General features: G+C 25.3%; 7 protein-coding genes across 14 annotated transcripts; 2 read left to right on the forward strand and 5 right to left on the reverse strand.

Annotated features, from left to right (window-relative positions):
- Positions 1–9286: 9286 nt before the first annotated feature.
- On the forward strand, positions 9287–13339 carry LOC129613764 (ESCRT-I complex subunit tsg101-like). 2 transcript variants are annotated; one of them, XM_055527977.1, is made up of 3 exons: positions 9287–9468; positions 10142–10407; positions 12887–13339. In XM_055527977.1, the coding sequence occupies exons 1-3, from the start codon at positions 9454–9456 to the stop codon at positions 13221–13223; spliced, it is 618 nt and encodes a 205-aa protein (XP_055383952.1). In that variant the 5' UTR covers positions 9287–9453; the 3' UTR covers positions 13224–13339. The 2 variants fall into 2 exon arrangements, with proteins under 2 accessions (XP_055383952.1, XP_055383951.1); XM_055527976.1 differs by lacking the exon at positions 9287–9468 and adding an exon at positions 9625–9875.
- Positions 13340–21442: 8103 nt separating this feature from the next.
- Positions 21443–26811, reverse strand: LOC129613734 (putative uncharacterized protein DDB_G0282499). Its single transcript, XM_055527921.1, has 8 exons — positions 26595–26811; positions 25281–25478; positions 24819–24956; positions 23882–24134; positions 23064–23194; positions 21806–21962; positions 21617–21712; positions 21443–21446 (listed from the first exon to the last, which is right to left on the reverse strand). The coding sequence occupies exons 1-8, from the start codon at positions 26809–26811 to the stop codon at positions 21443–21445; spliced, it is 1194 nt and encodes a 397-aa protein (XP_055383896.1).
- Positions 26812–28893: 2082 nt separating this feature from the next.
- On the reverse strand, positions 28894–34762 carry LOC129613771 (rhoGEF domain-containing protein gxcJ-like). The gene is made up of 2 exons (XM_055527983.1): positions 32222–34762; positions 28894–31044 (listed from the first exon to the last, which is right to left on the reverse strand). The coding sequence occupies exon 1, from the start codon at positions 34626–34628 to the stop codon at positions 33573–33575; it is 1056 nt and encodes a 351-aa protein (XP_055383958.1). The 5' UTR covers positions 34629–34762; the 3' UTR covers positions 28894–31044; positions 32222–33572.
- Positions 34613–81471, reverse strand: LOC129613770 (putative uncharacterized protein DDB_G0282133). Of its 2 annotated transcripts, none has more exons than XM_055527981.1 (4): positions 80876–81471; positions 74220–74707; positions 46293–46343; positions 34613–44295 (listed from the first exon to the last, which is right to left on the reverse strand). In XM_055527981.1, the coding sequence occupies exons 2-4, from the start codon at positions 74362–74364 to the stop codon at positions 34751–34753; spliced, it is 9741 nt and encodes a 3246-aa protein (XP_055383956.1). In that variant the 5' UTR covers positions 74365–74707; positions 80876–81471; the 3' UTR covers positions 34613–34750. The 2 variants fall into 2 exon arrangements, with proteins under 2 accessions (XP_055383956.1, XP_055383955.1); XM_055527980.1 differs by having other exon boundaries at positions 80853–81471.
- A 7513-nt stretch (positions 81472–88984) lies between these two features.
- On the reverse strand, positions 88985–122646 carry LOC129613792 (lamin-C-like). Of its 3 annotated transcripts, XR_008697340.1 has the most exons (5): positions 121992–122646; positions 103031–104369; positions 102822–102950; positions 96803–97964; positions 88985–93638 (listed from the first exon to the last, which is right to left on the reverse strand). XR_008697340.1 is itself a non-coding variant. In XM_055528035.1 (4 exons), exons 1-4 carry the CDS (start codon positions 122381–122383, stop codon positions 93606–93608), a joined length of 1857 nt encoding a protein of 618 aa, XP_055384010.1. In that variant the 5' UTR covers positions 122384–122646; the 3' UTR covers positions 88985–93605. The 3 variants fall into 3 exon arrangements, 2 of the variants coding, with proteins under 2 accessions (XP_055384010.1, XP_055384008.1); XM_055528035.1 differs by lacking the exon at positions 96803–97964 and having other exon boundaries at positions 102858–102950; XM_055528033.1 differs by lacking the exon at positions 96803–97964.
- Positions 122647–132919: 10273 nt separating this feature from the next.
- Positions 132920–138076, reverse strand: LOC129613739 (UV excision repair protein RAD23 homolog B). 4 transcript variants are annotated; one of them, XM_055527931.1, is made up of 7 exons: positions 137724–138076; positions 135073–135167; positions 134888–134966; positions 134652–134811; positions 133863–134559; positions 133257–133574; positions 132920–133199 (listed from the first exon to the last, which is right to left on the reverse strand). In XM_055527931.1, the coding sequence occupies exons 2-7, from the start codon at positions 135136–135138 to the stop codon at positions 133089–133091; spliced, it is 1431 nt and encodes a 476-aa protein (XP_055383906.1). In that variant the 5' UTR covers positions 135139–135167; positions 137724–138076; the 3' UTR covers positions 132920–133088. The 4 variants fall into 4 exon arrangements, with proteins under 4 accessions (XP_055383906.1, XP_055383908.1, XP_055383909.1 ...); XM_055527933.1 differs by lacking the exon at positions 137724–138076 and adding an exon at positions 136705–136826; XM_055527934.1 differs by lacking the exon at positions 137724–138076 and adding an exon at positions 136083–136476.
- Positions 138077–139185: 1109 nt separating this feature from the next.
- On the forward strand, positions 139186–142046 carry LOC129613763 (ubiquitin-fold modifier 1). Its single transcript, XM_055527975.1, has 3 exons — positions 139186–139455; positions 139561–139620; positions 141537–142046. The coding sequence occupies exons 1-3, from the start codon at positions 139451–139453 to the stop codon at positions 141742–141744; spliced, it is 273 nt and encodes a 90-aa protein (XP_055383950.1). The 5' UTR covers positions 139186–139450; the 3' UTR covers positions 141745–142046.
- Positions 142047–144179: the final 2133 nt, after the last annotated feature.

A 144179-nucleotide genomic window follows, 5' to 3' on the forward strand; every position in this document is an offset into this window, starting at 1 on the left:
TTTTTAATTCTCTGAAATTTACTTTATATGGTTCATGATCGCCTGTTACTTTCCTAAAATTTAAAGTTTGCAAAAATGACCGAAATTATAATTTTATGAAATAAAATACCAGGCCAGCAGGAAAAATAGGAAGCAACTTTTTATTTTTAATTTTCTGAAATTTACTTTATATGGTTCATGATTTCCTGTTACTATCCTAAAATTTAAAGTTTGCAAAAGTGACCGAAATTATAATTTTTATCAAAAAAAATACCAGGCCAGCAAGAAAAATAGGAAGCAACTTTTTATTTTTAATTTTCTGAAATTTACTTTAAATGGTTCATGATCGCCTGTTACTTTCCATAAAATTTAAGTTGGGAAAAATGACCAAAATTATAATTTTATGAAATAAAATACCAGGCCAGCAGGAAAAATAGGAAGCAACTTTTTATTTTTGATTTTCTGAAATTTACTTTAAATGGTTCATGATCGCCTGTTACTTTCATTAAATTTAAGTTGCTTAAAATGACCAAAATTATAATTTTTATGAAATAAAATACCAGGCCAGCAGGAAAAATAGGAAGCTTTTTATTTTTAATTTTCTGAAATTTACTTTAAATGGTTCATGATCGCCTGTTACTTTTCTTAAATTTAAGTTGCGAAAAATGACCAAAATTATAATTTTTTTGAAATAAAATACCAGGCCAGCAGGAAAAATAGGAAGCAACTTTTTATTTTTAATTTTCTGAAATTTACTTTAAATGGTTCATGATCACCTGTTACTTTCCATAAAATTTAAGTTGGGAAAAATGACCAAAATTATAATTTTATGAAATAAAATACCAGGCCAGCAGGAAAAATAGGAAGCAACTTTTTATTTTTAATTCTCTGAAATTTACTTTATATGGTTCATGATCGCCTGTTACTTTCCCTAAAATTTAAAGTTTGCAAAAATGACCGAAATTATAATTTTTATCAAAAAAAATACCAGGCCAGCAGGAAAAATAGGAAGTAATTTTTTATTTTTAATTCTCTGAAATTTACTTTATATGGTTCGTGATCGCCTGTTACTTTCCATAAAATTTAAGTTGGGAAAAATGACCAAAATTATAATTTTATGAAATAAAATACCAGGCCAGCAGGAAAAATAGGAAGCAACTTTTTATTTTTAATTCTCTGAAATTTACTTTATATGGTTCGTGATCGCCTGTTACTTTCCCTAAAATTTAAAGTTTGCAAAAATGACCGAAATTATAATTTTTATCAAAAAAAATACCAGGCAAGCAGGAAAAATAGGAAGCAACTTTTTATTTTTAATTCTCGGAAATTTACTTTATATGGTTCATGATCGCCTGTTACTTTCCCCAAAATTTAAAGTTTGCACAAATGACCGAAATTATAATTTTTATCAAAAAAAATACCAGGCCAGCAGGAAAAATTGGAAGTAACTTTTTATTTTTAATTCTCTGAAATTTACTTTAAATGGTTCATGATCGCCTGTTACTTTCCTTAAATTTAAGTTGCGAAAAATGACCGAAATTATAATTTTTATGAAATAAAATACCAGGCCAGCAGAATAAATAGGAAGCAACTTTTTATTTTTAATTCTCTGAAATTTACTTTATATGGTTCATGCTCGCCTGTTACTTTCCATAAAATTTAAGTTGGGAAAAATTACCAAAATTATAATTTTATGAAATAAAATACCAGGCCAGCAGGAAAAATAGGAAGCAGCTTTTTATTTTTAATTCTCTGAAATTTACTTTATATGGTTCATGATCGCCTGTTACTTTCCCTAAAATTTAAAGTTTGCAAAAATGACCGAAATTATAATTTTTATCAAAAAAAATACCAGGCCAGCAGGAAAAATAGGAAGCAACTTTTTATTTTTAATTTTCTGAAATTTACTTTAAATGGTTCATGATCGCCTGTTAGTTTCCTTAAATTTAACTTGCGAAAAATGACCAAAATTATAATTTTTATGAAATAAAATACCAGGCCAGCAGGAAAAATAGGAAGCAACTTTTTATTTTTAATTTTCTGAAATTTACTTTAAATGGTTCATGATCGCCTGTTACTTTCCATAAAATTTAAAGTTTGCAAAAATGACCGAAATTATAATTTTTATCAAAAAAAATACCAGGCCAGCAGGAAAAATAGGAAGTAATTTTTTATTTTTAATTTTCTGAAATTTACTTTAAATGGTTCATGATCGCCTGTTACTTTCCATAAAATTTAAGTTGGGAAAAATGACCAAAATTATAATTTTATGAAATAAAATACCAGGCCAGCAGGAAAAATAGGAAGCAACTTTTTATTTTTAATTCTCTGAAATTTACTTTATATGGTTCGTGATCGCCTGTTACTTACCCTTAAATTTAAAGTTTGCAAAAATGACCGAAATTATAATTTTTATCAAAAAAAATACCAGGCAAGCAGGAAAAATAGGAAGCAACTTTTTATTTTTAATTCTCTGAAATTTACTTTATATGGTTCATGATCGCCTGTTACTTTCCCCAAAATTTAAAGTTTGCACAAATGACCGAAATTATAATTTTTATCAAAAAAAATACCAGGCCAGCAGGAAAAATATGAAGCAACTTTTTATTTTTAATTCTCTGAAATTTACTTTAAATGGTTCATGATCGCCTGTTACTTTCCTTAAATTTAAGTTGCGAAAAATGACCGAAATTATAATTTTTATGAAATAAAATACCAGGCCAGCAGGAAAAATAGGAAGCAACTTTTTATTTTTAATTCTCTGAAATTTACTTTATATGGTTCATGATCGCCTGTTACTTTCCCTAAAATTTAAAGTTTGCAAAAATGACCGAAATTATAATTTTTATCAAAAAAAATACCAGGCCAGCAGGAAAAATAGGAAGCAACTTTTTATTTTTAATTTTCTGAAATTTACTTTAAATGGTTCATGATCGCCTGTTAGTTTCCTTAAATTTAACTTGCGAAAAATGACCAAAATTATAATTTTTATGAAATAAAATACCAGGCCAGCAGGAAAAATAGGAAGCAACTTTTTATTTTTAATTTTCTGAAATTTACTTTAAATGGTTCATGATCGCCTGTTACTTTCCTAAAATTTAAAGTTTGCAAAAATGACCGAAATTATAATTTTTATCAAAAAAAATACCAGGGCCAGCAGGAAAAATAGGAAGCAACTTTTTATTTTTAATTCTCTGAAATTTACTTTATATGGTTCATGATCGCCTGTTACTTTCCCTAAAATTTAAAGTTTGCAAAAATGACCGAAATTATAATTTTTATCAAAAAAAATACCAGGCCAGCAGGAAAAATAGGAAGCAACTTTTTATTTTTAATTTTCTGAAATTTACTTTAAATGGTTCATGATCGCCTGTTACTTTCCTTAAATTTAACTTGCGAAAAATGACCAAAATTATAATTTTTATGAAATAAAATACCAGGCCAGCAGGAAAAATAGGAAGCAACTTTTTATTTTTAATTTTCTGAAATTTACTTTAAATGGTTCATGATCGCCTGTTACTTTCATTAAATTTAAGTTGCGTAAAATGACCAAAATTATAATTTTTATGAAATAAAATACCAGGCCAGCAGGAAAAATAGGAAGCTTTTTATTTTTAATTTTCTGAAATTTACTTTAAATGGTTCATGATCGCCTGTTACTTTCCTTAAATTTAAGTTGCGAAAAATGACTGAAATTATAATTTTTATGAAAATACCAGGCCAGCAGGCAAAATAGGAAGCAACTTTTTATTTTTAATTTTCTGAAATTTACTTTAAATGGTTCATGATCGCCTGTTACTTTCCTTAAATTTAAGTTGCGAAAAATGACCAAAATTATAATTTTTATGAAATAAAATACCAGGCCAGCAGGAAAAATAGGAAACAACTTTTTATTTTTAATTTTCTGAAATTTACTTTAAATGGTTCATGATCGCCTGTTACTTTCCATAAAATTTAAGTTGGGAAAAATGACCAAAATTATAATTTTATGAAATAAAATACCAGGCCAGCAGGAAAAATAGGAAGCAACTTTTTATTTTTGATTTTCTGAAATTTACTTTAAATGGTTCATGATCGCCTGTTACTTTCATTAAATTTAAGTTGCGTAAAATGACCAAAATTATAATTTTTATGAAATAAAATACCAGGCCAGCAGGAAAAATAGGAAGCTTTTTATTTTTAATTTTCTGAAATTTACTTTAAATGGTTCATGATCGCCTGTTACTTTCATTAAATTTAAGTTGCGTAAAATGACCAAAATTATAATTTTTATGAAATAAAATACCAGGCCAGCAGGAAAAATAGGAAGCTTTTTATTTTTAATTTTCTGAAATTTACTTTAAATGGTTCATGATCGCCTGATACTTTCCTTAAATTTAAGTTGCGAAAAATGACCAAAATTATAATTTTTATGAAATAAAATACCAGGCCAGCAGGAAAAATAGGAAGCAACTTTTTATTTTTAATTTTCTGAAATTTACTTTAAATGGTTCATGATCACCTGTTACTTTCCCTAAAATTTGAAGTTTGCAAAAATGACCAAAATTGTAATTCTTATAAAAAAAATACCAGGCCAGCAGGAAAAATAGGAGGCAACTTTTTATTTTTAATTTTCTGAAATTTACTTTAAATGGTTCATGATCACCTGATACTTTCCTTAAATTTAAGTTGCGAAAAATGACCAAAATTATAATTTTTATGAAATAAAATACCAGGCCAGCAGGAAAAATAGGAAGCAACTTTTTATTTTTAATTTTCTGAAATTTACTTTAAATGGTTCATGATCACCTGTTACTTTCCCTAAAATTTGAAGTTTGCAAAAATGACCAAAATTGTAATTCTTATAAAAAAAAATACCAGGCCAGCAGGAAAAATAGGAAGCAACTTTTTATTTTTAATTTTCTGAAATTTACTTTAAATGGTTCATGATCACCTGATACTTTCCCTAAAATTTGAAGTTTGCAAAAATTACCAAAATTGTAATTCTTATAAAAAAAAATACCAGGCCAGCAGGAAAAATAGGAAGCAACTTTTTATTTTTAATTTTCTGAAATTTACTTTAAATGGTTCATGATCACCTGTTACTTTCCATAAAATTTAAGTTGGGAAAAATGACCAAAATTATAATTCTTATCAAAAAAAATACCAGGCCAGCAGGAAAAATAGGAAGCAACTTTTTATTTTTAATTTTCTGAAATTTAATTTAAATGGTTCATGATCACCTTTTACTTTCCCTAAAATTTAAGTTGGGAAAAATGATCAAAATTATAATTTTATGAAATAAAATACCAGGCCCGCAGGAAAAATAGGAAGCAAGTTTTTATTTTTAATTTTCTGAAATTTACTTTAAATGGTCCATGATCTCCTGTTACTTTTTTTAAATTTAAGTTGGGAAAAATGACCAAAATTATAATTTTTATGAAATAAAATACCAGGCCAGCAGGAAAAATAGGAAGCAACTTTTTATTTTTAATTTTCTGAAATTTACTTTAAATGGTTCATGATCGCCTGTTACTTTCCCTAAAATATGAAGTTTGCAAAATTAACCAAAACTATAATTTTTATCAAATAAAATACCAGGCCAGCAGGAAAAATAGGAAGCCACTTTTTATTTTTAATTTTCTGAAATTTACTTTAAATGGTCCATGATCTCCTGTTACTTTCCCTAAAATTTAATGTTTGCAAAGATGACCAAAACTATAATTTTATGAAATAAAATACCAGGCCAGCATGAAAAATAAGAAGCAAGTTTTTATTTTTAATTTTCTGAAATTTACTTTAAATGGTTCATGATCGCCTATTACTTTTCTTAAATTTAAGTTGGGAAAAATGATCAAAATTATAATTTTATGAAATAAAATACCAGGCCCGCAGGAAAAATAGGAAGCAACTTTTTATTTTTAATTTTCTGAAATTTACTTTAAATGGTTCATGATCGCCTGTTACTTTCCCTAAAATATGAAGTTTGCAAAATTAACCAAAACTATAATTTTTATCAAATAAAATACCAGGCCAGCAGGAAAAATAGGAAGCCACTTTTTATTTTTAATTTTCTGAAATTTACTTTAAATGGTCCATGATCTCCTGTTACTTTCCCTAAAATTTAAAGTTTGCAAAGATGACCAAAACTATAATTTTATGAAATAAAATACCAGGCCAGCATGAAAAATAGGAAGCAAGTTTTTATTTTTAATTTTCTGAAATTTACTTTAAATGGTTCATGATCGCCTATTACTTTCCCTAAAATTTGAAGTTTGCAAAAATGACCAAAATTGTAATTCTTATAAAAAAAAATACCAGGCCAGCAGGAAAAATAGGAAGTAATTTTTTATTTTTAATTTTCTGAAATTTACTTTAAATGGTCCATGATCGCCTGTTACTTTCCCTAAAATTTGAAGTTTGCTAAAATGACCGAAATTGTCAATTTTCTTTTTAATTTTCTGAAATTTATTTTCTATTTACAATACATTCATTAAAATTGAAATTCATGTCATGTTCTTTTTGAGAATTTTTCTCATTGGTGTATTTTCGTACAAATTGCTTGCCGAGCAAAATCCAATTTTACACATTTTTTATATACATAACGTATTTATATGTAAAAATGTCACTTTTTGTTCAAAAAGGGTTTTCAACTTTATATTTGTCCTGGCATAATTATAAAAAAGGAAAATTATTGGGTGTATTTAATTCTCACAGTGAGATGTGTATATAATACATTTAAAAAAAAATTTTAATTCTCATTTCTTTAAGAAACATGTGCTCGGAACGAATCATCAACTTACCTGTAAAAAAAATTAATGTCGATTGGGAACTCTTTGTTGCCAGGCCGATACCAAATATGTGTGTATTTATATTTTTGTGAAGTAAAAATATAGATTCCATTTTTGTTCAGTAGGCTCGAGAACGAATCATATTTGCACTACTCTTTCGCTCATCCTCTACTGATCAGATCAGAATTGTATGAACTACCTTTGAAATTATAATCAAATTTATTCCAAAATACTTTTTATATTAAACTCAAAATTAATTAAAGTTTTAAAACACCAATATTTACCATAATAAATAAGATTATGTAATTTATAAATTAATATTAAAATAATGTAAAATTCATATAAAAATCATTTTGAAATAAGATGAAAAATCATACATCCCTATACATATAAGATAACTTGCGTAATTTTTTATATTAATTATTTGTACATAATATACATCACATATGCATGTACATATAGTAGTATATATATATATTGTTATGCCCAATGTTTTTATTTAGTGAAAAGATTTTCTTTTTGGTTTTGTACCTTCTTCTTAAATATTAATATACGTATATTCGTGTATGTAACACAGGTGTACAATAATGTAATGTATTAAATGTCCCTTCCATTAAATTCTATATATGTACACGAGTTCATCATTAAAATTAAATTTAATATCATTTGATTAAGTTGGATACACATCGACTTATCAATTATAATAAAAGCGCCCAAAATGTTTATTAACTTTGTTTCTCTTCGTCGGAAAGGTCTGAGTGACATTTTTGAGTGATTTTCTTGACGACTTTTTTCGATACTGTTCTAGTCTTCTTTAGCTGGAATTTTTTTCAAGGGATTTTTTTGAGTGGTTTTTTTGATCTTGACTTTTTGGTAATTGTTCTAATAAAAATAATAAATAAAAATAGAAAAAAATAACAACAAAATTTCATAATGCAACTCAGTGCCATATTTCATTATAATCTTATAATAAAAATCTACCTATATTATAATTAACAATGTCCCGGTGTGACAGTGTCACAATGTACAAAAAATGGGGGGTGGGTTGGGAGTAATATCGTTACGACGGAGTTTTACTAGTTATTAGATAAAATAGTATGCTTAATAATTATAGTATAATAATTTTAAAATATAAGCAAAATGAATTGTGTATTATTAAAACCATAATTTATGTAATTTTAATGTCAACGAGGTGGGGAGGGAAGCGGCGGTGTGTTTCTGTACAGTTTTAAATTCAAAGGTATACAATCTCTTTCCAGGGATAATAACGTTTCAAAAATATATAGCTAATTGTTAAAATTTATACTAGTATTTTACTATAATATTAAAATATTTGTTAAAAATAATAATTCATAACTCTATATATAAAAGTATATAATTGAGGAATTGAATTATTTTCTATCCAAGTATTTACTCAGCTATGCCATTTATATTTAATAATAATAATATTAAATACAAACTTTTATCTATGCACAATAAGTGTGCACAAGTAATATGCATATACACATAAAAGTGTATTCATTTGGGTCAAACCAATCGTTTGTAAAGCAGCGCTTTTCCCTTCAATAAGTTAAAATTTTGATTTTAAAAAAAATCTACATTATTAAAATGCTACGTTATGTACATTATTAAAAATACTTTTATTCATACACGAATATGTTTCAAAAATTGCATACATTTAGGATAAGCACTGGTCCATTTGCATATTATGCGATCTTTGAAATAAAACAAAAAAAAATTGAAATAGGTTTTAATAAAATGCTCGAATTTAAGGGTTAAATGTGTGAGTTACGACAAACAATTATATTTTTTGATATTCACTGTTAGCTTTCTGCATATATATAAGTTTGGAAAAGCTTACAGTTTTGGAAATACAAGGTGCCCAAAATTCAAATGTTTCAAATTTCGACGGGCGATAACTTGAGAAGGGGTGGAGGCGGAAAAAATGTTTTTTCTAACGAAATGAACTATGTATTAAGTGCCTAAAAGTTGCTAAAGTTTCAAACTCTATAGCATGAGGTCCAAAAGGAAAACGATATTAAAAATTTGAAAAAAAAAAAACAGATTTTAGAGAACGGTAAATTTTAACGGTATTTTTGGTTTGTTTATAATTTAATTATGCTATTGCTCGGTAGAAGCTTGCCACTACTTTTTTGTCTTCGCAGAGTTTAAAAAATGTTTGTGGTTTAAAAAATTTTGTGTTAAAAAATGGCATTTTTAGGGCTATAGGTTTCTGAGGTGGGGAAATAGGTAAAAATTTTCTTCTACGGAAAATAAGTTTCTATCTTCAAGGGTGTAGAAATTTTGTAAACAGGCACACGGACAGACGAACGGACGGACCGAGTGAAACTAATAAGCAGTTTTTCCCAAAATACTTTTTTGGAAAAGTGCTAAAAATTATGTGATTACTAATGTATGTTACGCTTAAAATAATTTAAGTGTAACAGTTTTCCCTATCTTAATATTTTTATTATATTAAAATATAAAATATAAAAATTTTTGATTTCATTTCAGTGTTAACCTTTTAATAAATATATTCAAAAAAAAATTGTAATCCCGGGAGAAAAAAAGAAAAAATTAAATTAAAATTTATTTTAAAAAAAAAACAAAAATCAAATTGAAATTTTCTGTTATATTAGTTTAAGTTGTGTGTGTGTGTGCATTTTTGATCTCTTGATTTAAAGATTTATTTTTTAAAAAGAAAATGTTAAAATTTGTGGTATGTACTTTTTGAATATTGTTAAAAAAATAAATTCGACAATAATTAATTTAAACTACTCGTATAATAATTTTTTAGAAAATTATAAATTCATGGATTCCCGGCTTCGTCAATATAACAGTTACATATACATATATACATACTTAATATTCATTAAGTATTCTTTAGATTTTGTTAGTTTGTTTTTGTGATATTACCATTTATGCCTGTCAACTCTATAGAAATTGTTTTAGGAAACCATATAACAGTTTCCTATTAATTGTTATTATAATTCAATTTCTTAATTATGTACATTTTATACAATATTCTTGACCTCCAAAATTTAATAATACGGTATCAATATACAATTCGGCTTATAAATGTAAATTACTGAATTTTGTCAAGATATAATGTTATATAATTTTGATGTAAGGTTTTACTCTGAAGATTATTTATTTAAAAATAAATAATGCTGAATATTGATTATAACATTTATAAAATCCCTATATAGATATTAAAATTAAACAATATTCAGTATATAGATTTTATATAATTACTGTACAATTCTCTTCTTAAAAATCTCATCATAAACGCAAATTTTTAATTATATTTGCATTTTAATATATTAAATATATTTTAAATTTTTTATAAATTCTATATCTAATTTTTCGTTTCATTTTTACATGTATACAAGACTTTCGAAATTTTCATAATTTATATAAATTACGTGATTGCACGACCTGAATTACCACCCCCATCATCATCTTCATCTTCATCATCATCATCATATCAATATAATTCTATAATATCATCAACACAAGCAAGCAGTTATCTTCCACCGTCTTCATCATCATCATCATCAGCTGGAGCAAGTTATGGCCCCCCAGTACAAGCACCAATAATACATAAACATGTTTATGTACATGTTTCACCAAATGAACCAGAACATCAACCAGCAAGGTATACATAAATATATATATAATAGATTTGTTCCCTCTCATATTTTCTTTAACCAATTTCTAAATCTTACCTACCAAAGCCTACCTCTTCTTTCTTAAATTGTGTGTTTCTCTTGTTTCGCGCAGCACCTTTATAAAAAAACATAGATAAAGAGGCATACAGTATTGTTAAAAGTTTTTTATTCATACTAAATAATAATTATCAAGTATAATTATTTGGTTTGTGAGCATAGTACACATAATTTTTGATTCCGGTTCCGGTTTTTATTGTAAACCTTACATATATGTATATATGTTTTATATATTATGTAATGTTAATATTATTTAATCATATTTTATATAGTTCTTTGACAAAATAATTATATTTCTACTTATCTACAAGTTGTTTTTGATGTGTTACGGTCTCTTAAACTTTTTAAATTTTCTCATTGTTTTTATTTACCTTTCTTTTATATTGTTTTTTTTTCTTATTTGCTCTGTTATATTATGAAATTTGAAACTTTTACCTACATTAAATTACATAATTATATGCGAATAATATGCTATATTTATGTGACATACTATAAAAATGTATACACATATATAATTATAATTATTTATTATGTTATATATATATACAGAATATATACATTATACAGAATTAACGAGTAAAAGTATGTATAAAATATTATATCGTTATACAGGGTATTTTGCATAAGGTGGAAAATAATTTCAGCGATAATTCTTTGATCAGCAAAAAATTGTATGGGTGGGCGGTGCAGATATACTCTTTTTCGATCTACAGCCTGTTGAAAAAAAGATACCGGACTTTTCCTGTGTTTAAATAAATTCTTGTAACTTCGGAACCATATAACATAGAGTTATCATTGTGAGCTTATTTTACAGGCGATTTATTGTTCTATATTTCTAGTCTCTCAATTAATCTGATTTGAGCCATAGTTTTCGAGATGCAGCTCGTCAATGTCAAATAAAACCCCCGAATACAATTTTTTGCTGGAAATTTATCAAAGAATCATCCCTGAAATTATTTCCCACCATATGCTAAACACCCTGTATAATATTCAATTATGTACAACAAGAAAAACTTTCTTATATAATATCTGTACATATTTATTTATGAATTTTATTTCCTTAATCTCTTATTATTTTTTTACAATATCATTTTAATCAGAATGATTTTTTTTTTGTATAACAGAAGTTAATAATTATTATTATATAATAATATGTTGATTATCATGAAAGGGAAAGGAAGAATTTAACTTACTTCGCACAATAAAATTTTAATTAAATAAAATAATGTAAAATTTATGTTTAGATATTTATGCCCTTAAAAGGTATATGAATAACACTTTCAGTTAATATATACATACATATGTATATAAAAAAGTTAATTGAACGATATAAATAAAAAATCGTAATTTTTTAATTACTTATTTGATTTGACAGATATCTTTTAATAATTTTTGTATGAAAAACATAAAATGTCAGAAGTTTTAACTGTTATATTGTATAACAGAATTGCATAATTAGCGTTAGGGTTTTTTATCGAAGAACTGCAAATTTGTAGTATTCGATTTTGACGTACTGTTTTGCAGCATGATCTGTCGGTTATGCTGCAAGTAAAATTTTAAAAAAGCTTTAGCATATGAGCAGTTTAAAAAAATTCATTGCTCAAAAATGTCGGATTTAAGATTTAATTTATTAAAGTAAATTTTTGAGTTAATTTGAAATAATACCGAAAACAGTCCTCTAGGCTTTTAATTTTTTTTTGTCACGTCGCGAAATGTGATGTGTAATAAAGAAAATTAAGAAAATGAATTTTCCATAAACTCGATTAAAATTGGAAATTTCGGCCGATTGTTTACTTTTACACTGAAATTAATAAAATTACTCAATATTAACATATCTAATTCCATCTATTTTTGTTCTATTTTCTTTAAACTTAATTTTTCAACAACTCTTAAATGTCTGTCGACAACAAAATATACGCACAACTAAATGTGGCAAAAAATGTGACAATTTTCAAAAATTCATCTAGTAGAATAACATTACGGACACCTTTTGTGACAAATAGTGAGACGCGCATTTAGTAGAATACCAAATCTGTCACCTCACACATTTTCATTTGTATGCGGACGCGTTTAGTAGAATAAGACTGAATATTTATATATACAAAATACAAAATATTATGTAATATTAACAAAATCTTCAACTGCAATACCACTGTATTTATATTATCTATACAAACATACTATAAACCTATATAAATCTATATTAAAAATTCGTATAAAGGAAGCGTCTCAGTTATGCATTATACTCCTATGTACTTTCTTAAAAAGAGGAAATATATAAAGGTGTATCTGTATATGATCAAATAAATCAAGGGGGGAGAGAGTAGAAAATTTATGAATATTTATTAATTTATTATTTATTAAAATAAAAATTATTATATTTTGATTATATTATAAAATTTTTTTAAGGAAACCAATTGTTTTACCACCGCCACAAAAACATTATAAAATTGTATTTATAAAAGCACCATCACCTCCAATACCAACATCACCGGTTATACCAATAGTACCACAAAGTGAAGAAAAAACTTTAGTTTATGTACTTGTTAAAAAACCAGATGAACAACCGGATATAATAATACCAACCTTAGCACCAACACAACCAAGCAAACCGGAAGTGTATTTTATAAGATATAAAACACAAAAGCAATCAGTACAAAGTATTGAAAGTGGCGGTACATATCCAAATAGTATATCACCGTTACCATCTGGTGATTATGGAGCACCAATTGATCATAGCAGTTAAAAATTGGGTGTTCTTTTTGTTTCCATCCAAAACTATTGTATTATTGATTATTTTTTTAATATATTATATCAAAACTTTACACTTATACATATAATAATAAAAATATATGAAATATAGTTCTGTTTATATTTTGTTATTTTTTACATATATATATATATATATATATATATATATATATATATATATATATATATGTTTGTTTATATGCATATATATATATATAATATACATATGCATATGCATCAGAGTATGAAAAGTATGAAAAATTTGAAATTTTAACTTTTCATTTCTAAAAAACGTTCATTTTCCAGGTGACGTAACATTGGAACTTTTTTCAATTTTAGCATAGCTGGCAATCTTGTCTACTGACCTTTAATTTGCTACTTGGGTCATCTTTCTACTCATTCTGGGTTATTAGTTATAGAGAAAAATATATTTTTCTTCAATGATTTAGAAAAATTTACAACAGTTCAAAATGGTAAATCCCTCACATTTACAAAGTTGAATGGCCGGGAGAATATCATTAATTTGTTTATCAAAAACCCCTTTATTCTGAGGTTTTCAAATCATATTTGACAATGTGGATGTTTTACAGAAAGTTTTTCTTGTAACTTCGAGCTTTTGTTATCTATTGAGGTGTGAACGTCGTCTCTCTACAAAAGTTTTGTCTACTTATGAGGAAATACACAATGGTAAACAGCAATGCACTTTGATATGACACACCCTGTATATATTTATATATATATATATACATATATATACATAATGAAATAAAAATAATAAAAATAATGAATAGTTTAAAGATCATATTTATCGTTTTTTTTATAATATTTCAATATCCCCTTGATTTAATGTTACCCGGCTCTTTACTTTATAAAACTGAACAAATTCCCGGAGTCAAATGGAGAAGTTAACAATATGAGGTTACAATAAGCCACAAAACAATAACGTATATATTTCATTAAATATCACATGTAAGTCTAGAAAAGTTTTACAGTTCTTATTACATTAAACTATATATATAATAGTTAATTCATTATATAACGTGTAAAATATGTTTTGTATACTTGTATAAGAATTTTAGCCTTAAATATAAAATATGAACCTAATTATACTTAAAATATAAACAAATGACTTAAGTGAGAAACTTAAAAGAAATTTTTTCAAAACAAATTTCAAATTTAAATTTTTGTTAGGAGAAAAGGGAAAAACTTGAATTTTCCTAAAGCTCGAATGCTTGATATTTCGAAAGTATATAAAATACAAAATCAAGCTAGATGTTGATTTTAAGCCCATTACTAGATTTTTCAAAAACTGAAGCCTCTATCATTTTCGAAGCGGAAGGTATAACCAAAACCACTTGGATAAGTAGAAATGTGGAGAAAATTCGTTAAAATCCCTGAAACTTGAAGTTCTTGAGATTTAGCACTTAGTCCTGAACAAAAGTTTTACTTATTTTTGACCCTCTAGCCCCGTGATCCGCAAAGTGGTCTATATAGATCCCCAGGGTCCATAGAGACCCGCTGCTAGGAGTCTACGAAAAAATATGAATTTAGTTCACTAAGTTTTATATTTAACTTTCTCACGTCAAAGAAAGTAGCAGTGGGTCCATCAAAAATTGAAAAACACGACAAGGGGTCTACGATAGAAAAAAGTTTGGGAATCTGTGTTCTTACTAATGGTATTAAATAAAATTACAAATTTAATAAAAATATTAAACTTACCTTTTTGGTGGTCCATTTTTGTATTTATAAAAAATTTTAAATTTAATTTTATTTTGTAAATAAATTTTTCACTCTTTTATATAAATTAAATTTAAAAAAAGCCCTTATAATAAAGATTATACGATTCCTACGTATTTATACATTGCATAAATTTTAAGTCTTAAAGGATCATATCCAATGAAAATGGATGAAAATAACTAGTAGGCCATTTAAATAAAGTTTCCGTAATGCTTGTATTAAATATGTATACTGTATTTCCGCATAAATAATATTCATAAGCTGCTCAAATTGATATATGATGATCCCGATTAGTAATGAAACTGCAATAAAATTCACTTTTCATATTACTTATATAATAAAATCTCCATTTTCGTCATTAAATTCAAGTTCATCAAATGTAAATTGAAAATATTCAGTTAACGTAGATTTACAGTGTTAACGTAGTTAAACAGTGGTGTAATTCTAAAATTCTAATATAATATTGAAAATTAGTATATAATAACAGTAATATAATTAACAACAAATCCAACAAGCACAACAAATAACATATTAGGGATTTTCGTTAACGCATTATATACATATAACGAAAATTACACTATATTTGTGTTCATAAAAAAAATGTGGAGAATCTATTTTCATTATACAATATAGCGCAATATAGCAATATTATAGTATAAATATAGCGCATTTACATCATAGAATTTGTAGTTAAAAATATATTGAATATTCATCATGCTCTTATGCTCTTGCAGCACTGCTTTTCACTTAGTAAATTTGTTTTGCCGCATTTGCTTGTACGAAAATCCCTATTATTGTAATTTTAAGTTTAGCGATAATTTAATGCATTTAGCATTGTGAATAAAACAAAACAATTTTAATTGACCAACATTATTTGATGTAATTTGGTATTTTAGAATGTTATTTAAAATTTTTTTAATTTGTATACAAATTGAATGAAAACAAAATATTTTTTATTTAAAATTTAAAACAACAAAAAAAATAAATATATTTTTTCCAGGTTTTATTTTTTTTTTTTACAAAATTATTTGAAATTTAATTATTTCTTAGGTTTTTTGTTTTTGTTTCAAAACCAAATTACAAACATATTGTATTATAATAATGATTATATAAATTCTTGATAATTACCTTAAAGTAAAAATTTTCTGGTTGTTCAAATTTTGTACAATTGATGATAATAAATTAAATAAATAAATTATAAATATATTAAATAAATAAAACAATTTTAATAAAATAAATTAATTATTAATTAAAAATATCTTCCATAAATATTGACTATAAAAAAAAACGAAAAAATCAAATTAAATAAATTAATTCTTATATGTAAATTACTTATATATAATCCAAAAATGTATTATACAAAAAATCAATATGTATGAAAACTCTTTTCAATACGAAATCTTGACTAAATTGAATCAAACTCCGATATTTCACTACCCTAAAAATAAATAAATGAGAAAACAAATATTCCAAATTAATAATTTTAATTTTGTATACATATACAAGATGTTAAGTTTCAAAATCGCACTAATATTGTATACTGCTATATTATATAAACAATTCAACAATTATAACTCATAAGCTGAATTTAATTTTATGTACAAAGTATATGTATATACAGGTATTACTGTAATTTTGAAATCTAGGCTTGAAACTAATTATATTTTTTTATTCTCTTACTTTATCGGGTTTATATAAATGCGTATGGGGTAGTAAAAATGTTGATCCAATATCTCGTTCAGCCATTGTATTAGCTTCCTAAAAATAAAACAAAAATTATAATAATTTACAATTATTTAATAAATAATATTTAAAAAACAACTATTAAAATAAATTAATCAAATACTGTCTAAATAATAAATTATATATATAATCTAAATGGTAATATAACAATATAACAGTTATATAACACTATTTAGCAATTAATATATATGTTATTTAGATGTAAAAACCTACAAAATTATTTTATATATTTTATATTTAAAATATAAATTGACTAAAATATAATTAGCTTACATCATTTGAATTATGTATTAATTGTTTTTCATAGGCACTTCGGAATGATTTTACTTGTGGTTGAATTGTTGTTTCATCATATGATCGAGCTTCTGATTCTCCCCTTAAAAGAAATTTTTGTTTTTTAAATTCCTAATCATTTAACGATTTAATTAAGAGTAATAGTAACTATTTTATATGTAATTTAAATTTTAATTTAAAGTTATAGTTTAACTATTGGTAATACAATGAAACCTATATGTCTTTTTACAATATTCAGGTATAAGCCTTGTGTAAGACCTGAATTGTTTTATAATACATGTACATAGCATTATGTTTGCAATTCTAATGTAACAGAATACAAATGATTGTATATACATATATAAAATTAAAAAAATACTTACATATCATTTCTTTGTATGGTATCCAACCAATCATCCATAGAATCAAAAAAAAGATCTTGACTAAAAGTAAAAATAAAAAAAAAATAAAATTAGATCCTAGATGAATTAAATTAACTTGTTATCTATTCTATATTATAATTGTATATATATACCTATCATCTTTTTTACAAAAATATTCAAAATTAGCTGAAGGTGTAGTTGATTGCTGTCTTAATCCATTTGTTGTATCAGTATTATATAAATTCAAATCAATAAAATTTCCACCATCATCATAATTATTATTGTTATTTTCACTATTATTATTATTATTATTATTACCATTACTATTATTACTATTATCATTCATATTATTATTATTATTATTATTATTATTATTTTGTGTATTTTTATTATTATGATTATTATTATTATTAATACTATTATAATTACGATAATGATGATGATGATGGTGATAATGATTATTATTATTATTACTTTTTGTATACTGTTGATGATTTCTATTTGCTGTTGTTGTTACTATTATCGTTTCTAATAAATCGACAATATTTAATATAATAAATATATAGAAATAAATAAAGTAAATACATTTACATGTGTATATAAATTTATTTACCATTTTCATGTTGATGCTGTTGTTTTTGTTGTTGCTGCTCTTGATTACCATTACTATTATTATTAATTAAATTTTCTCCAACTGTTGCAGATACCTCAAAACCAGCTGAAACTAATGCACCCGTTGATGTTGTATGTGTAGCACCATGTTTTGAAGAATTTGATGATTTTTTTGATGGATTTGACACCTATATTTTTTTATTATTAATTTACAATTATTATTATATTAAATATGTATTAATATATACTCGTATAGTACCTGAGCCCCTGCATCTAAATAAGCCAAAATTTTACTTTCTAATTCATTTCCAAAATTATTATTAATATTTCCATTATTATTTCCCATATTTGATTCTTCTGTTATTGTTGTATGTTGATGATGTAATGATGAATAATATTTAGCACGTGGTATCATAACAATTAATGATCTATCGTTTTGATCAACAACGTTACATACCCGATGTTGTTGCAAATCATTAATATTTAATTTTTGTTGCTTATGTTGTTGCTGCTGTTGATGATGATGATGATGTTGTTGTTGTTGTTGTAATGATAAATTTGATGTTATTGGATTAAATATTGATGAACAATGCTCAATTAAACGATGATTCACATTATGATTGTCATCAATATCAACAAAATTACAATTATTTGAATTTATAACATTATTATCATCGATATTGATTAATGAATTAATTTGATGTCGTATTGGTCTTTGTTTATATTTTTGATGATGATGATGTGATTGTTGCTGTTGTTGTATACGTTGTTGCTGGTAATTTTTAATATTATAATAATTTGTTCTATTATTTTTTCGACATTGATAATTTTCGTTATTATGCTGCTGTTGTTCTCTAATAAATGAAGATTTCTAAAAAAAAAAAAGATATTTATTTGAAAATTCTTATTTTAAATAATTTAAAATTTATAAAAAAAAAATTTTTTTCCAACTTACTTTTGGAAAATGCATTGAACTATCTGAATTATTGCTTGTTTCACTTGTGGAATCTCTAATCATTGCTCTTTTATCCATACTATTACCTTTTATATTATGATGATTTGTTGTACGACAATTATTACCAATACCTTTTGGTATTGGTAATATGTTTATACCAGACATTATATTTTGTATATTACGTTCTTTACGACGTTTTATATATGTTAAGAATACACATAATATTAATAATAATAATGTTATAATTGCAATTGATATAATTGCTATTAAAAATATTTTTAAATTTAATTGACACATTGAACCGGCATACCATCTAAAACATTCACATAATGGTTGTTCACTATCATCTGGTGTGTAACATGTACCATGATAATTACAATATGAGCAACCTATTAATTCAGCTGAACATAAGCGTCCAGGATACATTGAATTTTCTGATAAATCAGCATAACCTTCACGACAGCTACATGAATATGTTCCATATAAATTAAAACAGTGGGCATTTATTGAACAATCACTATAATGACGATTTGAGCATTCATCAAAATCTATATAAAATAAAATAAGTAAAATATATACATAAATTTTAATTAATACAAAACAATTTACAAACCAACCTGATACTTTTAATTCTTCTACACCAGACTTTGTCGAATATAATTCCGTACCACCAATACTGTAATTATTATGACGTAAATATTTCTTAAAAACATTCATCAATCTGCTATCATCACTGTTATGAGTTAACTAAATAAATAATAAATTTATATATTTTTTTCCTATATAATTGCATTTATCAGGGACAGTAGACATTTTATAGGCAAGGACTATAAAAGATAATCAAGTCTTATTTACCTGTAAATTAAAATGACTTATAACACCATCTTTATTATTTGGTAACTGATATGATTGAACATTAACTCCATGATAAACATCACGAAAATCCGATTGCATTACCATACGATCAAGTGCATCATGTGTTATTTCAGTTAATTTATTATAAAAAATACTTGACGAATCTAAGAGACTATCATCAAATTTAATAATCCTCTTTCCAATACGATATAATGGTAGTGATAATGAATATGTGTATGTTGCTGAAATATGTATATATAAATAAAAATATTAATTTTATTATAAAATTGTGTTCCTGAAGAAGTCAAATTTGTAACATTAAATCTGAATTAAGTAAACGATCTTATATTTTTCATGTATATTTTTAATTACTCTTTACAAAGAACTGCACAAATTATCTGACTTCAAAAATTCAGTTATGTCGGTACAAATACAAAATTCAGCTTATGACTTTTAATTGCTGAATTATGTAAAAATACAGGATTAATGCAATTTTAAAGTCAGAGTTTAAATATTATTTTTATATTTCTGATAATTAAGTGACATAAAATTAAAATAAAGAACTTACGTTTACATGGCCTATCTGGGAATAATCTTATAAAACCTGGACGACATACACATTTCATTACATTATTAATACGCTGACATAATTCATTTTTAGATGGTTTACAATCAGGCCGACATCCAGAATTTAATTTTATATTTATATTATTATTATTATTATTATTATTGTTATTATTATCATTATTATTGTTATTTGTGTTGATATTATTATTATTATTTTTATTGTCATTACGATTATTTGCGTTATAAATATTATTATAATTTATATTATCTTTTAATTTTGGTGGTGATGCTATTAATATACCACCCAATAATATATGATTAACATTATTGCTTTTTAATTCATCATTACGATTAATTGTAATATCGTCATTATCATCATTATTATCATTTGAATTATATTCTACTTTTTCGATATTATGTAATAAATAATTATGATTATTTGCAGAATCAACATCAATTCCATCAATTATTTCTATATTATTATCATCATCATCATCATCATCATTATTATCGTTACTATGGTGATAATTATTATTTAAATTTGATGAGACTGTTGAATTTAAATTTATAATATTATTAGATTTTTTTTGATTTGTCATTACAACAAATATTGATTCATTATCTAAGTGTTGTAATTTTGATGTTAATGTTGATGATGGTGACACTGATGGTGATGGTGAAATTGATGATGATGAAGGTGTTAATAAAGAAGAAGCTGATAATATCACAGATGTTGATGGCAGTGATGAGGATGATGATGATGATGAAGATGATGATGGTGGTAACGTTGATAAGGATGATAATGATGATGTTACAAATGTTGTTGATGTTTTTTCTGTTGTTATTGTTCCTGATAATGAAAATATGTTCGACGATGATGAAATGGTGATTGATGGTGATTTAGTAATGTAGATATGTTTTACTTTTGAAGAATTAATTAAAGTTGATAATTTTGTTGGACGTATTGTTGTAGTTTTTTTATTATCAAAGTTTATTGGGGAAGTTGATAATGATTTTATTGTGGTTGATGGCATTATTGTTTTATATTGTGTATATATTGAAAATGTTGCTTTATTACTTTTAAATTCATTACCTTTATTGTCATTGCTATTTTTATTATCAATTTTATTTTTATCTTTTGTACGATTATTTTCATTATTTTTATTAATATTTTCAATTTGAGTGTGATTTTCAAAATCATCTTCATTATTATTATTTGTATTATTACTATTTATATTATAATTGATAATTGGTATTGTATACGAATTTGTTTTATCATAATTTTTTAATGATTCTGTTGGAATCATATCATAATTATTACTATTATCACTATTTTTATTATTGATATTGTCGTCATTACTGTTATTTACATTTATTATATTATTGGATGGTTGTAATAATATTGTATTTGTAAATGTATCAATATAATCATTATTCTTGTTATTGTTATACATATTATTAATATCGCCATTATTAATTGTTTCTTTTGTATCTGTTATATCATAATAATCAGTTTCTGGGATATATAGCCTTGTTGAAAATATATTATCATTACTATTATCATTGGTCGTTGTATGTGATGTTACAAGATATGTTTTAGTTGTTGTTGCTATTAATGTTTTTGTATTTATTATGTATTTAGTTGATATAGGTAATCTATTTTTATTTGATGTTTGTTTTTGATTTACTTTTTTATTACTATTTATTTTAGTAGATTTATTATTATTAATATCATCAATATTTTTATTATTATTTGTTATAATATCCTTATTTTGAAAATCATTAATTTTATTATATATATTTTTATTATTTTCATCAATATTTTTATTATTCTTAAATTTATTAGTATAGTAATAGTAATTACTTGCATTATAATTATTAGTATCATAGTAATTATTATTGTTATATTTATTTTTTGTTATATAAATCATTGCTGTTGGATTTGTTGTATTTAAACTAGTTATAATTTCAATATCATCATCATTATCTTGATTTTTATTTTGTATGTTATTATAATTATTATTATTGTTATTATTATTATTATTATTATTATTATTATTATTATTATTATTATTATTATCACTATCATTAGTATTTTGTTCATTTGTTATTTTTGTTAATAAATTAATTTCGATCATTGGTTGCTTTTTATCAATTTGTATATTACGTATATTTTCATTATTATTTTTAAAAATATTTGTATATAATTCGTCATTGTTTTTATATTTAATACTTGATGTTGACATCATGTCATTAGTAATTTGTTTATTATTATCATTATTATAATTAATTGAATTATATATTTGATATAAATTTTCTGTTGTTTCACTTAATGTTGTAGGTGATAAAGTTGGTATTGTAAATGTTAATACTATTGAATCACTAATTTTTGATTTATATATTTTTTTAATTGTTGTTGATATTAATGACGGAATTTTTGTTGTTGAAATTATTTTATTTGTCATTATTAATTTATTGGCATTATTATTATTATTGTTATTATTATTATTATCATTATTATTATTATTATTACTGTTATTATTATTTTTATTATTATTATAATTATAATTGTTATTGTTACCGTTGTAATAATTACGACGCGTTGGTGAAAATTTAATTTTTGGAATTGATTTTGTTGTTGTAAATATAAAAGTTTTTATTTTTGTGCTATTATAATTATTATTTTTGGAGTTTAAATATAATGAAGAACTTGTTGGTATAAAATTTGGTTTTTTAGTTGTTGTTAAAATAATAGATGGCAAGTTTATTGTTGATGATAAAAATTTTTGTTGTGGTAACATAAAACCATTATTTTTTATATTATTTATCAATGAAATATTACTATGTGTATTTTTATTTGTGACATCTTTATAATTATATGAAGGATAATTACCATATATATTTTTATTAATATTTATATATTTTCTATTATTATTATTATTATTATTATTATTATTATAACTATTGTTATATGGGAAAAAGTTTTTATAAATATTTTTGTTATTACCATTGCCGTTGTTGTTGTTAAACCAATCTAAATTATGCATCGTGTTGTTTGGTTTTATTGTTGATATTGGATATGTTATTGAAATATTGTTAATATTATTATTATATAATGTTGAAAAATTAGTTGTATTGTAATATGAATATGGAAATTTATTACTATCATTTGAATATTTTAAATTTTTATTTAATGATGGTGGTGGAGGTGATAATGATTGTGATAATATTGATGATTCTATTGATGGAAATAGTAATGATGACGATGATGATGATGATGATGATGATGATGACGATGATGATGATGATGATGACGACGATGAAGATGATAATGATGATGATGATGACGATGATGACGATGACGAGGATGATGATGGTGATGATGATGATGATGACGGTGAATTAAATAATAAATTATTTGATATAATTGGTAAATTTGATTTTAATGTTGATTTTATTATATATGGTGTTGTTGTTGGAATTGTTGTTGATGATATTGTATTAGTTATTGATGATAATGTAGTTGACAATAATGAATATTTTTGTTTTGTTGGTATTAATAATGGTGGTGGGTTTAAGCCCATAACTTTTTCAGTTTTTCTTAATATTTGCTGATTTAATAATAATGGTGGTGGTCTCATGCTATTTAATGATTCCTCATCATAATTTTGTACATTATGTTGATAATAACTCTGAATGGGTATTTTGTTTCTTAATATATTCAATCTTGGTGTATAATTACGTATTTTATGTTGTTGTTTATCTGTAGTAATATATGGTACTGTTGATAATGATAAATTATTACTATTATTATTATTTATATTTGATAATGTTGATAATTGTCGATTTAAATTTAATTTAACATTATTATTAATAATAATATCATTATTTATATTTTTAATAATATCATTTATAATTTTATTTTTAAAATTAGTACCATTTATAATTTTTGTATTATAAATTGTTGAATTCATAAACTTATTATTTTCATTTTGGCTATCATCGCTATCATTTCTTGAATGTAAACTAAATGGAGTTGGAGACTGTAATGTTGGACTAATAATTATATCATAATTATTATGTAAATTATTTGTTTCATGATAATCTAAAATTTCATTTGATTCATTTTTTTTAGTGTCATTAGCATTTGCACTGTGATTATTTTTATTAATTTTATTATCATTAAAAATATTTATTTTAATACTATTACTATCATTATTAGTATCATTGTTATTATTAATATTGTTTTTATTATTATTATTATTAATGTCATTACTGTGAATAATATTATTACTTCCAACAATAATATTTGCAGTAGTAGCATTATTATAGTTTATTTCATTACTATCAATATTTTCAGTTGAATTTTTTTCTATAAATTTTTCATTTATGCTATTGGTAGTTATATTTGTACTATTATTGTAATCTTTGTTAATATTATTCAATTTACTTTTTGTTATTATACTTATATTAATTGGATTCTTGGTTGTTATTACTCCTGATTGTTTCTTGTACTCTAATGGTATTATTGATGTTATTCTTGTTGATTTTGGTAGAATGAATGAATGAATCGTTGGTTTTTGAGTTACTATATTATTTATACCTTGTTTTATTAATGGATTAGCAGTAATTGTATGTCTATTTTGATTATAATTATTGTTATTGTAATTGTCATTATTATTGTTTTGACTATCATCATTATCAGAAATTTGTAAATTATTTGATAGTGTAAAATTATTCATAATATTATTATCAATATTGTTATGTAAATTACTGTAAAATAAATTTAAAGAAGTTTTTGTTGATAACTTGGTAGTTGATGATGATGGAGTTGATGTTAAAGTTGATGCAATTAATTTTTTTATTGTTGAATTCTTTTCTTTTGTTGTTTTTGGATTATTTGTTGTGATTATTTTCTTTGATTTACTTATTGTTGACGGTAATATTTGCTTAGTAGATGATGTTTTTATTGTTGGTGTAATTGTTGATTTTGAAAATAATACACCTGTATGTAATATTGATGATTTTGTTGTTGATGAAGTTTTTGGTGATACCGTGATTAATTTTGTTTTAGATTTGGTTGCTGTTGTTAATTGCGGAACTGTTGGAGTTGCAGTTGTTGTTTCTATTAACGATTTTTTGAATTTTTCTCCAATAATTACAAAATTTGATAAAAATTTATTATTTGTTGTTGATATTGTTGATGTTGAATATGATGTTGAGTGATTAATTTTCGGTTTTATTGTTGATTTTGTAACAAATGGTTGACCACGTAATAATTGCATATTATTATCATTATTATTATAAATTTTTTTTGTATTCATTGGATATGTTTGTATTGGATTTAATGATAATGATGTTGACGATATTTGCGGGGATATTTTTATTTCAAATAAATCATCATTTATATTATATAATTTATATAATGATTGATTATTATAATTAATAATTTTATTATTATTATTATTATTATTATTATTATTATTATTATTATTATTATTATTATTATTATTATTATTATTATTATTATTATTGTTATTATTACTGTTTATTAAATCATTAATAATTTTATTATTCATTAATGGTTTTTTTGTTGTTGTTATTTTTGTGGAGTTTAATTGCATGTAATTTAAAGAATTTTTTTTTTGTGGTAATTCTAATAGTGTTGATGTTATTAATGGCAATGTTACTAATGATGTTGATTTTGATAATAATGAAGACGGTGGTGGTGGTGGTGATAATAAAGGTGATATTGCTAATGATGATGATTTTAATATATTAGTATTACTACTATCATTATTATTATTACTACTACTATCATTATTATTATTATTAACGTTAAAATAATCACTATTTAGATTAATATTTTCATATTTTAATGTTGCGTTAATTTTCTTATTAAAATATTGTTCTTCTGGTATATACAATAATGAATTTGATTCTTGTACAACTTCACCATTTTCATTTTCAAAATCATCAATATCAATATCGTCCTCATTATTATGATCATTATTGTTATTATTACTATCATTATAATCTTTATTTTTATTTTTGTTATAATAATAATTATTATTTTCATTATTATTATTATTAGCATTATTAATATTATCATAAATATTTTCATTAATTTTAATATTACTAAAATGATTATCATGATTATTATTGTTCTGGGTATTATTATTTAGAGAATTAACAGAATTAATGCATAAGCATGAATCAATAACTGGTGATGGTATAATACGTTTATTATTTTCATAATAATTATTATTATTATTGTTATTATGGTAATATTTATAACCATAAACATCACTTATTCTAGAAGTTATAATTTTTTTTTGTTTTGGATGATGATATAATAATTCATGTTGTGAATGTTGTTGTTGGTGTTGTACATGTTGCTGTTGTTGTGACTCTGGTTGATAATGTTGATTGTGTTGAAATAAATTATTATATTTCATTGAATTATATGGATAATGTGGTTGAGTTTTTAATATAAATGAATTATTATTATTTCTATTATTATTGTTAATATTATTATAATTATTATTGTTATTATTATTATTAATCTTAATATTGCTATTATAATAACCTAAATGTAATGTTGTGCCAACCGGTAATAAATGATTTCGATCATTATCATATGTTCCTAATTCTGATGGTATATATGGAGATGAAGATTTTAATGTTGATGAAGATGGCGATGATATTGATGGTAAATTATTTGAATTAATTGGAAATTTTTGGTGTATTGTTGATGAAATGATTGTATCATTTTTATGAGAATGTAAAATATTTTGGTTGTTATTATTATTATTATTATTATTATTTATATTGAATTTAGTATGTGGTGTTTTTTGTTTTGTATGATAGAATGGTTGTTGTTGATTATAATATGGAAGATGTTTATTTGTTAATGTATGTTGTTGATGTTGATGATGTTGTTGTTGTTGTTGCTGTTGTTGATATATAATATGTTGATCATAGTATGTAGGTGATAATGGAATATCTGTGAATATATATATATATATTGTACATATATTTATATATATACATATACTTTTTTTCATATAAAAATGCTTGTCTCCAATAATTACGATAATATTTTGTTTTATTTGATATATACAATTCAGCAATTAGAAATTATAAAGTGTGAATTTTTTATTGAAAGCCAATATTAATTGCAATTTTAAAACCAGAAAATCTATATTTAATATATTTATATCAAAATATTTGAAATTTAAATATTTTAATTAATATAGCACTTTTATATGAAAATACAAATCTAATGTCAACTTGACTTATTCATTAATACAATTTTTTTGATTGTTATGAATGCTATGAGTCAATTAAGTCGTCGTTAGACAGAAGCTATTGTTAAAGGCGTTTGCTTGTTTATATATATGAAATATAGATATATAAAAATTATATATACATAGTATACTGTTAAAATAAAATACATACACTTACATTTATATTTTATTGAAATAAAATTCAAAAAGCTGTTATATTTTGTAATATTTAAGTTTTAAAGAGTTCCGATATAATACATGAATATTTACAAAAACTTTTTAATACTTCATATAACAGTTATCACTTCATATTTACATAAAAGTATATTGTAAATTTTTTAAATGATATATATTACACTAAATGACAAATGTTATACTTAACAGCAGCCACCTAAAAAGTATTTTATAAAACAAATTTTTAAAAAAATAAAAATATAAAACTTTTTTTATTTAAATTTTTCATTTAATAAGAAGTTTTAAGAAAATTACAGTTAAAATATGAAAGTACAATAATTACCGAAACTTATGCTCTTTCGACTTTAGTAAATTCTTATATGTAATGTTATAGTAAAATTTATTGGAACGGCATGCATAATACTTACGTTTTTGTTTTAGGCTCGTAAATAATACAAGCTGAGTTAGATTTATTAGAGATCATCAAGAGAGAGCTTTAATTTAAATTGGAGGCTTTTAGGGCGTTTTATATAAGTATATATTTTCTCATAATATTTAATACGATTACTCTAATTTCATAGTTTGAAAGGAGAGAAAAAAAAAGAAAAACAATATTATAATTTTTTTTTGTTGTTTTACTTTTTTTTTGTTTGTTTAATCTATGGCTAAAATGATTACACTTTTTTGATCATTAATCCTCATATACATCATTTTCTTATATAATATTTTTCTTACAAATCTAATGAAATAGAGTATATATATAAAATATATGGAAATGTTAGTTACATATATATAATTTATTTATATATAATATATTTTTAAAACATTACTATGTAAATATTTATTTAATTACATAATGGATAATATACAAGGTGATTCACAAAAGCTGTATAATTATATATAACATTGGCTAGAGCAGTAATTCCCAAAGTGGTCTATATAGACCCGCAGGGGTCCATGAAGACCTGCTAGGGGTCTACAAAAAAATATGAATTTAATTAAATAAGTATTAAGGGGGTCAAAAACACGACGAGGGGTCTACGAGGGGGAAAAGTTTGGGAACCTCTGGACTAAAAGTTTTGTTTCGGAATAGGTGCGAAATCTCAACGGTTTACAAATTGCAGGGATTTTAACGAATTTTCTAAACATTTCCACTTATCCAAGTGATTATAACTTTCGCTCCGAAAAAGATAGGAGCTTCAAACAAAGAATGAATTTCTGAAAGCACAAATAAAGGGCTTAAACTCAAAATGTTACTTTATTTTGCATTTTATGTGCTTTCGGATTATCAAGCATTCGAACTCTGGGAAAAGGCAAATTTTTACTCTTTTTATTATTTTTTTAGTTTTCTCTAATCCGAGATCTTAATTAAAGCTTAAGTAATTCGATAAAATTCCTTTCCTTATTTGTACACAAAGTGTTACCTACTTTTGACACTCTAACCAATGGTATATATTGTTGTATACCTTTCTAAATCATCCAGTGTATATATACATATATATATATATCCCTTTCAGATATATATATATATCAGATATTTCTGAACTAATCAAAAGTATTTTGTTAGAATATATTTGATAATATATTAGAGTAATATATTTTATGCAGTATTGCCGTAATATATGTTATTTATGAAAAATTCAGCTTATAGTTGCAATTACTGAATTTTGTATTTATATCGTGTGATTACAATTTAGTAAAATTAGGAAATATGAAAGTTAATTAAAAAAAAATATATTAAATTCAGTAATAATAGAGTAGATAAGTCTCAAAGTGTTTACGGTATCCCCATATATAGAGGATGCTGTATATAATACATTTTTTTATAGAGTTACAACCTTGTTACTATAAGTATATACAACAGTTTTATTAATTTTGTGATTAAATTTTCTTTCTTTAGAAAAACTTAATAGAAAGCTATCAAAAAAATAACTCATTTATTTTTAGTTTTTTTAAATATTAAACAATTAGTTCAGAATTTTTTTTTATAATTTAAACTAAGAAATAATAAAAATTATAATAAAAAATAAAAAATTATATAAAATTAAATTTTCTATGACAGTTTTAACAATTTTCATATATTTTTTTTCTTTTTTTTTTCTTTTATAATTAAAAACAAAACAATTTTTTTACAATCCTAAATATTAAGTATATATATATATTTTATAATGCAATTATACATGTAAATGTATTTATATCATATGATTGTTATATAATTAAATATAAATACAGTATAATAATTTTATTATCGAATATAAAAAATATTTTTTCAAAATTAATTATTTAATAATTTTCATTAAAACAAAAAACAAAAACACAAAATAATAGGGTGTCTACCAAAATGCAGATCTATCATCAAATTGACTTATTCTTAGTAATTAAAACAGTATTGCTGAATAAGCCAAGCTTTGATGTTAGATCATGCATTTTGGTAAACGCCCATAGCTTACAAAAAAAAAAAAACATTTATATATTCTCTGATTTCAAAATTTTGAATAATACGGGGTGGTCTTAATACACAATCCATCTTATATGATTTGCGGATTAAAACTTGCAATTTTCAAATCAGGGAATAATAATATTGTCCCTGATTAACATCTAATATTTATACAAAAAACATTATACAAAATTTTACAGATTAACTAATTATTATACAAAAAAAAAAAATTTTACGAGTATTTTTTTTTGTAATCATTATAATAAGGTATAAAAGAACTTTACAAAATTTATTAATTTTATTAAATTTATAGATATCAAGGTTAATTGACACCAAAAATTTTATAATACAATATTAATAAACAATTCAGCAAATACAATTCATTAGCTGAATTGTATATTAGTAATATATTAAGTATACTAGATAAACTATTTCGAAATCAAGAATATATATCTATGCTACATACACATAATATTATAACATATATTATATACAGGTATTTGTAATTTGTTTTTCATATATAAATATATATACATATTTATTATCCCTGACATCTGAATTGTAATAATACCGTATCTATATAGAATTCAGCGATTGCCATTTATAAACTGCATTAATACAGTTTTATTACAATTCAGATATCGGGGTATGTCTGTATATGAGTACAAATTTATATATACAAAATAACACGTACAAAAAAAGCTAAAATTATTATTTTATTAAATTTAACATGAGTAATTTTTACTTTTTACATTTTTGTTCGGAAAATTCACTAAATTTACAAATCCGCACTAAAAAAAAAAAGGGAAAAAAAGAAGGAAAAACAAATTGAAAAATAAATACATAAAATTAAAATTTAATTAAAAGGAAAATAAAATATTATACTAGTAGAAATATTTAACTCTTAAATATTACCCTTACATATTAGATTTGACATATGGATATCCTATAACCATTCAAAATGCAGTAATATAATTGTGTACTGTAAAACAGTTTTAAAACTTACTGCCAAAAGCTATATAATCAATAGTTATACAGAGTGTTTTGCATAAGGTGGCAAATAATTTCAGGGATGATTCTTGACAAAAAAGGGACTAAATTTTTCTGCATACAGATAAACGGGTATAACTTCTGAAGCAAGCGACATAGAGTAGCCATCGCTGGCTTGTTTTACAGGCAACTGATTGTTATTTAGTGTTTTAAAAACATGTAGAAATCTTTTGCATATTTTTTGAGAACATTTAATACGCTTTACTGGCAAAACTATGATCTTAACGAGTTCTGTCTGAAAAACTATGGCTCAGATCAAATTAATTGGATAGAAAATAAAAAGTGAAATCAATCACCTGTAAAACAGTCTACGATGGTTACTCTATGTCGCGTAATTCTGAAGTTATCTTCGTTTATTTATATGAAAAAAAAATCTGGTATCTTTTTATTTCAACAGACTCGAAAACTACTACATCTGTACCCCCTCCCCCCAATAAAAATTTTTCTGGAAATTGATTAAAAAATCACTGAAAGTATTTGCTACCTTATGCGAATCATCCTGTATAACAGTACATTGGATTTCAGTTGTTAAATTGACACTTACACCAGAACTGTCAAATTGTGAATAGAGATTTTAACTTTTATATAAGACAAAGTGATGTGAAACCTTAAAATTTTAAGAAATATACGGAATGAAATAAAAAACCACAATTGAAATTGTAAAAATTTTGACATAAACTTATCGTTTCTGTCGATATTTACTTTTTGCGTATTGTGACAAAACTTTTCTCTTTGATTGAAGAAACTTTCAAATTGTCTTAAGTATAAGGTGACCATTTATCAAATATCAAAACATTGAAGTACATAAATGTGTTGCAATGATGAGTCAATTATTTTGAATGCTTTTTTTTATTTTAAATGTAATTCATAAAAATAGAATCTAATAAAAAATAATAAATAGGAAAAAACTCTACTTACGTTTTGTTTTTATAAAAGTATTTTTTTGCTTTATCTCGAGAAATCAATAAAACTTTAATGATTTAGCGGTGATGAATTTTTTTTTATTAATTATCCTAGATATTTAAAGATTTTTTTTCTTTGTTACTTGTTTTTTTTTTTTTTGGTACATTTTTGTTCTTTCCCAGCATCCTCCTTTTGTAAAATTCAAGTGCGTATTGCTCTTTTTCTCTGTGTTTTTTTCTTTTATTTGGTTTTAATTTGTTTTTAGTGTAGGTTTTTTTTAAGAATATTAAAAAAAATTAATTATATCTCTCTACTTCTCGCTCATAAATCATCGCTCTATTTACTATTCTCTTTTGTTTTTTGTTGTTTTTTTTTTTTTATTTTTTTTTATTTAAAGAAATTTTTTCGTTGTCGTTGGTTTTCGATTATATTATTACAATTAATGCCGAAATGAAATGTGTGAATATTTTAATATTTTTCTATATATTGTACACATATATATGTATACATAATTCGAGTATGTACACAAATATTCAAATAATTTACTTTATACATACATATATTATTTTGTTTAATTTAAATATTATCGTATGCCTACCTACTATATTGTTGGGTGTCTGTACATATCAAAACAAATGTTTGAATTTCAATTTAATTTTTTAATAAGCAATACAATCGGTGACTTTAAAAATGCAATAATAGTTAATATTCAATTGTAACGCAATTCAGCAACTACAATTTATTTAGCTGAATAATCTACTAATAATGATTTTGCATTAATTTTGATGTTAGACGATATTGTTATTCTGGAATAAAATCACATAGACATTTAGATTTGCATTTAAGTTTTATATTTGTTCCTTTAAAATCACATACATTGAAATTGATATAAATAAAAAATTGAAATGATTAAAATGTCATATTTTTGACAAATAATTTGAAAATAATTTGGCGAAATAATGAAAAAGAAAATTGTTATCAGATGAATAACAAAATGATTTTTAACATCCCTGCTGCTTTTTAACATCCCATCATAGCTTATTATTGAAATTTTTGAGGTCATGGTATTTTATTTATTTTTAATTAGTTCAAATTATATTTAATGTTTTTTCTTTCTAATATTGAATTTAACAATTCTATTGTTGTGATTTCATAGTTTTAAACAAAAAAATAATTATTATTACTGCGATTCTACACACACGTACTACATAATATATGTATGTTATAAAATTAAATATTATAAAATTTTCTTCTAAATTTTATTTCTTCAATTATTTATTATGTATATGTTATTTATAATATTATAAAATATAATAATTTTTACTTGATATACAATTATTTTATTATTTGCAATCAATTCCTAATTTTAACCAAAAGATTTCATTGATGTAGTTGCTGTGTGATGCATTAGCGATGTATGAGTTTTAATTATTATTGATGATTCAATTAAATGTTCATTACCGTTAACACGTTCAACAATATAGGTATATGTACGTAAATTTGTAATTGTTTCAATTGAAATTGCTGGTACATTAATATTATCATTATTGTTGTTGTTATTATTAGTATTATTGTATAGTTTATTAGGATTATTTATTGTTGATGATAATAATGATGATGATAATGGTGATGGTTTTATTGATGATACTGATGATGATTGTAAAACTTTTGAATTATCAATTATTTCTGGAGTTGTTGTTGTTATTAAAGTAGATTGAAAGGTTTCCGTATTATTATCATAATTGTTGAGTTGTTGTTTATTAGATTTTAATGTCGATGACGGTTTTAATTTTTTTTTAATAATTCTTTTATTTACAATTAACTTGTTTGTTTGATTATTGTTATTATTATTATTACTATTATTGTTATTACTATTATTAATTTTGGTAGTATTTAATGATGATGTTCCATTATTCAATCGATCTGATTCACGTCGTTTTATAGTAATTCTTTTTTGTAATGGTCGTATTGTTGTTGTCGTTGGTGGTGCTTCTATCAATTCATCAATTTCAAATTTTTCTTTATTAGTATCAGTATTATTTTGTTTCGTTTTAGTTATCACAATTCTACGAGATTTACCTTTACGTAAATTACTATTGTTATTATTTTCATTATTTTTTATTGATTTATTAATTGTTGATGTTGACGGTGAAGCATTTGTTAATATTGTTTCTGTTGTTGATCTAAGAATTTTTGAATTAATTGTTGTAGTAGTAGTTGGTTTTCGTTTTATAATTCTTTTAATTTTTCTTTGTCTATTATTACTAATATTACTATTATTATTGTCATTTTGTGCATATCTTTTATATCGTTTTCTATTATTATTATTATTTATATTTATATTATTATTAATTGATGAAGAATTTTTATCCCCTATCATATTATTACATAATACGGTATTATTAGTCATAAAATTGTTCATATTATTTATATTTACAAAATTTTCATCATTATAAATGTTATTATAGTAATAATAATAACTATTATTATTATTTAAATAATTGACCTTATCATGAATTGGGGATATTAATTCAGATAGGTCATTTACAATAAAAAATAATTTGAATTCATATTACCATTATTATTATCATTATTATTACTATTTTCATTATTTTTATTATCAAACACAATTTTCGTACTTTTAAGTAATTCTGTATTATGTTGTAATAATGGTTGTTCTTTTGTTTTCATATTATTAAATTTATTATTTACAGATGATGATTTTTCATACCATAAACTTACATCACCGACAATACTTTCTAAACTTTGTGTCTCGTAATTATTTAAAATTTCTTCATGACTAGAAGATAATATATTGTTATTTATTGATATATTATCATTATTAATATTACTATCACTATTGTTATTATTATTACCTGTTTTATTGTTATTGTCGTTATTATTTATAAAATGATTAGGTAAATAATATTCTTGTATATTACTATCAGATGCTTTAATAATATCACTTAAATCATCAAAATTATCAATTGTCATAGATTTCTCTTGATTAACTTTCGATTTCATATTTTTATCATCATCATTATTAATATTATGTAAAATTTCACGTTTATGTAAATTATTTTCTGGATAATACGTTGACAATACAGTACTAAATTCACCCGGACGTCGACCGGATACATATAATGTAACAATGCTTGTTTCTAATTGTTGTTGCTGCTGTTGATGTTGAATATTGTCGTTACCTAAAGGTTGCTGTTGATGATGTTGATGTTGATTTTTATGGCCTTTCTTATTTTTTTTTCTTTTATTTGTTTGGTTACTACCATTTGAGTCATTTATTTTTTTTGTCGAAATTTGTTGTTGAAATTGTTGACCATTATTATTGTTGTTGTTATTACCATTAGCATTCTCAATATCATGAATGTTATCATCAACAGATTCCCTAACATCACGAAATTCATCTAATGTTGATAATTTTTGTAAATGATTGTTATTAATTTCTTGTTGTATATTTTCATGTAATAAAAGTTGAGCTGAATTTGGATCAATTACTTGTGGCGAACTAATGCCATTTATACCGTTTGTTAAATCAGGTTGTAATATGTTACCAAATTGTTGTTGGTGTTGTGAATTTTGCTGTTGTTGTTGTTGGGCTGCTAATATTGCAGCAGCTGCTGCTGCTTGTTGTTGCTGTTGTTGTTGCTGTTGTTGTTGTTGTAATAACAATAATAAACTATTTACTTGTGGTACAGATTGTTGGGTTGGTGTAACAACAATTGTATCAGTTATAAATTCAGTTGCTGTTATAACACTTGTACTAGTATCATATATTGTTGTTAAAATTTCTTTACCATGGAACGTTAATGGTATAACTGTTGACATACCATTTGTTACTGTTGTTACATATGATGTTGTACGTGTTTTATATTCTGTTACTGGTGTACCGATAGCACCAATATTCGGCTGTAATTGTTGTATGCCCAATATTGAATTAATTGGATTTTGTTGTTGTAATCCAATATTACCTAATAACAATTGAGATAACAATATATTGGCTAACGGTGCATTAGCAGCTATTTGTGGCTTTAAGGTTGATACAACATTTTCAACATCATATACAGTTGATGGTATTATATGTGAAAATGATGTACGTCTACCACGTATTGTTGTTGGTGTAAATATAACAGCAGTTGTTGGTGTTTCATTTAATATAAATTGTGTTACTTCTGTAATACCATTTGAATTAATTGATGTTTTATCATTATTAATAACTAAATATGTATTTCCATTACGATTTATTTGTGTATTATATTGATTTGGTCCTAATAATTCTGTACTTGGTTTTGCTGTTATAACATTTTTGTATTCTGTTATTTTACCATTAACAACTGGTATCGTTATTTCAGTTGGTATGTGATGTGTTACTGTTATCGTACCATCAAAACTTGGTAAAATTTGATCGATAATAAAATCATTTGTTGTACCACGATTACGGGATCTTGTTGTTGAACGTCCACGGCTGGTTGTACGTTGACGCTGATTTGTACTACGTGATGGATAAGGTGATTCAGTTACGGTATTTGTAAAACTTTTAAGACGTGGTTGTTTTGCACGGCTTACAGTTGAACGACGTGATGCAGATGTTGGTGGACGTCGAAAATTAGCACGTTGGGTTTGTGATTTTGTAACACTAGTGAGGTCTTTATTATTATTATCATTTGGTCTTAATGTAAATGGTGTTCTACCAGATGTTGGCTTTGTTGGTCTAATACGATTACCGTTATTATTGTTATTATTATTATCATCATTTGTATTCGATTTTGAATTTGATTGCTGTGATAAATTCAATTTTGATGAAGATTTTGGTGTACGATTAGTGTATCGTGAGCCACGTTGTCGGTTACCATTTGGTGATTGTTGCTGTTGTGATGATTGCTGTTGTTTGCTTTGTGTTTGTTCATCTTCTTCACTTACAAAATCAGAACGTTCTTCAGCTAAAACATTATTTTTTATTGAACTACTTTGTGTTGGTGGTCTACGAAATCTATTACGAAAATTGCTACTTCTAGTCCCATATTCTGTTTGACGTTTCGAACGACGTTTACTTAAATTAATTAAATTATCTTTAGAACTTTGTTGTGAATTTGAAACTGTTGTTGTTGCTTGTGTTTGGTGTTTCTCTAAATTTTTATTATGATGACGTTTCCGTCTTTCATTATCATTATCATCATTATCAGTATCATCATCATCATATTCATCATTATCATCATTTATATCATCATTATCATTATCAGGTGATTTTTTATTATTATCACTATCTAAATCTTGATTTATATTTTGGGCTTGGAATAAACCTCTTGGTGGGAATAAACTATTTTGTGGTCTTGGCCGATTTTGTAATGTTGGTAAATTTGGTCTTTGAAATGTTCTTGGACGTGGTTTAGATGTTGTTGTTGTTATTATTGATATGGGAGTAGTTGTTGTTGATTTAGCACGTTGTGTTAATGGATTTCTACGTGTTGAAATTTGATTTTGTGTTTGGGTACGTAAACTATTATTAGCATTATTATTCGCATTATTATTGTTAGATATTGGTCGGTTTAATGTACCAGGGCGACGAAATTTTAATAATGGATTATTAAAACGTCTTGAATTTTCTGTGGTTGTATCAATTTGTTCTTCTTCTTCATTATTATCATTGTCAATTTGTTGAGTAGAATTTTCATCATTAATATTATCTGAATCTGTTGTTGATTGTACTGATTGTATTGAATTAGTATTATATAAACTGCTAGATAATATTGATGATGGTCTTATACGTAATCTAGAATTACCTAAATATACACTTGATATTTGTCTACCGGTAGGTACGATATTACTAGTTTTTAAATTAATAGCACCAATACGTCTTGAGGTACCACTATTTGTACCTTGTAATAAACTAGTTGAGCTTGGTTGAATTCTTAATGACGATCTATTATTACCGCCGCGTGTTGATTGCAAATTACCATTATTATTATTATTTAATTGAGATGATGACGCAATTTTTGATGGTCTTGAAAATCGTCTTGGACTATTAATTGATGATGATAATGATATTGACGCTGATATTGAATTTGATTGTAAATTATTTGTATTACTATTACGTCGTAAATTATTAAAACGTCCTCTTACTGACGTTTGTTCTGCTTTAAATGCGGGTGTTGCTGTTATTGTTGGTGTAAAATCAGATCTTGTTATTATTGTTGCACTACTTTGTGATAAGTTTTTCCTTTTTGGTGCAAAATGTGGTCGATTACGTGAGGCAAATGGTCTTATAACTGGCGTAAATGTTTTTTTTCGGCCTAATAAACCACCACGTTTATTATCTGAATCATTATCTTGTTCATCATCAGTTGTAATACCATCATTATTATCTTTATTATTTTGTTGTTCATCATTTAATGCTGAAGTTGATGAAGATGATTGCACTGAATCAATTGAGCCACCCAATAATTGTATATTATTAATATTTATTTGTGTTGGTTTTATTTGTAAAATTGATGATGATAACGATGATAATTTTGTTGGTGTTAATTTTACATTATTATCATTATTATTATTATCACTATTATCATTTATATTCGTTGATAATTTATCAATTAAATAACTTGATGTACTTTCAATTATTTGTGCATAACGACCATCAATAATTGTACCAATTACTTTTGATTTATATAACGTTGTTGTATTATTTGATATCATTGTACCTTCAATTGAACGTACTAATCCTGTTTTATATGATCTCGTTGATGATGGTGATAATGATGATTCACCATCTGTTATATCATTATTATTTGTGTTTGATGATAATGATGATGAATCAGTAATTGATTGTAATGATTTTTTAACTTCATCAATATTTATGGATGATGTGCTTTTTGTTATTTCTTTTAATTCACCATTTACATTTGTTTTATATACTTTTGTTGTATAATATATTGTACTTATTTCATCAGAATCAATAATTTTCTTAATATCAATTGATATTAAATTTTCATCATTTAATTGTGGAGTACTTGAATCATGTTCATTCGTATTTTGCATTGATGTTTCAATTAAATCAGAATATGACAAAATTGATGATGATAAATCAATATTATTATTATTTTTATTATTATCATTATTATTTATTAAATTATTATTATTATTATTAATATCAATTGATCTACCATTTGGTATTAATGATGGTATTATTGATGGTTCAACAACATTTGTTATTGTTTCAAGACGGCTATTAACAATTGTTTCATCGTCCGAATATGATGTTGTATAATATGTAAATGTTGTATAAAATGTTGTTGGTTCTGTTAATATAATTGATGGCTTAATTTTTGGTATATTTTCATCATCATTATCAATATTACTATTATTATTGTTATTGTCATTATCATTATCATCACCACCAATTAATCTTGTTTTAATTAATATATCATTATTTTTAATAAATTTTGTTGGTATTATTATCTGTTCATTATTATCATTTATATTGCTAGCAATTAATGTTTTCTCCTGTTCTATGTTATTTGACTGTAATATTGTTGGAGTTATAATATTTGATATTGTCTCTTCATGACTAATGGTTGTTATTTGTCCATCTTTAACCAATGTTGTCCAATATGTAAATGTTGTAAAATATGTGATTGGTAATTTTGTATCATTATTACTATTTATATTATTATTATTATTATTATTATTAATATTGTCCTTATTATTATTATCATTTATGTTATTAATATTAATTATATCATTTGAATTTTTTAATGTTTCCGTGACATAATTTGTTACTGTTTCTAAACGACTTATAACGTTTGTTATATCATCATTATACATCGTTGTATAATATGTAAATGTTGTATAACTTGTTTGTAATAATAATGTTGGCGATGGTAATATATCTTCAGTATTACTTTCAGAACTTATTTGATCATCAATTATTGAAATTTTTGTTGTAATATTATTATTATTATCATTATTAATTAATATATCTTTATTATTATTATTATTATTATCATCATCATCATTTGATATTTGTGATTTTAATGTTAATCTATTAATTGTATCATATTTTAATGATGATAATTTTATCTGGTTATCTAATATAATATTATCCTTAACATATAATGTTTCTTCTAAATTCAAATCTCTCGGTGTTGGTTTTATTTCATTTTTTTCATTATTGCTATCTTTATTACCTATATTTATATTTGTGTTAATAATATTATCATTATTACTATTATTATTATTATTATTATTGTCATCATTATTGAGATAATTTGTAAAAATTTCTGTACGACTCATTATTTCGGTTTCACCATCAACAAATATTGTTGTATAATATGTATATGTTGTAAATAATGTTTTTGTTGGTGATATTAATGGAATTGTTGATGATAATGATGATGTTAACAATATATCATCCATATTTTTATCATTCTTTGATAGTATATCATCAATTTCAATTAAGTCAGATGGTTTAACAGCATCATTATTATTATTGTTATTGGTATCAGAATTAGAAATCAATGTAGATTGTTGTATTTGCATTGGTAATAACGTTGATGTTATTATATTAGTTACGATTTCTTTACGGCTTGATATACTTGTTGTTGTATCATGAAAGAATGTTGTTAAATATGTATAAGTTGTGTATAATGTTTTATATATTAATTCAATTTCCTCATCGTCATCGTTATCATTATCATTATCTATATCATCATCATTATCGTCATCATCATCATCATCAATATCGTCATCATTCACATTATCTGTATTATCATCATTATCATTATTATTATATAAAGTATCATTATCGTCATTATTTTTTGTTGTTGATGATGACGATGAAGATTGTGTTGTTGTTGTTGTTGCTGTTGTATCAATATTATCATCAATTGATTCATTTGTTATTAATGTTGATTTTGTTGTCGTTGCATTTATTTTACTTTTATTTTTTAGTTTTCTTGATTTAATTGTTGTTGTTCTAATTGTTGTTGAATTTTCATCATCTTTATCATTATTACCATCATTGAAAATTTCACCATTATTTGGTTCAGTTGTTGTTGTTACATGAATTTTTTTACTTATTATCATATTTGGTGTAGTTTCAATTGATATTGAATCAGATGAAATTTTTTCATTATTACCATAATTATTTTCTGCTTTTTCTATATTATTTATTGTTGTTATTTCATTGTTATTGTTATCGTTATTTAATATTGTATCTGTTGTTGTTATTAATTGTGATTCTATATCATTATTATTATTGTTATTTGGTTTTTCAATAACTTGATCAATATTTTCATATAATTTTGTTGTTTTAATTGTTGAATCAATTGATGTTGATTCACAATAAATTTTTGTTGATTCAATAATATCATATGTTGATAATATACTTGATTCAATTGATGTTGTATCATCATCAAAATATGTTGTTAAATATGTTAATGTTTTTGGTATTTTTTCCATTACAATTTTAGTATTTAACTGATTATTTAATTGACATTTATCATCTGTATTTTCATTATTTATATCATTTACATTATTATTATTATTATCATTTTTATTTAATAATTTATTATTGTTATCATTAGCATTTTCATTAAAATCTGTTTCATCATCGGATGTTTTTAATGTTGTAGTTATTAATTTTAACGAATCTAATTCGGTTGTTATTTCATTATTATCAATATTATCAGTTGTTTCATAGCCATTATCATCATTTTTCTCGGTTGTAATAACAATTTTCCTGTTATTGTCATTTTCATTATTACTAATATTTAAATTTTCTGTTATATTTGTTGATATTTTTTCTTCTGATTCTTCAATTATTGATGATAATATCGATGAAGGTAATAATGATGATGATATTATTGATGATGGTGATATCGTTGATGATGAAGTCTTATCAAATGCTGCGAATGGGTCATCTTCAAAGAAAATTGTTGTTGCACCTCCAGAAATTTTTATTTCTTGACTTATTGTTGTTGTTGGTTTTATTTCTTGCTCTTCAGAATGTTGAGATTGCTGTTTTTGCTGTTGGTCGTCAGTTAAAATTAATGATTTCTTACGTTCAGCTTCAGCAGATGCAATTGATGCTAATGCACGTAATATATCTTCATTTGATGGTTTTGTTAACATTGGTGTTTCTTCAGTTTCATGTATTATCTTTTTATCATCTTTAATTGTTACGTCGTTATCAATTATTGATGATGATGATGATAATATTTTTGAAGAAGGTTTCATAGATGATAATGATAACGTTAATTTATTAGTATTTTCATTATCTTTGACATCAATTATAGATGATTCAATGTTATCATTATATTGTTCTTCCTGTTGTTGTTGTTGTTGTTGTTGATTTTCATCTATTGATGACATTTGCATTAATTCAATATTACCATCCATATTGCTACCATTATTATCGTTATTATTAATAGCATCCTCGTTAGTGCTTATTAAATTTTTTTTTGCTGGCAAAACATAATTTACTGTTTGATCTAATGAAATTTTTTGCATTGTAAATGTTGGTTCAATTAAATCTTGCGTTATTTGTATTGGCAAATGTTTAATATGTGTACCAGTTAAATCATTTTGTTTACCTAATGTTGCTTCACCACGTATTGATGTTATTTGGTTAAAATTAATTTGATCTTGTGTTGTACTTGGTGAAAATACTATAACGGTATCACCAACATTTGTTGTAAATTCAGCAAAACCATAATATGTAACTGTTTGTAAATTTAAATTATTTGAGTTATTATTATTATTATTTAAATTTATATTTGTCAGAAAATCATTTTTATCGCGTGATAATAATTTTGGTGATCTTTGTTGATCGGAAAACGATGATAAAGATGATGATGAAGAAGATAAAGATGATTTTATCAGCAATTGATTTTGTAATTGTTGTTGTCTATTATCTAATTGTTGAAATGTATTATCTTGCTGTTGATATTCATTATTATCATAATTATTACGATTGTTATTATCATTATTATTATTATGATTATTATTATCATCACTATTATTAATATTATCAACATTTTTCTTATTATTATCCCATGAATAACCACTTGGTGCAAAAACATTTTTAACAGTAAATGTTTGTAAATTCATATCATTTTGAACTTTATTTGCATTAATTTTTTGTATATTATTATCATTGTTATCAATTTGTTTTATATTTTTAATATTATTGCTATTTGTATTACTATTAACAATTGTATTACTATTGCTATTACTCCTGCTACTACTAGTACTGCTACTACTACTACTACTACTACTAGTACTACTACTAGTATTATTTATATTATTATATAACTGTTTTTCTTGTTGATATTGTTGTTTCTGTTGTAATTGTTGTTGATTTTGTGATTGTGAATTAAAAAATAAATTTTTATAATTCTTTTTATCGCTTACATTTGTTGAATATACTAATTGTGCTCCATTATTACTATTTACAATTGTAATATTATCATTATTTTTATTATTATCATTTTTTAACATTATTAATTCAGTTTTTATTAAATTATCATCAATTTTTGACCAATTATTATCTTCAATAATAAAATTATTGCTATCATATTTATTATTATTGTTATTGTGAATATTTTGTTGTTGATTTTGCTGATATTGCTGCTGCTGTTGTTGTTGTTGTTGTTGAAAATTATTATGATATACATTATATTGTTGTTGATATTTATTATTATAAGTATCATAATTATTATTATTGTTGTTATTATAGTTATTTGATAGCTGTTGTGGTGATTGTAAATATGTAGCAGCTGTTATTACAATTGGTGATTTAGTTTTTATATCATCATTATTAATATTATCATCATTGTTATTATTATTAATATTATCATTATTATTAAGTACACGTGAGCTTTTTTTTAATAATTGTGCGTATAAACGTCCATTATCTAATGTTGTACCAACAATTTGTGTAGCATATTCAGTTGCAATACCATCTTGTATAAATGTACGAGCTGTTTTTGTTATTAAACCAACTTCTGGTTTAAAATTCAAAAAATGTCCGGCTCGATGCAATTGATTATCATTATTAACAATTAATACAGTTGATAATTCTTTAATTTTTTTTGTGTAATTATTGTATAATTCAAATTTTTTAATTAAAATAAGATATAGAATAAACGCAATTTAAAATTTTACAATATTTTATTATTTATTTATATAAATATAGTTAATAAATTGGAAATTTTATTTTAATTACACAAAAATTTTAATATGTACATAATTTGTATTCCCAATAATTGTTTTTGTACAATTCAAAAAAAACAACAGCAATGCACACACATAAAGAGAAATAGATTGAGAGAGAGAGTGAGAGTAAGTGAGAGATTTTAGTAGATTTATATAGGACAGAAAGGTTCATGTATAAGAAAAAAAAAAAGCAAAATTTTTTTAGTGTTAATTATAATTTAAAAAAATTTACACATATTTATATATACATATACCTAAAATAGGTTACACATAGACCAAAAATGAAAAATTTCTTAAATTTATGGACTCTATTTTAATTTTTTTTAAGATTCTATTATAAAATTATAAATGCTCTTATTTGTTGAAATAGAAAACTCCGAATATACTCTAAAAGCCATTTTGTAACCTATTTTTTGTTATGCATAATTTTATACATTTTATACACTATTTATACATTTATTACAAATTAAACATACATATAAGTATGCAATAACTTTTATTTTTTCACATAAACATACAATGAACACATATGGACATATACATTTGTATATATACATATATATACCTAAATCACAACACAATTCATCAACACAAAACAAAAAAAAACAATATGAAAAATTGAATCAAAAATTTATGTATTAATTTAACAAAAAATATAGTTGACTAAAACTAATGGTTTGTAAAGAATCACTTTTCCTTTCAACAAGTAAAAATACTGCTTTGAAAAGCAATTTAGCAACTACATTGTTTATAAAAGTTTCATTCGTACATATCAAATTGTATATATATATATGTAACGTATACAATAGTTTAGGATGAGCAAAAAAAATTGAATGGAGCATTAACACAATGGTTGAATTGGACGGTCTAGCCAATATGATAAGAAAATAATTATATTTTTTGATGGTGTGACGTTTACCGTCAGCGTTTTGCGTTAATTAAATTTTGAAAAAGCTTGCATATTTGGGAATATAAGATAGCAAAAATTCGAATTTTACGAATTTCACTCCACCTCCTCTTAAGTTATCGAGAGGTGATAACTTAAGAGGGGATGGAGGTGGAAAAAAAAAGAAAATAAACTGTTTTATAATATCTAAAAGCTGTTAATTTTAGATTTCTACAGCATATCAACAGCGTATGAACGGATGAAAAAATACGAAAGTTGAAAAAAACGGTTTTTAAATAACGGTTAATTTTACTTGCCACTTTGCTTTTTCAAAGTTTAACAAATCTATGCCACGGTAGAAAAAGCTCACCACTACTTTTTGCGTTTGCAGAATTAAAAAATTATTTGTCGTTTCGTAACAATAAATAGTCAAAAAATAGTATTTTTAGGACCTTGAGGAACTATAACTTTTAAAGGTGGACAGATAGGTTGAAAGTTCTTTTCTACGGAAATAGGTTTCAAAGAAACGTGTAGAAGTTTTGTAAAAAGACACACGGACAGATGACCGAACTGACGAACAGCCAAAGTGAAAAGGAACATCAAAAAGTTGTCCAACCTCTCTGCCCCCGAGAGAATATACCACCTTACACATTCACCTTGTATGTACATATGTACATTATATGTAATTAATAAAAAAATTTCAGGCTAAAAGATAGCAAGCTTTAGGAATTTTTTTTTTTTAATTTATCAACAACATTGTAGAACCCTAATAAAAATTAACTTTTAGTGTAGGAAAGTTTTAAAATTTTAAAAGAGTTTTTCGCTTATACTATATATACATACATTATCGGGGATAAATTATGGAATAATTTTGTTTATTAGCATATGTAGAAATATATATACGTATGCATATACATTTGCGTACATGTATGTTTATATACAAATAAAAAATAAAAAAAAAGTATATTTATATACCTTCATTACGCTGCCTTAACGCTGGTGTCGGTCCGACAATATATGGTTCACCTAAAAAAATATAGAGATTGTTAGGTATAATATTTTTTTTGTTTTTCTAATATTTTCTGTATTTAAGTATTTTTTTATTGAAAAACTAATGCTAACGAAATTTTAATAATATATTTTCAATAAAAGTTATAAACACTCTCTTGACTTGCCTCAAGAACACCCGTATTCCTTTATCGTTACGAAGTTTCTCAATTTATCCGTATATACGTAAGAATATTTGTTCATGTATTTGCAGCACCTCCACAAGCTAGCTCATATTCCTCTCTTCTTGGAGCAATAATATTAGTAAACCACCAACCATTTCGTATATATATTCGTGTGAAGAAGTACGGGTACTTCTAGAAGGGCTATACACATGGGACAAAAGGTATTACAAGAATTCCACCTGCCCTCCCCCTTCAACCCCACCCGAGATGCTTTGTGACCGCTTTTCACAAAATGGTACCACATCTTATGGGGGTAATTATCATTTACTTTTGGTAGTACAAATATTGTATATAAATTAATTTTTGAAAGCGTGAGTTATAACAAGAAGTGAATACTTCCTTAAGAAAATTGTTAAATTTAATAAAGTCTACATTGCTTTAAGATTTAAAACGGTTTTCACTGCTTAACTCCCTCACTTTTATTTATTCAACGATTGAGATAAACTATTACGAAATAAATTTTAAACACTATTACGAAATAAATTTTTAACAGTTAAATAAAGTTGGGTCAAACCAATAGTTTGCATTGTAGCACTTTTCCCTTCAACAAGTGAAAATACTGCTTTTAAACACAGTCTATATATACCTACTACATTAGTAAAATTATTTTCATTCATAAGCGAAACTATTTCTAGGATTGCATATATTTAGGATGATCAGTTCACGCAGTCTTTGAAATAAAGCAAAAATTAATATAAAGGGGAGTTAACATAATAATCGATTTTGAGGGTTAATTACGTGAGTTAAGAAAAATAATTATATTTTTTAATGTCATGGAAATATAAGGCGTCAAAAATTCAAATTTTGCAAATTTCAAGGCGCGATAACTTGATAGGGGGTTCAGATGAAAAAAAATTTTCTTCTAACGGAATAAACTATTTGTTATTACCTAAAAGCTACTTAAACTTCAGGCTGCTACAACCTGAAGTTTAGAAGAAACCCGTCATCAAAAATTTGGAAAAAACGGACTTTAGATAAAGGTAAATTTGAACGGCCATTTCGTTTTTTTAAAGTTAACTATAGTATACCGCGATAGGAGAAGCAAGCCACTGCCTCTCTGCGTTTGCAAAATTTGAAGAATGCTTATGGTTTCACTGCAATAAATACTTAAAAAATGGCATTTTTAGGATTTTGTTGGGTATAACTCCTAGAGGGGTGGTAAAACTTTTCTTCTACTCAATTCAGTTTCTTGTTAAGATCAATGTACATATTAAATTTCAGCTTTCTATCTTCAAGGGTGTAGAAGTTTTGTAGAGACGGACGGACAGAGTGAAACTAATAAGCACTTTTTTTCAAAAAAATTTTGGGAAAGAGCTAAAAAACAAAAAAAAATTAAAACTAATTTCAATTTTTTTTTTTTAATTTATACAATGTGCAATTAAAAAAGAATAAAAAAGAATAAACAATTAGGTCAAGGTTTTTTTGTTTTTTTTTTAATTAATCCACATAAATCTAAAAATGAACTACAAATACTAAATTTAAAGATGAAAAGAATTGGAATTCATTGTATATATATATAAAAGGTTAAAGATGAAGATTAGCCGAATTGTTTTTATTGTTGAGTGATCATTGGAAGAAAATCTTATATGTGATTAATATAATAAAACCTCTTAACTGCAAAAACAACTCAATATTATGAAAACAATCCCTACAGAAGTAATGCATTGTTTGTAAATGTAGTGGGTGTGTTTTATAAACAAAGTATATTTCTACTGTAACAAATTATTCATAATTCGAGTTTAAGGTCAAGAGGTACGTACCTGCCAGCCTTCCGCTATGCCCAATTCGGTTTTACATTCACAAAATGCGATTTTGTGTTATTGAATTATTGGATGTTTGTAATTTCTCTTTTTCTTCTGTACCAAATAACTTTGTCCATCTCTATTAAAATTGTTTTTTTTTTTTTATTTATTTAAACGCATGTTTAACTGTTATTAAGATGTAGGCATCCTTTTTTCTTTTAACTTATTTACTTTTGCTTTGCTGTTTTCAGTTCTATATAAAAATGAGTTCCTCTAAATGGCAGTTTAAGTGCATAAATAACAAAATTAAAAAAAAATAAAGAAATTTTTTATGATGTAGGTTGCACTCAAAGCACAGGCACACCGAAGAAGAAGAAGAAGAATTTTTTTTTAATTTTTCTCGTTTGCAATTTGTTTTTTGCATTTCATATATACGTACAAACATGTAGACATCACCTTATAGAAGCAATCCGTTTCTTTGACATACACAAAAGCATAAGATCCGTTTTCTTTGACATAAATTTTCTTTTTTCACCATAAAATTTTTTATTTTCTATTACCAATTTTGGTTGTAGACGCGCAACCGTATGAAATAATGATTTTTTTCTTGCTTTCTTTGAATATGTATATAGTTTTGTAAATATTTCAAAAGTAAAAAATGAAATATAAATTTCCCTTCTATGAATTATAAATTTTTTGAAAATGGAAAACTGAAATTTCATATGTACATGGATCTTTGCTAAAACCTTATTTCTTTAGTACAAACGTAGAAAAAAATTTTTACCTGTCTCCCTCCCTCCCCTAAAATTTATAGCCCCCATATAAACAATAAGCATTTTTTAAATTTTTCAACACCCAAAAACGAGTGGGTGGCTTCTTCTACCGCGGTATACCATACTTTTATTTTTTGCCGTGTGGAGGATGAAAATCTCGAAGGACACTGCTAAAACAAAAAGCAGTAGTGTGAGACTCTGACTCTTAAAACACTCAACAAGATCAGTGTGACTCTAACCCACTAAAAACACCCACCAAGATTAGTTTTTGATGTCATATGCGTTTTAGAAACGAGGCATACATCAATATTTTCCGTTTGCAAAAAGACTTCAAATACTTCCACTTTATTTGCGATACTGTTGCAGTTCCAAGTCGCTACATCTTCCCATTTTATTTGTTTTTATCAGATATTGATTTATTTTTATCAGAAGACCTACCTTCAATGGCAGTCAATCTATCGGTAATTTTACCCATTATTACAATCATGTTTTGTATCATTGTTTGCAAGGCCTCGAAAACATTCTCATCACCTCGCATTCGCAATTTTTTGGCAGTAATTGGTAAGCTATCTCTTTTCGTTTCCAGGGTATCTTATATGATATACCTTTGGAAAATATATTGAAAGTAAAGCGCTTCGAGATTTGGCTAAAGCCTTTCTTTGCTTTTTCTTGTTCATATTTTTATTTTTTTAAAAAGGCTGCTATTTGATTGTAATCAACCACATTACTTATGATTACAGGGAGTGGCTTGAAATTTCTGACAGTATCATTACCACCTCTCGGATAAGTAACACCCGAACCCTCCACACTTTTCGTTGGTTGAATTACCTCGGTTAATGACTCTTCCTTTCTCTTTTTGCTTGACCTATTTTGCTTAAGAATCCAGTTTCTGGCATGAGTTCCTCGTCTGTTGAGTATGTAACTCTATGTTGTTCTTGATGTGTAACAGGATTTTCACTCGATGTACTATCTTTTGGTATAGTGCTACTATACCTTCCATTTTTAGTTTCTCGTTTTCTGGCCTTATTTCGAGAACCTCACTTCTTAAGGCCAAGCAGAGAGACTCTCCAATGGATGGATTCTCCAATGTAATTGGATTACCATACTTAACTTTAAAACTACAATATACCATACTTGAATTGTAAGAAAACAATATGGCTATTAAAATTTACCGTTCTGTAAAATCCGTTTTTTCAAAATTTTTGATATCGTTTTTAGCACTTTGGAAAAAGGTGCTTATTCGTTTTACTCTGTTCGTCCGTCTGTGTGTCTGTTTAAAAAACTTCTACACCGTTGAAGATAGAAAGCTGCAATTTTGTACAAACATATATCTTTTCTGGAAACTTATTTCCACAGAAGAAAATTTTTACCTATCTCCCCCCTCTAAAAGTTATAGCCCTTCAAAGAACTAAAAATGCAATTTTTCGACTATTAAAGAAATCAAAAACATTTTTCAAATTTTGTTAACGCAGAAAAGTAATCTTGGGCTTTTTCTACCGAGGCATAGCATAATTAAATATTAAAAAAATAAATTGGTTGCTAAAATTAACCGTTATCTTAAGTCCGTTTTTTCCGAATTTTTGATATCGTTTTTTTTCTAAACTGTCAATTATATGTTAGGAGTCTGAAATTTAAGAAACTTTTACATATTGGTAAATAGTTCATTGAGGTTACGAATATAAAAGCAGAAAAATATTTTAAACTGTTAATTTGACAGCAGAACTGTTAACTTGACATCTTTGTTAGAATTGCAAGCGTGAATTAAACCAAACTTTACCAATTATAATATATTGATATGGGTCTATTCAATTATTTATATATATGATTTGTTCACTTAGAGCAAATAGAAACACGCTGTTTATATTATTGCATAAAATGAACGCATACAATTTTTTTTAGTGCGATAAAAGAAAATAAAAAGTAGAAAAGTAAAAAGAAGTCGGGAGATCTGAATTTTTTATTACATAATTTTGCTTTATTTTTTCAATTTTTTTTAATTAAAAACTAGTTTTAATCATTCAATTTTTACCTTACTAAAAATAATGTAAAGCTTGTTTTCTTCTTTCTTTTAAATTAAAAAAATATTTTTATTTTTGTTTTGGTAATGCACTTACAATACGTATACAATCACTATTGCTGTGCAAAACACTCTTAAAACCTACAAGCACCTTCGTTAACGACATAATAATCGTCTGTCCACCCGATCGGACGAAACTAAAAATTGAGTGAAACAAGCATTACCGAACTTTCACAATTCACTTTTTTTCTGCTAAGGACGACCCCCTTTATAAGTGGGCTACTTCGCATTACGATGTTCGTGCAACTGCCACATAAGCAGTTAATACCAGCTTTTAACTAATATTTAAAAAATGATAAAGCTAACTGAATTAAATTTGGCATTCGTGTGCTCAATTATAACCCAGATATATCTTTGAAGTTTTTGTGAAATGGCTTGACAGATTTCGGAAAGCTGCCATATAACCTTAAGAGCTAATATTAAATATTTGAAAATCAGCTGCTTGAAATTGATAAATTGATAATAGAATCAAAGAGATTGAAACAAAAGACTTAAGTAAGAAACTTTCATGATGTAAAAAAATGTGAGTGTAAAATAATATTTAAAAAAAGTAAAAACGTTTCAGTCGGTCTAAACTGAATGTATAATACCTTAAACCTTGAGAACCTGAATATGAAGACTTGTTTTTAAAATACTTAGAATTAGTTTTCATTGACAAATAGCAATTACTCGAACTTGTCAGACCATTTCACAAAAAGACTTCAAGGATATGAGTGACCTATAATTGGACACTTAACTGTCAAATCTCATGAACATAACTTTATTATTTTTCCCAATATTTAAAACTAGCTTTTGGAGTTGTGCGACAGCTACCAGAACCTGTCAAACCATTCCATAAAAACTTCGAGGTTATTTCGCACCCATAATTGAACATACGACTGCCAAGTTTTATAAAGTTTTGACTTTATTAGTTTTTCAAGTATTTAAAATAAGCTCTGTAAGTTGTATGGCAGCTACCCGAATCCGTTGGCCGAATTGGTCCAACAACAATAGGGGTTGTTCTTGACACCAAAGACGCAACTTCTGAAAGTTTGGTTGTATTTGCTTTCTTCGTTTTTGAGCTATCGTGCGATGGGATGGACAGAGGGACGGACATGTCTAAATCAACGCAGAATTTTACGCTGAGTGAGAATATGTATATGTCCATACCGGAGACGACTTCTTTTGAAGTGTTAACTCAATACCTAAGTTAATATTCCGTTCACGAACTGAAACTGATAATAATTACAAAATACCTTATATCGTACAAGTGTTTGTATATCGTAAAGTTTTGTAAACAATAAAAAATTGTATATTGTAAATATATTTATGTATCGTAAAATTATTAAAAGCAAATAAATGACCATCTTGAAATTTTCCCAAAGTAAAATGTAATAAAGAAGCATACTATACTCTTAAATTGAAATTCTGAACAAGATCTTTTTAATCTCTTAATTAGGTAGTCGCTAGAATCAAACGATTGCTTAATAAAAGCAGCTAGTATAGCAAAGCAAACATCACTTAGCCAACAAACGTGCCTATCAATAACTATAATTAAAATTATGGAAAGGCAACGGAAAAAAGGAGAAAAAGATAATATTAGTACTAACAATTTAAGATTAATAGCTAAATTAAAATATAAACAGCCAAATTCAAACGTATACAACTACTGCACGGCGAGAATAGAGAGAAAAAACAGTCGAATACAAGTTAACATCGCGCAACATACGTGTCACCGATTCATGCATCCCATTGTCCGTACTATGAGGCGACGCATTGAAAAGTTCGACCGACTTCAAGTTACTGGGATTTTCTCTGTAAGAAATCCGACCAAATAAAACAGGGGTAAATACGTTTCCCACCACAAGTTGATGAATGAAAGTTATATCAGAAACCATCCTATATGACAACGGAGAAATCGTAGTTCCAAAATCATTATCAATATCATATAATAATAAAATAATTATTTAAATAAAATTAAAAAACCTGGCCCATTTTTCCTCTTCAATTTTTTTTCTTTTGGGCCCTACATATTTTTCATATTTACATTTTATTTTCTTTTTTTTTTAATTTTTTTAAATTGAGGTATATTAAATTATGCTCTAACTCTTAACATTGAAAATAGTATTTAATTCTGGTAATTTAAAAATTTAGTGAGGTCGCGTCTTTATTTGAAAGTTAATACTTTACGACAGTTCAAGTATATTTTATATTAGAATATTTGAAGTACGGTTCAATATTGTTTTATTTAAATTACGAAAATGTGATTTATTTTGTAAAACTGAAAGTTTGTTTATTTCTGACAATCTTATGTTATTTTTTTGTTATTTAATTTAATTTTTAAATAAACTTTGAATTTTGCAAGAGAAACTATTTTTGCTATTTTAAGTTAGCATATATTTTATATCGTAAATATAATGAAATAGGCTAAAACTTTAACAGACCCTAAAATTTGTTTCAAACTCTTTGGCTTTTTAAATATATTGAATCCCAGATTTTAGATTAGCTAATGAAATTTGTAGAATAAATAAGATTTGTTCCTTCGAAATTCATTATGTAATAAGGACTAAGCCAAATATTTTGACTAAATAAGAAGTGATTAAAGATTATTAAATAAGTATGAACAGTACTAGTAAGATATTTACAGTAAGATAAGTACAGTTAAATATAATTTTGCAATTTTAATAGATTTTTAATTAAAACAATTCTGATTTCTTTTTCATAATAAGTATTAAGTTTTTATACCCGTACGAACGTATGTTCGAAAGGTATACTAAATTTGCATTGCCGTTTGTAACGCTATAATGGTATTAGACATAGACTTAAGTGTATGTTTTTGATCAACATCGAATTCTGTCCCTCTGTTTGTTTTACCCAAGTTCGAATGCATGATATTGCAAAAGTACATAAAATAATAAATCGAGTGATATGTTGATTTCAAGCCCTTTACTAGCCCTTTCAGAAACTGTTCATTTGAAGTCTCTATCTTTTTCTGAAGGGAAGTTATAAGCAAAAAAGCTTGGGCAAGTAAAAATTTCTTAAAACCCATGTATCTCGGAAACCGTTGAGTTTTGACAACTAGTTTCAAGCAAAAGTTTTACCCGTTTTTGATGTCCTAATCAATGATATATAATATGGTGCTTTTTATTGAATCATTATTATGTATATATATTAATAAACCCAAATACATTTCACATAATCTTTACTTATTTGGTTTTAATTTTGCTTTTAAGAGATCGCGCATTTTTGCTCTAAATTTTTTTATATTTCCAATAATAATAAAACAATAATATCAAAAACAATAAATAACAACTCATTAGATGCATTAAGTATAATATAGACACTACATTATCGTTATAATATCAATGACTGGATCACCGATGTTACGAGTTTATTTTCATACACATATGGAAATTCAGAATGGTATAAGGACGTTTTTAAATGATTATGACAAATTAACATTTTAAGTTTTTGACTACAATAAAAACAAGACAATTTCAAATCAAACAAAAAATTACCATTTTAATTTTTTCCTTGTTTTTATAAAATGTCATTGCATTGTGTGCAAAATTTATTAAGTTATTCAAAAAACAAAAAAAAAATTCATACAATTTTCACACTTACTCATATTAGAAAGTGGGTTAAAACTATAGCAGGTTTTTAAAAATGGCCACATCAGTATTAAATTTTTTTTTGTATTTTTTTTTTTTTTTTGAATTAAATGTGTGCATAATGTCCCTGCAGCAATAATGACTAAAATGAAAAAAAAAAATTTTACATATTTTGTATAACGCGGCTAAGTTATTCATTAACCCATATATGTTTATATGTTCCCGGGTGTATACCCGACATAAACATAAAAGTTTATGACATAAAATGCTTCAAAAGGAAATAAATTTGATTAAAGTTAATAATAATTCCAGACTATATGAGAGACTTTTCTCCCTCTATAACATTTTCTATTTTGTTTTTTACCTATTTTTTCAACCATATTGCACATGGTTTTTGATATGCTAGAACAAAAATATAATTCCAAAATCGTACTATAGTGTAAAATTGCATATTGGCTGGATTAAAAAAATATTAGTGGTTTTAATAGAATTGTTAAGAAATTGACGCTTTTGAAGTCTCTGGATTTCCCCTACTGCCTTTCTCCTTTTTTTCCCATTAATTTTTCTAAAATATTGATCGTAAACTTACTGAAATTATTCTCTCGTTTTTATTTTGCATTCTAAAATATTCTTTCTTTCATCGAATTTTATAATATTTGATTATAAATTTGCGCAAATAAGTGTTATGTACGTACAAAATTAACTAAGAAAATATTAACTAACGGACAATTTCTCTCTGTTAATCTCTCTCTTCCTGACCTTAGAAATACAATACTACTACACATTTATTGCCCAACAATTCTGAAAGTATTGATAAATTAAATTGTGTAAAATTCGAAATGTGCCAAATTGTAATAATTAAAATTATATTACTAAATATGAGTTGAGTTAAGGCATCAAAACTAATAGATGACTCTATATGCCGCATAATTGTACTATATTGATGATTAGCGCCATTTTTTCCTAATTATCAAAAAAAAGTTCATTATCAATAATTTGTTTCAAATATTTTTTATTAAGGTATTGCTTAAAATTTTTGTATTGTAAGACTTTTAAAACGGTAAAAAAAAAAACTTTCAACTTTCACTCTATTCAGAAAATAAAAATCCGCACTTATGAAAATATGTGAAAAAAAAATCTTATAATTAGTTTTTCTTCTTTTCACTTAAAATTTTGAAAAAAAAAGTTAAGAATTACCTGTCTTTCACCTGTGTGTACTTCACCTTTAAGAAGAAAATGAAAATTGTGAAAACTACATAAGAAATAAGAAAAACAAAAAAAGCACTCTGCATCTTTTGATTTTTTATTATTTTCTACAAGTGCATAACAAATGTTCAAATTGTACTTGTTCATCATGTAAATTTTTACATATACACACACACGTACGTACACCACATACATATATATTATATTGAAAAGTTCATTTTTTCTTTTCTGTTGATGATGGCGGTACCTTATTAAAATTTCATCACTTCTCAAGCCATTCACTTATATTTATTCAACATCATCATGAATATCACTATCATAATCATCATCATCATCATTATCATAAATAATATGATTGTAATCTTCAGGATAAATGGTTATTATTTCCAATATTATTTACTGACGACCATATAATTATTGAGGTATTCTACAGTGGCACAAAAATTTCATATGTTAGGTTTTTCAACAGCAATGTACACACTCCACTTTATATGGTGGAGAAATATAAATAAAATACTTTAGAAAAGGTATCCGTGTGTCTGTTAATCTATCTAAATTTAGTTAATGAATATTTGTGAGCGTATAAAAACTTAATATTAATATTCAATATATAGATTTATTAAACTTTATATTGTTCAGAAAGAAAAAATACTACACCGGTAATATTCTAACCACATCAGCAATTGCTTGTATAATACACATAATAATGTCTTATGTGTATGGTGCATTATGGTATAATTATGGCAGTATGTATTGGATTAAAAACTTTACTTGTGCCAGTTCCGGATTTATAAATAGGGTTCAAATATTAAACCCGAAAATATAATAGGATCTTTTCTATTATTATCTTTTTTGTGATTTGTAATGTAGAGAATGTATTAAATCGATTAGATTTAATTTATGGTATAAACAGATATAAATGAAATCAAGTTTGTTTCCCTTCCGGATCCGTTTCTATTTTATATTCCTTTTCATTGTTTTTCAATTTAAGATTTGTATGATATAAAAGTGCGAAATTAGAAGAAATTTTATATAAAAATATTTTTTTGCAATTCTCTTTTGTATTGTTCTATGATATATAAAAAATTCATTACTACTATATTAGATTTATCTTTCGAGAAACGAGCCTTTTCCGGTAAGGAAAAAATGGGTCGCTAACCGCGTGCTTAACCTAATTCACCGCAGCAGTAGAAAAGTTATGATTAGCTCTTTCATCTGTTTAATTTATATAATTGTTCTGTCAACTGTACTAATTTTTATAATATGTACATCAGTGAATAATCAACTGAATAGATAATGTTCATATAGCAGTAAGGAGATGAACTAACTTAAATAATTCCCTTTTTACTATATATACATTTAGAACTCATTCGCTACTTGGTACCGGACGAACCACAAAACTTTCAAGTTATGCTTACATCATTTACAAAATGCTATAATAGGTATATTATAGCATTTAATTTAACAACTTATATATATATACTTTTTGTTATGCTTTTTTTAATATCAGACATCTATGGCTTAGATCAAGCATTAAACATATCGCCAACACGCGCAAATAAAAATATCATTTAGTCGCAACAAAGCACTTATCAGTTACCAAGCAACAACATTTTCATTTATAGGAAAGGAAACGAAAAAGAAAGGAATGTGTAGGTAACAAGAGGGAAGAAGCAAAAGGGCAAGTTAAATAAAATAATGAGCTCAACTTAAAAATAATAATAACAACAAAAAACCATAACGACTAAACGTACGACTCCTTCCAAGCCAAAGCAAAAACGGAAGGAACCAACGATAGGTTAAATAAAGTAGCAAGAAGACCAAGAAGGCTGCCAGCACATCTACACAATACCACACCCGGAATCCCATCAGGACCAGGAGACCAGTCACCATCCAACCTCTCTATGGCCTGCAATCAGGCCCCAGCACAATACTATCAAGAACAAAATTATCAACAGGCGTACCATCACTATTCGCAAATACAGCAAAATCCGGAGACAGAGTTTTACAAAATGCTATAATATACTTAAATGCTACCTAATTTAATACCTAACATACCACTAATATAAGTGAATTTTTTAATAAAATAAATAAAAAAAAAAACAACAAAAAGAGATGATCTCTGACCTTATTGGTTTACAATTGCAATACTTTTTCTTATACTTTTGTTATTGTTGTCATTATTATTATTACACTAACAATTCTTACAATTTCATTAATAAATTTTTTTAAAGTATATTACAGAAAGAATGAACAAGAGAAAATCAAAAATAAAGAAATAAAAATTCTTGAAATCTGGAACAACGTGATCTTAACTTTAATAAAAAAGGAGAAACGAAATAGCAAAAAAAAACAGAAACGATAACAACAAACCATAATATTAAATTATTACTTATGCTATTATTTTTCCTCTATTATTATACCTGCTCAAGAAACAGTTATCTTTTATTTGCACCTGTTTTTTTATATTCTTCTTTTTAATCGCATAATAGTATTAAAACATGATTTATTATGTATATATATTGATATATATGTTTGTGTAAAATGAGATGCACGTTATGCGACAATACAATCACAGAACAAATAACGATACGATAACAGCATGAAAAGAAAAGAAAGAAAAAACAAATACATTGTTATGAAAATTTTTAACGTATTCCAATATGTGCATAATTTTGTATATGTATGAAATTATTGAAATAAATTTTAATTTAAAATTTAAAGAAATATTTAATTATACAAAAATAAATTGCGAAAGAAAACAACAACATATAATTGAGACAAAAATAAAGACAATTAATTGTTAAGAAAACATTGGCAACCCTAAAACTCTATTATTATTTTGAATTGTTATATAGTGCGTAATTAATATAAAATATTATTTTTAGTTAAAATTAATATTTTTAAAATCATAAACAACTCATATAATAATAGTAAATTACATTGATTTTTTTTCTTTTTTAATATCGTAAAAAATACTTATGTAAACACATTAAAAAATCCAAATAAAAAGCTTCAAATCATTTAAAATTAATTGACATATGCCTAATATGTTAATTTTATGAATACGATATTATATTATAATGATTACGTTATACAAAAAAAATACGATATGGATTTTATGATATGCAATTTTTGAGATAAACATTTTCTTACAATATACATTTTCTATGGTGTTCAATTTTTCACGATATACATAAAATTTTTATCATAAAATACAGTAATAACATATTTGTATTGAACGTGAATTAGAGCCAACCAGTTTCTATATATCTGAAAATCTTCTACACATCCGGTATTTTTGTCGTGCGACGAGATCAGACAATATATGAAAACACTCACACTAAATTTTCATAAGTATTATGTACCAGAAATAATTTTAAATGACTTATGCTATGCAAATACAATAATATTTTAATAAAATTCTATTAATATTATATAGAAAAATTGTTGACCCTTGTATTGAAGAGGTTTTTAACGTTTTTAAAACAATAATTAAAATTGTAAAATTAAGAAAATATAGACAAAAATGGCAAAAACAAGAAACTGTAACGTGTAAATAAATTTTTTTTTTGCTATTTCATTCCGATTGTTGATTTGTCAGGCATTTAAAAAAAAACAAGAAGCGATATAACAAAAACTGTAATATTTCTTTTTTTTTGTTTTAATTTTTACAAAATAATAACAACAACAATAGTAACGACGGTGGTAAATAAAGTAACAATAATAATTTATACATATATATATTTATATTGAATTCCACTTAATTTGTATTAAGTGGATAGCCTTCAGTTTTTTCCATCGATTGTACAAAAAAAAATTTTCTTTTCTTTTTTTTTTTTGTAAAACAAAACAAATTCAATATTTCAATCAGATATAATAGTTCAAATATAACAGTTTTTGTTATTTTATTTTCTATTTTCCAATTTAAGAACTATAACATGCTATATATACGCATATGTAAATATATATGTGTATGTCTATATGTAACATGTTTGCAAAATGAGAAAATTATATAATGAGTAATTCAAAAAACCTCCGGCAATTATTAATTTAGAACAACATCCTTTTATTCCAATTGACCAAATTTCATTTGTAGGATTTTCACATTTAAAGTTTCCCATAAATACGTAGATATCCATTATGGTAAAATAGCATATTTTTACACATGTATATGCCATATTTATATACTGCAGACACTACGTATATGTATGCTAGATATTGACGCGAAGTCTAATTTATCAAGCTTATCAGTAGATTAATGATGGTTATTGATAGTTTTCTTCGAAAATTTTGTAACTGGTACAAAACTTTATTCCGGTAAATTATATTTGATACAACTTTCATTAATTTACTGATGAGTCTGACAGGTTGCAAGCTCTTATATGTTCATCAGTCGGAATAAACTACAACGAAAATTGTATTCATTGAAGTTTGTATTACAATATTTATATCTTTAGGCTGTATTTTGATACGCCCCTGTTCATTTATGACATATTATATGTATAACTATATTTATATTTAATGAAATTTTAATAAGAAAATATTATGGTAATAATTATAAATTGGTCTTCTTGTTTCTTTTTTCATATTAAATAAAAATGGTAAAAAAAATATAAAAATTATAATAAAACTTACATAAAGTTATCAATAGTGTGCGTATTAGAATATTATAAAAATTAAAGAATAAACTGATGTCATTTTGACATTGGTAAATGTGCGTAGGAAGTATTTGATTATCTATCGTCTATCGTAAATTATAAGCGATGATCGAAAACGAAATGCATTTTTAATATTCTCTAACTAAAATTCCAATATATTTATGTAATATAAATATTTAAAATTTAAATTAATAACCATAAATTTAATTTCAAAAATTTTTTGAATTTCAATATAGAATATGTCATTTAATTGATTTTAATATTTTTTGATTTTACTTCTGAAAGTTCTTCACTTAAGTCTTTTGTTTCTTATGGTATATTTATGCATGTATGTAAGCAATTTATTCAATGCTTGCGTTCCTTTATAAGATTACATTATAACATTCTTAGTTTATTATAATCGGAGAGAAATTGAGAGTAATTTGCAAATATAAAACGATGATTTATATTAAAATTTGGTTATATAAAAGTAAAAAAAATAAACCAAAAAAATTTAAAAATATAAAAGATTTGACATTTATATTTCAAATAAAAGCTTTGTATGCAGGAATAAATCTAACTGTTTGATTTTTTGACAGCTATTTTATAAGAAGCACTTTAGACACTACAAAAGTTTTTTTCTGATTCAAAACTAAAATAATATTTCTCTTTATATTTCAGGCATCAGACACATTTCAGACATTATTCACTAAAGTGATCCCGAAAAATTTTATTGTGCAACTGTAACGCCCTATGCGTAATTACCAATTCTTAAAAACATTTGTATAACCGAAGTGGTGGGTAACCAGTTACATTTTAGTTAATAAATAATCAATCATATAATAATAATAAGAAACGCAATAGTTAATTTATACAATATTTTTATTTCACGTTATACGAAACAACAAAAAATGTTAAAGAAAAAGTAAAAGAAAAGATTTTATTTCCGTGTGTACCAGATTTTTGTATTTTAATATATATGTATGTATGTATATGAATAACTACATAAAGACCATTAACGCAAAATTTCTAGTTTCATATTGTAGAAAAAACAAAACAAAAATTAAAAAATTTAAAAAAAAAAACAAGTTTTATAATATTTTCTTTATTAAATAATTTATCAATCGGTATATAACAAAAACAGAAGACCCTCGATAACTTCGATTCACTCTGATATAATTCTCATATATATACGTATATATATATAGACACAAATGAATAATGCGTATTTTACAATAGCACGAGTTTCAAAGTGACAAAATTTAAAAGAAGCAATTTAAATAGAAAACACAGGTTTATAATTAAAAATTTGTACAATATAGGGTTAGGTATTGGAGTAGCATATCGGACAAATGACCTCCACGACTTTTTTGACACATACGCACTCTTTTTTTGAAATTTTTCATGATTCTTTTGCCTAAATGTGGCTGAATTGACATAAACCGTAGATTTCAAAAAACCCTAAAGAAAAAAATTCAATGGCATTAAATCGAATTATCTGGGCGACCAATTCTGATCACCACAACGGGAAATTACACGACCAGGAAATGGCTCATGCAGTAATTGAATTGTTTCTGTTGTATGGCATGTCGCACCGTTTTGTTGAAACCACATGCCGTCCACATCCATATACTTATTGTAATTTTGGCACAAAAGCACCATTAACTGTTATTGTCGGACCAGCTGCATTTTCGAATAAGAATAATCCTATGGATTTTCTGAATCCCAAATTCGGCAATTTGCCGATTTAAAAAGCCATCAAGATAAAAATAAAAAAAACTTTAATAATAAAGGGTGAATTTTGGGACACCCTTTATAAAGCTATTATTGGGCGATGAAAACAGCAGAAACCTCTTTCCAGGTAATTACAATACCGTGACAATCATAGGGAATTTGAATGGTATGGTATGAATTTCCAACTCCTTAAATGCGGTACGAATTTATTTTCTATGATCACTACGTTTTATATTTCAAAAAGAAGTTTATATGATTATCTAAAAAGTAAGAAATACTTGCCGACCACGTTGCATACAATAAAGGAGGTTTCAATAAAGATGTCGGTTTGTGCGTGCACACGTATATCTCAAGTTCGGTTTTACCGATTTTGATGTTATTCTATTAAAACAAGAAGGAAAACATTCTGTTAAAACAGAATTGTAATTATGAATGAGAGAAAAATGTATATTAAGAATATGACAGTGAATAAAAAGAATATAGTACTATTTAACATAGAGAAAAAATATTTAAAATTGCCAAAAAATGAAAAAATCTCACATTCAAATCTAATCATAATAGTCTATCTGTATAATGGTATATGAAACTTTTGAAATGGAACACATTGTATACATATATAGAGTGCTTCGCATAAGGTGGCAATTAATTTCAGGGATGATTTCTTGATCAAATTCCAGCACAAAATCGTATGGTTTGGGAAGGGGGCGGGCGTTCATACAATTTTTTTCTGAAAATTATGCTAAACACCCTGTATATATTATTTATGGAGAAAAAATGACCTCGAATATCGAAGAAAAACCAGTATTTTATATATAAACCGTTTATTGATTATTGCACATACAGTTTTTTTTTATGTAAGTATTAAACCGAGATCTCAATTTTTTTTCTTCTTTTCTTTTTTAATTTCTATTTTTTTTAATATTTTCACGTTTTAAGAGCGTTGTTTAAGTTAATTTAATTTTTAATTTTTACTTTAAGTATTACTTTTATTTTTGTTGACAAAATTATAGAAATAATAACAATAATTAAAACGGGAAATTCTTTAATGTACACTTTATTTTCTTAAATTCATATATAGTTTACTTTTTCTTAACTCTTCGTACTTTCCCCACTCCCTCTTCCTCTCCTTGGCTATGTGTATATTCAGAAATCCGTTTTGAAATCTTAATAAAGTTTTCCCAAACCAATGGTTTATAATGTAGCACTTTTCTCTTCAGCGGGTGAAAACACTGCTTTTGAAAACAGTATGTGTAGTACATTGTTAAAACCACTTTCATTCATATACTAATATGTTTCAAAGATTGCATACATTTAGGACGAGCAATGTATGCAATCTTTAAAATAAAAAAAAATTGAAACAAAAAAAATTAAAACAAAAAAAATTGAACGAGGCGTTACGAGTTACAAAAAAATAATTATATTTTTCAACGACATGGCATATACCGTTACAATAGTTTAAGAGGGGGTGGAAATGGAAAAAAGTTTCTTTCAACGAAATAAACTCCTTATATTGTCTAAAAGCTGCTGAAATTTCAGTCTTCTAGTCTAGAAGAAAAATGATTTAAAAAATTTAGGAAAAACGGATTTTAGATAAATGTAAATTTGAACGGCTATTTTGTTTCGGCTATGTTCAAAAATGGTATGCCTCGGTAAAAGAATTTTCAAATTACGCGTTTTCGTAATTTGAAAAATGTTTATGGTTACGCTGCGATGAACAGTTAAAAATAGCATTTTTAGAGTTTTCGGGGGCTATAATTTTTAGAGAAGGAAGGGATGATATTACCTATCAAACCTCTTCAAAAAGTGCAAGAAAACTGGTAAAATTTCCTAAACACATTTATTTTGTTAATAAATATTATTAAATATTATCAAACACATATAAACATCTACAATCATTGCATATGTACGTTTGTATAACAAATTCTCGCAGCTCTCTTGCTGAAACTCCACCCTACTCCTTCTCGGTAAGTATGGACGCGCCATACTCACCAAGAAAATTCATTGAAGTCTCCTCCATTTTCGAAAAATACCTATTGTTCAAATCTAGCTAATCACCTGAAAATATCTAGTGCTTATATCTAGTGTTTTCGTATGCTGACTTGAACAGAAAAGAAAAATATTTATACGTTAAATTGCTATGTATAAGATATTTAATGCAAATCAAAGATGAGCGGACAAACAGCGTTTAAAATTTTAAAGCATATTCCTATGACATTTTTTTTATAGAAATATGCTGAAATTTTTTATATTTCGGGAAATGAAGAATTTTTAATTTTTCATATTTGTATTTTTCTTAATTTTCATATTGTAATTTTCATATACATGTAAGTATGAATTTAATTAATGCACAATTCACAAACCTTATACCTTTGGTAATTGCATTTTATTGCATTGCAAATTCATAAGTGGGTATTTTTTTTGTTTTTTTGTCTCCTATTGTTTAGAAAAGTGCTTACAGGGTATATATACATGTAGGTACTTATAACACTCGTTATTTTAGAGTAACACACTTATTAACAACAATACACACATCATCTTAGAGTAAAATAACCATACATAATCGCAAACCCACACACACAGCGTATATACGTATTTTAAATAATGATTTTTTTTAATGAAGTATTTTTTTTTATGGCCCAATTTTTCGGTTTGAAAATTTCTCAAAGATTTTTATTTGTGTTTTCTATATAAGTACAAATTTATTCTTCTCAACATTGCAACCATTATAAACATATTATACATATTTCAGAAATAGTGTGATATATATGAATGTATATATGTACATTAATTATTTTAATAATATTTAAATAAATTTTAACAATATTAAAACACAAAATAATGATTTTCTAATATAGAAATCTTCATTTGAGCACTCCCTAATTAATTATATATAAAAAAATTAAAATAAATATCTGCGCCTACCTTCATTTATAATAGATCTCTCTATGCCCGTGCAATCACACTGCATTGAACAATTTAAGTCTGTAGCTTGCCTGTATTTTAAATGGAATTTCAAAGTTAAAATAATTGTTTAAAGTAATTCTGTGAATACACAAATTTTTGTTTTCAGAAATTTAGTAGAAATTAAAAAAAAAATTAACCCTTCTTCTAGATGAAGCCTTAATAAAAGAGTACCTGTATTAACTTTCGTATATGGAATTTGTAATCGCTCTTTTAGCATAAAATTCTGTATTGACTTGGACATATGTCCGTCTATCCATTCGACTGCGCTCGATCCATCCTCCTATTAGCACGATAACTTAAAACCGAAAATAGTTGAAAACAATCAAAATTTTAGAAATGAATTTTGTTGAACGAAGAGTTCGAGTAGTTGCCACATACAACTCAAAAAGATTAAATATTTTGAATATATTCAAAAATTTCAAAATTAATACAAAAATTTGCAAAATGCATGAAATTTAGCAGTCATGTTGTGCCCAAATCCAACTCAGATATATGAAGGTTAACAGGTTCGAATGTATAGAATGCCGTTGACATTCTATACATTAAAGTTAATATAATGCAAAAAATTTCTATACATAATTTAAGAAATACCGTCATGTTTAATTGTATACAATGACATACCAATAATAAAAGAAAATATCACTTGTCTTTTCAAAACTCTTGAAAATTTGATACTTTATTATATATATATATATACAGTTACCTTATAAGCCCATACTTATAATAATATAGTAATAAATAAGTGCACTTTCGATCCCAGGTTCACACACATACTTATGAATAATATGTATATATTATAATTAATATCGTATATATATATATATAAGACGATATTATAGAAAGAAAGGTAAAAAAAAGTGGTTTTTAAATTACAGAAACAAACTCAAGAAAACTTTCTCCATTTAATTGCCTACGGGATAAAAATTACATTGAACAATTCATAAAATATTTGCTGATATTTTTATTATTACCTTATATTGATGATGATTAACGACTGATGATGATACATTGATTATTATCACTATCATTAGTAATTTCTATACACATATAAGTGATGATGATTTGGCTCAAAAGAAAAATCTATTTTCGAAAATATTCTCCAAAAAAAAATCAAAAATTTTCTCCTAAATAACAAATATTTTACACAATTATTCATGCACAAACAATATTATACACACATATTATTTTGAGAAAAAGTATGCAAAATTCATTAGAAAGTGAACTATACTTATTTACACGTTAAGAAATAAGTGCTTAATAAAGAAATTAAGTTTTAAATTTCGAAAAAAAAAAATTGTGAAATTTTTTGATAAAATAAAAAATACTTAATTTAATATATTGGCTCTCATCATCTTATTATGACTTTGAATAAAAGTGTTACTTATTTAAGACGATAAAATTATTGACAGTTTGATCAGCAAATAACCGATGCAATGTATATTGTCCAGTTTAGTGGATGTCTTACAGAAATTATAAAAATTCGTTTTAAACACTTCATTACAATTTTAAGAACACTAATTAGCTTTAATTTATCATTCTTCGAAAATGTAAATTTGGCTCTTAGTAGAGTTTCACTTTCTGCCATCCGAATTCCCTGACACGTTTACCAGTTGGTTTCCGAGCCGTAATTTTTCCAAAAAATTTATACGTTCATTGTTTTAACACTCCCAATTTAGATATTAAATTTTAAAGAAATCAGATGAATGCTTCTCTTTATAAGTATGTGCAAAAATGTAAAATTAGTCCGCAAAAGGTTCCAGTTCCCGACGCCTGAAATATCCCAAAAGTTGAATAATCCGTGACATAGCCGAAATAAACTTACATACAAAATTTCATCAAGATCAAGATGAGATACACACATTCACACACAGAGCGACAGGCAGGCAGATTGAAATCTTTCTAAAAATAGTTTGTTTACGCTTCTCTACTATGGAAAACTGCGTTCCCATCACAGAAAACCTGGCATCCGAAATTTGGTGCCATCACGTAACCTCCATTATTGTATGTAATTCGGTCGGTAAAAAATTTCATTTCGAGTCTCAATGCTCAACGAGTATCAACACACTATGTTGGAAAACATCGATATCGATAAAAAACTATATCGATGACCTATCGACTATTACGATATATCGATAATTTTGCACCGCAACTTGCTGTGTAGTATATTGTAACTGCATTTAATTTATAAACAAACCGTGACTTCAACAATGCTTTATAAAAAGTTTAAGTACGTATTAATACAATTCTACTTTCGTGTCAGAGTTAGCAATACATTTGCATTGTACAAAAAACTGGTAAAGCTTTTGATGCGTTTTTGAATACAATTTTTACAATATAAATACATACCTTGACGTTTGTTTGAAAATTTCAATTTTAAGTTCTGTGCAAATGTTAATTTTTAACAAACGTTACCACTTCATTAAGAGCTTGGCAACTTAAAAACTTTTATTATCTCATAAGAGCATTTTGATCGTACAAGAATTTATATAAAAAATACTTATAAATAAATAATTTACAATAAATTAATGAGCTCGACAAGGAACAATCCCTTCTGCCCGCAAAATAAAGAGAAATACCAAGAGACTCTTAAAGGGAAAGCATTGTACCATTTGAAAAGACTTGTTGGGTTCATAATCAAGGGACGGACTTAATAAAAAAAACTATATGTTATCTACCATAGAATGGGCAGATGTTTTTAGACGTGTTAGTAGAAAAAAACCGCAACTTCCTATACACAAAAACAACAATATTAGAGAACAAACAAGTTTTTGCAAGAGATGACAATTATTAAAACTAATCCTTTTTTTTATAGAAATGTACTTTATGTATACGAATTCAACAAGTTTCGAACCACATGGCAGATCATATTTTGTGCATCGCTCAAAATGTCATGTGCGAATTTTGTTATGTTGTTATGTTTTGTTATATGTGAGAATTAATCAAAAAATAAATGCATGTGCAATTCAAATATCCCTAATTATATATGTTCTATTATGTATTTATTCTTACTTCAAGTTTGTATCAAAAATATAAGGTACTCAAATTACAACGCAGTTTGGAGTATATAATTATGTACTATAAAAATATGACACCAATAAAATTAATCATTAGGATCTAAATAGTATTTTATCAATAAAACTTAAGATAAGTAAGAAAAAGAAGAAGAAATGAGAAGAAAATAAAACAGAGTGACAATAAGAAAAAGTAGAGAAGGAAGAAATAAAAAATTATAATTAAAAAAAAAATTTCAAAACATATGATAGCATTTTTCCAAAAAAAAAAAAACAGCCCAAGAAAACGGTTTTATTTTTTTCATTGAAAATCAACTAGCGAATAATAAAAACAAACAACAAAACTGATCGGTTAGATAATCAATTTTTTTTTTTGTTATGGTTTTATTTCACTAGGAATGCACATTAACATTCGCACATAAACATATATACATACATACAACCACACAAACATACAAATATTAACATAACCGTTTCACTGGCATTTTAATTTTCTTATTTTTGTCATTTTTTATACCCTGCACTTTCGTGAAGAGTATATTAACTTTGGTATAGAGTTTGTAACCACTTGAAGAAGTCATCTGTGGTATGGATATGTGTACATGTTCTTGCTCAGCATAAAATTCTGCGTTCATATAGAAATGTTCGTCCTTCCAATCGCACAAAATTAATTATTAATCCAAATTATTCCAAATTAATTCAAAAAATGAATATCAAAATTCGGACAATAGGTTCGAGTAGCTGGCACACAACTTGAAAAGTTTTTGTTTAAAATTTCAAACTAATAGATTTTAACTAATAGAGATATTTATATAAAATTTTGTAAAGGTATGTTCAATTACGTTTCTCATATATATTCTGAAAGTATTAATAAAATAACAGCTCTAGTTCGGGTAGCCGCTAAGAAACTCCAAAAGTTAACTTTAAATATTTGGAAAAATAATAAAGTTAGATTCATGAAACTTGGCAGTCGTAAGTCCAATTATAGATTAAACATATTCGTGAAGTTTCTATAGAATGGTTTGACAGGTTCGAGTAATTGCTATTTAACAAGGAAAGCTAATTCTAGATATTTCAGAAACAAATTTTTAAACTCAAATTGTCAAAGTGCAGGGTATTATTCAGTCGGTTTATACCGATTGAAACGTTTTCACTTATTATTACTTCTTCTGTCAAATTCTCTTATGTAATCCAAAAAAAAAAACTAAAAAAAGTAAAAAAATAAGTAATACAAAAATTGTGGATTGTGGAAAAAAAAATTGTTGTTTTTGTTCATTTTACTTAAAATTTGTTGTTTGCCACCACGTCATGCTATTTAAAAAATATATACATATATACAAATTTATATATAAAACAATAAAAATAGTATAGAAAATAAAATTAAAAATTTTAACAATTTTTTTTTCTCATAACCTAAATTTTTTTCTTAAAATATTAAAATTAATGTTGTGTTTTTCGTTCTTATTTTTCTATTTCGCTTTGTTTTGATTTTATTGTATGTACAGTACAAAATTTAATCTTTAGCAAGCTTAAAATTTTTTAATAATAATTGTTATACACTTGCATGTAAATAGATAAAAGACTCTTGATCGTGTCAACTTTGTAATACCCGAAATACAAATGAGAGATTCTAAAGTGTTGTACGATAATAGCCACACTTCTTAATAACACCTATTATTTGCCTATACAGTGTAAATATTATACAAAACAACAATACAAAACAAATTCTTGCATAAAAGTTATGCCTTTGATGATTAAAAAGATTTATTTCGCATTTAATTAGCACCGGATACTCACACTGGGGTCTGGTAGATTCCAACCGAATTTGACTTATTGATTTTTATTTCAAAGTTAGAGTGGGCAATTCAAGAATTTAAAGGAAATTTTCTTCTTTATTATTATTCTACTATAAGAAACTGAACGGTAAGTATCTTTTCGGCGAATACACAAAAAATAGCCTTAAAGTGGTTTTGAGGTCTGAGAGACCTCAGTGTTAGTAAATATTGAGGAATTTGAATCCTTTTTTTTTATTGAAAACTTAAAAAAGAAGTTAAAGATTTTTTTGTCCAAAATTTGCTTTTTGTCCCAGGAAAAAAGATAAGAAAAATTCTTCTTCTGTAAATTGTGCTCTTCGATCATTTGAAATATACACGGAGCATCTTTTTTTACGATATTACACATTGGGGTCTGATAGACCCTAGTGTAAGTAAATTGTTTCATGAAATAAGTGTACGTGTAGAGAGTAAATAATGCCATCCCTACTTAAAAACAAAAACTATTTGTCTAAGTATTGAAGAGAGAGAAATTGCTTAGTTTCTAATTTTGAATGTATGTCATTATGTCATCCTTCATCTTTAAAGTTCTTTAACCCTAAATTACATGCACGGATTATATGCATACTATTTCAATTATAGAATTTAAAACTGTTGTTATAGTTTGTTAATACATATGTACATATGTATAGAATTAAAAACATCAATAATTGTAAATTATGTGATTTATGCAGTCTTATTAAATATTTACTTATAAAATTCATGTATATGTATGTATCTTTGTTTGAACAATGCCAACTTAAAGTAAATTACAATTTAATTTAATTTATATTTTATTTATGAAGAATTTGCTTTATATGCTTTTGATATTAGTTTTTTTCAATTGTTGTAACGTTTATATTTGTATACGGCAGTTATGTAGAATACAATAAGCTGCCATGATATAGAAATGTATGAGAAAAAGTATGGTTAAAATAAGGTGTTACCTTATTCAACATACATAGAAAATCATCTGAATTCATTTTAAGCTGGTTTGATAAAAAATAATGTTTAAAAAATAGTTTCGTTGTAGTCCATTTGTCCCGTTATTTAAAAAACGTAAACCTTCCTCCAAATTAACTTTACTCAAATATAACACCTAATGACCTTAAAGTCTCTTAAAATTTCGGTCGATTTCATTAAAATACAATTTTATCGGTTTCTTGCTTTTATGCACTCTCTCTCTCTCAAAATTAATTATACAAACAATACATATTTTGTTATGGGCTCCTATGAAAATTTGTATTCTCTTTAAAAAATATGCAATAATAAAAAATATTTGCAAAATAAATTTTAATTATGGGAAGGAAGTGTGTGCAGTCACAATTACAAATCATTTTACTTTGCTAAATGAATTAAATTCTTCTTCAAGAGTAAAATTGAAGCATATAGGAATAATATAGGAGGATTTTAAATTTTCCTGTTTTACATAAAGGACCTCTTATGATAAATTTACGTACATATAAATTTTTCCCGGATAAAAAAAAAAATTTCCAAATTTACTCATGATTAAGGTCATGTAATACTCCAAGAATTACCAAAACTAATATTATAAATCAACTTTGCTTAACATTTGTATGTTTGTCTAACAACATTAGATGAGTAAATTAAATTGAGTAATCTAAATGGAACGCAAATATATAATTTTTTTTTTTAATTTTTTAAATAAAAAGAAAAATATGTAGTCAAACTGCTTTCAAGACAAAACAAAAAGACAACAAAAGAGTATAGAAACACAAAAATTCAATGCCTTTTACACATTTTTTACTTCTTTGGTTTTATTTTATTTATTAATTTTTTTTTGTATTCATTTTTCATCCTCGTTAAAATAAAACACACCATACTTATGAGTACCATTTTTATACATATTATATAGATAAATATCTGTGGTATTATGAAAGCATGAAAGTATAGAAATGACCATGGATGGTATATTTTTTATAACTAAATATTTTAAAATTTTCAAACTGGATTTTGGGACATAAATATTTGTTTGCGCCCCGTCCTCTCCCCCCTTCTGGTCTCACCTTTCTCCGCCCGAGATTTACACGTTACAGGTTCACCCCGTATAGTGTATTAATATTATTTAGCAATCAAGATTAAATCAAAGAATTATTTACCAAATTTTCGAATTAAACAATTTTTGTTTGTAACCACAGAAATTGTTTGAAAATTTTTTTCATAAGATCACCTATAATTTTTTTTCTCTCTTTTTTTGTCAATTTTATTTCGTCTCAAAATAATTCTATGATTTTTTTTTTAAATATGATTAATATTTAAAAATATTTTTAAATAATTTTTGCCAAAAATAAACACCAAATTTTAATGTTCAAAATATAAACAAAGAAAAAAAATTATAAAATATTTGTAACTGGTTTTACTCTTTTGTTTTGGTTTGTTCTTCGTCAGATTTTTGGACATAGATTTTTCGATTAATCTTATAAATGTAAAAAAAATTTAGTAAAATTAAAAAAACAGGGCTAAAAAACTTAATTGAAATTCAACTGTACAAGAAATCATTTCACGGCAAATTACCTAGAGTAAAGCTTTCGAAGGGAATTACGCGTTTTATTTCTTAATTCCGCAAAAAAAAGGTATTGGTTCATTTCACGAAAAGAAATTAAAGTTGCATGACAAGAATTGTGCACGAAATTATAGGAGTAATAATAGGCCGAACTAACCGAGGAGAGTATACTGCAGCACAGAAGAGAGTACAGAGGATGGTATATGCCTGGAAACATGGTACAAATGTTTTGCAGTGATTCAATAATCGTCTGTCTGAGACGTTATTTATAATGAATGTAAAATTGAAGTTCAAAATAATATACAATAAAAACGAAGTTTCTCTTAGAATTTTTTTGTTCTATATCATTTCAATATCTTTGTAGTTCTTAAATTAGCGTGAGCAAGATTTGTTATTAAATTGAACAGAGTTTTTATTAAAAGTCAATATTTGTTTTTGCAAAAGGAGAAATTTTAGATTTTATCTTGAAATCATTTCAATAGAAGTTGTAGGCCTTCTTTTTTTCCAAATTTATTCGGAATTTAAGGGACCTAGGACACGGTAGGATATGTTTTCAAAAAAATCTCCCAACAAAACCTCTAGAACTCTTCAACATCTTTTCTAAAATATGTCACACGACTATAGAGGTTTTGAAATATTTTGCCACAGACCCTCCCCGGAACATTTTATGATAATTTGCATGACAAGAATTACAATTGTTTTTGAAACAGCACGTTTTTGTTACAAACCGACACCTTTCCAACGGTTCCCCTTTCTAGGACCCATTTTAGGGATTAGACCACAACAAGATCGATTTTCCGAGAGAGTCCTCACGAAAAAGTTTTAAAACACATTCCGAGATCTCTGCAACAGTATACTCAATTAATTATATTTATGATTCTTCAAATTTCGCCTCCTTAGGGCTTTCGCTCAAAAATTTATATCACACTGAGACATTTTCAACGATACCCAACTTGACCATATTTAGGACTTTCAATTTTCGCTTCTTAGGACCCATTTCGGAACCTGGACCCCTACAAAATCGATTTTCAGGGAATTTCTCGTATAAAATTTGTAGAACCTGCCAAGACCTTTTAAACAGTACCCAACTTGACCACATTTTGGATTTTTCAGTTTGTTTTGGGCTCAAAAATGGCTGGAAGGACTTTTTTGGGTCCCGACAAGCTATTTGGAACCAATAGATTTGAAACTATCTTGAAGACTAAGGCGACGAGACTCGTCTGAGAGCTGAGTTATAAAATTTATACAAAATTTATCAAATTCAGTTTACAAATTTCTAAATTGCAATATTACTTTTGAATTTCGATCTCTGGAATATATTATAGTCTTTGAACATATTCAAATATTTAAAGTTTATTGTATAATTAATCTTCGCATTTGTTAAAAAATTCAATTTAAATGTATTTTTATTTAATTCAGCTTATAATATTTATTTGCTAAATTGCCTAATAATACGAATGTAAACATAACTCGATGAATTATTTTTCTATACACATAACCAAATAAGCTTTATATTTTTGGTAAACTAAAATTTTTCATAAATTTAATAAAATTAAAAAATAATTAAAAAAAAAAATAATTAAAAAATACAAACTTACCAGAATATTGAGCCAATCCATTTGTTATACAAAAACTTGCAACAATCAAAAATATAAAGTAAATTTGTGATGATTTTATTGAAGAAAATTTTATTATTGGCATTATCCTATGCCATATACTATTATAATAACAATATAACGGCATTATGAAATTTTTTTATTTTTTCTTTTTTGTTTTTTATCACTTTTTTATTCACTTTTTTGTTATTTCTTTATCTCCAAAAAAAAATAACATAAAATTTTTTGAAAAATTTTATTATTTTTTATTTAAATTGATTGTTTTTGATTTTTTAATTTTTTTAACTATTATTTATCAAAACAAAACATGTATATGCATAATATGCATATTTTAAATGATAATTATAAAGAGAATCTTTAAATTCTCATTGTTTTTTCGATTTTAGACGATCAAAGATATTAAAAATTTGTTTTATAATATTAAAACTTAAAAAAAAAAATGCAAAAAAATTATAAATGGCCGCTGATCACTAAAAAGAATACAAAAAAATTAAAATGAAAACATTAAAATTTATTCATGCAACAAAACATCAACGAAAACAGTAATTTATATTTTGTTATAAAAAAAAAAGAAAAAAAAAAATAAATATGAAATTTAAATAACTAAATTGAAACACACCACACACACATTATAAGCCGGAACAGGTTAAAATTTTACATGACTTGACAGAACTACGTACCACCTAACAAATTTAAACGTGAAATTAGTTCTGAGAAATTTTTTTCAAATTTCGCACTAAGCCATTTGTTTATATTTTATGTAATTTGGGTATAATTCAATTTTTAGCTTATTTTTAGTGCGTATTCAATAGCGGTTTATATACTGAAATGTTGAAAGGACAGAGCAAGCTTAATTTGAATTAAGACTGCTTTCCATATTAAAAATTGTTTAAAAACAATATTTACTCCAACGATAATATTTATATTATGGACTAAATCTAATACATGCAAACGATTAATATACGAATAGTAACAGTGATCAAAACAAGCTTACAACTGCTACATGGATTAAGAAATCAAGATTGTTAACAGGTCAGAGACGTTCATTAGAATAGTAATAACAATATTCAATAAAAAAAATTAGCTCGAATCGCAGTAACACATGCACGAAGAACGCGCACTGTTCGATGGTAATTTCATCCAATGCGCGTCTCAAAGCTCCCTTAAGTGCCTCTCCGATGTGCTCCCCAACTCCTGGGAACGTTTTATGGCATCAGAGACAGTAATTTTTTTGTAGCCAGTCCTCCTTACAACCTCAACCGGCTTCATACCTAACCTGTGTATATTCTATAATAGTAATGCGCTTGTTATCGCGATTCATTTCTAGGCTAACAAAAAATTAAGACATAGTTAACAGGTACTACTTCGAGAAAAATTGCACAACGAATGCAAATAATGAATTATAAAGAGAAAAACTAGTATTTCTAGAAGTACGGGAACTTTCCGGACACCCTGTAGTAATGCAAAACAGTAATATGGCCCAACAGTTATACGGTGACAAATTTAAATTGTAAACATTCTCCAAACAAAAAGATGTATGTTACTTGAATATTAATCCGACTTTTCGATTCTATATAACAAAAAGTTAGTTTACATAAAGCGTTCCAGAGGACAAAATACTTATTTTAGGTTTGAAAGACGTGGAGCACACAGACATTATAATATATGTACATAGATTTTGATGTAATTTTAAAAAATTTTATCATTATAATTTTTGCTTTATTAAATGCAATTTTTTCATTCATATAAAATAGAAAATAACAAAGAAAATGAAATAAAAAATAAAAATGTAAATTATGCGTGAAAAAGAAAAACAAAAAACTAATCAAAACATAAGAAAATCGTAAATTAAAAAATATTATGTAAATATTTAAAAAAAATAAAATTACTTATTTTTTTTTTTATAATTTATGATTGTTTTATGTATTTCGTTGTGTGCGTATTTGTGTACCGTATGCCTTCACATAATAAGTTTAGCGCTTTTTGTTTTTCTTCTGATCTTTTTTCAATTTTTTATTTTGTAATAATTTTTTTTTATTTTTTTGTTTTTGCAACAGAATCGCAGGAACAGTAGCATTAACAATGAAATTCTATTTATTTATAAATATTTTTAAATTCGAATCCTAACGCGAGTAAAAATAAAACTAAATAGAACTTTATTGTTTAATAACATCATCATGTATGCAAGAGGACGGAAATGGTAGGAAACTTATTGTGTGAATACGAGAAATTAGCTCGCCTGTACTTGTATGCTTTGGAGGGGGCGGCTTTCTGATCCCGATGGAAGTCTCGCAGTTTGCCTACCTACAGTAGTGAAATTCGCCAGAGGCCTAAATACAGTGCTAATGTAAGAGGAGATAAAAATCATAAAAGATCGTAGGAAGGGCCTTAAAAAAATTATTCTTATTCTCATAAAATGTTCAGGTTATATCGAATTTCGAATCGTGCCGAATATAAAATGACAAATTTATTAAAATAACCTTTTTTAAAATACTTATGACAAAAAAATTAAAATTTTAAAATAAAAACGAAATAGGTTTGACATCCCTGCAAATAGAGGTTTAATTTGTGTATATGAATTATTTTCTTGTAAGTACTTTTTAAATGTGATTTTTAATAAACTGAGACCAAAGATGTTAAAAATTTTAGTTTTTAAAATCTTTGCTGAGACATAAATATAAAGTGCTGCAAAATTTAAATGTAAAATAGAAAGGAGAAAAATATCAGGACGAACCGGATACGGTACTTAACTATTTTTTTTTTTCTTATATATACCTACTTATGTTAAAAATATCATAATTGTTTTCTGTAATATTTGAATTGGTTTCTGTAATATTGTTATTAAAGTTGCACTTAATATTTTTTTTAATGTATGTATGTATAGTGGTGCACACACACATACGTATAGGGCACATATAATTAAAAGTAACATATTTAAGCAATGTCATATATTATAAAGAATTTTATCACAAAGCACACATACACACATTCGAAAATTAAAAAAAAAACTAGATAATCCCTCTATCATTTTTTTTAATATATTTAAATAAACTTTCACTAAAATTTGCTAACAAAAACAAAAAATAAGAAAAAGAAAACAAGTAAAAAAATTCACTTTCAATTTTTTATTTATTTATTTTTTTTGTGCAGTTTGATTTTTTGTATTCCAAGATCAATTAAAAATCTCACTTCTTTTTCATTTACTTTAAAGAGTAAAAAAAGAAAATTAAGACATTTAAAATTTGTTTTTTTTTTTCTCAATTTTAAAATTAAATATTTGCTTTGTGAACACTTTTATATAATTTTGCAATAAAATTCACATTAAATTAAAATAAATGATCTTTTGTGAGCAGAATTTTGTATTTCATTAATTTTAATTGAATTTCAAAACTTAAATAGTGAAGCATATATATATATATGTACTCCCCCTTACCCTAACTATTTAATGCTAATCAATGGGTACGAAAATCACTGAACATCCCAGCGCGATATCACCGTAATTCAAATTCCTATATGTAGCTCAAATTTACAAGTGATTAATATTGCTAAATTGATGTTACATCTGTCACATTAACAGATTAAATCTATTTAAGTACATGCATGTACATATATGCGATATTTTAAGAGAATACGATATTTTATATACGATATTATATATACGATATTATATACGATAACGTAACATACATACAGTCAAATCAAAATAATTGGAACAAAGCAGCAAGAAAAAGAATCAATGAAAATAAAGAAAAACAACATAAAATTCCATAACGGAAACAATATTGGTCATTGGATCAGTGTCATCAGAAAAATCGCTTGACAAAAATGGAAAAATGAAAAAATAACATTTTTATAGGTTTTTTTTTTTGTTCTTTCTTTTTCTTTAATAATTCTGAGAATTTAATTTTTTTATATTTTTTTTTTTAATTCTTTTAACGTATATTACGAGCGTAAGGTATTATAAATTTATTGTTCCGTTTTTAAAGCTGAAAAAAATAACTATCTAACATATAAGACTCATGGTACACAATAATTATTACAAATATATTCTTGTAAATACAAATATATTCTTGTAAATCTTGCTATACAAATTTTGCATTTTCAAATGAGATCAAAATTGTATAGTGATTCAGGTAGATGCCATCATACAACTTCATAAATAAAGGAGTCATTTCTGAGAGACTATTGAAACACAATATAATAAAACGGTTTGCTGCAAATTGTTAATTATTATAAAACTCATACAGAATAATTTATTTGCGCCGCGGAAATTTTTCAGAGTTGGCAAGTTCAACTCCAACTCTACCTACATTCATGTTAATTCTGTGTTTTATGTATGTACTTTTTAAAATAATTTATTTTCTCTTCACGAATTTTTCTTTCCTTCTTTTTTTTTTCTTTGCAAAATAATATCAATCTAATTATATTTATTTATGTAGATATACACACGTTTAAGTCTTTTGAAAAAATCACGAATGTAGAGAATTGTATAATATATAAATAAAATACATAAATAATTTATAATAATATTCCTGACTTTAAAATTTCAAATAATAGAATAAATATGTCTTATTACGTATCAGTTGTAAATTATGAATTTTATATTAATAATTCTCATTTCAATTTATTAATTGTGTTTGGACAACCGTGTAGTGTCACAGATCCGTACTACACTCAAAACACTGCCTTTTTATCGAACTGAATATACGTTATTTAAAACGTCCGGACAAAAACAGTTTATGTTAGATACAATACATATGTATGTATGTAAATAAACTGGTTAAATAACAATTTTTAATGCACAACATTTGGAATAAATTTACAATTTTATTGCTATAAGCATAAGTATGTATGAACCACTTCAGATCCGTGTAATATATTAAACTTGTTCACCTACTCAATTGATGAGTTTGATTCGGCTCTACATATTATGCGAAATTAAAAGGACTATGCAAAAATCAAGAAAAATAACACATAACATAAAAAAAAATGGAGGATAGAAAATAGAAAATTAGGAGAAAAAACACATTAAAATTAATTCTTTTTTTTTTTAAATAAAGATCATTTCGAAATGCATTCAATTAAAACAACTCCCCTACCTGCTCCGTTAATATTTTAAGTAATTCAATTATTTACATACATATTTATATATATATACATATATATATATATATATATATTTCTAAAACTTTTCTTCCAGCTTATATAAAATTTATATTTTCTTAAAACAAGACAAAAATTTTCTTCATTGCAAGATCGCTATCAATAAACAATGTGCCAGATACATATGTATGTATCATGTTCACCTCAACGATTACCAATATTATTTTATTGTTTCTACTGCAATTATTCCATTTTGGAGCATATATAGGACTTAGGAAATACCTCAATTTCATATTAATTTTATGTTGGAGTTTGGGATTTAAATGGGTTTAAACTAGACTTGCCCGTATAAGCTTTCTATTTTATATTACACATATAAATTCATATATATAAATTTAAAACTTATTATTGAATTTTTATATATTTCTATTTTTAATAATTTTTTCTAATAATATTTTATATAAGGTTATGTATATATTAGTATGGATGGTTTATTTTGAAAATTACCTAATCAAAAAAAACTCTTTTATTAAATTTATATTTTGTTGGAAACAGGTAAATAAAAACTTAATAAACATAAGGTATATAACAATAAAAATGTGCTTAAATTAAATATAAAAGCTGGATTTTGTATGACATTTTATGCCAGCTTTTTTTCTCTATGTTGCCAGATTTTTCTATGTTTTCATATTGTGAAATCAATATGGTAACGCTAAACACTATGTACATATATGCGACTTAAACTCGACATCCTTTCGTCTTTTTAAGGACCGACCACTGCCACAAATAGACAACTGGGCTATTATATAAATTTACCGACCGCATTTTATACAATGATGTAGGTTAAGTGATGGCACTAAATTTTAGATGTCAAGTTTTTGGTGAGATATATCGGACCTCGGGAACTGGACGTTTTTGCAGGTCAGTTTTAAATTTTTACCTATATAAAGAGAAATAATTAACCAATTTCCTTCAAATTTAATATTTAAATTCGGAGTGCTAAAACAATGAATCTGTATGTTTTTTTTTTTTTGGAAAGATCAGAGCTGACCACATTAGATTTTTATAAAAGTTAGATTGACCACATTAATTAATATAAAAGTTTTAATATTAAGGTAGAATTAAGGAAAAAATATCATTACAATTACCGTGTGTGTGATTATTTGTTTTTAGTATTTTTTAAAAATTTTCAATATTAAATTTCAAATTTATTTGAATTTCCAATTTTTTTTCCCCCAATATTTTAATTAACATAAAAAAATTATATAATGCGGTGTAAACACTGTATACATATTTATGCAATAAATAATTAAAATTTGTAACTTAAATTGTTATTAAAATTAAAATTTTTTATTAAAATTTCTTGTTTTTGTTTTAAAATTTTTCAAGTTTTTGTTGCTTTCTTTAAAAAAAACTACAAAATTTTTGCTTAAAATTTGAAATTTAATTATTTGATATTTCACCACATTTGCATTTTTTAAATTTTTTTTAAATTAAACAAAAAAAAATTACACTATTTTACATCAAGCACACACCTGTTTTTTTTATTTTGTAATTTGAAATAATTTTTTTTCTTCTTTTAATATTAAAAATACAAGAAAATCAACAAAAAAAAATGAAAATAACGGATTTTTTGTTTGGTAAAAGCGAAGAAAAATATTTATTTTTTTCTTCTTATTTTTTTTTTCTTCTTTTTTTTATATAATTTTTCCAAACGTTTTAATCGACTGGAATAACTCATGTAACTGAGAATTATTCAAAATATTTCAATAGTTGTGACCGTTGTGTTGTACATAAAGGTGAGCTTTTTTCTTTTGTGCTTTTTCTTGTTTCTTACATTTCTTGTATTTTCTTGTCTTCATCTGTGCTATTATGTTATTATAGGTACATATATTTTTTACTGTTATTTTTATGTAGTCTGTTGTATTTAATTAGTGCTGTGATTGTATGTTGCTTTTATTAGTGCTGGTTTCTACTATTGTTGCTGCTACACATTTAACTGACTAACTAAAAGAATTATATTGTATGTATGTTTGTATATGCATGCATAAAACTTTAAGTGGTAAGTTTCTTGTGTGTGCTTTTGCTCATTACTGGTTTTTATAGTTTTTTATTTTTTCCTTATTTCTTCTTGTGTTTAATTGTTGTTTTTTTACCGACCGCATTGCATACAATAAGGAGGTTATATGATCGCACCAAATTTGGGATCGCGAGTTTTCGGCAAATATTTGTTTCTTCACACTAGAGAAACGTAAATAAACTATTCATAGATATTAGTCGATTTATCTGGCTGTCGATCTGCGTGAGCACGCATGTATCTCAAGTTCCACTGATCCGATTTTTATTTATAATTTATTATTTATTTTAAATATATCAGACCTTTTTATACATATAAAGAGAAATATCCAGCCTTGTAATTTAAAATTTAAATTCGGGAACCTGTAAATTTTTTGGAAAGATCGGAGCTCACAATTCGAATCCCAATTTTACATTTTTTACCATATCAACTGAACTAATTGATGGAATTTAATGTTTGAGTTTGATTTTTACCGCAACTAACTATCGCTTTGTGACATAAGGATTTCAAGAAATTTGTATGTCACAAAGCGAAACTCTAATAAGGACCGAATTTACATTTTTCAATGTACATAAATAATGTTAACTAAAAATGTTTTAAAGGCATTTATGTGCTGGCTTATAAAATTTTTTTTTTAAGTTTTTTGTATTTTTGTTTCAATCCAATACTCTCTTAGTCTCTTTTATGTTACAATTTTTCTTGAATTTTTTTTTATTTTTGATTTTATTTTTATGATCTATTCGTTTCTCATTTTTTCCATAATTTATAAATATTAGAGATTTTCATAAACGCAATATGTGCTGCAAAATAGTTTTTTTGTGAAATGCAATACTACTAAAAAAGTTAGACATGATATGAATAATACAATATATTTTTAACAAGGGTATGTCTGAAAACTCAGTTCTTAAGAATAAAATTGTAAAGCTTTGAAGGATCTACATTTAATTTTTACATTAAGCTTTGAAAGCTTTGAAGTTCTAAGCTTAAGAACTGCATTTTTAGGAATATCGCTACATATTCTACAAAATCTTACCTTTGCGTAAATTCTTATTAATAATTTAGCTATGTTTAATAAACAAAATTAGTTTTGTGTTGTTTATGAATACAAATATAATGCAGCTTTCGTTATATGTATATATACTTGCATATATCGTGATATATTGCGTTTATGAAAAGACCTATTGCGATTTTATAATAAACGTCATGCTTTTATCATTTTATTTTGGTACTTATATGTACGAGTACGTTCATATTTGCATTTATATTCCTCTATTACTATTTTTTTGTTGTTGTTGTTGTTTTTACTGTTCACAGCACACTATCGTCAGGTGATTTGAGAGTTACATTAGAGTTCGGTTTTATTTTTTCAAAATTATAGATAGTTATGTATTTTCTTAAAAATATACTTAAATGAAAATAGATAAAGATTATGGGTGTCTTGAATGAGGGATCTGTGAAATGAATAGCTGTGAAAGTGAATTGTACAATCCTGGCATAGATTTAGCAACATATTTCGAATCTTATGAACGGCAAATGGTTTAATACAGTCTTCTTTTATTAATTCCCAAATATAAAACTCATTTATAATCAAATTTTAATTGCTGTAGCAATCTTGCAGTAGTATTGTAAAATTTTTAAGTGACGTGTAATTTGAAATCAAATATATGTATATGTATAATATATATGTAATCAATTATTGAATATAAGCTTTTATACTATAACAGCTGAATTATAACAGCTTCTTAAGAAGAAGAAAGGAGGGAGAGGAGAGGTTGATTGTTATTAGAATTCTAATTGTGTTCGCAGAATCTACGTGTAATATTAATCCAAGATTCTACTGTAATAACAACAAATATAAAAAAAATTTAATTAATTTTTTTTCTTTTTATTTTTCATTTCCCTTAAAAAATTATATATGTATATCTAACATCATCGTGTTAGCTCTTTACGTTGATTTTTAAAAAAACGAGTAGCTAAATAATGTTTCATACGTAAAAAACGGTAAAAGTTATACCAATACCAATAATTATATTTTAAAAATAGAAAAAAAAAATTAAATAAATAATTTAAACAGCACAACAGAGCCAATGTGTAAATCTTGTTTTGTGAATAAAAAAAGTCACCGACTTCCTTGAACACAACTTCATCTTCTTTTCCTTTATATTTTTGAAAAAAAACCTACCTTATATTTTAAATATTTGATATTTATTTTCATTTTTATTTGTTATCAAATATTTGCATATTTACGCAGAAAAATTATTTGACCACTTAAAAAAATTTTTCTTTTTCTTTCAGTTAATATAGAAAAGCTAGTTCTTTAAAGATATAAGATAATCAAAGTATTCAGAACTACATACATATATAATGCAATATTAGATTTATGTAGGTACATATTAAAAATGTAAAAATATAGGGTAAGAAATGAAAAAAGTAGAGAGAAAAGTGAAATTTCTTTAATATATATTTGTTTGTGCATTTAGAGGAGAGTTCCTTAAAAATTATCATATATGGGTAATCATTTCCGGCTACTTATTTTTGAATAAAAGTTTTATGACAGTTAATTGAAATTTTATTATTTCAAAATTGCAGTAATATAATATATTGATTGATATACAATTATGTAAATATATGTGTGCTGAATTATTACTTTTATACCCGTACGAACGTATATTCGAAGGGTATACTAAATTTGCCTTACCGTTTGTAACGCTAAGAAATAACGGTCTTAGATACAGACTCAAGTGTGTTTTTGACCAGCGTCGAATTCTGAGTCGATTTAGCTTTGTCTGTCCGCCTGTCCGTCCGTCCGTTCGTCCGTCCCAGCGATAACTCAAAAACTAATTGAGCTGTCACCAAATTTTCGCAAATGATTTTTTTGTAGTAAGTGCCAGAACCCTACTTAAATTGGACATGATCGGTGTACTGCTTCGGGTAGCTGCCATGCAACTTAAAAATTTATTTGACTACATCTCAAAAACTATGAAAGCTGTGGTATTGAAATTTCGTACAAGTAAATATATTAGTAGAGTCAATGTGTTTGATAAAGGTCGCTGAAATTGCTTGGCTTCTTCTGGTACCTGCCATACAACTTCAAAACTTATTTGACTACATCTCAGAAACTATAAAAGCTGTGATATTGAAATTTCACATAAGCAAGTATGTTAGTAGAGCCCAATGTGTTTCTTAAAATTCGTGGAAATAGCTTGGCTCTTTCTGGCAGCTGCCATACAACTTCAATAGTAGTTTGGCCATTCCTTAAAAAATATTGAAAACAGAGTACTGAAATTTTGCATAAATTAATATGGTAATATGGTAACTTAAAGTTATAGTCTGTCCCATAGTCAGCTATGGCATATTTTCTTACACATAGGATAACAAATTCGTACGGGTATCACAGAGTTGACACGGTCAAATCTATTTTTTCTCGTTTATTTTAAAGTATGAATTTAAATATTACAATTCAATATTACAATACAAAACAGGATAATGCAATATGATGGTCAAGGAGCATGTTTTTATTGCTATTGCAAATATTAGTTTACAAATATTTTCCAATTATAATTTGTACAGATTTTTTGTTAGTTTAAATTCAATATAATTAACAAAATCATTATGATTCACAATTCATTTACATACATCATTTTAAAAATTTAATTTGAAAGAAGAAAAATTGTAATATTAAAAAAATTATAAATTTTTGTATAGCAAACAAAAGCAGTAAGTCTTTAAATTACTGAGCTAATAGTAATTTAAAGTAAAATTCTTATTAAATGTTTAAGCTTTAATAATAATTATGAATTTTGTAGATATTGTACCAAAAAAAAATTAGAAGTTTGAAGTTAAACAAAAAATAAAACCGAAAAAATTATACTTTGGGTTTTAACCTGTAGCAGCTTTTCAATTTCGGTGACATTATTTGATATTAAGTAAAAATGTTTTTGATAAACTGAGAAATTCCGATTAGTTTCTGGTATTTATAATAAAATCTGTAAGCTTATTAAACAACCTGCGTGTCACCTCCAAATATCCCGATCTAATAAAAAACACCCTTAGTGACTTATAAAAAAATAAGTTTCTGACAGGTAGAATACCCTGACTCAAAAATAAATCATATGTAGGCGACAAGTTACTTTTCCTACACACAGGACTAATTGCACGTTTCTGCAGGATCAGTATACAGTATATATTTTATTAAAATAAGTACCACCCCAGCAAACAATGTAATGCTGCAACTTAGATTGAAAAATCGTAAAGTATACAATGCTAGTAAGTGTTTGCAAACCATATATGTAGATTGACTAAGTATGATTAAGCTGCCTTATAGAATAGTTAAAATAATTTTTGAGGTACGGGATATATAGTTACCAATCAAGCTTAGAGTGGATGATTAGACCCAAATATTTAAATGACGATAAAAATGATTCATTGGCATCAACCACCTGCAATGGAAACCTATTGCACTTAGGGGCATGGTATTTAAACCAAAATATATAAAAAACGTATCGTCAACGAAGAGCAATAGGTGTTGCAGAAAAATTTTGCAAAAATAGGGAATTTATGTAGACAAGGGATAAAATGGGTCCCAAAACAGAGCACTGCGGAGCCCCACTTTCCGCCATAAGCCTATTATTAACAGTACTGTGTATTTGAACTGCCTGAAATCGATCAGTTAAAAACTTTGCCAAAAGAATATCATAATTGAAAAGGTAAAACGCCTTAGTTATATCAATAAATAAAGCCGTTATTATCATATTTTTATTAAGGCCACCATAGATTCTCTCACAAAATTTCAACAAAGCATCTTTTGCAGATCTACCACTAAGAAAGCCAAATTGACGACAACTAAAAAAATTCATCTTGTGAAAGAAAGACATTAATTTATTCTTCATACATTTTTCGAAAATTTTTTGAGAAAGATGAAAGGAGTGAAATAGGCCTATAAATATTGATCTTAAACGTATTTCCTTTTAATAAAATGGAATCACTTCAGCTTCTTTCAAGTTGTCAGGCAAAATACTACTATAAATACAAAAATTAAACAAATACGTAAGAAGATTCACAATTTTAAGCGCAATCTTTTTTAAAACATTACTTGAAACAGAATTCGTAGTTGAAAAGCAGAAATAGGGTAAAAAAAGAAACTATTGCTTTGATGTAACTCATTTCTGATATTTACCTCATGAAAATTTTTATAAAATTCATTGCAATATTTATCAGGAGCATTAACAAAGAATTCATTAAACTTATTGACAAGAGTATTGGAACCAGAAACTATATTAGTATCAACCTCCAGGATTATACCTCTATTTTTATTATTCACATTCAAAAAGGAGATGTATCAATTCCTACTCGTTTTTGCACTTTTTCAAAAATATTTTGAAAAAAAGCACTTATTAGTTTCACTCTGTCCGTCCGTCCACTTGTCCGCGTGTCGGTTTACAAAACTTCTACACCCTTGAATATAGCTGAAATTTTTTATGTACATATATCTTTACTAGAAATTTATTTCCGTAGAAGAAAATCTTCTCCCCTCTAAAAGATATACCCGCCTAAAACCCTAAAAATGTTTTTTTTTATTAAGTATTTGTTGCAGTGAAACCATAACTTTTTAGACCCTAATAAATAGTTGATTTCATTATAAAAAATTGTTCCACCTCCACTCCCTCTCGAGCTTTCATCCCTCAAAATTTGTAAAATCTGAATTTTTGGCGCCTTATATTACCGAAACTGTAAACTTTTTCAAATTTCTATAAATGGAAGGAGCTAACGGGGAATTCTGTGCCACTTAAAACTATAATTATTTTCCTTAACTCAGGCAATTAATCCTTAAGATCGAGCATCATGTTAACACCTCTTTTAATTTATTTCTGTTTTATTTCAAAGACTGCATAAATCATTCATCCTTAATGTATACAATCCTTGAAATAGTTTTGATTTCGAATAAAATAAATTTGAATTGTGTAAAACATAGATTGTTTTGTTTCAGTATTTTCACTTGTTGAAGGGAAAAGTGCTACACTACAAACCATTGACTTGACCCAACTTTATTTAAAATTTAATAATAATAAATTATAATATAATTATAAAATACTTACATTTTTTTTCAATTCTTCTACTACTTTAATTACAACACAATAATTCGAGATAATGTCTTAATTGTATTTCGAATTTTCAATCTGTATAAATTCTAAAAATTCTATATAATTACTGTAAAAATCATAGTTTTTAAATTTGCAGTAGTACAGTAATTGATATCAACTGAAACAGCTTATGATTTGTCCGTAACTTCAATAATGCGCTTAAACGTTAACTTTACTAAATATCAAATTCCAAAAAGTTTAGTAAAACCTCTTGACATTGTTCTTTTCCTAAATGCGTTCAATGAGTATATTTACGTATTTACATAGATAAAAGTAAATCGGGTATCGAAAAAATCGAGCACGCTTTTCTTATACATGCCATATAAATGTTACCAAAAATAATTACTTAAAATATTATATAAAATATTAAATAAAATTAGATAAAATATTACCATTTATTGGGGGTTTTCGTTTATGCACGCTGCGCTGAAAGTTCTTCATTATAACTAAAATTTCTAAGTTAAACAGTATGCGTTAAACAGTATGCAAAAAATTTAGCTAAGTTCTTTTGTTTACGCAGTCTACAAATTCTGAAACTTCTAAATAATCAGTCGTTCAAAAATAACAGGAATGACATTGTTTATGAAATTGTGTCCCAATACTTTTCGCCTTCCAATTCACTGCAAAATAAGGAAATTTTAAAAAGATTTAAAGACTTAAAGAAAACTTACTTTAATTACAATATTTGAATCTACCATTTTGAAATTTAAAATTGTTTTTGAATTTTAAATTTAAAAAAAAAAAATTTCATGAGGCAGCGACAAAATTTTTACTAGAGGTTTGCGCTACATTTTTAACATTTCTTTATTGCGGATTGAATTTCCGAACGATCTATATTTTCAGTGTATATAGCGTGAATTTTCGAACGTCCTACAAGCTAGAACTATTCTGAAACTGAATAAATGAAAACCTCATTTTCAACAATAAGTTTTTTCCTCAAATGCACCATAAAAATGCTATGTTTTTAATGATGTGGAAACGTTTGTTAAAAATTAACATTTCCACAAAACTTTGAATTGAAATTTTCAAACAAACATCAAAGTATGCATTAATATTGTAAAAATTGTATTCCAAAATGTATCAAAAACTTTAGCATTTTTTTTTACATTGTAAAGGTATTGAAAAAGCTGAGGCGAAAGTACAATCCTATTAATACCGTACTTAGACTTTTTATAAAGCATTATTGAAGGCACGGTGTATATGCCAAATTATGGTATTAATGTACTTCTGAAATGTTTAAAATTACGATTTCAAAAACATATTTAATTTGATAACCATGTTTTTAAAGTCCGAACCAAGATAAAACAGTAACAAAACGCTCTAAAGATGATTTTAATGATTTTATAATGAAAATAAGAACAAACCCCAAAAATTTAGTGGTTTTTTATTTCTAGTTTCTTTTTTCATTTTCAAGTACATTATAATTTTCTATTTTTACATAGTTTATTTATTTGTACATACAATCATTTTGTAATTTTTTTTAACTTTCTTAAATTCTATACATATTAAAGTTATATAAATGTGTGAAAGTACCATCAAAACGTTAATTCAGTAATATAAGTAAGTAAAATAGTTAAATTTAATTTAAATTTTCGAACAATGAACTGACTGACTGCCTCCTATAAAATATTTGAAACAAATTAAATTTTAAATTAAAAAAATAAATTTTTTTTATAAGGATTACACAGAACTCTAATCTCAAAATTTACAATTTTATTATATTTGTTCATAAAAAAATCAGCTTATTCAGTTTATCATTTCTAATTACTGATTAGAGATTATTGGTACATGTAAGTAAAATTGTCGTATAATATATGTTTTGTTTTCTCATATTCTAACACTTATACATATTTTTCAATTTTAACAAAAAAAATATACAAATTTCCATAAAAACCATTTTCAGAAAAAAAAACTATATCAAAGACGAAATTACAATCAAATCACCCATCTAATCTGTGTATAATTTTATCTAAGATTAGATGAGCCGAATTCTACAAAAATGGTCGTTGAACATATGAGAGAAGTGAGAGAGCATAAACATAAAATAGTACATACGATTACGAGTATCCCTGGATTCCATATTGTAAAAAAATATTTCGCTGCAATATTTTATATTTTATATTGTATTTCAAAAGCTTTGACGATGTAGTAAGTTTCAAATTGCTTGGAAACTGTTTTGAACACGTAGAAAACAGCAGACAACGCCTCGAAAAACTTCCCGATGCTTTTTGTAAATTTTCTGTCTGTTAAATATTTAAACATTGAGCCTTATTCTAGTTGTCGAAGTAAAGCGACAATTGTCGTTACGACTTGAAATTGATATTCTAAGCGGCGATCGCAGTGACAATCGTCGGGGAATAGCGGGAAAATGTGTTTCAACCATATTCCAGTTGTCGTTCTGATGCGAGATATGTCGTAGTGAAACGACGTTTTTTGTCGAAAAGTATTTATAAGTGACAACAAAGAGGGATACACCAAAAATGCAAGTTAAAACAAAACAATTTAACAAAATCATAAAAAAATTAATTTTATACATAAATCAAGTCATAAAATATGTAATTTAATTTTTGTTTTTAGCGTGAAAGTATTTATAAGTTTGAAGAATTGGAAATTTCATGAAAGAGAACGCCTTTTACGGGTACTCGTTTTTCCCTCGAATATATTCAGTAAATATACAAAGGCCTGCTTTGGAAGTCTGTAATAGTTTATAAATCTGTGAATAAAATAAAATGTTTGCAACTAATTTACTAAAAAAAATTTGGCAAATCTAATGGATTAGAGCTGTCGCTAATCTTAAATCTTTCGATCCTTAATTGTTGTTATTTTTTAATTTCATCACTACCGGAATGAGATGAATTCGTAAACCATAATGCAAATGACATTGCTTATTATGTAAAAATATAAATATACACACTGAAAATTTTTTTTTGTTTGAACTTTACTCGCCGAAATTTCTTTTTAAAATGTATCAATTTCACTTGAAACGCTTTTTTTTCGCGATTATTTCTCGCAATCACGTCACTCGACAACCAGAATACCACATTTCAAATGATGTGACAGCGACAACGACAAATGTCACATTAGTGACGCGACAACTAGAATAAGGCTCATTATTTTGGCAATCAAACAAAAAAGTTTAAAGCCGTTACTACCAAACGCAGTATAAAAAGCAGTCTAAATACAATTTTACAACAACGAAAAGCCTTTAAAACCGTTGCAATGTATATAAATTTTCGCTAGATTTTGGAATATCAATGTGACGTTAAAAAAACATTACACAACATAATGTACATATTATACATTGTTTTTAAATTTGCTTGTAATAAATATTTGTAAAAAATATTAGTTTTGTATATTAAATAAATAAAACCGTGTAAATAATTATTTATAATAAAAAAACTACTAAAAGATTTTCTGAAAGACTAAGTAATCTGTTGTTCTTGCCTTTGTGTTTCCTTGTATTTCTTTGTTGTTTTAAGAATTATTTTAAAATAAATTACTGATCTCAACATATGCTTAACCGAATATATTTTTCTGGAAAAAATGTAATAATTTGGAAATTATTAATTCTGGCAAGTCTTTTTATGGCATGTGTACCAAAAGCGGTTTTAATTTTTTCGCTAGGCGTTTTGCTTTTGTTTTACGTTTCGACTGCGCTTTTACTTCGTTTTGAAAACCAGGGAAGCTCAATTTTAAAGGCAGTTTAAAAACTGTTTTTTGTCTATAAGATGGAAATCATCCCGTACTATTAACGCAGCATTATGATACAATTATTCACAATTCGTCTTTTTTTGTTTATGAAAAAAAAAAATTACAATAAATTTGTTTTAATTTATAATTTTTAAAATTTTTAAAAATTAAAAAAATGATTCTTAAAAATTCCCATATTACTTGTATTTTTGTAAACACAATTCAGCAACTATACAAACTCTGTAACCTGAATTGTGTATATAAAAATATAAAATATTAGTATAATTTTAAGGTCAAGAATCATAAAAATTAATTTTTTTTTTTTAATTTTTGTTTCCATTGTTTTGTTTTAAAATCTTAAAAAAACAATCCAATTAATTTAGGCCATGGATGTTTTTGAAAATGCAGTTTTTAAAGTTAGATCTGTAAAGTTTTAAAAACTCTACATTTAATTTGTACATGGAGTTTTAAAAGTTTTGCAGTTCTAACCTTTAGAAGGTATGTTTTTGAAAATGCAGTTCTTAAGGTTAGAACTGCAAAGCTTTAAAAACTCTACATTTAATTTGTACATGGAGTTTTAAAAGCTTTGTAGTTCCCACCTTAAGAACTGCATTATCAAAAACACGCGAACTGTATTTTCAAAAACTCCTTATGTATATATATATAGGTTCTTCTGAAAATGCAGCATGTCTAGTGTACGCATTTTAACATTAAAACTTCTCCCATCTTCTTCATAATAATTTTGCTATCGCAGTAGTTAGCATTTGAAAAATAGCGATATTGTGTAGAATTTCTGAAAGGTTTTAACTTGCTGTTGTATATTTTTCAAAAAACAAAAATTACTATTGCGGAGTTCTGCATTCTTAAAAAGCACTATAGGCTTTACATTCTTATTAAAACATATATGATCTAAAATTTCTAATACGATTAAGTTAGAGCTTGCGTTTTCAGATGAACCTTTATCTCTGGGTATATTTGAAAATGCAGTTCTTAAATGTAGAAATGCAGAGCTTTCAAAGCTGCACATTTAATTTGTTCATGAATTTTTGAAAGATTTGCAGTTCTAAACTATAGAAGTGCATTTTCAGAAATGCCCTCTATGGCTTTAAAATTGCAGTAATACTTGGTGTTAATACCTAAACAATCTGACGTGATCAGCACATAATCGACCGCAATGTGTATTGTCTAGTTAAGTGAAAATGTAACAGAAGATTATAAAAATACCTTTTTCTTTCCAATTTTTAGGTCGTTAGTAAGCTTTTAGTTAACATACCTAGAAATATGTTAAATTGGCTCTTAGTAGAATTTCGCTTTGTGCCATCAGATACGGTAAAAAATGTAAAATCGACACCCAGTTTTGTTAACGAGCCGGGATCGTTTTTAAAAATTTATATGTTCACTGTCTTAAAACTCCAAATTTAAACATTAAAATTCAAGGAAATCGGTTATGTATTTCCAGTTCCAAAGCCTGACAGCATCCAGTTCCAAACGCCGGATATATCCCACAAGTTGATCAATTCGTGACATAGCCAAAACAAACCCACATGAAAATCGGTTCAGTCAAACTTGATATACACGCATTCAAACACAGACAGACAGACCGACACCTCTCAAAAGTAGTTTATTTACGCTTCTCTACTATGGGGAAGTGCGTTTCCACCGAAAACTTTATATGCAAAATTTGTTGCCATCACATAATCTCCTTTAATGTATGCAATGTAGTCGGTAAGAGGAGTTAAACTGATGTTTGTGTTATAATTGCAGAATTTAGGTATTTATTACCGCAATGTTAAAGTCATACATGTGAATGTAAATATTAATTATATATGTGATATAAGATTGGAAAATAATTATTTTTTTTTGTTTTATTTATTTTTGAACTTTTTGAATTTATAATGTTATCATTAGTTCATGTACATGGACAGAGAATATTAAAAAAAAAACAAAAAAAGATTTTAATAATTTCCAAATTTGTGATCCTTTTCTTAAATTCTAACAATAATAAAAAAAATAATAATTCTAATAATATGATTATAATTATTTTAATTAAATTAATATTCTTCATTTAATAATTATTAAAATTATTAAAAAATATCAAAAACAAAATTAAACTGAAAATTACAGAAACTACGATTTCCTGACTTTAAAATTGCAGCAATATCTACTGTTCTTTTAATACACATGCATTGTTGCATTATGTATTAATGTTTTATTTCTGTAATACTCTAAAGTCAGGAATTAATTACGTTTTTTTATTTGTTTTTTTATTTATTTTTACCAAGTTTTAAATTGTTATCATCTATCCTTAATTTTATATATAGTTAATAAATAAAAGTTTCAATTTTTGTTTTTTGTGTTTTAGCAAATACTACATTGCTCCGATGGCTCATGCTGATATTTTGTAGAATTAACATTTTGTAATTTATGGAAAAAGAAAAAGAAAAAATAAAATAATTATTATTATTATACAATTATGCTTATTTTATTATACATAGATAATAAAATATTTTATTATTATCAGAAAACCAATTTAAAAACAATCTCTGGTTTCTAAAACTTTATTTCAAGTAATACGGTATTAATAAACAATTCAGCAATTAAAGCTCATAGGCTGAATTGTATATTAATACCGTTTTACAGCAGTTTTGAAGTCAAGGAACACCATGACTTTAAAATTTTTATTAATACTATATTTGCACTGTAATACTGTACAATTCAACTATTACAATTTATAATTATATATTAATAAATAAATTATTTCTGCAATTTAAAACTCAGAGATTATTATAATTAATTTTAAATAATATTAAAACAGATCATTTTACATATAATGAACGGCAACCTTTATAATTTTATATATTATCAAGAACAAAAAAATCTTGTTAATATCATGGATAGTTTCTCTGATTTCAAAATTACCCGTAAAACATTTAAATTTTCAATTCAGCTTATTGAGTTGTTATTGCTGAATAGTAATTTTGAACTCATGCATTATACATATATACCGCCTTAACTTCAAAATTGTAATAATATTCGGTGTCATATAAACAATTCAGTCAATAAGTTCTTATTGCTGAATTGTATATAAGTATTATAGTGAAATTTTTAAGCTAGTGATATTTTGTATAACTCAACTAATTAAGTAAATTTAGTTTAATAAGAAAACAAACAAAAACATGCAGAAAATTAATGTTTCATAACATAATTTAAAAAAAAGCTCAAATCATAATATTGAAGAATCCTCAACTTTAAAAGTGCCGTAATACAGTGTTAATACAAAATTCAGCTTATGAATTGTGTAGCAAAACAATATTACTGCATTTTTGAAGTCAGAGAATGTCAATTTTTCCTTGCTTCTTTCACCCTTCTCCCTTCCTCTTTGTTCAATTTTATTAGTACATTTATTTTTCATGATTTTCCAAAATAACAATTTTAATTGATGATGAAAACATAATTAATTGTAAACTTTCAAGAAATTAAAATAGAATCCAAAATAGAACAAAGTAGAATTTAATAAAATGAGAATAAAAATAAATAAAAAAGTTTGTAATTCAAAAATGAATATAAAAGAATACCTGATTTCAAAATTGCAGTAATATACGAAAATATAAGAAGCAATTCAGATAAAGTTTTTAATTTCTTATTTGTAATATCAATACAATTTTAAAATCACTCCAATATTTAAGCAAAAACAATTATTTTTTTTAGTAAAAGAAATAAAAGTAATAAAAAAATAAATAATAAAGGTGTTTTTAAAGATTTATTTTAAAATCGATATCGGAATTAAAATACCGTGTTAATAATATCGTGTTCCACAATTCAGCTTATAGGATGTAATTGCTGAATTATCTATTAATATTACTCCGTTCAAATTCCGAAGTAAGAAAACACAATTTAACATAAAATGAATTTTAAATATTATGAATTCCAACAAAAGGATTTTTTTTTTAAAAAAACACACACTATTACAGAGTTAAAAATATTTAGAAACACCCAAAAAGTAATATAAAATATATTTTATTTAAAAAAAATGAATAAATAAAAAAATAAGCCCCTTATTTATAGGGAAATAAACATCCTTTCAATCCTTGTATTTAATAAATAAAAAAAAAATAAAAATAATTATTTTGTAAAGAAATATTAAGAATATAAAAATAATAATAAATTGTGTTATTGATCAATTCTAATTTAGTTTTAAATAAATATTAATTTTAATATGATTTAATTCTTATAAAATATATATAAATGAATGATTAAAGATGAAAAAATGATTGATGGTTGATGTTTTTCCATGAAAGAAAATATAAAAATGTGTTAATGATGATACAATTATCTTGAGACATCAAAATCGCCACTTTTACCCAACAAAACAATAACACTGTTACACAATTCAGCAATTTAAACACGTGAGCTGAATTATCTTTTAAAACATAATATTGACGCAATTTTAAAGTTAGGAGGGTATTACAGCAATTTTAATGCCAGTTATTAAAGCCAAAAAATAAAAATGTAAGTTTCGAATTAAGTAACGGAATTTTTCTTTTCGAACCGACAACCATTTTTTATTTATAGGCTTAATGTGTTCTGAAATGGAATTTGAAATGTATTTTGAAAAACCAATATTTATAATTATAATATTTATGACTTATTATTATTGTTATTAAATTTTTTTTTTGTTTACAGAAAATAAAAATTGTGAACCTCCATTATCTAAATTATTAAAAATATTGCACATATTTACGAGTATATATGAATTCCACTAATAAAATTAATTATATAAAATTCATAAATTATTTCTTAAACGATAAGTTTTTTTAATAAAACCATTTTTCTATAATAAGACTTAAAAAATTGGAATAACATTTCCTAACTTTAAAATTACAATAATACTGACATTAGTACGGAATTCAGGTCATTAATTAAATTTGCTGAGTTGTAGATTAATAAAGAGTTATACTGTAATTTTAATGTCAGGGATGTTAGTTACACCATTTCTGGAAATTTATGAATTCATGTTTCATTTCATGTTTATTTATAGAGAAAAAAGCACAAAAAAAAATATGTAATGCAAAAGAGATAGTACAAGAATAATAATAAAAAAAAATTTTTTTTGTTCTTTCTTAAGGTGTAATCGATAATGTAAAATACGCATTGAATCATTTGAAAAGTATTGTTACTTCGTCAGCAGTATAACCGATACATAAAAAAAAATAAAATCAAGTGTCGTATAAATAATAATATCAATTAATTCCCTGCCATATTTTTTTAAATTCTTTTGGCATTTTTGTAATAAAAAAAAAATTTAACTGATGATCTTTTTTTTGTGCAAAATAGAAATTTTTTGAAGAGTTATATAATGAGTGACATTTTACTTACATATCATTTTATTTAATTAGTTGTCAAAGCATATACGAAAGTTAATGTAATGTTTTTTTTTTAGCATAAATTGTTGATTGCCGATTAGTTGGTGACCAGGTCAAATGCAATTGTTGTCGCTCGGCATTTGACATTATCGATTACGCCTATATAGACTTTAAATTTCTTTTTTATTTTACCTTTTCAGAATTTTTGTTTTTAGTGTTGGCAAAATCCAATTTTTTTTTTTGTACGAATCATAATTTTAATTTCATGGTTGTGTTTGGATACGGTTCATCAAAACTAAATAAGTATTCGCCATATGAATATTTGCTGTGGCAGGGGGAGGGGGGTTGAGAAGCGGACTGGGAACACCGACGATTTATGATTTATTTTCAATTTTGTTATTTAATTATGTGGTGAAATTGGAGGACTTTGTTGGTTGACTATTAGTTTGGTTTTTGGCAAATTTTTATTTTCAGAATTTAAACAAAAAATTTTTTTTTCACTTTGTCATAATTCTTTTTTGATATGTATTAATGTTAAATGTGCATGGTATTTTATATACTTATAATATTTATATTTTTCACTTAAGGTACACACCGGCGAAAGGCGAGAGAATTTAAGTAAATTTTTTTTTTTTAATTTCTACAATATTTTTTTTCCTTTTCCGGGCAAAGAAAACGGATTGATGAATGATTGATGGAAAAGAAAATATTGGAGAGATGTGAATTTTTAGTATCTATTTTTTTTTTCTTTTTACATTTTGTATATTTTCTATTAAATAATTTTGCCTTAGATATTTTTTTTTATAATTTTTTCATATTATTAATTATATTGTGTTGGTTTTGGTCTTTTGTTTTTAATTATTTATTTTTATATTTTATATTTTTTCATTTAAATTTTAATCTTTGAAAATAATTAATTGCACTTTGTGAATTTTTTACAGTAAATAAATACCATTTATCATGAAAATGAAAGAGAAAAAAGTTTGTTTTTAAATTTTTTTTTGAATTTATGAGCTTATTTTCGTTGTTGTTGTTTTTATTATTGCGAATAGTTTTCATTATTGCGAATAGTTTTTACCTTTGTTCATAGTCTTCTTCTTAGTTTTTTTAATTATTTTTATTTAAATTTATTTTATTTAGTTTTTTTTTTGTTATTTTCTTAATTATTTAAACGACTTTTGAATTCCTTAAATTAGTATTTATTTTAAGTATGTATTTTAAATAATTTTTTTTTAACAAAAACAAAAAAAAATAAAAAAAAATAATAGCAAAATATTTGATTTGTGTCAATTTTTTTTTTGTGTTTTTAATATTTTTTTTTTAATTAATTTCTGCTTCACCATAGCCAGAAGCGCTATAAAACATTCAAATAATTAATATTAAGTATAAATTAAAATATATATTAAATATTGTTTTGTGTGTGTATGTATACATTAAAAAAATACATACACATACATATATACAGTATTCTTCAGTTAAATATGAATTCATGTTTCTCTTCCGAACACAGCACAATAATACCGAAAGAATTGAGCTTTTCCTTTAAAAGTTTGATGAAATCGTGGAAACAAAACCCAAATGTAGGTCTAACGTTAATTTAACTCATCCAGTATTGCTGAATAAATCAAATTATTTAGCAAACCAGTTTAGCAAACAAATAAAATTGTATTACTCAATAAATTAAATCGACGTTAGATTTGTATTTTCGTAGAAGATACTCATTTATATTAAAAATTAAGTAAACGTGTGCTCCTACCTGATGCAATTAATCAATAATCGAATTTTTGTTTTTTTATATAATATAAAAAAACTTAAAATATAAAGCTTCTATAGTTAACTTCGTTTAATGAACATTAGATAAATTTTGAACTAGGCCACAGAGTGTAAGAAAGACATGAGAGAAGCATATGTATAGTACACCAAAAAACCAATTCTGTGGCAAGAAAAAAAATTATCGTATATAACATGTAAGTTTATGTTAGATCAAATCGAGTAATTTGAATTCTTTACGTTTAAAATTTTATCACAAAATACATATACTATTCATTAAATACGTTCTATTTCTTAATACATAAATATGTAGTTACATTGAAACAAAAATTAATTAAGGTTAAAATTTTTACATTTACAATAAGAAATATTGAATTGAAATTCCTTCATACTACTACTAAGTTAGAACTACGAATTCTTGATTTATGTTATTTTACTTTGTTGTCACGGAATTTATTTGAAAAAAAAATTAATTATCAAATAATTATTGAAAATTAAATAACTAAAATTGTATTCAACTTAATTTTTTTACTCAAAATGTAAATCATCATATATTTTTTTAAAAAATTTTTAAAAATTTATTCATTCTTTTTGTTAAATTCATAATAATTGTGTGCAATGCATTGAATGAATTATTAATTTCAATTAAAAAATACAATTTAACCGAGGAATACTGTAATAAAAATATTTACATATAAAAGACATATAAAGAAATTTTCATAAAATTTATATATAAATATAAAATCATCAAAGCTGTGTTAAACTACAAAGTTTAATTTATTGCTTTTCGTTTCTTCTTGTTTTATTAAAATTTCATTGAATTTCTTGTCTGATTTTTTAAACGAATACAGTTTATAAAATGGGACATTAATAATTTTTTTTATATATTAAATTTAAATTAACACTATGTTTAATAAAATCTACTATTCAAGCATCCATTACAAAAACAATTGTGATAATATAATTAAAAATTGTTAATAAAAGATTTGTCTAACTTAAATGGAAAACTAAAATTATACATTTTGTCCATAATTGCAATAAAATTTTTAAGTCTATTTTTCATATTTTTTAAAATATTGGCTTCAAAAATAGTTATGAGATTTACACACTTCTATCGTAAAATTTTTTTATAATACAAAATAAAAAATCCTCCTTTCCAGAACACATTTTTTTGTTTTTTGATGTATTAAAAATGCGAAATAAGAAGTATCTTTCATCAACCGCACATTGAATCATACAATATTTTTTTATTTCTTACACTATCAAAACGATAGCTCTGGCTAATTCATTAAAAAATTTATTCAAACTTTGTTTTTCCCTGATAAACTTTAGTATTTTATTGACTAAATTAAGATATAAAACTATTGAATCTCTAACTAAAAGTAACAAAAAGAAGAATAATAAAATATTTTTGTGTCGCTTAGCCTTTCAGACGCAAATTAATATATTCTCAGTTCTGTTTAATCAACTTTTTGTATTCATCAACCAAATAACCATTACTACTTCCTTTGATTTTTTTTTAATTAGAACATAATTATCATAATTAAAAGTAGTTTACATTTCTAAAAAAAGAAAATTATATTATGTACATGCACTGTTCTTCCAGTTCTTTCGCAGGTTATAAAGTGTGATGCATTTCCACTAAAAACCCATCATGAAATTCAAATGAAAAAAAATAGCATTCCAAAAAAATATACCCATTTATCAAGCATATGCTCTCTGTCTTATTTTCTCAATTCTACTTTTAAAGTATTTCCTTTTCTTAATAATTTTACAATTTATAATATCACCTGTATTTTTCTAAAACGCATCCACATGATGTGATGTTTATTACAATATCACAATATTCAATAATATTGTGATTGAAATCAAAATCATCTGTTGCCGATTAGAGAATGCGACGGTATATAAAATTTATAGAATGCCTAACTATGTATCTCTTCAATTTTTAGTCACTTGAAAATTAAGTTAATTGAATTTTTAGTAATTTTTCTCATTAGATGGATAAAAAGGTCGAAGTACACAATCAAATTGCATTCATATATACTAAATATATATATACATCACTTATTACGAGTGCCAAATTTTAAAGAAATCAAGCTCTAATTATTTGATTAAATTTTATATTTAAAAAAATTTATATATTTTAAATAAATTAAAATAAAAAATAAAACAAAAAAAGAGTATACATAAAGAAAATATGTAACTGGTCTTTAATATAAATTAGACAGAAAACTGTCTCAATTAAATTTTTGAAACGGTATTACTGTGCATTATTAAAACTCAAGGAACCATAAGAAATTAAAAAAGGGACAGATATTTCACATTCTTTCAAAAGCAAAAAAAAACTCGAACATTGGGCTAAAGCAAAATATGCGATCAACCTACATATTTGCTATCTTTTAGATCCAATATGCGACCGAAAAGATTGTAAATATGTATGTGGATATATAAGTATTTAACAATATGAAAAAAACATTTATTTTATAGTTATTTTAAAAAAATATTTTTATTATTACGTTACATTCATTTAGAGTTTTTCTTTCTTTTACATTTTATATTAAAATATTATTTTAATTTCAAATTGTCTAAAACAAACATTCGAAGAAACAAATTGAAAAAATTTTTCATTGGGTTCGTAAATTTTACGATATTCTTTTTTTCATATTATCAAATAGACAATTCTTATAAAAAAAAAACTATAAAAAAATAAAGAAATTTCTTATAAAAACTATAAAAATATAAAGAAATTTCTTATAAAAAAAACTGATAAATTTAAAAATTTGGCTTAATTGAAAACTAATGACACATTCGTAATAAGGATGATAATATTTTCTTGTAAAAATAAATTTTATAAAAAAACCAATTTCTAATTTAAAAAATTGTAGTTTCTTAATATACCTTGAAATCCATATTGCTGCAATACACAGTTTTTAAATCTGATTCAGGTTTGAAATAACCTGCTGAATATGTCTTAATTATAAAATTTTCGGAATAAAAGTTAAATACATGGTATTAAAGCATTATGGAATTTCAAAAGTGATATAATTATAAAACCAAATCCTAAATAAAGTTACGATTATAAATTCTGATATATAAAAATTTTGTCTATGTCTATACATTGAAATTTATAAAAAATATCAAATATAATTTTCGTAAAAAAATATATCGATGGTGTAAAGTTAACGCATTAAGTATCTTTTTCAATTTATCAAGAAAATTATGATTTACTGATTTTTAAGTTTGTAAAGTTGGGAAATACATTTAGCTATCTGTACATGAATTTAAACGCAATATTTTTACTTGAGCTTACTTGCATATAACTAATAATTACTAAGATCAACCAAACTCTTGGTGAATTAGTTTTTGTTCTTAGTAAATTTTACTTTTAAATAATTCAAAAAATACGCACTTAGTATTAAAGAAATAACAAACTATTTAATTTATTTTAAAAATTAAGGAGTATTTTTTTTATTTACTTACATTTAAAACTAATTAATAATAAAAAAGTAAAAACATTAATTAATAAAAAAAGTAACAAAAATAGCAAGAAATAAACAAATTATTGTTCAGCTTTATTCTACTAGATGCGACACACATAAAAGTGTATGAGGAGATAAATTTGATTTTCCTTTAGACGCGCGTTTCACCAAAATAACGTGAAATTTACCAAAATGACTTCAACGAGTTATATTTCTTATTAAAACAGTAAATATGAAGCTGAGTGAAATTTTTACTGTTCTATTTTTTTTTTTCTATAAAAAAATTACGCGAACTCTATAAAAGAACAATGAGTGTTCTAAGTGATAAAAAAAAACAAAAAAATATCAGTTAGATGCATTTAACTCGATTTTCGAGTTAAAAAGTGTACTTTATGAGCTTTACCTTTAAACCATCGATGTATATAAAAATATAAATATATATATATATTTATATATAAAAACAAACACAAATTTGTTTAAAAAAAAAAAGAAAAAAAATATTGAAAATATTTGACAAAAATTAATATTCCTAATGATATTATATTTTGTTAGTTTTTAATTTTTAATAAAATTGGTAAACATATAAAAACAAAATGCTTGATTTTTTTTCCGTTTTAAAAAAATGCTAATTTTGTTGGACATATTACAAACATATAAATATTGTAAAATAAACAGTATCTAACCTATATTTTTATTATAAAACTACCATATACGTTACAAAATTCAACTTCTGCATATGAAGAGAACTATATTTTAAAACATTGTAAATTTTATACGATGCAATAAAGTGGCAACAAAATCATGTCTAACATTTGCTTATTAAAATTTATAGTTTTATAACTATGTACTTCCCTATCACTATTAATATTATTAGTTATTAAATTTTATTAATATTTCTTTGTGTCTATATATGTAATTATGAAAAAAAAATCTTAAAACAAGGATTGAAAGGACCGTACCCCAGAGGCTGAACCAGCGGCACTTGCACCCCGTACCTCAGAATGATATAAATCTTCACCACCCAATGTACGATGTCTAGCCACTCTAGTTGAAACAACTTGTCTGATACGTTCAGATGCCGCAAGTTCCTAAAAAGAAAAACGTTTAAATCATAAAATTTCTTTTTTAACAAACAGAAAAAACAAATACAATAATATCTTAAACTCACTTCCCCTTCTGGACTCAATAAAACTGTTTTCATGTTGTCGCCAACAAACCATTTTTGTGCTTTCATTACAATATTTGTTGGTGGCTCATGTGTTATACCACTATCCATGGACCAAACTGTAACATATCCATCACCGTCAATTTTAACTGAACGATGTAGTTTAAATGATGTCTCATTGTCACCAACGGTACGAAGAATTTGCCACCCACCAATATTAATTTCTTTATTTGATTTGTTATGCAATTTAACAAATCTACCATCAGCGTCTGCTTCAAATATTTCCACGTCACCTTTAGCTGATTGTGTGACATAAAATTCAGATGATGAACGATCCTCTAATTCTTCTGTCACACGTTTTCTTTTGATACCAGGTCCACCTAATACTATAGAACCTGTATTTTGTGTTAATGATGATAATGATGCACCCTGTTGACGTGATGGTGTACGACGTACTGGTGTACTTCGTGATGCTCGTCTTCCAGATGCGGTTGCACTTGAATGGCTTGCAACATTACTTTGTAATGGTGATAAATTTAATCGATGCTCTTCACCTTTTAATAATTTATCATAGGCAGCAATTTCCATATCTAATGATACTTTAATATCCATTAAATCTTGATATTCTTGTAATTGTTGTGCCATTTCTTCACGCAAACGATTTAGTTCAGCTTCTAATGCAGCAATTGCTTCGGCATGACGAGCACGATTTGCATCTAATAATTGTTCTAAATCACGATTACGTGCTTGCAATTGTGCAGTAAGACCCTCTAATTCGCTTATTCTTGAATTTAAAGATTCTATACGGGCATGAGTTGTACGTAATTCTTCTACAGCTGTATTAGCAGCATTTGTATGACGTTTAGCTGCATTTTGAAGATTTTTACATTTATTATCGTAGAGCATTTCGATTTCTTCACGATTTGAACGAATTTGAGCTTCATATTGATCACGTAATTCTTGAAGTGATTTTTGTAATTTTGCTTCATATTCCTCATAAAGACGTCCATCAATCTCACTGATTTCTACCTGACGCCTTGAACGTGTCTCATTTAATTCTTGTGAATGAACTTGATCTTTGAATGTAAGTTCTTCACGCAAACTTTGAATTGTATTTTCAAGTTCAACCCGAGACAAAGTTTCAGCACCCAAATGTCTTCTTAATTCATCCAGTTGTTTACGCAATCTTTCATTTTCCAGTTCTAAATCATTTGCATCATCTTTTGCTTTCTTCCGATCTGCATTTGCTTGATTATATTTACCTTGCAAATCGGTAAATCGAGTCTCCCACATACGAGCGGAATTCTCAGCAATGTTTAAATCTTTTTTTAATTTATCGCATCTGTAAATAAAAAATGTAGGAAACATGTAAATCTATAATTTGTGAAAAAAAAATTTTTTCAAAGGTTAAGACCAAATATAACAACCATACGTTATAATAATTTTTTTTTCTTACAAGATACAAAAAAATTACCGTTATTTTCATACTAGGCATGCATATTGTTTTTCTATAATTCAAACAAAATTGAGAAAAGAATATACTTGAATGATTGGTAAGTTTACCTATCTATTGTATACTTATGTATACAAACCCATTAAATCGATAAACTTATCCTTGAGCTGATAACCTAATAAATTTTACGTTATCTATTTATTTTTAGAATTTAACTTTGACGGGAACGGAATGTATAATTGTCATAAATATACGAAATATTGCAACATAAAAAAAATAAAATAACAATAATGTTTAGGATATATGTACATATATGTATAAGAAAAATGGTACTCGCTAGTTCTCAGGAAATAAAAATTTCATTATACATTTTGTAGTGTGATTGTTGTTTTCTGTAGGACACCAACACGATTTTATTCCCATGGTCAGTACAGGACAGCGACAATAAATATAAAATAGATCAAAAGAATTTTTTATGTATGGTATTTTTATTCTCTTAATTATGAGATTTTAAATTATTTAATGAAAATTTATTGCCTATTGTAAATAATTTTGTGAATGTTTGTTTTTTTTAAGTTTATTAGTATACGCATGGATATTTATAGTTTTTATAGTTAGTCAGTTACTTCAAGGGAAGTAGTGGCCTTCAATTCACCAACTAGCACAAAGCTAATGATAGAACTATTGACATTCACCGCATACAGAACATTTTTTCATTCCACGCACGTTTTTTTCCTGTACGCTGTTGTATTTTGTAGCTGTTTGATTTTTTATTTGTATTTTATAGGTTTATTTTCATCTTAACATAGATTTAATCTAGAACTATGCACAACGCTTTTACAATCAAATTGTAATTGCGAAATTAAAAATTGAATATCTGTCTGAGTCCTAAATTATGTACTTGTTAACTCATTTTATTCAAACATGAAATTTTCGGTCAAAAAGAAAAATGTTTAGCTTGTTATATGGTAACACTGCGATATTTGTCATCATGGAATCGTCTGTATACATTTTTTTTTTCATTTAATATTTTCTCATTTTTTCGTTTTTATCTTGTCTTTTTTCAAATAGTAACACACACGACGACGTTTCATTCTACTTATGTCATTTCTTTTTTAAAACCTAAAACGCTTACGTCATTTTTTTGGCATATGTAAAATTCTTATTAATATTTTATATGTACATATGTATGTAGGTACCTTTGTAGGCCATATTTCTTACACCCTTTTCTTTATTTTGCTAAAAATTCTTTTTATATTTTAAAAAAATTAAATAATAATAGCAAGAACAAAATAAAAAAAAGCTTAGTGAGTCAATAAAAATTCAAAAGAATTTTTTGTTTCAATAACATAAAAAAAAATAAACCGGCCGGCCGGCAAAAAAAACAATAAGCTCGAATTAAAAACAAAAAAAAGGAAAAACATAAATTATTGCAAATTTGAGAAAGAGAAAAAGTAGATAAATAAATGGAATTGGTTCGGTAATTGTTTATACGTTAAATATTAAATGATTACACAGCAACAAAAGTTTTAAATACAAAATGAATGTTTATTAAGATTTTTAAGAAAAATTACAAAATTGATTAGGCAATCATTATCATCTCTCAAATACTACTACATATTAATATTATTTTTTAAATATACAAATCCCAAAAAAATTCTAAAATTAAAAATGGTTACTCTTCTCCATTGTTGTCCAAGTATATAAAACACACAAAATGTATAGTATGTACATACATATGTATGTAATGCTAAAAATATTTGCGTGGTCATTCTTATTAATACCCAGAAATGTTCAACTCTCAAGCTAAATAGTGTTATTGAGATTTTGAAATCACAGAATTATGTATATTATGTATATGTATGTATTAATCTAAGATAAATAGTTATTATAAATTCAAATATGCGTGTACATGCATATACAATGAATGTACAAGTTACCTAATTATGCAAAAACATTAATCAATAAAACATGTACATTATTCTAATAAGAAATAAGGAAAAAATATTTCCTTAATATAAAAGAGAGTTTAGGCAGCGGCGTTTCTCTGAATTAGAATTTCTGTCATCCTAATTGATGTTGTAAAAAATGCATACATGATAGGATATAACGATCCAAAATTTCTTATTTACACAATGTATACATACATACTTATTATAGGGCGTATTTTTAATCTAAATAAGAAAAAAAAAACTGGAATTTTGTCTATGCTTGAGAGCAAAACAAAAAAAATGCAATCATTTTTTAATTTTACTTTTCTGTTTTGATCAAACTTCCTCAATATATTTTTTTTTTTTTTAAAGTATTTGAAAAACTGAAGAAAAGGGGGAAAAAATTTTAAGTTGAAAAATTAAAATAAAAAAACAAAACATAAAATTTTTAATGATAAAAGTACAGTCACACAGCATAAAAAATGCTTATGCACAATAAAATGTACTCTCACTAGCAGCACAACAGCACTATGATGTAGGTATATGTACACACATTATTAGATTATTTTTGATGACGCCAGAAATTTTATTTTCTCTCTCAAAAAATAATATTATTATACCAATGAAAAAATATATTGGAAATTATAATTTTTTTATAAACAAAAATATTTTAGAGGAAATTACAAAAAAAAAAAAGAAAACAATAACAACAAGAAACAAAAGCAAAACTCATAATATGTACTATGTGTAGTCAGTCATAAAACCAAAGGACGGTAGTCGCTATAGCCATATAAAATTTCATTGTATGCATAAACATACTATGTGGGGTAGAATACATTATACATGCATACATACGTGGTAAATGCTGAATTTTGCTTTCTTATCACAAAAATAAAAGATATTTTTGTTATTTCACTATAAAAATTTTTAAGCGGAAACTACTTTTCATTCAGTAAAAACCACATAGCTACTCATACACTACATTTTACGTTACTATTCAAAAATACAATTAAATTATTTCCAGCACCAACCGTTATCTTGCTTCTCTTCATATTATATGTAGAAAAACATTGAAAAATTTTCCATGGATTTTTGAAAATAGCAATTTTATTCATTCACTACACAATGCAACTATTATTACTGTTATATAGTTTTAATGCGACAAACTCATACTTTACTTTCTCAATTTTTCTCTCACATTTCTCACAAAGCATGTCGTAAAATTAAGAACACGTAACATATAATTTTAAAATGTGTAGTAGGTCAGTATTAGTGTTGTCGTTTGTTTCATTTTTTTCTGATGAAAAATAATAGCATTTTCATAAAATGTGTATAATATTCTTTAATAATTTCCAGTCTAGAATTTTTATTCATGTATGTAGCTAATTTATTTGATTATGTATGTATATACATAACTTATTAAAATACACAATTTAAATTTTAATGCAAGAAAAGTCAAGTAATATTTATAGCTGTGATGAGGTATGCCAAAAACTATAAAAAAGTTGCATACAAAAAGAAGAAAAATCAACAATTCAAAAATTCTAAATTCACGTATTGGAATATATGTTCATTATTGTAAAATAATATTACTTAACATCAATACATTACTGATATCTGCAGTTATTTGTCTTTTTTCTTAAATTAAATTACATTCGTATCATACACCCAAAGGAGACTCGCTTGTGTCCGCATCACAGGTGCATGCTGAGCTTTTCAGGTTACCCAGTAGAATGACATACCATGAAGTGTTACTGGTGCGGAAGTGTTTGGGTTAAAAACCAATTCGGCAGACTAAGGAGCTCGAATTCTCACAAGTTCAGAAAGAGGGGGAGCCGCACAATATATCCCTATACGTGATCGCGGTACACTGTTACCCCGGTTGTACAAATCTACAAATCTGCAATTTACCATATGTCCAAACCTGCCATTTGTCATACTTCATTAGAACAATTTTCAAATTTTATATTCTGTCCAAAAAGTTAACGTTGTTTTTCAATTTAAGTTCTGATGTTTTATTAATCTAAATTTTAATATTATATCTAAATTTAAATAACCCTAATTGTATATTGTGTCATGACCGCCGATCTTGTGGCGTACTGATTAAAATTACTATTGAAAGTGACATTTTCGTTTGTGAGTGTATTACTTGTGAGCATCACTTGTACCTGTACTATTCATTTACATTTTATATCTATTAATTTATATTAATATTTAAATCTCTAAAATTATTGAATTAGTAAATACCTTTTTAAAATATTAAGATCTAAATTAAATATTCTCCATATGCACATACATATACATATGTACATATTTTTTTTATAAGGATCATTTGATTTTTAGGAGAATATTAGAAATCAGAGTAATAATAAAAAAAGAAATAATGCTGAAGACGAAAAATTTTCAAATTATAACAAAACGACAATCCTCTTATTTGATATATATCTAAAGAACAAGTTCTGAAAAATGAAATAAAAAATAAATAGCTAATACGGTTGTGCAGAAACTGAAAAAAAATTTGTAACATTCTTATTTGAAACCGGAAATCTATATACATTTCTCTCCTCTTCATAGAGATGGAAAACACGTTGTAGATTTTCACAAAGTAGCCGATTTGCAAAAAAACGGAACATTTGTGATTAAAAGGGAGCCCGACATTCTAATACTTTGAAATTCGGCTTAATTCGGTGAAAGTTTTATTTTGAAATTTATTATTCAATGATGATAAATCTATATTTGAAGCTTCATACATCTACCTAAAAGTCACACAACATATTTACCCCTTGTTAGCCGTTAAGAAATTATGAATCTAAAGGTGAACTAAGAAGTGAACACGGATGTAAAGGTGGAAAAATGTTTAGTTGGAGTTTCTTTCAAAGTTGTCACTCCAATGCAAACCAAGAAATAGCAAAACGTGTCTATCATTCAAAACTTTTTTTTTTTTTTCAGAAATAGAGAAACTAGCAAAATTAAAATTGATGCACAAAAGAAAACTTTGATTTTTGACTCGTATAGGGTATTTTGCATAGGGTTGTATTTTTTTATATGACTGTATTACACAAACTTGTTAAATTATGATATTGAAAAAACAAACGAAGTTAATCTTCTTTCGCTTTTTTTTGTTTGAAAATACTGAACTACTAAATTTTAGTATAAAAAAATCAATTGATTTCTCTATACTTAATCGAATTCAAAAATTATTACAAAAAATTACTAAAAAAAATTAATTCGTACTTAGTATAGTAATTTTTTTAAGCTTAGGTAAAAATATTTATTAGAAAAGAGTTTTTTGTATTCGTAATTTGCAAATCGGAGCTTGTACCGAGTAGCGGAGCACACGTTAACGAAAGGGCGTCAATAACTACCTTTGGAACCCATAAACAGCCCTGGTTAATGTTGATTGGCTTTTAATTTAAGAGTACTTTTATTGTATGTGGTAATGTGTTCTAGCTTGCTACAAACAAAACACTACATCTACATCACTACACAAGTGTTTACTACTTTATAAATGTATATTTATAATTTATTGCTTTTTGAATATTAAAAAATATTCTCACTCTCATTTATGATTTTATAAATCATACTCAAAGTCAGTGATGCCAAATTTTTTCGCTTTCAAATAGTGCAAAAAAGTGCTGAATTTGTAACGAAGTAATGCCAACAAGTGCTAAAATTTTATTTTTTGAAATTTTGAATAAGTGATTGACTTTTCAACTGAAAATACACATAAAGCTTTTTCTTTATAAATTGCTTTATTTCTATATCTCGTTTATATTGCAGCTGGAGTACTTGACTTGAAATCAGCTCGAAACTCAAGCTGCGTTTTTACCATGTCTCCTTGAAAGCCCGAAAACAGCGTTTAGCTGTTAAATTTCAAATCATTATTAACATTTCAAGTCAATTAAGTAAAATTTTTTACTGACTTGAGTGAAGGCGGCCTCGAGTCAAGTAACATTTATACGATGTATACATATTAAATTGGTTTTAAGTATGTATGCTTTGAAGTATGAACGCCATATAATCGGAGTATATACGTATTACAACACCATACTGCGTACCTACTGTTATATATGTATGTACGATATAACAATACATGAAATTTTTAACTTATATCTGTTCCCTTTCATATATTCGAATGTTTTTAGCTAACTTTTGTGAAATGAAAATAAATTTTGTTTTTATCAAAAAAAAAAAAAAAAAAAAAAAAATAAAATTTTTACCTAACTTAATTTTATTTTATTTCATGTCACTATTTTTAATACACCCGTTTATTTATAACATGTTGTTTCTTGTTTGCCTACTATTTTAAAAAATGGAATATTTTGAGAATATCGCAAGTGGCAAGCAAACGAAAACTAACGGCTTGGGAAGTGTCGAATTACTTATAAAATAGATATACTTTGATCATATTATAGAAAAATACTCAAAAATAAAATACAAAAATGATACACAACAACATACTGGTAGTAATGGCATGCCATACAATTTTTTTTATAAATAATATAAATGATGAAAAATAAAAATAGAAAGGAATATTAAGCATTAACCCTAATTTTCTGAATGTTCATAAATATCTAATTCATTTTCTACAAATATCTACATATGTATGTACTTCTTATCGTCTAAACTAGAAAAATTAACCTCATAATTTCTCAATTTTTAATTAGAAAACATCCTCTCGAATTTTACATAAAAAAAAATCTTATTTGGTCAGCACATAACTGAAATATGCATTGCCTAGTTTAGTTAAAGTATTACAGAAGACTATGAAAATGCTTTTGAATATGAAATTAACACTTTCTCTCAATCTTTTTGATAATAAAAGAGCAAATTTGGCTCTTATCAAAATATCGCTTTGTACCACCCGAATTACATAAAAAATTCCCTAGTTAGTTTCAGTAACAACCAGAATTCAAATTTCAAGGAATTCCATTAATCCGTTCCGTGCCCCAGTTCGGTTTCCCAGCCCTGACCTCTCCAAAAAATATATTTTTAAGGAAATTAGTTGATAACTTCTTTTTATATACGCAAAAATGTCAAATCGGTTCACAAAAAAGTCCACTTCCCGAGGTCTGATATATCCCAAAAGTTGATCAATCCGTGCCATAGACAAAAAAAACCTCACATATAAAATTAAAAAAAAATAAATCAAAATCGGTTCAGCCAAACTTGAGATACACACGTGCATACACAGACCAAAACATCTCTAAAAATAATTTATTTACGCTTCCCTATACCACGAAGAAGTGCGTTCTCACCGATATTTCGACATTCAAAATTTGGTACTATCAGAATCGTTTATCAATAACAAAATGAAAATGTATACAAACATATGTATGTATGTATATACGTTTGTCAATAGCTTTTAACTTATTCATTAAATGGAGGAATAATATAGAGGAATAAGTCCCTGTTACTGTACGTACAAAATACATATATATACATATTTGGTACCGCCATTGAAATCCAATAACGAAACATTTATTTAATAAACAAAACAAACATTATGTATGCAATTAGTGCACATATCGCACAAAAATGTCGTACATTCTACAAACATTTAACAAATAATAATACCAAATAATAATATGTATGTATTAATGTTACTGTATGCTACTATGGTTACTACGCTTTTATATATGTACTTGCATATGCAACATATAATTTTCTCTACACTGCACATGCACATTAAAAAATTCAAGATCAATGTACTCTCAAAAAAACAAATGCAGCGTTAACAAAAAAAATAAACCAAAACAAATAAAAATAGAAGAGGGCATTGAAGAAAAGGGAACTCGCCGTTTGCTGCACCCAAACACGATTAAAACAAAAAAAAAGGGGAACAAAAAATATATATGGGTAGTAAATAAATGACATAAAAATAGATAAATTTATTTTAATATGAGAGATTAAAGAAAGAGTATGATATTTAATACGAAAGGAGAGAAAATAATATTATACTTGTAACTGGCATAAAAAGTGATCACAGATAATTCTAAATTATTCCTCTTGATTACTTTCTTCTAACTTTATATAAAAATTTTTGTTATAGAATTTTTTTGAATTAATAGAAAATTTGTATAAGGGTGACCTACAATAGTGCATACAATACAATCAAGCGTCAAATTTTATAGTAAAAATATTCATGAATATACACCGGCCTCTATTCGAGGCAATTAAACTCCATAAAATTTAATTAACAGAGTGACACAAAACAAAGAGGTTACAGATTAGTAGGGGTACAAAAATTAAATTATATTTACAGTTATTTTTTTTTGATGGCCGTATTCGACATTGTCACCCCTCAAAACACAAATAGTGCCTTTTTTCTAATTCTGTAACATTATAGGACATAGGTAATAAAATGAACATACAAAATGTACATACATACATATAATAAATATTGCGTTAATAAAATAATAGTTCTAACATAATATTCAAAATAATTTAATAACTGAATTTGTATGTATATCTTATTGATTTTTAATGGAATCGTTAATTTTTGTATTTTTCTTATGTTTATTCATATTCTTTTTAATTCCAACATTTTTTATTTGTTTTATTGTATTTAATTATATAATGCATATGCTTAAATACGTACATTGTATATTAATAAATTTGAAAAGTGACCTCATACCATTATATTTCCCTTTACTTCCTCCTCCTCCTCATCCTCCTCCTCCTCCTTTCCTATTCCCTCTCCCTCTCTCTTCACCACATTTTTCATGGTTCTTTCACAATACCAGACAACAAATACAATTTGTTCAAGAATGCCCTTACTAATGCCTAACGTTAAGCTTACTAAGCATAATCAAATTAAATATTTATGTATGTATGTATTGTATGTATTTATTGTATGTATATACTTATGTATGTGTGTACAATCAAATGACCTTCCTCTTAGTAGCTTTGAAAATTTTTGTTTAAGCCGAAAACACAAGAAAAAAGTGAAAAAAAAAAGTAAACACTGAAAAAAAAACTCACATTTAAAGTTGTCATAAACCATTTCGAAGATCATACTTCTGCTTTGAAAATAAAATATTTGAAATAGAAATAATTTTTATTTTTATATAACATAAAGATATTTCAATACTTCTTACATCCAAACGCGCTGTAAATGTTTCAATTTTATGGATAAATAAAACTAAGAGATATTCCTCTTTGATAAATGTATAGCAATTTCGTATAGACAACCCAATTTTGACATATGAATGTTGTAAAAAAGGTACAACATAAAAAGCGTAGGAAATACATTTATGTGAAAATTAGCTATAAAGTGTGGTTGTAGCCATTTCGGATATACAAAGTTTGTGCCTGTTCTGTTTTAAAAAATATATCTTAGATAAAATTTTTCTCAGTGAAGCACACACTCTAAAAAGAAGCCTAAAATAATTGATTAACTAACCATTCTTCAAAACAAGAAAAAAAAACAACATTTTTTACTAATATTTTTTGTTAAACAACCTTCAAGCATTTTTCATTCTCTTCACATTAAATCAAAACTATCCTAAGTCACATTTTGCAAATTTTCCAAATGTCGAATGTATATAGGGGATTGGAATTAGAGTATAAGTAGAATCAGATAAAAATTTAATAACCCCCAATTAAAAGTGGATTTAGAATAAAAACATTATATAGCCCAACATTTCATATTCAATAAGTTATTGATTAATTGTTTCGTATTTAAGCAATTATTTTGTTCTTTTGATTTTAAATTGGATTTTGAACTATAGCTTAATTATCTTAAGCATAAAGCCGCGTGCCCCCAACTATCCCTTTCTCAAAGTCCAATACAGTAGAATTGCAAAATTTTATCGTGTTATTAAGTAAGGAGCACGTAATATTTTTATTTTGTTACCAAGCTGTGTAGTATTTCTTCATTATAAAAAAAAAAAATATCCAAGAAAAACAAATTATGATAAAACTCATTTTTTCTTTTCTGCGTTTTGGAATATTTTAATAAAAATTATTTAAAAAATTATTAATATATGCTACAAATATGCCTGTGAATATTAAGCATATAATTTAAGTGTATTGATATGTTTACCTATACAGGGTTATTCAGTAATTAGTGACATAACATATACATACCATTCCTTAAACGCATCAAAATTGAGTAAATTTTTCGTTAAGAACTAGGTGCCAAATCTAAACGGATCAGAATTTCAGTTCCGAAATTTTTTTTACAGAATTTTTCTCAGCTGGGGAAGTTTTAATTTAAACTATTAAGTGTTAAAAAATCTATTATGGTAAAAGAAATATAGCAAACAAAAATCATTTCTATTTCAAGGTTTAATGGCATTAATAAAATGTAGAAACTGCAAAAATTATTAACATTTTTGTTTTTTGTCAATTTAAAGTGCCATAAATTCCCAATTAGCAGTTGACATTTTTAGGAACCGTTACATCAATAAAAGAGAAAGAATTTTAAGGTTTTTTGAAAGTACATCCAAATACAAAATCAGGTATTATGTTACTTTCAAGTCCTTTTACCATCCTTTCAGAAACTGTTTGTTTGGAATTTTTATCTCACTACGAAGGTTAGTTATAAGGAAAACAACCTAAGTAAACAGAAATTTCGAGAAAATTCCTTTAAATCTTTGGAAACCATTAAAATTTGGCACCTAATTCTTAAAAAAAAATTTACTATTACTTGCAGATGCCCTAAACGATGTCTTTGATTACTGAATCACCCTGTATATATTAAAATCTAATTTAGGCGCTGTGACCTAAACATTTTAATACCTAAATGGTAACATCATAAGTCTATAAATATAAAACATGATTATTATAATTATATCATTATATATATATATATATATATATGTACATATATACATAAAATCATAAATATATACATATATATTTACCTAAAATACGTATACGTTTGTGAGTTTTACTATTAAGTAATAATTTTTTAGTAGACAGGTATACACACTGAATAAAAAACATCATAAATATAAAAAGATATCGATGATGTCACTAATATTATAGTTTTTTTTTTATATTTTCGTTATTTTAGTTATTTTCCTTGAAAATTTTATTTATTTTTTATTATCGCATTTACGAATACATAATACCTATGTATGTATAAATTAAATTTATATCTTATGGTTAACAAAATAAAAAACGCTTAACATTAATATTTATTTAACATACATATATATGTAGCAGGTAGATTGTAATGTAAAAACGTACATACATTTACATTTTTTAACATAGGGAAAATTAAATTTTCTCAAAAATTTAGAATAATTACTTTGTAAAAATAAAACCAAGGCGGGAAACGGCAATGGCGGACGACTTCCGTTTGATAACCTAGAACAACAGTGGAACGGCTAAATCAATTGTTCAACATTTTCCGTATTTTCCGTACAATGTCAAACGTACATGGAAACAGATGATGTATAAAAAAAACCGCCTGCGGTAAAATAAGAGTTTTGGATATTTTAGCGCCGATGGTTAAATTCGAGGCGTTAATTTCGATTGATTTTGGACAGTCACTTATTCAAATATTTATCTGTAATCTATAGGAATTTTGAAATTTCGCAGCGGAAAATCGTCCCAAATCTATTTTCAACTTAAATAAAAAACTGAATTTGATTAATACTAAAATTCAGCTTATAAAATTATAAGTTCTGAATTATGTATGGCGTGGGTATTCTTGTTAATAGATCTTAATATAAAACACGTTTGATAAATCTAAACTGCAAAATCTGTAAAAGCTTTTCTACAGGTACTCTAAAGTAATTTAGTTGTTCAGTTGTTGAAAAATCAGTATTGTGTTAACCGAATTATTGTTGTAATAAGGTCTCGAGTATTTTAACAAGAGTTTTCATTAGCCAGTTATTATTACCGTTCCTAAAAGTTTAAAATTTACCATTAGAAACTCCTAACAATTTAACATGTCTTTGACTCTGTAGTTTTTCTTGTAATTAATATATATTTTTATTTCTACTACCTTACAATTTTATACCTCATTTCATTATGATTATTAAAAAAAAACAACATCGAAAAAAGCAAAAAACAAAAAAATAAAAAATCAATAATTCTAACCTTAAACTTTACTAACAATCAAAAGTGTTTAGTGTTAAACATAAATAGCATAATGACATAAATTTTCATTTCATACACCACACATGGACATTTTTCTTAGTATTATATATATATGTATGGATGTACATAAATAAACATATTTAGCCATACATATTTATAGTACAATGACACTTTAATATACGATAAATAACGTGCACATATTTATGTATTAGTGGTTTTTGCCTTTTATACAGGGTGTATTACATAAGGTGGAAAATTATGTTGGGGACAATTCTTTGAGCAACTTCCAGCAAAATATTTTTTAGTGAGGGGGGAGGGGCCCTAAATTGTCTGTAAGGAAACAAATACTCCGATGGTAACTCTATGTCATGTGGTTCTGAAGTTATAATCATTTATTTATATGCAAAACAAACGTGGTACCTTTTTTCTTCAACAGGCTGTATTTAGAAAAAAGCAGCAAATATACTTAAATATTATTTTTAATTCTTTTTTTTTTTTTGGTATTCCTCTATTCATATGAATTCTGATTACTTTTTATATTATAAAAAGCTTTACTTTGATGATCTAATTTTGATTACACACAACATTGAAGAAATGTGTGTGATTTATTAAAATTACACATGAAAACAAAAAAAATAGCAAATATAACATAAAAACATGTAACATTAAAATAAGTGGTTTGGTAACACGCAACGCAACCAAAATCAAGAAAATACAAAAAAACCAAACTGAAAAAAGTCAATAATTACGTCATTTTTTCAATTTTCAATGTGAAAAGTAAAAAGTGAAGCAAAACAAAAGTAAAGAAAAAACAAAAAGAAAACATTGAAATATTTTGGCGGGATAAGTTTAGTGTTAATGGGCTGAATTTTGAAATGAAATCGTAAAAGCGAAGTTCTTTCTAAAAAGAACAGTATTTCTGCAATTTAAGTTCAATTTAAATCGATCAAATAATATTTAATTATGAACGAATATAATAGCATCTTTTTACCGAGCGCATTGTATACAGTGAGGTAGGTCATGTGATGGCAACAAATTTTGCATATTGAATTTTCTGTGGGAAAGCACTTCTCCATGGTAGGGAAGTGTAATTAAACTATTTTTAGCAACCTGTCGATCTCGTCGATTTCGACGCGTGTATCTCAAGTTCGACTGAACCGATTTTCATGAAATTTTATATGTAAGTTTATTTCGACTATGCCACGGATTGATCAACTCTTGGGATATATAAGCTTCATTTGACCGTTGTAAGAAATCAGGTATCAGCAATGGCCGTTTAGTAAGGGTCATATATACATTTTTGCGTAAATAAAGAGAAATAATCAAGCGATTTCATTGAAATTTAATATTTAAATTCGAGGTGGTAAAACAATGAATCTTTAATTTTTTTGGAAAATGATCTGGGGGCGATTTTACATTTATTTTAACATATCTACGGAACGAATTGATAGAATTTCTTGAAATTTCATATTTTGAATTCTGGTTATTACCAGAAGTTACTGACGAACTTTTCATATAATTCGGACGGTAGAAAATGAAATTCACTTTTTTCTAGGTACGTGAATTAAAAGCTTTTAAGTGCCCTTAAAATTGTAAAGAAGTATTTAAAACGCATTTTCATAATCTTCTGGAATACTTTTACTAATCTAGACAATATACATTGCGGTCGGTTATGTGCTGACCATATCAGATTTTTTTTTCATATGGCTTTAATAAACTTCATATTACTTACACTATATAAAAGAGTACTAAATTATAATTAATGTCTTAAGTTATAATTTTTTATTTTTTTTATTTTCAGTAATCTAAACAATCATTTTTCCTATTTCGCGTTCATAATTTATTGTATTATGTAAAATTTGCGGGTTTCAATGTTTTCCAAATTCAAATAATTGACGTATCAGATAAAGAGGGAGGAAAAATAACAAAACAGAAACTAAATTTTGAAAACTTCTTATTTTCAATTCCAATTTTTATACCCTGCACTACTTGAAGGAGTCATCTGCGGTATGGACATATATATATATATATTCTTGCTCAGCTTAAAATTCTGCGTTAATTTAGACATGTCCGTCCGATCGCACAATAACTCAAAAACGAATAATGCAATCGACACCAAATTTCACAATTTGTTTCTTTTGTGCCAAGGACGAACCCTATTGTAATTGGACTAATTCGGACAACGGGTTCGGGTAGCTGCCATACAACTCAAAGAGTTTATTTTAAATATTTCAAAAACTAATGAAGATATCTATATAAAATTTTGTATACATGTGTCCAATTATATTCTACATATGCTCTAAAAATTTTAAAGGGATAGCTGCACCGGTTCGGGCGGCTGCCATACAACTCCAAAAGCAAATTTTTTATATTCGGCAAAATTATAAAGTCAGATTCATGAAACTTGGCAGTCATGTGTCCAATTATAGGTCAGATATATTTCTGAAGTTTTTGTGGAATTACTTGACAGGTTCGGGTACCTGCCATATAACTCCAGAAGCTAATTTTTTAAATAATAAAAACTGATTCATGAAACTTGGCAGTTGTGTGTCCAATTATAGGTCAAACATATTCGTGAAGTTTCTACAGAATGGTTTCACAGGTTTGAGTAATTACTGTACAACAACAAAAGGTGCAGGGTATAATTCAATCAGTTTATACCGATGTTTTATAAATATTTCTTTATTCTAAATCCAAAAAAACAGATTGACGTAATTAATAAAAGTGCTTTTAAATTTAATTTTATAGCAAAAAACAAACACGTATACCGAAGGTCAAAATTCTCTAAAATTAGGCCGGCGGGAAAATAAAATGTGAGAGGAAGTGGAGTAAATAATATAGAAAGAAGATTTTTTTGAGTAATTTGTGATTTGTCGCAACAAATCTTGCTTGAAATTTTTGCATTTGAGGATTTGTATCCAAGCAACAATTCATTTAGAACTATTTAAGTAGAAACATTATTTTTTTCTTATTAATTAATATTCAAAAATATATTTTTAATAATATATAAAGTACACACGTATAGTTGAAATATAATAGTATTATTGGGAAGAGAAGATAATTAATTTCTATATGAAGAAAGATCAAAAGAGAATAAATTTTGCTTTATTGTTCTCACAGGGCAGGAAGGGGGACATTTTTGACCATATCTAATTGAATTAATCAACGATTTTTCTTTATATTTCAATTTTGTTTGTCAACCGAAACTTAAGTAACAAACTTTTCAGGTATTATCGGATGTTGCACTTCGAATTGCTATTTAAAATTCAGATTCCAAAAATTTATGTTTAAAATGAATTCAGTCATTCTATTTCTTAGTTAAGTCAAATTTAAAAATGTGTTGTATTATAGACACAATTGCGAGCATAAGCAAACTAAATTTAGAATTGTTTTCTCGATTATATTTATATGTTCTGGATCACTTAAACCTTTTTTTATGATACTCATTAGAATTAGGTCGTCTTAATGCCGATTTAAAATATTTTTCCCCGTTTTTATTAAAATTAACACGTTCGCGGACGCTAAAAATTTAAAGTAGCTGCAAAAATATACAGGCAATTATTTTTTAAATTACACAATTGTTTTTTTCTCCATGTATATATATGGACAAAAAATAAAATAATATGAAAATACCTAATGAATCAGTTGGTCATTATTTTGAAATGTATAAATTACAAAACCATAAGCTTGTATAACATTAAATTAATAAAAATTGGCTTTAAAATTTGAATGCTATAGCATTCACGTCATTATGCATCACTATGAAAATGAATGCTATAGCATTCGCGTCCGCGAACGTGTTAATAAATGCGTTTTTTTACACGTATACTATTAATATTGTATGCAAATGGATACACAGAATTGTAATACCTACAATAAATACATATGGTAATAATATATAATGATGTCATAAAATACGCAGGCTAACATACATGTTATATGAATATTTCTTTAATACCTAAATACTTCTTATGATAAATATTTCTTGTGATATTTAGATTTTATACAAAACAAGAAAAATCTATAACAAAAAAAAATTTTATACCTACATAATTTTTGTATACAAAAAATTAAAAATACATTTTTCTGTGAAATCGAGGTCAAACTTCTATAACGTGTTCCGCAAACATATTATACAATACACTATATATATATAAACATGTACATATATTATATATATTACGCACAGGCACGTCGCACATGTATATTTTGGTAATATGAACTTTTAATTAACATAAAATAAAATTTTCATTTTTAGTACAAATGTACAACTTAATTATTATAATTTCGTATGTATAAAAGTACCCAAATGTGATTTGATTTCGGGCAAAGCAGAAGCAAAGTCCATATAGAATGGATACCTTCCGTTCATACACATGAATGTGTGACGAACACAAAAAATGTGTAATAAACACATTAAAGTTACTTAGGAAATTATTAAATGAGCATAAATGATTAATATTGGATATATTAAATGTGGAATCACTTATCTCTTCATTTCTAATTCCTTATTATTAAAATCTTGAATATTTCGATATAAAATTCGGATTCAAACAACATCAAATATGCACATAAACATATGTTTACATATTTATGCATATGTCCAATTTCAAATCATAATTCTACAATACCAATACTTAACTCAATGTATATTATATTTTATATACCCTATACTCTAAATCTACTCTAAATTACCATATGTCAGACACGTTTTGATAGAATACAGAACTATGTATTGTTATGAAATCATAAATAAATGGGAATATATTAATTCCTAATTTTTTTTTACCTTATTTACATTATGTTGCACCATAATATAACTAATTAACTAATAATTTAATATGACAATTAAAAACCTAATCGTGTATCTCGCTTTTTCTTCTCACTTTTTATTCACTTTCAAATCAGAATTCTCCGCCTTTCTAATGGATATTTAATTTTTCCAATAAGATTATTCAATTTTTCAATAGAATTTTTGAATGTTCCTCAAATTATCTGCTGAACGTCTAACCTTCAAAAACAAAGTGAATAAATTTTGTATACCTAAATCTTAGATAAAAAAACTGGATATGAAATGCTTCTTACTCGAAAATTACATTATATAAATATATGACAGTTACTCAGTTTCACCTTACTTGGCGAGTAAAATAGCAAAATAGACGGTCGGTCACGGTAGTTTAGGGAAATTTATTATGCCTCATATATAAACATAAAAACTTATATTTATATATATGTACTTACATATATAATACTTTTTACATACATATGCATACTTAAATATAAATATGTACATACTTCACTTAAATTTTGGATCACAAATAGTTTTTAATCCATTTCTAATTTATTACATAGATTTATCAATATTTTACAAATATGTACTATTATATACTTACATATGTATGTATAAATATGAAATGTGTACACAAACAAGCAACATCCATTCAATTTTATCTTTACATGCAAGTATGTATGTACGTATGTAGAGTAGCCAAAAAATTTTTAGAATTTTAAATGAAAATCTTACCTTGCTTTTAATTCATCATTTTCTTCCCATAATCTTTTTGTATCAATCTCCAATCTAGCTTTCTCTTTAGCTGTTTCATCTAATAATTTTCGTGCATCTGATAATTCATGCTCGTACATTGACTTTACATTTGATGTTTCACGTGTAACATTTTCTTTAATTGATTGAATTTCAATAATAAGACGTGCATTCTCAGTTTCTAAATTTCTAACACGATCAATATAGCAAGCTAAACGATCATTTAAACTTTGCAATTCAGCTTTTTCAGCTAAACGTGAATGTCGTGTTGGACTTAGTGGACTTTTTGGACGACGTCCTTCTGTTGTAGTCCCGCCACTTTCATTCCAAGAATCACGTGCCAAACTTGAAGATTTTTTACCTCTTGCTGCCATTTTTTTTATTTGTATGTTAAAAGACAAATCAAATTTTTTTGCTTTTTTTTTTTTTTGGAAAGAACTTTAAATTTCTGATTTTTATTGAAAAAAACAGAAGAAAAACTAACAAATAAAAAATTCAAATTTAAAAATGTATTGATTTAAGTTTTAAAATAAATTTGTTAATAGTTTTATTTTTTATTATATTTTACAATTTTAAAAATTTATTTATAATTTCACAAAACCACAACAAAACTATTAAACAACCGAACGTAATGAAGGTACCGTACCAACTAATTTTAAATAATTTTTTACTCTTTAACTAACCGTGTTTACTTTTTACTACAACACAACACAATGAAATGTTTTGTAGCGCGCTACACAACTATTCACAATACAATAATACATATAAAATTCAAATTTGATTCAAATATGCACACATTTTAACTTAATCAAATTAAATAGCAGGTTCAGGACGGTCGTTCCGCTCTGATCGGATCCATTTGACTCCGATTTGAAAACTTGTGTCCTCGGCTACTCCATTTGCATTTTGGTTCCGATTTTTTTTCCTCAGTCTGACCCAAAAACAATATTGATAATTATTCTTAAAAAAATTTTGCAGTGAAAAAATATAAATTCGATATACCAAAAAAAATTTTCTTGCGCTATTTAAAAATTTATTGACAAAACCTTGACTAACCATATTATGTATATATACCTTTTTTTGCTAATTCAAAAACTGCCATCCATCTTTTGTAGTTAATCAATTAGTCAGATAAAATTTCAAATAACCAAACTTAGGGAAATTCGTCGACGTCAGCAGATGAAATATGTTTGTATAGAATTTTTTCAATAGACAATTTTGACATTTTATTTTAATTACAATTTTGACATTTTAATTGAAGTCGATTGAGTCGATCGATTTAAACTTACAATAAGAAAATTTGAAGTACACCTTTTTTTATTTGAAATTCGCTATTTTAACACCATTTTCATCTACTTCTAAGGAAATCAATAAGACAGTAAACATATAATTAGAAAAAAGTCATAAACATTTTTGTGAGTTTCTTTTGATATTTTAAGGCATTTTCTGATAATTATAACTAGAGCCTAAACTTTAAAAAGTGTAGAAACATATAGGGGGTTTCACGTCAAAACCATTAATTTAAGTTTTTATTGTGATACTTTTTAATTCGAATTTATTTATTAACTTATTTATAATTTTTATTTAAATTTTTTGTTTTGTTTTTCCGGTTTTTTTTTTGTATTCGTACGGTAATAAATTGTTTTTTTATGAAATATAGGAACTGCCTCCACTCTTTTTTAAAATGGCTCCTTTTAATATTTCTACTCTCCACCCAAAAAATCAAACGACAGCCCTTGGCAGGTACAACATTAGTCGTGTTTCTTCACTAAAATTTTTATTTTTTGAATCTACTTTATTTTCACACTACTCATTAAAAAGCGAATTCTTTTTTGTGTGTATTTGAAATAAAATTTTTGAAAATATAAAATAAATTCTAATTAATATTCTGAATAGATAATTTGAAAAGAAGGCGATTATTTAAATATAAAAAAAAAAAATCTGATGTGATCAGCACATAACCGACCGTAAGATGTGTTGTCTAGTGTAACAAAAGTGTTGCACAGGATTATGAAAATGTTTTCTAAAAACTTCTTTCAAATTTTAAGGACGGTAGTAAGCTTTTAGTTAAAATACCTAGAAAAATGTAAATTAGACTTTTAGTAGTTTTTTCGCTTTGTGCTATCCAAATTTTTTAAAAGGTTCATTAATTGCTTCAGTTACCAAATAAAACCCAAATATTAAATTGCATAAAATTCCGTCAATTAGTTTCGTAGATATGATAAAAAATGTAAAATCGGCTCCCTAGTAAAAGTTCAGTTTCTGAGACCTGATATTCCCAAAAAATTTATATACTCATTGTTTTGACACCCTGAATTCAAATATTAAATTTCATTATTTGATTATTTCTCTTTATTTGAACAAAAATGTAAAATCGCCCCAAAGTAAAGATATATAGTTCCCGAGACTTGACATATACTAAAAATTGACCAAACTGTCTCACCCTCAAAGTAAATTCTTTACTTGTATATGAAATACTGACCTGCAGACAGACAGACCGACATGTTTCTAAAAATAGTTTATTTACGCTTCCGTAGCATGGGGAAATGCATTTCTGCGGGAAACTTTCGCCTGATAAACATGTCATTTCTGAAATTTTTCCCACATTATGAACGTCAGAATACTGGGCTTTTTTTGTTGTAAAACAACCGATAGGTTAGTTACAACAAGGTAGGAGTTATGAGTAAATGATGATTAAACGAAAATTGATTGATTAGAAGAGAATTTTATTAGCTTTAAAATGGGAATACAAAGTTTGCTTTACTATATTTCTTGAGTTATAAATAAAAATCTAAAAATTGTACGATTTTTCATTGAATACCATTGAATGCAAGTTGTTTATAATTGTAATATATGATTACATATTTTATATTCTATATGTTTTCTTAATAAATTATTGCATTTACTCTTTATTTTTACTGCTGGTTACTTTTTTCAAAGTATTCAAACATTGGTCCTTATTATGAAAAAATCCGATATATGATCGGTATCATTATCGTTTTATCGAAGTATTATGAACCGATAACCGATAAAACCGATAAAATTTATTGATGTGTATACTATTTTGTTCGACAGATTCTGTATGACCTCATACAGTCATAAGAAAAAGCAATGGCTGTATGAGACCACATATAAGTTTTGTTTTAAATAAAATAAAAATAATGTACAATGGTATCAGCCGAATTATGTTTTTGAAGACGAAAAAGAAGAATTACATCGAGAAGTATGGATCACACGAAGACAGATTAGAGAGTCTTAAAATCCATTGATGAATATTGGGCTGTAGGTATACGTACATACATACATAACAAATAGTTCAAAATAGTTTTTTTAGATGCATTACAAATTTTAGAATATCAAAAGATTTATTTAGATATTTAATTAGTAAAATTGATAGTTAAATGAACAAGGAACAAACACAAAAAGTGCTGTGTCAAACAATAAAATTAGCAGCCGCTTTTAAATTTTTCGCCCAAGGTTCGTAAAAGTTATCAGATAGGGGTTAGCAATAACATCAACCTAGGATTAGCTCAGCTAACCTTTTCGGGTTATTGTGGCAGAAATTTTGAATATCATAGAGAAATATTAAGGAAGTAATAAACTTTCATTATACTGAAGATGAAGAAAGAAGAGCGAAAAATTTTTCATTAAATTTAACATTATTAGTTAGATAAAAAAACAAAAACAACATTCATTTTAAACAAAACTTATAACTCATTTCAAATTATTTTAAAAAAGCAAGACTAAAACACAAAATACTTATAAAAAAATTTTACTTAAATTACGTTACATCAGTATTTAACAGTAATGTGCTCTTTCCCTTCTTCAATTCTAAAATATTAATTTTGAGATGAAGTTTTTACTTTCTATCTTCATATCTTTTTGTTTCTTCAAAAACTCAAGCTCTTGCTTTTTCAACTTTATTTCTTCCTTTTTTAAGGAAAGAATTTCTTTTTTAATGAAAGAAGTTTTCTATTTTCTGTATTAAGCGTCTCATAAGTTTTATGTTGTTTTGAACACTACCAAAAAACTCTTTTTGTTCTTTTTAACTTAATGGAAATTATTAGTGTAATAAGCACATTACTTATTAATTTCACAACTATGATGTTGTATTAGCAAAATTCATAATACTCTTTTTCCTGTGAGCCTGTTATATCTATTTCGCTACTTAATTCTTATGTTTGATTTTAAGTTGCATTTAATTTTTCTCTTTGATTTTGGCTTGCATTTATTTTGGTATCATAATGTAAATACTCCAATTGTGTTGTAATGTTGGTATCATAATTTTCTTTTTCGTTTTCCTCTACAAAAAAAAAAAATAAAACAAATTTATAAATTTGAATCGACTGATAAAATTAAATCGATTGATGAATTTTTTTTTAAATAAACTTGCCCATTAAAGCAAAACTCAGACCAGTTGAATTTTGGGGTATATCTAATCTCATAATTTTCATAATAGCTTCTTCAGTGCCTGTCAATTTCAAGTCCTTCTTAGGGCAACCCCCAGTTGCTGCTGCTTCGGTCCTCTATTTGCTTACTTTTTTTCTGACTTTATATTTTAAATCGTTCCATACCTATAAGGAGGGTGATATATCCAGTTATAGTAAATAGATACCTATATAAACTTATTTAATTCATTGGAAATTTTGATCCAAAATTTATCGGCACAAGTTTTTGAGCAAACATTTCTTGCTATATCTAAATTCTCCTCCATTATTTCAGTAATCATATTTAGTTGAGATTTGTTACTGACTATTCTGTTCCTAAAAATACAAAATTAAACTTATCTTAACTCATAGTCCTCAATTTTGTTAATAATAATGAAATACTTTCATTTTTTTAACTTAAAAACTGAAAAACTTCTTGTAACATCACTAACGTGTGCTATCGTATATTAAAAATTACCCCATAAAATTTATCGGGAAATCCCAAAAATAAATTTCTCATTATACGATGAACACTAGTTTACTGTGAAATGTATTTAAATCGTCCGATACAATGCCGATAAATACATTTCACAATACTAGCACTACTATTAGAAATATCTTTTATTTTGCTATATTTTTTTTTTTTCATAAATTAATAAATTTTTTCTGTTTTTTACTTATTTCAGGCATGCAATACTTTGCACACATAGCAATATATGCACTTACAGTTAAAGGTACCTTCAATCTAAGGAAATATTAATATGTAAATACGATTGACATTGTATATTTTTAAAAGCAAAATAAAATTTTTTTTTTATTCGTGTTGAACTATCATGTAATTATAATATCTTTGGTTCAATACAAAATATCGTATACTGTACATAATATGTATAAATTTTGAGTTCGAAAATAACGAAAATTAAACTTTTAATATATGACTGTACTGTTGTGGAGGTGCGATTTTGACAAATTCCAAATCTAAGTATCCAAATATATGTATTCCAAATATTTAGGGTGAGTTTCTTAATTCCATGCTCTAAAAGTAATTTTTAATGCTATCATGGAAATCAAGTTATAAACATTAAATGGACCTTTTTTAAAATTTTTTAAGCTTTTTCCATTTTGTATGGGTGCAATTTACTTTTACTTCCTCCTGCTTTCAATTAAAATTTCAAAAAGTAGTCGAATACATATCTACGTATGTACATGTGCATATCAACTAATAATAAAAATGCTCTGTATAAGGAATCGGTCTCATATGCTTGCTTTATTTCAACAGATTTCCTTAAAGTTGAAATATTCTGAACGTTATTAAATTATTTTGCCATGGCTTAAGTACGATTGATTTAATTCAACTTAAACAAGTGAATATGCTCCAAGTTGTAATCAAAAATTAAATTTTGCAAATTATACGTTGGCGACTTCATAGTTTTTTTTCTTTTCATTTAATTAAAAAGGATCACATATCTTTGTGAGAAAAATTTACAAATTAATTTTTCTAATTCTCCTTTAGCTAAAAATGGGAATATGTGTAAATAATTACGTACAAATTAATAGCAGTACATACTATATCACGGTACAAAAGCACTGCAATACATTTACACCGGCTTTGCCGTTAATTTTTCAATTTCCTTCCCATAATCCCTCTTTGTAACAATTTCCAATCTAGCTTTTTTCCTAGCTGTTTCATCTAATAATTTGCGTGCATCTGATAATTCATGCTCGTACATCGATTTTATATTTGATGTTTCATGTGTAACATCTTCTTTAATTGAATGAATTTCAAGAACACGGTGTGCATTTTCAGTTTCTACCTACAGTTTCAAATTTCTAATATGATCAGTATAACAAACTGATTTTTAAACTTTCCAATTCAGCTTTTTTAGACATGAATGTCGTGTTGGACTTAGAGAACATTGTGGACGAACATTTTGCTTTCATTCCAAGAATCACGTGTCAAAGTTGAAGATTATTTACCTCTTGTTGGAATTTTTAATTTGAAAATTAAATTAAGATAACCTCAAAGCTCTGTTTCCAAACTTCAAAAATATTTTTTTTTTTGAAGTTTCAAAAAATGCTGTCAATGAAAGACGTCAATGAAGACATTAGTTAGTTTCAGAATTGCCAGAGAAAAATAATTTGTTGTAATATCAAGGATCAATATAATAATTTTAATAATAAGTGAAAGAGACCTGATTCCAGAGGATATATAAGGGAGCATGAGATAGCTTTTATACATGAAGCAAAATTTAACGATTAAATTTGACAACCATGAAATGTGATGAGGAATTCTGTTTCCATATTTCAAACTTAATTTGACTAAATATGCTGCCAAGTTAAATTTTTTTTATTCTTATCGAAGTATATCTATACATATATATGCCAAGCGAGTGATTTATTTGCAAAGGAAAAATGAGCGAAGAATAGATAATTTAAAATAGATAATTTAAATCAATGGAAAAATAATTTAAATCAAAGAAAAAATAAATAATTGAAAGTTAAATTAGTTTAATTGTCGTCAACTAATATTTGTTTTTGAGACATTTTTAATATAAATTTTTAGAAATTTTATATTTTAATTAATTATAAAAAATAATTTTAAATTACTAAACTTTACTAACAACAATAAACAGCTGATCACAGCGCACATAACGAGAAATATTTATTCACACAATCATACTATTTTATTTTTTTATTTCTGTCAAAAAAGTTTGATAAAAATACAACAAGACTATCTTTCTAGTTCATCCATCTTCTTGGGTGCATTAACCACGGCTGACAGGAACACAGGCCTTGGAGAGAGTGACAGTTCACAGCTAACGAACTTACACGTAAACTTATGGGATCTATAGAGGGCTCGTTTTAATATCATAAATCTCCTTCAAGATGCATCTACAACAGTATGCAAAAAATTTAGCTAAATTATTTTTGTTTACACAGTCTACAAATTCTGAAACTTCTAAAAATCATTCGATCGTTATATCCCAATATTTTTCGCCTCCCGATTCTCTGCAAAACAAAGAAGTTTTAACAAGATTTAAAAACTCAAAGAAAACTTACTTTAATAACCTTTCTAATGAAGTAACGACAAAATTTGAGCTAGAGGTCTGCCCTACATTCCTAACATTTCTTTATTACAGATTAAAACTTCCAAACGCACTTTATTTCAGCCAGTAATTTCCGAACGATCTATATTTTCAGTGTATATAGCGTGAATTTTCAAAAGTACTGCAAGCTTGAACTATTCTAGAACTGAATAAACGAAAATATCACAATATGTACATAGTTTTTGCTTTTTTGCAAAAACAATTGAATTTTCCTATCCCTTTAGCAATTACGGGGTTTTGTTGTCCAATAATTTATTGAAATACTGAAATTGTTTTTGTTTCGTTTTTTTCACGCTTCAATAAATATTAAACAATTAATATTTTTTACAATAGTTTTTATTTTTCCATTATATCACTATAAATGCTATAATATCCAATAAAGGAAAAAAATTGAGACAAGCTTGTCACACCGAATTTTTATTTGACAGATTTGACAGCTCATTCGTCTAATATTAAGGTGAGTTCACCCATCTTTTTTTTTATGCGAATATGATTTTCGATCAACTGGTTTTGATTTTTTGTAATGTCATAATATTATTTAATCTTTTAAGTGCATACATATTTTTAGGAACATTAAGCGCACATATGTACCAATTTTGTCCATGAATTTGCAAAAAAAGAGTTTAAATTTTTTATTTTTTAATATCTCTGGTTAATATAAACACTTACTATTTCTTATATTCTCAAATTTTTTGAATTCGCTCTTGAGATTTGAAAGGAAACTAATTACAAAATTGACAAACGATCTCATTTTTGCTTGCCAATTTTGCTGAACAAAATGTTGCCAAACAACATATGTGCGCTTAAAAGTTAAATACATTTCCAATTGGTAATACTTAAATATTAATGGCGACATAGCGGTTCAGTTCGGTTTATGTATGAATAAGAAGCTTGGTTATATTGTTAATATTAATCAAAACTTGGCATTTTTAATTTAAATAAGTAATTTATTTTTATTTTTCATTAAATTGTTTTTAAAATTTTAGCAGAATAGCGTTTTATAGAAAAAGAAATCCTCCAAATGTTCAAATGCAAATTTTCCTCCACCAAATATGCGAATACAAGCCACCATTTTACCTCCAAGAAGTAAAAGCCACCATTTTACCTCCATATGCTTCGAAACCATAGAGCCTTAACAGATTTTTATGAAACTAAATTTTGTTTTTTAGCATCCTTTAAAAATTTTAAATAAAAGCCTCACCACGAAATTTTATTTGAAAATATTAACGATTTTATTGATGTTAAAAAATACTAAAAATAATTTCAAACAAAAGATTTACATAGCTTATTTATTAGTCAAACAAATATGTACATTTGATTTATATATTTTGATATTGATGAATATATTTCAAATACAACATTAATACATAAAACTAAGAGAAAAAGAAAAGTCTCAAAGTTTTGATATTAGTTGCAGTTATCCGGGTAACCGTGTGATAAATTTTAAAAACGATTTTTTTAAATATTTATATCATAGTATGCTTTGAAAAATATTGTAATTTTGACAATTTTATTTCTTTTCAATTGAAGTTTGGAATCACACATTGATAATCATCTTTCATCTTTTTCACATCATTTCATAAAAAATAAAATAATAAAAAACAAATATGGAAAAAAAGTAAGTTAAAATAATTATTTTGTATTAAAATAATAAATGATTTTGTATTTTCTTGCAGTCTAGGAGCATTTAAAACAGCATTGTTGTTGAAAAAAGATACACCTGTAAGCCGATTTTACATAAAAAAGCTGATGTATAATCGAGTTGGTACTATGAAGGACCAACTAGAAGAGGATAAAAATAGATTAAACGCGTTACGGGAAGAAATTAAAATTTTGATGGGCATCTTGGACAATCAACATGAGGATTTTAACTTACTACAAGGTCTATTGCCAAGTATTTTTAAGGGTATAACCGACGTAGGAAATTCAGCGTTACATATAAGCCAAGTATGTGAATTTAAATTTTTCCAAATAAAAATAATTTTAGAAATCTTTGTGGGAATCCGATTAAAAAAATAAATACGCAGAAATTACTATTTTTTAACATTTTTTTAGTTCGCGTAATACTTCAAATCAAATTTACTGCAAATAAAGTACTAAAATAGAACTGAATTAGTCTCATTCTGGGTATATGTACACTAGATCTTCGATTAACGACAGCGATGCATTCCGGAAAACTACTCCGTAAGTCGAGTAGGTGTTAACGGGATTTTTAAAAAAGTACACATATACTAATGCATAAATATCATTTTATATACGAATATATACGAATCCATAAATAAATATTTTGCAAAAAATGTATACATATAAATGTAATATAAAAACTTTCATACGTTTTCATTTATTATGGCAAAAATTAATAGATATTGCAACCAATTAACAATATTGTAGCAACTAGTTTCGTCACATAAGATTGTATTTTTTATTTAAAAGAAAACGAATTGCCAAAACAATGCAACAAATAAACAAAGAAAGCCTGATCGTATTTCTTGCTCTTTTATTCGCCAAGTGAGAAGAAAGTGAAAAACTATTATATACCTATGTATTTCTATAATTTTATTTTCGACTTAGAAGAATTACTCCGTATTCAAGCAAAAATGTAATTCAATAAATAAAAAATCTTATATGAAATATTCATTAGGATCCAATGTATCTCTAAAAATGCCTTTCTTAAGGTGAGAACAAACAGCAAAATTTTAAAAGCTCTGCATCTAACATGTACATAAAGGTTTGAAAGCTTTGCAGTTCTAGAATTAAGAACTGCATTTTCTAAATATCCGACTTTCGTTCAAAATTGTTTCATTCAAATGCTTTTAATTTTGTAATATTTAAAAAACATTTTTTTTTTTGTTAAATTTATTCTTTCCTTTCTCAAGTACTCCTTATTTTTAATTTTCTATTATATATATAGTAGAGTTTTTTTTAATTTCATTACAATACATTTTGCTGATATTGTTTTGTGAGAATTTCAAAATTATAGATTTAAAATTTTAAATTAAAATTTCAAAAAAAAAAAAAGATTTTTTTTATTCATGTTATATTAAATTTTAGCATTTATCAATTTATACTGATACAAATTCAATTTTAAACATAAAAAAAAACTCAAAATTGCAGATATTAAAGAAATAAGAAATATAAATACGAATTTTTTTAACATAAAATGGATATATATATATATATATATATATATATATATATATATATATATATATATATATATAAATATATTTCTTATTATATTTATATATATAAATATATATAATGTAAATATATATCTGCGTACATATATATATATACATATATATATATATATACATATATATATATATATATACATATATATATATATATATATATACATATATATATAGGTACGTAGATACATACTCATGTACATAAATATTCTATTTTTTGTTTACATTCTGTTATAGGTTATTTTTTGTTTTTATTTGTAATTTTTTATATTCTTTTCAAATTTATTGTTTTTTGTTTCTTTTAAGATTTTATAAATTTTTAAATTTTTAATTCTTCCTCCCATTTCCCCCTTAATCATCAAAATCAGAAGATAAAAGGAAATTTGCTGCTAAATTTTCATTTTTATCGCAGGCAAAATATGCTTGCAATACTAAGTGTTCTTCAAAACCAAGAGCTTTAAGCTAAAAGAAAAAAAATGTATTGAAGAAAGCCATGAATTTCACAATATAATTATATACTCTTTCTATTGCTTCCCGATCTTGTGCTGTTATTTCAATAGCGGTTGTTATTTGTTCACCGTCACCACTTGCACCAGTTGAACGATTATGTTCACTACCGTTACCACCACCACTACTACTTAGTGAGCTTTGGTGATGATCACCACTACCAGTTCCACCTATACCACCGCCTGAAGCTAAACCCAATGCTGAAGCAGCTGCAGCAGCTTCAGTTTCGTTTCCTTGTGGTAAATCATCTTGGGCTTCATTTAACATATTAAGAAATGATTCTTGATTTTCAGATATTAATTGTAATAAGGCTGGATTAGTTTGACCAATCTAGAAAAAAGAAATAAGGAAAATCACTTTTTTCGATCAATTTGAATTAAAAATTTTCTACAATGATATTAAATATTTAAGTATACTTAAAATTTAGGTATAAATTTATATATTTTTACAAATAATACATAAATCGTGAATTGATATATTTTACATGAATATATAAAACTCATGAACTCTATAATTTTAAGTTTATGTTTATGTACATACATATAATCTTTTCCTAATCATAACTGCTATTTAATTTTTTTATTAATTCTTGAACATTATGTTCTAGAAAATTCTTACCTGTTGCAAAACAGCATTTAAAAATTCTGGATTTTGTTGTATAAGTGTTCGCATTTGCTGAAACTGTGGTTGATTTCTTAAAAATCCTAATGGATCGTCTGTTCCATCACCTGCACGTCTATCAATGCTTGATGTATTGTTACTATCACTCCCGCCGCCACCGTCACCTACGCCACCACCACCTCCACTTCCACCACCACTACTTTGTCTACTTGAATTTACATCTAATTCACTATCTGCAAATGTACCTTCTGGTATACCACTTATTAAATATTCTACAGCACGATCAGGATTATTAAAACTAGCACGTAATGCCTGTTCAACTAATTCCCGACAATAACCCATTTCCATTATTGATGAAACCATATTATTATATTCTTCACCCATAAGTAATGCACTTTCAGCAGCTAATCTTGTTGCTATTGCTCCACTATTTGTATTAGTTGTTGTCGAAGAAGATGATGTAGTCGTACCTGTTGCAGCAGCTGCTGTACCAGAATTATCAGTTGCTATTACTGATAATGTTGTTTCTGATGCTTTCACTACTGTTCCCTGATTGGAGTTTCCACTTTCAGTCGTTTTTTCTGTATTTTCATTTTTACTATTATTTTTATTTGATTCTAAAATTGTTATTGTAGTTGATGATGATGATGAAGTTGTTGAAGCTGCAATTCCTGTTTGTTGTTGTATATTTGTACTAAAATAAATCAAAAAGAAATATGATTAATTTAACTTAATGGTGAAAACTAAACTTGAATTTTATTCTTTTTAATTAGAAATATGTTTTACATGTTTATTTTTTCATCTTTATTTTTTTCATTTGTTGCACAAGTTGTACTAGTTGTGTTGTCAGTTGATGTTTTAAATGGTTGTTTAACCATAACAACAACAAATTTTTTTTCATCAATTTTATATGAATCAACAGTTCTTTCATCAAGTAATATCATACCTATAATTTTAGATAAAAAAAAATTCATATTAAGAATTTCATGTCTTTAGACAAGAATTTGAAAGAAAGTTTTTACCTGCATAAATTAATTTTTGATTATCAACAGGATAATCACTTCCTCGCTCAGAATGAATTTGCTCTTTTAGTTGTTTGACCTTTTTTTTATTTAAAATAAATAAACGGGAATTAGTTATTCTTTTTAATCATATTATAACAATAAATAACATAACTTAATTTTTTATGCAAATTTTTAAAATTTACCGTTTTTTGTGGATCAAACTCAATTGTAAAAGTTTGTTGTTGAAGATTTTTTACTGTAATTATCATATTTTATTTTATAGTTTCTATCGGTTTATCTATAAGGACAAAAAAAAAAAAAATATTGATTAAAAATAAATTATTTGATTAAAATTTTTAATTGCAAGAAATTAAAATAAATTGAAATGATTAAAGTCAAGTAAATGTAACTTTTTTACATTTGTATTGTATTGTACACAGTATAGATAGATCTTTTAGGTTTTTAGTGTTCCTATCTTTACGCATTTTATAATTTAATATTCCGAGAAATCATTCTCATTTTATAATGTTATGGTAGGTAGCATACCTTTGTATATTACAAAGGTATATTATACCTACATAATATATATTTTGAAGATAATATTTATATATCAAATAATATTTTGTTAATATAAGAACATTAATTACAATGTATTTCTCTTTTTATCTTCAATTATTATTCTTCTAATTATTTTATAATGAAATCTTATAAAATATTAAATTTACACAATATTAAAAATTTATATTTAAAATTTATGATAACAGCTTACTATCGAAATTTGAGGTAGGTGGGCTGGGGAACATTTAAGCACACTTTTTTATCATTTAAGAATAATCAATCAATGTGTTCCTGGTTCCGTTTTCAAAAATATGCACATTTAAATATTATTTTCGTAATAATAAAATGTGCAATTCAGTTCACATTTATTTAATTATTTAATTTGAAAATGGAAATTGCCTATCAAAATGATAGTAAGAGATACGTAGGTGGGTAGGCTCTTGCCTATTAAAATTAGATATGAAGGTACATAGAAAGATAGATACTTTGGTATAGAGGTAGATACCTTTTCTATACTGAATTTTCACAAAATTTTCCGGTATTTAAAAAATTTAAGCCCATCAAAATTTAATTAGAGATTTTTTAATTAAAAATATAATTCATGTGTACATTCGAAGGAGATAATACCTCGAATTAAAACTTGAAATCAACCAACCAAACTTAAGACAAAGGTCCTCCTATGTAGGATTTAGCACAATAATTCGTTTTATGTTTTCTATTTTTTTTTTTTTGATTTTTTATTTTTTTTCTTTTAAATTTATTTCATATTTGCAACTTTTAGTATAAAGAAACAAAAATTCACTTGTTTGTTCACTTATTGAAACAACGCAAAATATTAAATAAAGTGAAATTTTTATAAAACCTCTCGGGCAATAAAATCATTATTAAAAATCAAAATAAATAAAAGTTTTTAATGGCCCATTCTTGTTTTTGTTGTTTTTGACATGATAGCCATCAATTTCATGCTATGTCATTTTTTTTTTACAAATATGCCATCCGCTAAATTTTTTAGGTTAGGTTTAATTTTTACTTTTCTTTCAATTTTACGCTTTCTTTTTTTTGTTTCGAACTAAAACACCTAAGTTTAAAGGAAACACTATTTTCGTAAAATTTAAATACTAAAAGGAATTCCGAATTTTAACTAAAAATTTAAAAAAAAATTCTTTAATTACATTCTTTAACTAGATAACACTGAAGAATTATTACAGAAGACTTTCTTTGCTAATACATAAAAATAAAAAAAAAAAACAAGAAAATTAAAAATCCAAAAAAAATACCTTTTTAATTTAGAGAAAGAAAAGTAAAATCCTTTATGGCTTTTTAAATTTTTTTTAAAAAGAAAAAAAATTTCGTTTCTAAGTTAATTTTTCCTTTTTGTGTCATTCGACGACTTTGCAAAAAAAAAAAACCAAAAATCAAAAAAAGATTGCCAAAGACTCTCCAAAAAAAAAAAATGGAGATACCAACATGTTATTTTAATATTCTTTGTCTCCGATTTAAAAAACTTACTGCAATTTGTCATTTTATATGAGTACATCATGTATTTTTATTACTGCTTATTTTATTATTTTAAAAAATTAGAAGATAATTACTGTTGGGTTGGATAAGACTCATTTCTGTCCAATTTTCATTTGAACATGTTTACATTTAAAAATATTTGTAAAATTTCAAAATTTTTCAAAATCAAAATGAAATCGTCATTTTGCTTTATGTGCAAACGCTATACATATGCGTACATACATAATTATAATACCATGGATATTATTACATTATATTTAATATTAATAAAATTGTATTGTCGTATGTATATACATATAGTATTACTGCAATTTTGAAGTAGTTTTTTAAATAATATAAATAAAATAGTAAATTGCAATTTACAATACGTACATATAAGTATGTAGTATAATAAAATTGAACTAGAGTAAATTTAAGGACCAAGGGGAATATATATATATATATATATATACATATGTATAAACCAAAATTTAAAATACATAGTTATTTTGTACATATAAAAACATAAATATATGTACATTATATATTGTATATGCATTTTCCACTGTTTTCTAATATTTCAAAAATGAGAAGTCATGCCCTAAACTTCACAACACATACAATGTACATAATATGTATATATTTATTTGTACATATAACTATAAAATGTGGATTTTATATAGTTTTCGTTTTATTTGGAAATCTTTTGAAGTTTTGTTACATTTTGCTTTATAACATAAAAGAAAAAAAAGGTTTTAATTTTTTTTATTCTAAAAAAAAACACACATTTCAAACTTACAAGTAAAATTACACAAAAAAAAAAATAATAATAATAAAAAAGCTAGCGGCTTTTTTGTAGATTCACACGCACGCCACTACACAAGTTATTTATCCAAAATTTTATAAAAATGACATCGCGTTTTCTTTTGATTATTCGTTCTCTCTCTCTATCTTCTTATTTGTTATTTCTTCTCGTTCTATCTTCAATACTTAATATATACTTTGTTTAAAAAAATGTAAAAGTCATTTTAACAACAACAAAAAAAAAAACAAATAATATTTTTCGCTTTTGCTTTTTTAGAACTTTTTAATATTTTATAGAGATTTTTTTTTAATACAAGTAATTAAAAGTATATTCACAACAATGATTTGAAAAATTTATTTATATATAATTTTGATTTGAAAGAATAAAAGAGACAAGGAAAATATGAACTAGAAAAAAAAACATAAAAATTCCGGTCTGTAAAACGACAGATAATAAAAGTTCAACGTCAACGCAATACCTAAATCTAAATATTGAATCGCGATTAAGCTGGATTCACTGGTTCGTCGCTTTCGCGACAAGCTGATATATTTTGTGTCAAAATTTGAATTTTTGACATTCTCTTAATCTTTGTACAGCTGTTTTTCTCTCTCTCAAACAGTTGAATCAACTTCAACTTTAGTGCGGAGATTTTTTAAAACGTCAAATTTACATATACTGAACTATTACAGTTACATATAATTCTTGCCAAAAAAGTAATAAATGCATCATAAAAACAATTATATTTCTTATAAATGAAAATTTCCTTAATAAATTAAAATATTAGTTACATCCTACATAAATTAATATGACTGAATAATAATGTCAATGTAAAAATGTTAATGAAAATAAATGAAGTCTTCTTTTTTATTGAAAATTTTTTACTGCAACCTTAAAAAAATTTACTGTTTTAAATGATAATGCTAGTTAATTTTTATTTCAAGTTTATAATCGCATAAAGTTCTTAAATTTAAATATGTATATATTTACATTATAGTTGCCTGGGAATATAAAGATTTTTGATATATTATGTACATATGTACATATACAAGGATGAATTCTGACTTTGGGTTAATCTGTAAAGATTTTAGAAATTAATAAATTTTTTTTATTAAAAAATAAAATTTTAAATATTAAAAGAAAAAAAATTTTGTTTTCAGTGCCACACATGGATACATAATAATTTGGAAAAACATTTCCTAGAAAATGAATCAAAAATTAATAAAAAAGAATAAGATAAGGAAAATGAAACTCCTTGCAATTAACACTCAAAAATGAAGAGTTTATGTGAAGATTTTTTTAAATGCACTTCTTATAATTATATTTTAAATATTATTTAAATAACATTAATTTAAACACTTTAATTTTATTTAAACGACAACTCTGTGCTATAACATGTGATACAATTAGTAAATAAATTTTAAACTATTTTGACGTAAATTTTGACATACGATCAAAATGTGCACGTAGCAAAGGAACATACATTTTCCATATAACACATATATATATTTAGTTTTGCCTCGTTTTCACTGTTGTACAAGTTGGCAATTTGCATTTTTTTTTAATTAATATTGTTAATAATAACAAAATAAAAAAAAAATATTTACTAGAATATACTGATATATTTATAAGGTTTTTGGATTAATATAAAAATTGTAAAATTTGGGGAAAGCATTTTGACAAAATACAGTGGTGGAAGAAGAAGTTTTGTATAAAGATTCATAATGAGGTAGGTATATTATGTACATATATTTAATTAAAATTAAGATTTAAAATTTGAAATTTTTTATTAATATTTTAAGATATCTATTTATATATAAATTTTTTTTTCTAGTGAATCGAAAGTTTCATTTAAAATTACATTAACATCAGATCCAAAGCTACCATATAAAGTGTAAGTGATTGATTTTTTTTCTATGAATCAAGAAATGTTTCCAGGAAAGAAAGTTTTAGCTCTTAATTTATGAAGAAATGAAAAAAAAAGATGAAGAATTTTATTTATTATACAAATAATCTTGAGCAGATACTTTTTTGTAGCTTAATAAAGAACAATTATTAATTCAATTTAATTTAAAAAGCAAACTTCACCTACTGTATTTTATGTACAACTTACGCTTATTGTCTTAAAAATTATTTTCAATGTAAATCATTGTTGATAATAGAAAAAAATTGCGAAAATTGATGAATATCAACAATTCCAAATAAATAATTTTTATACTTAGTATTATAGTATCTATACTTTAATAAAACAAATTAAATTTAGTTATAAAAAAAAAAAAAAAAAATGGCTTTAAAATATTGTGATAATGATGCTTTAGTTATTTTAAAAGATTATATTAAAACAATTACAATTGATATAACAACACCAAAACATAAAGTAATTGAAATATTTGATAAATGTTTAATAATATTAGAAGAATATATATTTTCAAACATATATAGTAATACAATAATAATATTAAAAACACCTGAAGATTTTAAAATAATATTACATACATCATCAATATTGGAATTTTATTATAAAACATTTTCAAATCAAATTGATAATGATTTATATTTAAAATGGATTAATATGAATCGAAAATATTTATGGAATATATATTCAAAAAAATTTTTGATAACATCACCTTTGATATATTACACAAAGAAATTAATAAATTTTGATATAAATGGTAAATTTATATCAATAATTTGTGATCATATAAAATTATTTTTAAATGATAAAGATTATAATAATTTTGTAAATGAAATTTCTAATATTACATATAATAAATTAAATATCTTTTGTAATATATCATATAATAATAACATAATTAATAATAATCATAATATGTATGATAATATTTATGATAATTATGATTATATTTATGATGTTGATGATAATGTTGATGTTGTAAATGAAAATATTAAAATAAGTATTGAAGTAAATATATATTTAAAATACTTATTTCAATTAAACAATAATGATTTAATAAAAGGTATTGATAACTTATTAAAATATGAAATAAATGAATTTAATTTTAAACATATCGCATATATTTTAAAACAAAAACCAAATGATTTATTATATAATAAATGTTTATTATTACAAAACTATTTATATAATAAATTAAAAAAAAATGATATTCAAATAATATTCATTAATAAATTATATGAATTTATTATAATTTCAAATGATAATCTTAAAATATTTTATGATTCTTTAAGATGTTTAGAATTCTTTTATGGTTTGAAAACTTATATTATAAATTTCTTTAAAAATAATTCTATAAACGATACTTATAATGGTGATCTCTATATGCAATTACTTTATATATCATTTGTTTTAATTAATTATAAGTCACCGGTACGTTTGAGATTTATTAGCTATTTATATAAAAACTTTTCAAATGACAATAATACAATTCAAAAAATTTTTGATTGTAAATTTTTCTATGATATTTAAAAACAGAAAAACAAAATCTTTAACTTTAAAAATATGAAATTATAAAAATATTACATTTAAATTAAAATTTAATGTTAATTTATTTTGTACTTAATGAATTTGTAACAATTTTTCAACTTAATATGAAATGTCCGTGCATTTAAAAAAAACAATATACCTATTTTGTATATATATCGTATATATATGTTCACCTTTCATTCATTTATATGTTCACTTATTACATTTTTATAAAATTTGAACTTGAAATTAAATTAAACTGAAATTTGATATTAAATTTGAATTTTCTTTTTATTCATGTTTATATAAATATTAATGTTTTTTTTTTTTGAGATTTTCAATAGTTTTCTTCTTTTTTTTTGGTTCAGACTTGCTGTACCAGAAAATGCACCTTTTACTGCTGTTGTAAAATTTGTAGCTGAAGAATTTAAGGTTCCACCTGAAACCAGTGCAATAATAACTGATGATGGTATTGGTATAAATCCACAACAAACAGCTGGAAATGTATTTTTAAAACATGGAGCTGAATTAAGGTTAATACCAAGAGATCGAGTAGGAAAAATAAAATTAAAATAATTTCATATCTATATACATATATGCTTTTCTATTTTTCATTATATGTATTTATATATATGTATGTATATATAAATTTTTTTTTAAGTCAAAAATTTATTAAATGTTAAAAGAATTATTGGCATTATAATTAGTTCTTATAATAATCTCTTAGTTTACTAAATGTTATTATAAGAATTATTAAAACTTTTTTTTAATTAAAATTTTAAATGTTATATATTTAAAAGCATTAATTAAAAAAAAAGAATTCAAAATTATTAATAAAATTTTTACAAATGGAATTATTTGGTCAAAAAAAAATAAATTGTAAATAAATCAAAGACAAGATTTCTTTTAATTTGAAAAATAATTCTAATTTAAGTCTTAAACATCAATTTTTGAATCATTCAAAACATCTATTTTTTGAATCAAACAGATCTACAGAAAGATAGTTTAATTTTTCAAATTTTAAATATTTTTTATATTTTTCTATGTGATTTTTTTCAATTTTAGAATAATTTTGAGTATAATCTTTTTGTATAGTAAAAATTTATCGTGTAATAGATTGGAGATTGTAGATTTTAAAGACAAGAGGTTGGAAAGCTTATATATTATTTTCGTAGTCTCATTATACCTCTGATTTCAAAGTAATGGAGTATTTTGATAGATAATAATGTAAAAATTGCAATTCGTCAGCTGAAAAGTTTGTGTTCGGAAATTCGATTTTCAGGAGTTTTGAAGTCTCAGTTTTTTAATTTGGTTTTCAATCTTAATTATTGGTACTTTTAAAAATGCTTTTTCATTTCTAGATTATATATATGTATATGCATAAATACCATTACTTCAAAATTTTAACAAAATTATGTTCCACAATTTAAAAAAATAATAAACAATATAATCTTAATTGTATATTATTAATAAATTACTGTAATATTGAAGTCAGTGATATTTAAATATCGTAAAATTCATGCTAAATAATAAAGAATGTTGTAAACTTCTAAATAATAAGGAATAAGTGTTTTGGAAAACATTTCTCTTATAGGTTGGATTTTCGGTTGCAATGTAAAATGTACAAAAAAAAAGTGTACAGCAAAATTTTGGTATACACGGTGCAATTTAGATTTCGTCGGCTAGTTCTAATTTGCTCCATATGCCACCAACAGAAATTTGAAAAAGAAAGTTTGAACCTTAAAGAAAAAAATATGTTCGAACGATTTGCAGTTTGGATTATTAATTATTTATGTACAACGGAGTAATTTAATTTTTCAGTCTAGATTTTTCAAACTTAAATTTTTTTTGAACTTGGTCACAATGAACCATAATTAATATATAATTGCCATTGCTCTATATACAATGAACTTCTTAATACTAACGAGTTCTTCTCAAGCTTGTTAACAAGTTGGTATCTTTGTACATGAAGCAAATCATTTTGCATATAGAGCACATTAGAAGTGAAATTTAATTTCAGTAAAATTATATTGAAATTCTAAAGCGGTGAAGCAAATTATTTGAGAAATGTGAAAGAAAACTACGCATTTCGTCATTTTGAGAAAAAAAACTAAAAAAGCAAACAAGAAATTTAATTATCCATAGCGGCGAATTTTAGATATGCAGGTGAATTTTAAAACGGTAAATACAATGATCAGATAAAAAATATCGTAAGAAATTTTTATCATACTTTTTAATACATTTTGAATGCACTTGGAGCAAATAAAAATTTAACCTTTAAATTTTAAGTTTTACTCCATTTTCATAAAAAATATATAGATATGCTATATGCAATTTTAGGTATGTTTACTATATCTATGGAGTACATTAAAATTTGCAAGAAAAAGTCATACCTTTTTCATGTAAAATGTGTTTCATTGACAAAAAAATGGTTTATTGAGCAAATAAGCACAAAAAAATCTGTAAAACGGAGCAAAAACGGCACCGAATGTCTTATAAATTAAGGAAGATAGGGAAAAACGGTTTGCGTCACGTGAAAAAGCATCCGTCAAAATCTATGAAATCACTCTTAAGTCAAAATTTTCAAAAATGGCGTATGGAGCACATTGGAACTCAGCCGACGATTTTTCTTCTTGTATAATCTTATTTTAAATTTTTAATTTCACTAGCGCGATTTCAAAATTGTTTTTCCCTTCAAATTAGCGCTTTAAAAAGAAAAAAAGAAGAACGAAAGAGGAAAAATACCTAAATATTTTTAATAGTTCACCTTCAAAACCAGATTTTAGAGAAACAAGGTTTACTTAAAAACAAAATTAATTACTTTTTTTTTTATTCATTTCATCTCTCTTTTTTTTTATGATTTCCAATTTATATTTTCTATTTTTTTATTTCTACGTACATATATCTTTGAACTTTTTCATGTTTTACAAACTTACATACATATAGATATTTTTTTTATTATACCCGTACGAACGTATGTTCGAAGGGTATACTAAATTTGCCTTACCGTT

Source organism: Condylostylus longicornis, unplaced genomic scaffold, assembly GCF_029603195.1.
Source record: "Condylostylus longicornis isolate FDR11 unplaced genomic scaffold, ASM2960319v2 ptg000091l, whole genome shotgun sequence".
Taxonomy (NCBI): Eukaryota; Metazoa; Arthropoda; class Insecta; order Diptera; family Dolichopodidae; genus Condylostylus; species Condylostylus longicornis.

Excerpts from the sequence above, each read along its gene's own strand:
- LOC129613764 (XM_055527976.1), top strand. Across the intron at positions 10,408-12,886 it reads CCAGAACATCAACCAGCAAG|GAAACCAATTGTTTTACCAC; the intron begins GTATACATAAAT and ends AATTTTTTTAAG.
- LOC129613734 (XM_055527921.1), bottom strand. The coding sequence starts at position 26,811 with ATGAAATATAATAATTTATTTCAACACAATCAACATTATCAACCAGAG. Across the intron at positions 25,479-26,594 it reads TTATTATGAAAATAATAAAC|AAACAACAACTGCAACTCCA; the intron begins GTATTATACCAT and ends AATCGTTAATAG. Across the intron at positions 21,963-23,063 it reads ACCAAATTTTATACCAACAA|CAACAACAACTAAAACATAT; the intron begins GTTCTTCATTAT and ends AAACATTAATAG.
- LOC129613771 (XM_055527983.1), bottom strand. The coding sequence starts at position 34,628 with ATGAACAATTTTATGACTAATAATACCGTATTATGTAATAATATGATA.
- LOC129613770 (XM_055527981.1), bottom strand. The coding sequence starts at position 74,364 with ATGCCGTTATATTGTTATTATAATAGTATATGGCATAGGATAATGCCA. Across the intron at positions 46,344-74,219 it reads TGGATTGGCTCAATATTCTG|GTGAACCATATATTGTCGGA; the intron begins GTAAGTTTGTAT and ends ATATTTTTTTAG. Across the intron at positions 44,296-46,292 it reads GTTAAGGCAGCGTAATGAAG|AATTATCAACTGTATTAATT; the intron begins GTATATAAATAT and ends AAAAAATTAAAG.
- LOC129613792 (XM_055528033.1), bottom strand. The coding sequence starts at position 122,383 with ATGGCAGCAAGAGGTAAAAAATCTTCAAGTTTGGCACGTGATTCTTGG. Across the intron at positions 104,370-121,991 it reads AATGATGAATTAAAAGCAAG|ATGCGATAAATTAAAAAAAG; the intron begins GTAAGATTTTCA and ends TTTTATTTACAG. Across the intron at positions 102,951-103,030 it reads TATTGAGTCCAGAAGGGGAA|GAACTTGCGGCATCTGAACG; the intron begins GTGAGTTTAAGA and ends TTTTCTTTTTAG.
- LOC129613739 (XM_055527931.1), bottom strand. The coding sequence starts at position 135,138 with ATGATAATTACAGTAAAAAATCTTCAACAACAAACTTTTACAATTGAG. Across the intron at positions 134,812-134,887 it reads TCAAAAATTAATTTATGCAG|GTATGATATTACTTGATGAA; the intron begins GTAAAAACTTTC and ends CTAAAATTATAG. Across the intron at positions 134,560-134,651 it reads AAAGATGAAAAAATAAACAT|TACAAATATACAACAACAAA; the intron begins GTAAAACATATT and ends GATTTATTTTAG.
- LOC129613763 (XM_055527975.1), top strand. Across the intron at positions 139,621-141,536 it reads CCAAAGCTACCATATAAAGT|ACTTGCTGTACCAGAAAATG; the intron begins GTAAGTGATTGA and ends TTTTTGGTTCAG.